At 43.2% G+C, this 144,179-nt stretch overlaps 2 protein-coding genes across 7 annotated transcripts; one reads left to right on the top strand and one right to left on the bottom strand.

The window, feature by feature from the left end:
* Nucleotides 1-30,001: 30,001 nt before the first annotated feature.
* On the bottom strand, nucleotides 30,002-37,325 carry PURG (purine rich element binding protein G). Of its 2 annotated transcripts, none has more exons than XM_060236972.1 (2): nucleotides 37,131-37,325; nucleotides 30,002-35,201 (listed from the first exon to the last, which is right to left on the bottom strand). In XM_060236972.1, the coding sequence occupies exon 2, from the start codon at nucleotides 35,186-35,188 to the stop codon at nucleotides 34,178-34,180; it is 1,011 nt and encodes a 336-aa protein (XP_060092955.1). In that variant the 5' UTR covers nucleotides 35,189-35,201; nucleotides 37,131-37,325; the 3' UTR covers nucleotides 30,002-34,177. The 2 variants fall into 2 exon arrangements, with proteins under 2 accessions (XP_060092955.1, XP_060092956.1); XM_060236973.1 differs by having other exon boundaries at nucleotides 30,002-35,074; nucleotides 37,131-37,302.
* Nucleotides 37,326-40,903: 3,578 nt separating this feature from the next.
* Nucleotides 40,904-143,308, top strand: WRN (WRN RecQ like helicase). 5 transcript variants are annotated; one of them, XM_060236967.1, is made up of 35 exons: nucleotides 40,904-41,033; nucleotides 42,356-42,471; nucleotides 45,197-45,342; nucleotides 47,959-48,107; nucleotides 49,594-49,743; nucleotides 60,826-60,898; nucleotides 61,768-61,882; nucleotides 63,860-64,256; nucleotides 68,046-68,123; nucleotides 77,155-77,281; nucleotides 78,632-78,707; nucleotides 79,168-79,235; nucleotides 80,176-80,284; nucleotides 83,225-83,293; nucleotides 86,198-86,280; nucleotides 87,352-87,458; nucleotides 89,455-89,642; nucleotides 91,360-91,534; nucleotides 92,994-93,175; nucleotides 94,023-94,124; nucleotides 94,776-94,868; nucleotides 104,174-104,315; nucleotides 108,577-108,747; nucleotides 108,833-108,927; nucleotides 109,789-109,855; nucleotides 112,233-112,309; nucleotides 113,400-113,490; nucleotides 115,430-115,542; nucleotides 119,869-119,983; nucleotides 124,695-124,826; nucleotides 132,034-132,196; nucleotides 136,730-136,953; nucleotides 139,959-140,051; nucleotides 141,003-141,143; nucleotides 142,619-143,308. In XM_060236967.1, the coding sequence occupies exons 1-35, from the start codon at nucleotides 40,959-40,961 to the stop codon at nucleotides 142,739-142,741; spliced, it is 4,425 nt and encodes a 1,474-aa protein (XP_060092950.1). In that variant the 5' UTR covers nucleotides 40,904-40,958; the 3' UTR covers nucleotides 142,742-143,308. The 5 variants fall into 5 exon arrangements, with proteins under 5 accessions (XP_060092950.1, XP_060092953.1, XP_060092951.1 ...); XM_060236970.1 differs by having other exon boundaries at nucleotides 40,922-41,033; nucleotides 112,236-112,309; nucleotides 113,403-113,490; XM_060236968.1 differs by having other exon boundaries at nucleotides 40,922-41,033; nucleotides 112,236-112,309.
* The last annotated feature ends 871 nt before the right edge of the window (nucleotides 143,309-144,179 follow it).

Raw genomic sequence — 144,179 nt, 5'->3', positions numbered from 1 at the left:
TTATACTCTAAAAATCTTGTTGGTCTCTAAGTTGCTACTGGACTAAAATTTAATTTTTCTACCACAGACCAGCATGGCTACCCTCTGAAATAAATGACAGCTTTTCTGTGAAATGGTGAAGCATCCCAGTTGGTAGAGAGGCTCAGTGCCGTTGGACTCAGGGGTTACAAGGAATATGGCTACCCATCTTCTGTTAAAAAGACATCTTTAAGCACAAATTCCCATCTTTTCGATCTAGTCCAGCCATGGCCAGAAAGAGGCTTTTGGACACTCCCGCCTAGAACTTTCCCCTGCCATTTGCTCCTGGGATTGTCATTTGTTCCTGTGGTACTGAGAGATGCATTGCCTGTGAGTATGGCAGTTCCACTGAGCTTTCATTGTGATAGCTGCTGATAGATGATTCATGGTGCATAAATAATCACATGTTCAGGCAGCCAGCAAATCAGTCTTTTTAAAAATCATGTGCCTGTGCATACAAATTTGATGTGAGGTGGTTTGTGTGTGTGTGTGTGTGGGGGGAACATAACTTAAATGTTAGAGATTAAAAAAGAAAGCTCAAACCTGTATTAGTCAGCTTATTGTCATTATTGACCCTTCACCCTGGGAATTATGTTGGAGTGAGCGACTCGGCAGGCCTGGACATGGCTGGGAAGGTGCTACATCCAGAGAGCCAGTTTGGTGTAGTGGTTAAGTGCAAAGTCTCTTATCTGGGAGAACTTGGTTTGATTCCCCACTCCTCCACTTGCAGCTGCTGGAATGGGCTTGGGTCAACTATAGCTCTCACAGAGCTGTCCTTGAAAGGGCAGCTTCTGTGAGAGCTCTCTTAGCCCCACCTACCTCACAGGCAGTGTTCCCTCTAAGTTGCGTTAGTGTGAGCTAGTTTACAGTTTTTTAGATTCCAGCTCACACATATTTGTCTTAGCTTAGGAAAAATGGTCCCAGAGCACACTGATTTATGCATTTGCTCACAACTTTAATGTCAGTAACTCATTAAGTAGAATTTTTGCTCACAAGATTCCACAGCTTAGAGGGAGTTGAAGTACCATACAACAGGAACATGGACCCTTAACCCAGTGACACATGACACATAGCACTTAGCCATCATGTAGCAGGGACTTGATATCTTGCCCCAGTTACATAGAACAGTTACATGCCTTTTTGACCCAGTAACCACAAGTGGGAAGATCACGAGTCTAGCTAACCAGACAAAGGTCAGCAGGGACTTTCTCAAATGTGGGGAAATCAAGATGTTCTCGGGTCCGTCACGTAGAAACCAGAGAAATGTACTAGGGAAAATTTCGGTAAATGCTTTGCATGTCTCATGGGAAGGTCTTGTGACTTCTGTGGTGAAACATAAGAACTGAATGCTATAAAATAAAGAGAGCTGGCTTGCAAGCTAAGCAATTGTTCCTGGACACGTGTCTTGTGTGGTTCCTTACTACAGGGAGTATTGCTTACAGGGTGTCTGTTGTGGGGGAGGAAGGTAAAGGAGATTATGAGCTGCTTTGAGACTCTGCAATTCAGAGTGAAGGGCGGAATAGAAATCCAGTGTCTTCTTTATCTCATTGAATTACCGTAGATACCTTTGTCTTAACCTGGGAGCTGCCCTCTCACTAGTTTTACATGGTCTTCCTTGGAGATTCATGACTCTGCAGGTCTCTCCTATATAGACAACAATGCCCTCATACCCCCATGCACACGATGCTAGACAAGCTGGCCATTTGCCATAGGGAAAGTAGTCTTTAGATTAGGCTTCTCTTTCTCTTCTTTTGACTGCAGCCTGAATGTGAATTGGATCTATTTAATAAATGTAAGTTTACCTTTTTAGCAATTTACTTCTTGGGTGATGTATTCACTGCACTCAGTATCATGCTTCTATGACTGGACAAAACTCTGCTATATTAAACAAACATCCTGATAAATTACTTTGTCTCTGTGACCCTGATCCAAATATTGACTCTCTGATTTGTTCAGACTGCAGCCGCATTTTCGTACGTGTTGTGCCGTTCTGATGAGCGTGCCATCAGTGCAATACATTCAGACTTCCCTTAGGAGTGCCATCTGTTCCTCGTTGTTTTTTTGTGTATGTGTGCATGAGCTTGCACATGTGTTGAAGCGCTGGAGCATTTTAGCAGACTAATTTATTCTGTCTTCTTTACATGAGAGTAGTCCTATGTACTCTTGTGTAAAGAATAGTGTCATAGCGATCAGTTGTTTGAATAAGTCGGTTGGGAAATACGTCCTCCTTTTTTGCTCTTCAAAATGTGGTAACCCTACCAGCAATAGTCTCCTCAGAAGAGACGCATTAAAATTACAACTTCAGTGCTCGAGCCTTCTGTGCATTTTTCTGGCAGCATCTGCTCTCAGCTACTGGAGTTCAAGGAACAGAGTGGGGACACTGATCTCTGGGGTGTCGATGTCTTACTTCTGTTGAATAAAAGCCCCAAATATGAATTGCAGTAGCAAATGCAATATGTGCTTATTAGACAAACATGCTAGGTGTCAAAATTAGAGCCAATCTTGCAGAACGCGGCGGCTAGGCTGTTATTGGGACTCCCAAGATGGGAGCACATACAGCCGGGGCTGCGCGGACTGCACTGGCTGCCAGTAGTGTACCAAGTCCGTTACAAGGTGCTGGTCATTACCTTTAAAGCCCTATATGGCCGAGGACCTGCCTACCTGAGGGACCGTCTCTCCCCATATGAGCCCCAGAGAGCGCTGAGGTCAGCAGGGAAGAACCAGCTGAATATCCCCGGGCCAAGGGAGGCCAGATTGAAGACCACCTGGGATCGGGCCTTCTCAATTGCAGCCCCACTATTATGGAATCAACTCCCGGAGGAGGTGCGGGCCCTGCGATGCTTAGATCAATTCCGCAGGGCCTGTAAGACCTACCTCTTCAAAATAGCCTTCACCTAATGCTGAGCCAAGAAAGTGTTGCTGGATATGTTTTTAGCCACAGAATGTATTAAGATCTAAGTTATAGCACCACAATTAATTTTAATACAACTGTAAATGGATTTATGTCGATTTTATAATTATAAATGTAAGTTCTATGTATAATTTTATAATTTTATTGTATTGTACTTATATGTTGTGAGCCGCCCTGAGCCTGCCCTTGCGGGGAGGGCGGGATACAAATAAAAAGTATTATTATTATTATTAATATTATTATGCTGAATGAAATGGGGTGTGTGCAAAGCGGATTCTGGACTGTGTACCATTTCAGGGTGCTGGTGGAATCTATTGAAGATCAAATCAGATCTAGCAAGTCCTCTAATATTCCCCAGGAGTCTTTTAAGTACAAAGACCAAGGGTTCTTAGGCTGCCAACCTCCAGGTGGAGACAGGAGATTTCCCAGTATTACATATGTCCTCCAAATAACAGAGATTAGTTCCCCTGGAGAAAATGACAGCTCTGGAAGGTAAGCTGAGGTCCCTCCCTTCCCCAAACCTTACTCTCCCCAGGCTCTGCTCCCAAAATTTTCAGGTGTTTCCAAAGCAGGAGTTGGCAACCCTAGTTCAACTAGAAACACAGAAGTCAGTTTTTCCAATATTCATTTATTAGAATTCAGGGCTTTTTTGAAGCAGGAGTGCACAGGAACACAGTTCCGTGGCTTGGCGTCAGGGAGTGTGGCCTAATATGCAAACGAGTCCCTGCTGGGCTTTTTTTTGGGTAGAATTTATTAGAATACTAATAAGAATTGGCACTGTTAGTTTATTTCTCTGCTGTAATAAATCAGATACAGCTAGGCCTAGATTTAGCCTTGAAGAAATTAATTTCAAAACTGCAGGGTATATCGAGCAGGGAATATGTTGACATGCAAATACTAGACGCCTCCAGGCCAGGATGAGGATGCCAGAGTGAATTAATCCACCCCTGTGAACTCTGAGGGGGTCCTGCCATGAGAACATAAAATATCTCCAGTTTGGCCTGCTCCAGGCTCAGCTGTGATGAACAAAATGGGTTTCATTCCGTGGGAGAACCTTATATGACTTTTCTGTGGGAAGCACGGACTGGAAAATAATTGAGATGAATGAGCACTGTTGACAGTCTCTGCAAGATCAGTTAGCCCAAACAGCTTGAGAATGGGTGTGTGTCAGCAAATTCAGAGATCTCTCTTAATATGGTGAAAAGATGTTTTACTCTGTGGGCACCTTATTAAATGTGATTTCCCCACATTAAAACCCAATAAAGAACTCTGAAGAATGTTCACCCTGCCTCCTTCCTAAAGTTTAAACAAGCAAACAAACTTGGAAGGTTAAGTAGGGTTGCCAACCTCCATGTTGCACCTGGAGATTTCCCACTATTCCAATTGATCTCCAGGTGACAGAGATCAATTCCCCTGGAGAAAATGGCTGCTTTGGAGGGCAAAGCCTCTTAGATGCCTCCAGCACTATGAGGTTTGGAAACCTTGAATGGCAGGAAAGATCTTTAGAAACTTCTGGTTCCCCAGAATAGTTTTTTTTTCTTGTAGCAGTTAACAAAGTCAAACGTTGGCCATTTCATGTTAAGAGAGCCACTCAGTTTACATCAAAAGGTTTGCATTCACACCAGTGATTGGCCTATCAGGTTATATAGATTAAAAGGGTTACCGGAGCAGTGAGTAAAACTGCTATATATACCATTCTAGCATCCAGGGCTTTTTTTGAGCAGTTCCAGCTGTCTTGGCTTTGGGGTGTGTAGCCTAATATGCAAATGAGTTCCTGCTGGGCTTTTTCTCCAAAAAAAGCCACGTGCGAAACAATGGTGATGCCAGAGGGTGTGGCCTGATATTCAAATGAGTTCCTGCTGGGCTTTTTCTACCAAAAAAGCCCTGCTGGCATTTATAGAATACAAGGCAAGAAGCCACTCAGGAATGAGGGTAGGCATGAACAGAAAGAACCAGAAGCAGCCCATTATTGATAATATGAACTTTTGCTAATACGAACTTTTGCCCAGATATATTTTATTAGTTGCAATGTCAAAAGGATCTAGACCGATACGGTGCCTCATGTACAAATTATATGTTTAGGTTTAGAGCCTGGCACTTGGAAGTCAGGGAATGCTCAATATGCACTCAGGCAAAGGTACATCTACAGGGAAAGGCTTTAATTTCATGCATAGGCGGTCAGCAAAAGAGCAGAGGATTATGGGACAAATAACCTAATAGAGATGTATAAGTTAATTCAAACTAATATACAAAGATATTGGAATACAGAAATGGCAGTCTCACATAATTCTAACACACAAGGAAAGACAGTTCGCTTGCTATATGATACTCCTGCAACTGATTTCCTAGAGTGCTTTATGAGACCTACTTGCCGAGATCAAAAACTCTGGGAAAGGCATGCCAGAGTTTTTGATCGACCAGGGCAGTTGTCATAGCCATCGAATACTGCAGTTGAAGAGCCTTTCAACTTCAGGAACGCTGTGTCGCATTCTTCATAGGAGTAATTTACCTAGGGCTAGGCCAGACCTGTCAGAGCCTTTTGATTGACTGATACCAAGGCCCTGTCAAAATGGATATATGGGGGGGGGGGGAATGTAGTTATATCTAAAACGGAGGTTTCCGTAGGGGATACATACAACCATGTACAGCAGGCTCCAATGTCATTTTTAACATCAAAAATAAAAGAGAAAGGATCTTCAGACAGAATTTAAAGAAGATAACTGGTATGTGTTTATTTTCCATGACACTGCATCTCTGTTCCGAAAGCTGCTTCACATTACTGCTGTTGCCCAAACTCAGGTCCTGTTGATTTGAATGGTAGGATATAATAAAACCATAACATAAATACATTTACAATAAGATGAAATAAGGTAAGTATTGTCCATTCTGCCCTGACTTGGATAGCCCAGGCTAGGCCAGTCTCCTCAGATCTCAAAAGCTAAGCAGGGTTGGCCCTGATTAGTATTTGGATGGAAGACACCAAAGGCCAGGGTTGTGACACAGAGGCAAGCCATGGCAAACCGTCTCTGAATGTCTCTTGTCTTGAAAACCCTATGGGGTGGCCATAATTCAACTGTGGCATGACAGCACTTCCCCCCACCATTGTCTATTCTGACTGACAGTGGATCTCAGGTGGTCTTTCCTGTCACCTGCTACCTGGCTGTTTGTATCGGAAATGTTGGGGACTGAACCTGGAACCTTCTGCTTACAAAGCAGATATGCTGCCACTGAGCCTCAGCAATCCAAGGAGAGTCACATGGATAGGAAGTAGAAAATCAAGCCCTAAGGCTCTGTGTAAAAAAACACCTCTTGAATCTTGTTATTCCACAGTCAATAGTCGTTATAATAAAGTTCACAAGAAATATAAACAAAGTGTTTTCCAATTCTCTCTGCTGTGTGAAACAATTATGATGCCAGAGGGTGTGGACTGATATGACAGGCTCAATCACACAGCAGAGTTACTGAGTCAAGCCTCTCTTCCTTCTATTGGCTGAGGCTCTTCTCCTTGCAGGTCCAGAGCTTCCTTTGCCCAGTTCCCTGGATCATATGGGAGAGATATAAAGAAAGCACCTTTAAGACCAATGAGTGCTAATGTTTTAAGCATGCTTTATTTTAAACTTAAAAAAAAATCTTTTGTGTTTGTGTCATTTATAAAGTTTATATCTCCACTACTTTTTATGATGGACATGGCCTGGCCCAACAAGGTGTCATTTATGTCAGATCCGGCCCTCATAACAAATGAGTTCAACACCCCTGCTCTACACATTGGTCGAATATATGCATAGTGGTCTTAGGACAGAGCCTTTGTGTGAACTGTACATACAGGGTTTTTTTGCAACTGTACAGATTGCAAGATTGGAATACATATGCATAGGTCACTATCATATGTTCAGCTGCTGTGTGGAGCTGCAAGGCCTGGTGCTCTGATCATGATCCCATACCTCATTATGCATGCAAAACAGAATGTTCACACAGACGATGTACACGACTGGCCCTAGCATTAGGAAGGGTGAGGCAGAGTGCCTTAGGTCTTGCAAGTCGCAAAATAACAGTTAATTCCATCAAAGCGACAGTTCTCCACTCTTCCACCTGCCACCTCTCCCTATCCCTCCATGCAGGGCTTTTTTTGTAGCAGGAACTCCTTTGCATATTAGGTCACACCTTCCTTATGTAGCCAATCCTCCAAGAGCTTACAGGGCTCTTACTGCAGGACCTACTGTAAGATCTTGGAGGATTGGCTACATCAGGGGCATGTGGCCTAATATGCAAAGGAGTTCTTGCTACAAAAAAAAAAGCCCTGCCTCCACCGCTCTCCTCCCCCCAGAGGTAGGAATGTGACCCCTCTATGAATTTGCCCCAGCATTCCACAGCCAATAGGAGAGCTGGTGTTGCTGTTCAAATGAGCCAATAGGCCTGCTCTTTAAATGGGGGTAGGGAACTCTGTGCAGGCATGCGGCGTGTGCTTTCTGTTGCTGCTGGACCTTTTGCAACATAGAGAACACCACTGTAAACTCTCCTAGAATGGAGGAAACACCAGTGATGCTGAGACTGAAAGCAATTAAAAGGTGATATACGATTGAGGATGTGGAAGATGTTGCACCCTGTACCTGTTGTACAGCAACTTTTTACTACACCAGATGGAGAAAAGCAGGGCAGAGTGCAAGAGCCCGAGCCTGACAAAAGGAGCTACCTTAACAATAACAAGCGATATGGAGATTGGGCCTATACTGGTAAGAAGGGCAATGATGCTAAAAGAGGTATGTATATTGTTTTTATACGTTTGTATATGTGCAGGTCATGGAGCATATGCCAAGATAGCTATTTCCTACTTTTTCAGGGTCCACTGAATTAGGAGGCAGAAGACGAGCAGGAGTTCAGCTATCCCAAATCCATCAAAATGGAAGTGCCTATCCACATAATGCTGATGAACACTTTTTAATGAACTGGGGATCCTCGAATCAATTATGTGGACCCCGGAAAGCAATGCCCTGCATTGAACTGTTGTTAAAACTGCTGTGTATGCCATTGTGAATTACTGCTTCAAGGAGAAGCTGTTTTATGCTTGTCCAAGGTGTGCGATAGAGGCAGGGGGGGACAGAGATCAAATGAGTGTCCGACATGGTCTGCTAAGTTTTATAATCAAACTTTGAAACATGTATGTTCAAAACAGAGCATGGAGCCCATATTGTATGTCGTTATGGTGATTGCGTGCTCCATTTGTTGTTTTGGTATGAATGAGAATCATGTTGCCAACATGGCCAAATATGTAGCTGCCATTCAGGGGTGGAATTCTAGCAGGAGCTCCTTTGCCCATTAGGCCACACACTCTTGATGTAGCCAATCCTCCAAATGCTTACAAAAAAGAGCCTTGTAAGCTCTTGGAGGATTGGCTACATCAGGGGTGTACAGCCTAATATGCAAAGGAGTCCCTGCTAGAATTCCACCCCTGATGCTGTCTGCTATTTTAACACTCCCCAGAACACATTAAGTACTTTGCTACAGAGATATAACAAGAAAATTCTGGATCTGGCTAAAGCTGTTATAAAAGATCACAATTACAAGTCTCTTCAGATTCACTGTGACAAGTGTAAATAAATAATTTAAAGTTTCAATTACTGCAAAATGTATCAAAAGTAGAAGTATTGTCAAATAAAATTCAAAATCAATGAACAATTTCAAACTATCAGCTCACTGTATTACTTGACTCATGAGTTAAACAAAGAGACACACAGCGTGTTCTTCCAAGGGGAGGGAGACTATGAATGTAAGAGACAGAGGGGGTGAAGTACTCAGGAACATTAATTTTCAAGCACATGAAGAAAAGACATTCCATGAGAGGCATATACAGAGTTCAAAAAGGAGGAGGAGGCTCCTGCTACAGGCAAACAGGAATTTAAGCACCTGGGCTGTGTTCACATGTATCCAGGCAACCCCATCCTCATTCCTCAGTCCTGAAACTCCATTGGCTCACCTCACAATCCCTTAGATGGGGTCAGAAACAAAGGAGAACTGCGTGATCTGTGTACAGCAAAAAAAATTTATACAAATCTTCTTCCCTTTTATATCTTGTTTGACAGTCAGAGGCATTTTTTTATTGGTCAGCGGAGGGGGTTGTTCAGTGTGAAATATCTGGTGAAAGCATCAAGGGCTGGAGAAGGGCTCTCCCGTGCCCAAAATGTTAGCCCTACACTTTTCCCCCTAGACTATTTTGACTGGAAATGAGCCCATTATGAGAAAGACAGCACAGAGAAGTTATAGGAGTGGGTGGGGGGAAAGTTAACTGTACTCCCACCTTGCCTGCTGTTCTGTTGCTTGAAATTGCCTCCACTGATCACTTTACCAGTCACTTTGCAGCTATTCAGGGTGACTCCATTCTAAGCTTGGGTTTGTAGCTATATCTTCTGTTGAAGTAAATATTCAGTTACTTGGTCAGTTCCTAGCCTTCCTTATCTGTGCTACGCAATACTGGCTGGAGAAACCCATGATGGCATCATTACTTCTGATTGGAATGGTCATTTCACACGTAGCCTGTTTTTCCAGGGAAATCTGCATTCATGTTTTCTCATTAACTCCTGACATGAACCATTAAAATGTGTTACTAACTCAAAACAAGCCATTATCAATACAAGCTACAGACATCACATGCAAGAACTCTTTATCTGAGTTGAGATGAATGGATTCTGCCTTTGTCTTCAGAAAGGCACACATCAGAGGTCAGAAGGAAAAAGAGAGCTGGGAGTGACTTATTCAGGTCGAATTAAAAACCATAATGAGGAGGGTGTTGTTAATTGGCATATGATCTGCAGGTTGTCAATGATCTAGCAAGGAATTCAGAAAGGCCAATGCTGATTTTGGCAGACAGATGGTACTTCTGCAGGCCAGAACGAGCTGAGTACCTGGACATATTTCTGGAACTATGAAAGTGTTCTGAATTGTTCTGGATCATCATTCTGGAGCTCCTTGCCTTATGAACCTGTTTCTCTTCTGACATTATACTAGGGACTCAGAGGATATCTGAATTTAATCAGCATGTTGAATCTGTTGCAGAAAGTCTGTTGTTGTTTTTTAATTAGTTGTCATAGCTGTGATATAGTAAAAGAAAAAAAATGGAAGCAGGGATTCTCTGAAAGTATTTACATGTGTACTAAGTCTCGGGACAAATGAAAAATCTTATGGGTGTTTCCCCTTGCAAGCAGGGTAGGAATCTAAAGTGGGGAGAAAAACAAGGAACTCCTGGCCCCTTAAGAGTATTCTTACATCCATATCAAGCCCAACACGAGTCTTTCAGAACAAGGTACATAGGAAATAAATGTATCGCCACATGCAACTTTTCAGTATGAAACAAGGCAGCAACTTAGTCAACTGAAGGCCAAACTAGATAGGACATCAGGATATCTGTGACTTTAATGCTATAGAATATCAGGGGTGTGTGTATGCAATATTTATTTTTCTAAATATTTCTATTGTTTTCTGTTAGCACTAATCAATATTTAATATAATCTCAAGATGCAACACTAAGTAAGCTAGGCCTACCTGGGAATCTACTCTGATCCAAACTCAAACAATAAATCCCCATGAGCAGAATGTGTGGAGACTGTTAAAAATTGGGGTAGGTGATTCATGGTGCCACTTTTGGAACCAGAAGTGATGTAATAGCTTCACTGGCACTCTAAGAATTTCCCAAATGTCAGCTTTTATCATAGAGACATTGTGTGAGCATCACATGACACCAGTTTTTGCTCCCTATTTTGGTCCTGCTGCTCCACAGAGTGAAGAGGGAGCACAGATCTCCAGGGAGGGCAGTTGCCTGCCACAGTGGGCAACCAGGCAGCCCTACTAAATGCATATTGGATGAATACTAGAACCATCACTAGTAGTGAAATACCAGTCACGGCAATTCTTAGTTAACACTTTAGAGCTGTTACTTCTATTTCTGTCTGCAATTCAGCACCCTTGACTGACATGGAAGGACCCCCAAATTGCACTTACCGAGTTCCAAGTTCCTGTAGCTGTGATGCCTTGGTTTCTTAATGATTCCTGCTTCTTTGGTAGAAAGCATTCTATGTTGGAAGCACATTTTTTCTTCATATAATACTCTTAGTTCCCTGAGCTATGTTGCTTCTGTTCTACTGCAGTGGCATATTATTGCTAAAACAAATCAAGTGTTATAGAGAAAGAGAGAGAGAGAGAGAAGGAAGGAAGGAAGGAAGGAAGGAAGGAAGGAAGGAAGGAAGGAAGGAAGGAAGGAAGGAAGGAAGGAAGGAAGGAAGGAAGGAAGGAAGGAAGGGAGGGAGGGAGGAAGGAAGGAAGGAAGGAAGGAAGGAAGGAAGGAAGGGGAGGAAGGGAGGAAGAAAAATAAATAAAAAAGTTTTAAAAGCAAACATTTAAGCTGATGTGTATTTCTCAGGTGAAATCCTCTTCCCTCATTCATTCTGTAAATGAACATGTGAGTTAATAAAAGTGAAAACATAGCTGAGGAAGGTTATTGGGTGCTTTACCATTGCTGAGACATGTGCCTCTTGGAAAAAAACCAACAACCCAGAATACACGCTGTAAGACTACACAAGTAAGCAAATTTATTGTAAGACAGAACAAACAGTGGCAAACAACAGTATGCAAATTCAGTTGATAATGGGGCAAATAGGCTTCTCAAACTGACATAAAATATATATAGATATGATTTCTCCAAAAAGCAGCTCATTATTTAAATTTTCAGCACATCTCAGCACCCTCATAGTGAGGCAAACTGTTGGTCTATCAAGGTTGGTATTGTCTACTTTGCTAGGCAGTGGCTCACCAGGATCTCAGGCCCAGGTCTTTCATGTGACCTACTGCCTGATCCCTTTTAATGGGAAAGGCTGGGGATTGAGACTTGGACTTTCTACATACAAAGCAAATGCTCTACCACCGAGCCAAGGCCCCACAACCTACAAGCTGTCCAATCAACGGGAATTCTGGAAATCCAGCAATAATTTCACCTTCAATAAGGGAAAACAATGGCAAAGGAGAAACGAAGCAATTTGATGCTCAAAGATGGCAAGATCTACGCTGTTTTCTGTGTTGACAACATGTCTTCTTATTCCTGCCATTTATTATTCCCTCATTCTAGTTACTTGGCCTAGCACCTCCATGAGAAGAAATGTGTAAGTTGCTTTTTACAGAACGAGGAAGCAATCGCACCAGAAAAAAAGGTCAAGCATTGCCTCACTTCTCGCTGCCTTGATAGTGCACTGCACACGGGGGAGTTTTTCATGTGGAGATAGCACCCAGAAAGCCTCTCCCCATATGCAGTCTGAAGTGGTACAGTGAAGTGGTATCAAGCTGTCCTGACATCACTAAATTGGCATCATAGCCTGCACTGCTCAAGGGACTTATACCTTTGCTCCTTTCCCTTGAATGTGTGCTGCTTCTGTTTCTGTTGCTGCCTCTGCTTCCTTGCCAATTTTCACAGCACCCAGAAATTCAGAGCCGGTTGACCAGTTGACTGGCCAAGCCTTCCATATTTACAGTTGGAATATATTTTATTTGTCTTAAAAGCTATTTCTCCAGAGCTTGGGTTTTTCAGGTGTTCTAATTTGCCCATCACGTTCGGGAGAAGACGTCACAACTCTGTTACAAATATAAGCAACTTTTCTTTAACGTGAGGAAGTATGCCGCTAACAAACAAGCCACTTCAGTGGGTAAATTTTAAAGGTGCATGTTTAAAGTTTTTAGTGTACATTGAAAAATTATCTTGAAAGTAGCCATGACAGGCTACTGTAAGAAGAAGAAACAAGAGCCTTATGGCACCTTGGAGACAAACACATTTTTTTTTCTAGTAGGGAACAAAGCTTGAATATATCAAACATATATTACAGGAACGGCAACAGCCCTCACAGAGTATACATTCATTAGCAGACTTGATGTTGTACAATGTATGAAATGGTCTTGTGACTCATTAAAAGCTAGATAAGGATTAACTAATTTGAGGTACTAAAATATACAGGATGATGCTTCAGAGAAGGTGTTCAAGATGGGCTTCAGAACTCTTGCAGCTCAGGGAAAGCAGGAATAAAATGCACAATGAATATTATTTTTTTTAATTATTCAAAACATGTTCAGGAACAAATGAGGACCAACAAGTCAACATGAAGAAACTGTCTGGGTGAAATACCATTCCGTTCAGCAGAAGCAAAAGAGCTGCTTTTTGAAGAACCAGTTGAAAACCCAATTAAAAGTACATACATATAAAACACTAGATTGTCAATGGTACTTTTGAAACAATTCAAGTTTAAATCATGATTTTGTTTTGTTTTTTTACTTTTACAAACAGATGAGACTTTTCAACTTCAAGCTTTCCCCCCTCCCCCAGCACGTCAGCAGTTAGCATCCACAAAAGCACCATTGGATATGGAAGAGTTAGCACCATGTAATTTCAGGATCTAACTGGCAACATGCGTTGCTGACAAACTTGGAACGTGAAATCCGTGTGGTACTTGGTACAGTCTTATTATAAACGATAACAAGGCAATTTATGATTAGTCATACAGTACAATACAGTCACTGATCAATGAACCTTTGAGTACAGTACATGACAAGTCACATCTGAACACCCTGTTTAAACTAGAGTTATGATGCAGATTTTTAGAAGCATCTTGAGAGTAACATAGGGGCTCGGTTGGCAGACTTCATTCCTCTCTTCAAAAGTCAGGGTCTGAAATTTACATGGCCTCCACGAAAACAATTGTTAGCACAAAATGGTTTGCTGGGACCACTGTCAAACATTTATCTGAGCAGTTTGAATATGAATATATATATATATATATATATATATATATGTGTGTGTGTGTGTGTGTGTGTGTGTGTGTGTGTGAAACTATTGAGGGACTTTATTGTGGAGCTTTTATTGGATGCTCAAATTTTACCCACATTAGCCTCAACTTGGGACTGTCACCACTATGCTATTGTGAAACCATCAAAGAAAAATGCTAAGGAACAAACGAAGAGCCACCTGGGTGGAGCAGAATCCAAGTTTTTCGCCCTCTACCTTGGCAGAGGTGGCCAGTCGCCAACAGAATGGAATCCATGTTCTTCTAGTTTACAAACCCTCATAAATTGAGAGCTCGTCTTCATGTTCAGAAAAATAAATACAATATGATATTGGATTTATATCCTGCCCTCCACTTCGAATCTCAGAGTCTCAGAGCGGCTTACAATTTCCTTTATCTTCCTCCTCCACAACAGACACCCTGTGAGGTGGGTGGGGCTGAGAGGACTCTCACAGCAGCTGCCCTTTTAGAAGAAGAAGACTGCAGATTTATACCCTGCCCTTCTCTCTGAATCAGAGACTCAGAGCGGCTTACAATCTCCTGTATCTTCTCCCCCCACAACAGGCACCCTGTGAGGTGGGTGGGGCTGAGAGGGCTCTCACAGCAGCTGCCCTTTCAAGGACAACTCTTGCGATAGCTCTGGCTAACCCAAGGCCATTCCAGCAGGTGTAAGTGGAGGAGTGGGGAATGCACGTATTCTGTCTACACTTGTAATGTAAGTCTACTTAATGGCAGGCATGGTGTCTCCCCATAATGTATACAGGAACACAAATATAGAATCAGAGTTGGAAGGAGTCATACAGGCCATCTAGTCCAGAATCAATCTAGGGCATCCCTGACAAGTATTTGTCCAGCTGCTGCTTAAAGACTGCCAGTGAGGGGGCGCTCACCACCTTCCTCAGCAGCTGATTCCACCGTTGAGCAACTCTTGCTATAAAAGTTTTTTCTAATATCCAGCTAGTACCTTCCTGCCCTAAATTTAAACCCATTATTGCGAGTCCTATCCTTTGCTACCAACAGGAACAGCTCCCTGCCCTCCTCTAAGAGACCGCCCTTCAAATACTTAAAAAGAGCAATCAGGTCCTCCCTCAACCTCCTCTTCTCTAGACTGAACATTCCCAAGTCCCTCAACCTTTCTTCGTAGGGCTTGGCCTCCAGGCCCCTGGTCATCCTCATTGCTCTCCTTTGTGCCTGCTCCATTCTGTCCACATCCTTCTTTAAGTGAGGCCTCCAGAACTGCACATGATACTCCAGGTGTGGTCTGACCAATGCAGTGTGCAGCGGGACTATGACATCTTGTGTGACACAAGCACAGTCATTCCTGATAACATTTCTAGGGATTCATTTTGATAATATTTCTACATTTTATAGTATAGAAGATATCATTTGGATATGAACCTATTTGATACCATGTCCGGGACTCCAAAAGTACAGCAGTCCACAACTATATTGTGCTTCAGTTAATTTCTCCCTCAACAAAGAGTTTAAAGGGCTCAGACAAATGATCCCATCAAATCACCTGTGTTAGGTTAAAAAAAATAAATCTTGTAAGCTCTTTGAATTGTGATTACTTGTCTTTTTAAAAAAGAGATCACGTAAAGAGACCCTGAACTTTAAGTCGCTTTTAGAACAATTCTATAGCCTTTAAGATAACAATATAGCCAATAGAGAGGATAGAATGCTTTTGCATTCAAAATTATGTCTTGATGCACATCAAGGAAAGCAAAAACCCTAAAGTACTCATGCAAGCATGATTACATGTTCCAACACCTATGCCATTTTGTACCTCTAGTATAGTGAGAACAGGGTACATAGGGAAAAAGTGCTAAATTATAGTACATTTGCTTCTTTAATATATGTCAACTATAGAACAGCAAAACAGATTGTTTGAAAACAGAGTCAGTATCGTACAGTAAGTTCACATTTAATTCTTCACCATGTCTACAATTGTAACACATGCATTTTATTTCCATTATTTTTTTTATTTCATAGGACCAACATCCTTCAGAACAGTGATCTACCTTTAAAACAAAAAACTTCTAAGGAAAATAGTAAGCATCACATAAGATTAAGGAAATTCCTTTAATTAGCATTACATGTACTCATTTACATTTATGATTTTTCATGCCATGACTTTAAAACACCTTTTGGTTAAGAATATTCTACTGGGGGGAAAAAGTACCATTGGGGAAGAATACGCACACGGGATAAACCGCAACCTGCTATGCACATGATTTTGATCGACTTGACAATTGGAATGCTCTATTCTGATTATAGGTGCAATTGCAAATTTACCTTTACATGTTTAGATTTATGGAAGAATACTAAAAGTGATAATTCAGATGACTATACACGGTATTAAAAAGAGGGGAAAAACACTTATCGACTATTGTTAAACACTGCCTGTGTGCCATTACAATTTCTTCATTTTTTTTTAAAGTGACAGCATGAATCTTTGGAAATATTTTTAGGTAATTTTTTTACTTGCAGGTTAAAAATAAAACAACATACTGGGGGGGGGGGGGAGATGCCTCTTTGAAAAGGACCACCAATTCTTTTTAAAACATTTCTTTTATGCTAAACTACCAAAATAAAACAGATACTGTGGACCACTTTACTTTCTAAGGACATGATCCACATCTAAGGCTGGCAAGCTTGTCTGGACTAAACAGCTGGGGGGGGATCAGAAGAGAACAGCGCATATGGCCTTCTGAAGGCAGACCCCCCCCCCAATACCATACCATATGTAGCTCTAAGAAGTATAAAGCACAGCCTTTTGGATCCTGTCATTTACATTTTAATGCATCAATTTAAACTATTTGTGGATCTACTGCAAGATCATACTTTATACAAGTTGGGGAGAGAGAACAGCAGTATTCTTGATCTTTAGTAAATGTTCAGTTTTTCTGTTAAAAATAGATTTTGTTCTTATCATCACACGCTGACTGGAATGCTGAATGTTTTATTTAAATATACCTTGATTAATTCATTGTTAAGATAAAGCCAATCTGACATTATTATAATATAATATTCAATACTGGGAAGAAATCATTCAGATTTAAGTGTACAAGATATCACTGCTGCAGCAGAATTAACATGACTGAAACAGTCAATTTAGAGTAAACCAAACAGAAATATTTAGAGTTTTAAAAGATTTTTTTCATTACAATTTCTTCTGGGATAATGGGTCATACAAAGCTCAACAAATCTGTTAAGTTTAGACTATGTAAGTGCCTGTTAAACGGTTAAGAGTAAGGTTCCCATAATGTTCCATGCATCCCTAGCTGCACGTGCCTACTCACCAATGATCAACACTCAGTCCACTATCATTTCTGCTGCTCCCCCAACATCAACTGTTTTACCTGGGCTACATTCACATCTTCCAATACAGTGGGAGAAACTGCACATATGGTCACTGCACACAAGTCATTAAAAGATGCACACACAAAACCTGGCATTTAATATGTGTTGCACTTAGGGTTACCAAATTCCCATCTGGCCACAGGCAGGGATCGGGGGGGGGGGGGGGGGGATAGAATGGCCAGATCCGGGTTGGGAAACTGATGGAAACTTAGGGATGGAGTCTGAGGAGGACAGGGACCTCAGTGGGGTACAATACCATATAATCCACCTTCCAAAGCATCAGTTTTCTCCAAGGGAACTGATCTCTGTAGTCTGGACATAAACTGTAATTCTAGGGGATCAGCAGGTCTCACCTGGAAGTTGGCAACCCTAGTTGCACTAGCCAGATCAGGGTGCATACACTTTAAAGTTTATGATTATCTCGGTTCTCCACAAATTACCCCATTAAAGTTTATAAATTTCAAATATCCGCACATAATCCACTTACTTCTTGTAAACTGCAAAAGCCTTAAATAATTTCTTTAAAAGGTCTTGACAGTATTTAGCAGCTTGAAGTAAACTGGGAGACAACATTTTAAAATAATACAGGGTAGATGGCTTTTTGCATTTTTTTTTTTGCGAAAAATATAACAGAAGACTAGTTATTTAACAGAAATCACAAAAGTGTGTGTTTCTAGCCAATCAAAATATAACAATGAAAATAGTGTACAGGTCTACTTCCTGCCTTCATCAATTGTCCATAAACCTAAAGTACTAACAGTCACATCTGCCCCTCCAAACTACCCCCAAGCAACCTTTACTCTTAACACTAGCGTACTCATTCAAACTCTAATTAACAGGCACAGTACTATATATTTGACTGCAATGGCTTATGTGGTGTCTATGTGGATGCAGATGCACAGTGAAAATATAACTTCGAATGGCTCTCCCCTACAAACCTTCTTGTCTGCCCAAGATAAAATCCCCATGGTAAAAACTCCTGTTACAAAAAGTTTTGAGTACAGAAGCTGAGATTTGAAACCACATTATTTTCTACTCTGCTGTCAATCAGCAATGAGAAGTTTTAAAAAAAACATACACACTTGTGCTGTTTTTGTCCATTTTCAAAGTTTTTCCCCTTGCATCTTTGGTGTTTTCTGTTTTTGAAAGCCTGTGAGAGTGCGGGTGCACACGGGCTGCCTGCTTTTGCATTTTAGATCAGATTTGTCTAGACGTCAGCTATTTAGGTTTTTTTTATTTAAAGTTATAAAATATAGTTTGGATTTCTCTCTCTCCTTTCAGCAGTTTATAAAATTCCCAAAAGATATATGTAAGTAAAAGTTAGGCACCAGGCAATGGCCACATTCATGAAAAGCTACCTTCAGCCAGCCACCGCCTATTTCAAACACACACCCTGTAAAGACTACAACAAAGAAGGGGGAGGGAAGAGGGGTAAGAACACATTTAAAAACTCAGTGCTAGTAGTATTTATAAAAGTGCGGTGCTCCATATAGTCAGAAGAAAAGTGACTACAAGTACTTAAAGTGCTAGCTTTGAGAATGGTTTCGGTTAAGCATCCCAAGCCTTGCTTGAGGGATATGGTACATAAGAGAAATTAAGAGTTCAGGAGCACAGTTCCTGCACATGCCACAGCAAAAGTGCTCCGCATTGCGTTTGCTATGTTTAAAGAAATAGGCAGTGCTATCGTTCGGACTGCGATTATGTACAAACAACTTACACTGTATATAGCTTTACAATATATATCTATCTATATATTTATATATATACACAAGTCAATAAGCTTTGTCAGCAGAAGACCATTTGGAAAGCAAAGTATCAGAACTTGTTACAAAGAACTTTTACTCTGAAATCTTTGCTTATGTGGAGCCTCAAGTCCCTGAACAGCTTGCCAGAAATTAACAAGAGGCTCTCTGGGATGGCTTCAGCAAGGCTTCAACATGCATTTCTCAGAAGAGTCAATTTCCAGACGACACTTTAAAAAGCAGACTCACAGCTATACTTACGTTATTTACTTTTCTGCCAATATAGTAAAAGTACTTAGCAACAACTACAGCTAGAAAATGCCAGTTATAGTTAACGAATTAGGTTACGAGTACAGTATTACTGAACTTAGTGTCAGATCTTCCATTCATCAGAAAAAGCGAAGCAAAACATACTCTCTTATAAACAGCCATTTTCGTTATCCTTCACTCTGGTAAAAGGGACAAGAAGTGGAATTGCCAATGTGTGGGTGAGGCGGGGGGCGGAAACCATGGAATTACATGGAGGCCTCAGAGAGTGAAGTATTAGGAATGAAATGTATTTAAAGTATGGAGAAATCAAGAAAAGGGGAGGCGAAAGAAGAGCTGCTGGTGGAATGAATAAGCCAAATGCAAAATGGGAGCCCGTCCAATTCCCTGCTATGCTATTCCAAGGCACACATAACAGGTCTGAGAGGTGCCTCTAGGGAAGACAGAGAGATTGATCCTACTCTTCCCCCCCCCCCACATGAATCTAGTAAGAGGGACATCTAGGAAAGGGGAGGGATAGTCTCCTGCCACTGCATGAAAAGCTTATTTTACTGTTTCCTTCACAGTATGTAAATTGCTCTACTTATTACAAAAAAAGGGGAAATTAGTAAGAGCAGAGATTTAAATATGCAGTGAGTTACATGCTGACTATAGAAGGGTTACCTTCTAAAAAACAACTCAGGGAACATTAAAAAAAACTCAGAGGAGGAGAAAATTAAACCCCAGATAAGTCAACTGCATCATAACATACTACAGCATCATCTTAAGCAGAGTTATGTACTCTTCTAAGCTTGCTTACTCAAATGGACTTTGAAGATGTATCACTACTTAGGATGGCACTGTAACTTCTGCAATTGGTTGGTGATCTATAATATTCCTCAGCTTTGCATTCTTTAAATGCAGAAACAAAACCATATAAGCTTAATAATTCTGTTAAATAAATACATGTGTTTCTCTGAACCTACTATAGTGCCTACTGAGTAGGAAACTGACAACCAGTTGGGATTCTTAAAAGATTTACTTTAACCAAGCTTTGCCAGCTACTGTCTCAGAGAAAAACCCCACAACCCTATCCACACCATCATTTCCCTCTTCCCAGAGGCAGTTTTGGGACTCATCCTCAACTGACACCATCAGCTGCATAAGAAACATCAAAAGAGCCACTGTCTACTCCAGTGTGTTTCCCACCTCATTGATGGTTTCTGTGCCTGTTATGACTGGAACACTGGCCTCCTTAAGACCACTGAACAAGCATCCTAAGTGTTAGCACTTTATGGAGGCATAAAAGGCAGACAAAGGTATTGTCATAATTACCAGCTGATTGACCTCTCTTTCTGGGTCCAGAGCATGCCAGGTATATCCTGTCTCAGGTGCAGCATTATCTGGTTCCTCTCTTACTAAGCTTTCTCGGTAACTTTTAGTGGCATGACCATCTGCACAGTACCACTACCAGCAGAGATTTGTCCATCAGGAGACTATCAGTTTCTTCAAAGCTGATGCAAAAGTTAGCCTTTGCTTGCCTTCCTTTTCAAAGCTGCAAAAAGGTACCATACTGATTCAAGCCTGATTGTCTCAGAGTACCTTCTACAGGAGCATCCTAGCCTCTTGCGACTCCCTTAACAGATGCATATGCAAGGGCCAGGCATTTCCAATCTTTTCTGTTCTATACAGACAGCAGGCCACCAAAAGCCCTGCTCCTTGCCCTCTGGCAGATGCATGTATTTATGGCTCAATTTGCATTGAGAAAGTGGAGGAAATAGGGAACAACTGAAGACCGATCAGCTGAAGACATTTTGCTTGCCAAGACCCCTGGGACACCAACTCAATGGAGGTCTGGAATGGGGCGTACTCCACTGTAGTCTGTCTCTTGGGCTTAAAGAGGAGTCTGATCTCTGCAAAGGTTTAGCACTAGTTTTAGCTGCTTCTGGAATGGGCTCCCAGCCGATGAGTGTAGCAATGGCATGGTTCGTGGCTTCTAAGGACAGATGTGATGAAATGAAGGCTAAAGGAGAAGAGTAGTTAGTGATGGTGTCAGCGATCATGTCAGGAAGCATAAGATCTGCTCTGAATCTTACCTTCAAGTTTGAGATGATCTCCTGCTCATCAGTCAACACTCTTTTGGCCTTGGGTGGGTTTCCAAATATCAGAGCTATCTTGCATACCTGTATCTGGACACCGTTTTGAAAAGGAGCTAAGGAAGATGGTACCATGGAGAAGGTGAACATGTAGTTGGTGTTGGTCTAATTTTCACCCTTCCTTCTTTTTTTTTCATTTAAATTTTATTAAAACTTTATATGCCAAAACCAGAACAACCAACAACCAACATTAAATAAAGCATATACTGCATAATTTTCACCCTTCCTTCTAGCTATAAGATTGTTTGGTAAGAGGAGCTTGAGTGCCTATTCTTTTGTTCTTTTCTAGGAACAGATCACCAAACACAACCCAAGCCTTTCAAGTGGGCATTTAGACAAAGATTTACCTGCTTGTTACATGTAATAGTATCACATGGCTGGTTACTATGCATTTGTTTTTAAAAATCTGCTTTCTGATCTACTTTCCCCATGTCTGTGCAATTCATATTGGCCTACTAACTGTGAGGTTCTCAGCACTTGGTTCCCCACTGTTCTGATCAGTTGATTTCTGGACAACTAATTCAGAGCCATATTTTAGAGATGGCCCTGCAAGCATCCTTCTAGACATTTTGAGGCTGCAGGAAAGCTTGCTGTGGACCTAATGCTTTTTTGTTTAGATGTACAACCTAGTTCAGAAAACTGAGCTCAGAAGCAACCAGTTCTTTCTATTTCTAGAAGAGGTCATCTGTGCAAAGGTCTGATTGGCTGGCCACTCATAAAGCCTTTACCCTTTTGCAGCTGTCTGTGCACAATACATTATTTGTTTACCCTTGTGACAATCACTAAGGCACTCCCCCCTCCATGTTCCACAAAGGAAGCAAACACTACAAACTAGCTCCAACAATTAAATATATTGTGTGCTTGAACTATTATTGTATATAAAAGCTGATAGCCTGCTGGAATCATCACTACTGATAGTTACAAAAACAAAAGTGGTGGTGAAGAGTAGACAACACCACAGTGAGCAATAATTCCAGCTCCTTTAGGGAGTGCAATACAGTAGTATGCATACTGTATATGTTAGTATGTGCCCTACAACATTTAGAGCTTGTTGGCTTACCATAACGATGCCTTGTATGAAAGATGACAAGAACTTGCTTCCAGCATACCTCCATATGTTGACATTGATGGCCTACTGAGAGAGGTTAAGCTCTCAGAGAAGATATAGAAGAAGATGTATGAAAGATGTGGACACTCCCCCCACCTCCGCTCTTTGCTGGAAGGGAAGAAGACCAGCAATCCAATAGTAAGAAGAGTAAAGAGGGTATGGAAGATTCTGTTGAGACGAATTACAGAATGAGAGGCTATGCAGAAACAATGGCATCTTCATACCTGGACAGTATCTGGAACACTATTAATTATTCCAAAATAGACATAAACCTATAAGACAGCAAGTACCATGGTGGCAATGACACAGGGTGAGAAGTCCAGGCTGTCAGCCATCAATAATCTGTGGATCAGTTGAGAATTTGTGGCATAATGGTTTGGGCTCAGAGCCACAAACAGTTTCTACCCACCCCTCCAGGATACAATTATTTCCTTAGGGTATTCTGGCATCATAAGTGGGATGCTTTCAGAAGCCAAGTAAATTAGCATGACTTGCAGCATCCGTACTTTCAGACATGTGGATAATTTGGTTTCTCTGAAGGGACTGTCCACCCAAAGCTCTCAGTCTCTCAAGTTCATTTTGATGCGTCCAAAAGGCTTAGTTTCAGGGACTTTTAAAGGAGGCACTGGGCACCTGCTTGCCCTAGGAAGGGGAACTGGTGTCAGCAGACCCTTGGATTTCTTGGAATCCTTCCCAAATGTGGTTGAAATTTGCTAATAGCTATGACACACCTTTGGTGCAATAATCAGGCAGTGGCAATAGTGGCCACAGTCAATAGCCAATCATCTAACCAGAATGGGTCACATGATTGCTTGCTAGCATCTGTTCTTTAGCTTGTCCTGTCCACATGATAAAGGCACAGCCAACTGCTTTCAAATGTTGCTCTTTGGAAGCTGGTATAGGAGTTACACTGTAGCCTTTCCCACAGAAGCTTGTGGGCTCTTAGGAAAACTATAAGACAGGGAACATTCCATTTAGTCTTGCATGCCATACAGTATTAATTCATAGCCTTATTTAAGGAGTTTTGGTAAAAAAACCTAAATCTTGGCTTCCAAAGCTTGGCTGGGGAGTAGTCAGTCCCAGAAGTATATGTGTTATGGTAAGTTGCCTCTGTTATGGAGCAGGCCTTTATTCTCATGTTTAGTTGAAATGATTTCTTTTGGGAAAGCTTTCTAGATCCATGCATGTTTTACACAAAACCGTGTGCAGCATATATTCCACACACTCAGCAGACTCTGTAGATAATATTCTCAAGATTAAGGTTTATACCAAGAAAGGGCTTCAGCATAAAGTTCCAAGAGTAACCAAAAATCAAAGCCTACAATGGTAATACCTCAATGTGCTATTGTATGTACCCTTGATTTACACTTAACTCCCTAAATTGTACCCGCACACCAAGAGCAGTGGGCAACCTAAAACAGATAGCAAACCAGATACAAACCTATGCAACCTGATATTCAATAAGTTCCCATATTCACAGTACAATTCTGAACTGAGTTACATCCTTCTAAACCCATTGACTTCAGTGGACTTGGAAGGGTGTAATTCTTTTTAGAATCACATTGTTAGCCAGTCAACACTACTGTGAGTCCAAACAACACCACCACTGTGATTCCAAACAACATCATCTATAGCATGAAGGAATTGTTCACTTTCACATCTTCTAATATGATATACACCATTATTGGCCATTAATGACTTTATTACATTTACGTAGGCTTAACAATCTCAGTATAAGAGAATGCATTGATGCAATGGACAAAATCAGATATTCAAAATGATAAGCATCATACATTTATAGAGAAAGTCTATTCTCTCATGATATTCTGTATTAAACCTTCATACTGCCAGAATAAAAATAAAAGTTAACCATTCAAGGGGAGACTCTAGAAGCAGAGTAGATAAAAACCTATGCTGATATATATATATATATATATATATATACACACATATATATGTGTATATATATATATATATACACATATATATATATATATACACACGCTGAAATAGTTTTTAAAATAAATTTCTATTGAAGTAAGTTTCTAAAAAATATCCTTGTTTAAAATAAACCTGAACTAAGTGCAAATACAAGTCTCTTAAAGCTGAATTCATGGCCCTGATTTTCTTTGTTGTTAAAGATCTGAGATGAAAGTCAGTCATATAGTACATATAATTTATGTACTTACTTTATGCTTAATACTGGAACTAAGGGACTAGGAAGTCATCATAGATGTCATCCACTTATCAGTCTGGGTAATCTTTTACTCCTATTGTAAGCCTCCCAACTACCAAAACTTTGCAGTTGACTTAGTATTCTAAATGCGTGTTATTGCCTATCAGTAAAAGAACATGGTCCTTCCATCTAATGGAGAACACTGATCAGTTATTATTGCCAGCCCTTGAAATTATTACCTTTGCCAGGGCAGTGCAGTTATGACAAAGACAAAAGGGCAGACTAAAGACGAGTGGAACACTGGAACCAACAAGCACTTTCTAGTATAGATTTCAACTATCATCGACAAAAAGTGGTCATGGCAGAAAACTGTAAGAAAGACCCTGTTTGTGGTCATATAACTATGAGAAAAGTCACGCTGGAACAGACCAATGATCTACCTAATGAAAAATTCTGTTTCACACAGTGGTTGACTAAATGCCTTGGAAGGCCTACAAACAGGGCACAGGCCAACCCCTGACCCTGTTGTTGCATCCCCCCACCCAGGATTCTAGGGGTTTCTGTCTCTAACCATGCAAGTTCTATTAGGTCACTGCTGCTAATAGCACTTGCTGGGCCTTTTATTTCACAAATTTGTCTAACCCCCCTATAAAGCCAACTTCTGTGGCATTGAATTCCACAACTCAATTACACCTCAAGTGTAAAGTTCACCTACCCATCAGTTCCATTGAGGACAAGTTCTAATCAAGAGCATAAAGTTATGTAACTTGATAAATAATTACTTCTGGTGTCCATGAATCCAAAAGGCTGTTGGGAAACTGGAAAGCATTCAGGGAAAAAAAACCTGTTTCTGCTTTAATTTACATTGGTAATTTCATCCAGGAATCTGACATTTTGATATATATATAGATTTATCATCTAATGAGAAAAGTGCACATGCACAAATCCAGAAACAGGATACTAAAATTTAACAAAAAAATCCCAATTGGGAGAAAATAAATATTTAAAAATTAGAATATATAGCTTCTGTAGAGAAATTTTTTCCTCATTTATAGCCTTTCTATTAAGCTTGCTTAATTATTTCACTGATATAAATTGTTTTGCTTGATCAGGTTTCTTAATATAGTATGGAAACCTTTAAAACTTTAGTTTTCAAGTGGTATTGCTATTAGAGGCAACTGGCCCCATTCTGACACTTTTTTTTTTTAGCAAATAATCCAAAAACTCATCATAAAACTAAATCAAAAGTATATCAAAGTGTTCTTTAAACATAGAAAGATCTGAAGGAAACCTACTAAGTGAAAATGGCACATCTTTATTATTTATTAGACAAATTCAACTAGATGCTGGAAGAATATCCCCTATTGGGGGTGGGGCAGGAGTAAAAATGATAAAACAGACCTGAAGTATCTTCTCACAATAATAATCTAATGCAAGTCATTGAGGTCTATACTAAAGGCCTGATGCCATTTTCTCTTCCCCTCATTCTTGTACCTCATTTTCTCTTTTCCTTGGCCAACTGGTTTTCCTATGCCCCACAGTTTGTTTGGTCCCTCCTGTTCCATTCATCCCTGCAGAGAGCTCTCCTCTCCAGTCTCCTTTTCACTTGACCCACTGCTACTTCCATTCCTAGGGCTGCATCTTCTTCTGCTCATGTCTCCTCAAATGGCCCTTCTCTAAACTCACATACCTGGCCTCCCCTCCATCCTTCCTCAGCCATCCTCTTCCTTCCTGTTTCTCACCAGTGTCCTGTCTCTAATCTGCTATCTGCTGCTCTTCAACAATCCCAACTCTAAGATCCCTCTTCCTAAAGAGTCCCTTCTGATGCTCAGTCTGTGATATCATTGCTAACTCAGCACTGCTCAGCAAACTGGTGCTGGAGGCTTCATTGCTGCCACAGAAATCCTTAGTGAATTATAATATACATTCTATACACCATATATATTCATCTCAGTCTAAGGCCCTATGGGCTGTACAGTGTGCACAGGGATCAAAGGTAGAAGCAGGCATCCACATTCTCTTAAAAACTGAACTAATTATAACTTCTGAGGCAGTGAGAAAGATGGGTGGAAAATGGGTGAAGGCCTACCTCTCCCCCCATACCCACAATGAGAACTGTATGTTTTGTTTCGTAGTCAGGTTTTCTTTATTTCGCAAATGTCTGTGTCACTTTGCTGTGTAAGTGTTTTAATGGTTTCACAGAACCCTCATTTTTTGTTCTTAATTTTTTTGGGGGACCTACATTCAAAAGAATACAGCTGAACTGGTTTTACACAGCAGAAGAGACACTAAATGCTACTAAGAAATTCATTTTCACCTTAAATGACAGTTCACAGTGAAAAATGAAGAAAAAAAATCCAACCCTAAACTACTACATACAGAAGAAGAATGCTAGAAGAAAAGGCAAAGTGAACAACAAAAACATTATTTTGAAGTAAATCTACATCCCTAATATTTTCCTCAAAACACAGTGATATGGTACAGATGCAATATGGACTCCTGGGTTCCCTGTCCCTTCCCTCTTGCACACAAATTCCCCCCACCCCACTTTCATGGTTTGCTTTAACCATGGTGCAGCATTACTTGACATCTAGCTTGGAAGGAAATTTACGAACCACATTTACAAAGAAATTTAACCATGACTGATGGTTAACCATGGATAGAATTTAACCATGACTGATGTACACTTAGAACTACACCATGATTGGGGTAATATGGATGGAATACTGCATCAACAAAGCAAACTACAGAAGATAGAAGAGAAGTTTGCGCATGAGAGGAGAGGAAGGAAAACTTGCTACAGCATGCTATCAATCTGCTATCCATGATTAGGAGACTGGGAGTGTTGTAGTTTCCATAAGCTTTTGATAGCTATTCATCACAGGGTTGCAAGCTCTGGGCTGGGAGATTTGTGGGGAGCTGAGGGTGGAGCCTGGGGAAGGTGAGATTTGGAGAGGAACCTTAGACTGGTATAATGACACAGAGTCTGCCCACCAAAGCAGCCATGTTCTCCGAGGGAACTGACGGGGCTGATATGTCCCAGTGGGCCAGGTAGATGGCTGTCTACGGAGCTACCTGGCCTCATGGGCAATCAGCGGGTGCTCCTTCCCCCTCCCGATGCACACCTCACCACCCCCCGTGCCCCTTCCCTGCCACGCTTACCCTTGCTGCCTGCTTCTCCACCACCCTCCTTCACCTTGCTGCCTACCTGTGGGCAGGCAGCAGGGGGCGGGGTGCTGTGCGTGCTCAGAGGCACTTGGAACCAAGCTCTGAGTGCCTTTGAGTGCACATGCTGCCCTGCTGTCCCCGTTCAGCCTTCCCGAGTCCTGAGCAGGGGTGGCACAGTGGTGGGTGTGCTCAGAGGCGCTCAGTTCCGCACCACCTGCTGCTGCAGCACTTGCCCTCACTCCTGCAGACACGGGTCAGGGGCCTAGGGTGCCAGAAGCCCTGGTTCCGGTCTTGGGAACCGATCTCTTTGGTTTTAAGATCAGTGTAGTTCTGGGGAATCTTCAGGCCCCACTGGAGGTTGGCAGCCCTAATCCATTACCTTAGGGCTATGTTCCACATTACACTTTAAATGGATGAAAACATAATATCTAGAATAATGTACAGTATATGTAGGGGGGAAAAAACCCTGCTAAGATTCAGAAAGGATCTGTTAGTGTTAAAACTCACATACTTAATTGCTATTAAACTGAATTTTGGTTTGATCTACAAAAACCTCCTCTCATTAAAAGTCTTAATGACAGTAATAAAAATTATTTCAGAAACAGTGTTAGGAATGTAAATTTTATGTATATGTATGGATGGACGATTAGATCAGAATATATATTGATCTGAATAATAATTACTTGTGGAAGTTTAGTCAAGTGTAACTGTGCTAATTAGTATTGCATGGCATTGTATGTGATACAGCCAGGAGATCTGAAGACTGACTGGCTACCTGAAGTACTAGCTCTTTAGTGTTTTGCACCACTAGGTGGTGAGCTAGACTTATTTTTTTGGTTGAGAGCTGTGATTGACCCAAGGTCACCCAGCTGGTTTCATGTGGAGGAGTGCACAATCGAATGTGGTTCTCCAGATTAGAGACCAACGCTCTTAACCACGACACTACACTGGCCCTCTGTATCGGTATCTGTACTGATATATTAAAGATAGCTGTTGAAACACTTAATGGTTGGAAAATGTAATATAATCTACCAGTGTGAATCCCAAACTCATTAAGAAGCATTGCTTGTTTTCCTGCTAAAATAATTTTAATGGTTGGTTCTAAAACAGGCTGAATGCCCATGTGCCACTCCAAGCACTCTTCAGCCCTTCTTCCACTTTTTGTGTGCACTTAAATCTGAAAGGCCAATTCTAGTTACACGACTATCAGGTTTCTGATGCATAAAAATTAGAACAGCAATTTTAAATGCACTTTGTTTCTGACTCAGCTGATAGTGACGTAGGAAGGCTAAGGCTGTTTAATAATCATCTCTCAACTTTACTGCCCTTTACAATTCATGTGTGATTTTGGTCCTGTGCCAACAGCAAAGAAATGATAAAGTGAGGCCTCCTGGATTGTTCTATTAGCATAATATGACAAACTGTGAGGTTATACTGCCATCACAGGGCTATACCAGCAGAATTGCCTAGGATTAGAGCATTACTGCAGTGGCTTAATTTCAAAGACTGGACCTAATCAGCAACTGTGCCTTTTAAGTCTAATTTAACCCAATACAGGGAGAAATCCTAAATAGATCTACTTAGAAGCAAGTCTCATTTTATTCCATGACGCTTACCCCCAGGAAAGTGTTTTTAGGATTGCAAGCACAGGACCTGTTCCAGTTTACAATTATAGAATGCATTTAGGAAACAAAAGTGATTTTGAAAGCCATGACATGGAAAAACTGAGCTTCATTTCAAACAATGCAACAGAAAATAAAATGTCAAATAATTAAAATGCACACATATAGTGTACATACATATTTGCATTAGCACGGTGGGACTAGAAACAAGCTTAATTCATTTACTCAAACTGTAGATAATCTACAGTGGGACTAAACAATAAAACAAACATATTGCTACTGCACAAAATTACTACAGTTTCCATTAACAGAGTTGTCAGTAAATGAACATCAGTCCACTGAACCATGCTGGCTCTTATCCCTATAGAGTATTTAAGCCATTTTAATAAACCATTAAGGGAAAAAAATTGCAGATAACTTCACTAACATGCATATAACATCGAAAACCTCTTACAACCTCAATGAAATACCATGTGGACACTTTGGAAAATTTATCAAACAGCCAGTTTTAAATTAGCTGATGCCTATTTTTGAGGTTTGGTTTCTTTCACATAAATATCAGTAGCATTTGCAACTTGTGGTTCAAATATTACATGAAACACTACGTATCCAATCTTCATACTACATTTCACAATCCTTTCTTCATGTTAAGAAGCCATTTTACTTTTCCCCTGCTATTCCCCCCCCCCCAACAATGAGAGGCCTGTCTCTCTGTGTTCCGTACCAAAAATCTAATAAAAACATTTTTTAAATGGATTATTTTGAAAATATGGGGTAACTAATAGATTAAATAGCTCGGTGAACAAAATATTTACTTGATATTTCTGCTTAGCAAAAGCTGATTTTAAAATTGGGTAGGGAATCCAGATAAAATATATTTCACTGAGAACTGATTAATATACAATAATATGAATATATTAAAGATACAATTGCTGCTAACATTAAATTATACAATCAGATATATTAATATTTTAGGATTTATTCATCCTGGTTTTTTTCCTACATGCATATGGTCCCAAACTGCCTGGAGGCATACAATCACCTGGAGAAATGTATTGTGTGGAAAAAGGAAGTACATGGATACAGCTCACAGCAATTCTCTTGATTGTGTTGGGCTGAGAAATAGAGATACTATGGCAACCACAGTAACTGTTCACTGTGCTGGTGTATACTGGTGCATGCATTACTTTTGCCTTGGTGAGCATGGCCAGGTACTTGGATAAGTAGGGAACTCGACCACTTGCATGTAAGAGAAAAGGCAGTGTGAACTGGCCCTTAGACAAGTAGATTGTTAAACCACAGGGCTTTCTCCCCTTAAATATGCATGGAACTCAAGTGAAATAGTATCTTAAACTGCTCTACTTTTTAAACCTTTCAGGTTTTAACATATGAATATATTTGTTTCCCATTGTTCTGGGCATAGGAAGAAGGATGACATTTCTGCAAATTTTTCATCTATAACTTCCTTGCATTTCACCGTGTTGCTGGTTTAACCAGAACTGGTGTAATGTGCTACATATGGTACTTCCTAGGCATTCTAAATGTATTATGGAACTCTCTTATACCGCTATTCTATTTTAATATCTTTCTAGATGTGTACTTTAACAGCCTCAACCCCCTTCCACAAGGTAACATTAGTTGAGAGAATCAGCACAAATGGCCTACTACCAACCCTGTACAAGCCACATAAAATCCAGTCCCCTAAAATAACTTTTTAGGGACGGAGGCGATTAGGCAACCAAACCACAAATGAGACAGTTTTCATTTAACCTAGACCTACACCATTGTAGGAATAAAATATTTGTAAAATAAACAGATTTGTGGCTTGGTTTTCAAAAATGTTGATTACCCTCAAAATCCAGCCAGAGTCAGCAGGAAAATACTCAATGTTTCTGAAACAAACAAACAGGCATTTGGAAATTAAATTCAACATGGTGCCTGTTTGCCTCCATCATGCCGATGTAATACGATCTAGTAATTACAACAGATCACTGACACGCATGCACGCAGAAGGCCATTTTATATCGATGTAGACTATATGTTATACTGAAACACACTGTACCAGACCAGTAGCAGAAATGTGCTTCTATTGTTTATAAAATATAAAGTGCATTATTATGAAATCACAAAACTGACAGACTTTCTGTCTGGACCATACAGTTTTAAAAGAGAGGTCAGGGCTTTAATGTAAAATTCTCTCATGAGAATAAATCATTCAAGAGGTACAGATGGATAGTTAGCCACCCTGTCCTCCTAGAATTGTTTTTGGCCATGCTTTTTTTTTTTTTTAGTGCAAATAAGCTTGTGTTTTTCTCAAGTTTAAGGGACATGGCATTTTGGGACTGCAAAGAATATTTCTTTACATTATAACAGACCCTTCTGCAAATGCGCAACATGCTATCGCCACTCTCCAAAGATGGGGATGACTGCCAGATGTAAAGAGAAACTCTTTCCCAAATCACCATTTTAAGCTCTTGGCTTTGAAAAAAATCTGACTAGATAATTATTGAATTCAAATATGCGAAATAAAACTAGTACTTCCTATGGGTAAACCAAAACCAATATGTCTACCATCTAGAGGAAGTGGCAACTTTAAGGCTCATGTGTAGTCAATCTCAGATGCCCACATGCTCACTTAAGTGCATTAGTTGATTTGATGAGCATGACACCTCAACTGGTAGAAAGGGGACACTATAATCTGCAGGTGGTGATAAATCACAGTTGAGCACTGGTTGCTTTTGTATTTATCCAAACAAAGTTAAAAACAGTGACACAAATTTACTCAAGCCAGTGTGTTAACTAGAATAAGTTACCTGTGGATGGAGCAATTATATTTTCCTAGCCCCCAGTTAATCAGATAATAGCATTTCTTTTGCAATTAAAAGTTGATCAGGGGAGTGCAAGATGAATGCAGACAGATATAAATATTACTTTATAATTAAGTTTGTTGCAAATGGATGGGAGAAGTCCCCCTTATCAATATGGGTGTGGGAGAATGTGAGCATCAGGAGTTCCTACATTCACAGATCCCATATCCTGGAATCTCTTGAAAATATTGCCATTAGTACTAGCAATGGGATATACAGCAGCAAATCAGCAATATGGTAATTTAGGCTTATGCAATTCACTATAGCTCTGCCATCAACAACAGTACATAGAATGCTTTCTCATTTCCTACATGCTTGGAACATCACCTAGTGCATAAACCAGAATTTCTGTGACCTTTCAGTGACTTATCATGGCCCAGCAGGTAATCAGATACAATCAAATAAACCATTTTAAGTTAGACATGTTCATTTGCTGCTGTTTTCTAAACTAGACCAACAATTAGCAGGTCCAACTCACTTAGACTGGGGGAAATCACCTAAAACAGTGAAATTAAAGTCCATACTTCTCTTTGTCACAACTGTAACACACTTTTCTAATGTTCCTTTGGTGATTTTGGTGCAAACTCATCTTGACTTTTGTTTGTTGAGGGAACAATTTTAACAGCATTGAAGACCCAATTAAATGCTGGACTATGCTCTCCCCCTTCACATAAAGCTCTGGGTAATATGGGGAAAAGAGCACAGCATACATTTAATATGGTAATGAAAAAATTAAGTAGGATAAATTAAAGCTAATGTCTCAACTGAGCTTGGGTAGCCAAGCATCTGAATATGAGAAATAATCAGTATTTCAACGTAAGAATGCTAACACATATGCAGAGAGTCTTTCTGATGGAAAACTACTGTAGGGTTATGTTTATGTATGTGTAAAATAGAATATTTAAAAGAAAAGAAAATACACAGCATTAAGGTCCAAAGCACGTGCTTTAGTGGATCAAAGACAAAACTCCCGGACCCCAGATTAAAATCTGCTTTTATAAAATTCAAGGGTTGCTTTTAAAAAAAAATTTGAAATAACAGTATGGAATATTAAAATATGTAAATGGCAAGATTAATACAGGGAAATGTCATCAGCTATCACTGAATGCTTCAACTGCACCAGAATGAAATTTGATACCAATTAAGTGATGCACCAAAATCTCTCAAGGTATTTTTTTCCCCAGACAAAACAAAAGTTTCTTATACTTTTTAATATTTCATATACCTTTAGCCTCTCTATTCAGAATGTCAATTCCAACTATAACTCGCCTACCAAATTCCCACATCACAGCAACTTGCTGGAATCCCTTTACACCACAAATATAAAAATAGCTTTTGAAAAAATTTGTAACACTATTTAAATAAACTCTCCTCAAAAGATGTAAGCTGTCCATTTAAAAAAAAAAAGAATGATTCATGATCACTGTTAATCTGAAACAACCTTTTAAATCAAACGTGAAAATGAAATTAATTACTGGCCAATACAATACAGAGGTTTGAGTTTTCTCCCCCTCTCAATATTTTTACCATAAGATAACCAGCAGACACTTATTTAAGGTGCCTTTTCCAAAACAAGTATTTATAATTTAAATATCAGTTTTGGTCATAAATGTTCTATGGTTAATATTAGAAGATATTAAATCCATCTGGCTTACTTGTATCACTTTACAGTGCAATGCAAACCTTATACAGATTCTTTAAGAGGTCATAACAACAGATTTAGTGCTATTATACATAATTTTCATAGTCTTGTAGAGGTTACATATCAGAATTGTTTAAACCTGGGTGGTTAACTATATTTGCAAGAATTAGAATGATGTTGCTGGGTATAATTTAACATAATTACCAGATCCTTGAAGTATCATATATATCAGAGTTACTTACTAACAACAGGGAAGAACTTACAAAAAGAAAGGCAACTTCTTCCAACCACTATATATCAGTACCTCTAGCCAATTTTCTATTTTGCTGCTTGGCCCGTTGAAATGAATTCTAATCAAGACCCTCTTGTTCTTCACCACTGTCCCCTCTGGCATCCATTCTTTTCTCTTTATGGCCATTGTAAATTCTCCTCATCTCCTCTTCATACTTGATAAAGTTTTCCCCAAATCTTGTCCATGCTTTGTATGGGACAGTGATGGTGTTACGGTATGGAGGTCTCACTTCACTTACCTTCAAAAAAATACCATACCTGTTAGACCCCACATCAAAGTAGAACCTCTTGTTGTCCACTCTGAAGGAAGTCCCCTCAGGAAGTTCAGGAGGCTCATCGCCTCCACTTCTCCGTTCTTCTATGTCTCCTTCACCATATTCTTCAATGAGCTGGACCAAAGCATCCCTGAACTCAATCATTCCCTGTGCTGGAAGAACAATAGTCTGTTCCTGTCCCAAACTGTGACCAAAATATCCTATCATGCCAGGTCCTCTAATCAATGTCTGTCTAATTCTTAAGAAACGCCCACGTTGATTCTCCTTGAGGTCTAGGTAATACTTCCTATTGTCTCTTTCGATATACTCTGTTTTTAAGACACTATGAAGATGCTCTTCAGATCCAACAGATGCTGGAGGTGATGCCGGGTGATGCTGCCGCCTTCTCGAATCTTGCTCTTTGCCATTAGCATGTTCATTCCGGTGGCTTTGGCTACCCTTCAAGCCCAAATGGGCATAGTGTTCTATGAAGTCTCCCAGACAATCCTTTAACTCAGCAGCCACAGACAAGGAGAGAGTCAGCTTGCTTTTCCTGATATTGTCCTGCCTGCCTCTTCCTATCCAGACTTCTGCTATCTTCAAAAAGCGGCCTCGGGAACTCTGCTTCACATCCAGATAAAACCTCTTTTTTTGGATGTCCACTCTTTTGGAGGCCAGCTCCTGGATCTCCATGCAGCCCGCCTGAGAAGAGGAGGCAGGATAATGATACTGCTGCTGGGACTGGGAGTAAATGCTCCTGTGTAGGCCAGAGCCCCCCACACTCTTTCCTCCTCCTCCTCCTCTGCCTCTCTCCATCTTTACCAATCAACTGAAAACAACAAATATATAACAAAGATGCATAACGCCATAGATATCCATTGGGCCTATTCTGCTTTCCTAGCAATAGCCTCTCATATATAGTTTCCCTGGAAAGATTCTTCAGTAACAGTCTTGCCTTTTATACTGACATACCACTTTGCAAGGCGGGGAGGGAACAGAGCTGTTTCAGGCCGAAAGCACATGATAATGGGTAGAAGAGGATTTGAAGTATGGAAAAGCTTCACTTGCTAAATTTGACTGCCAGGTTTTCGTTAAACCTAAACAGCCTTGAGCCACTTGAACGCATTGCCTGTATAGAAACTTTGTGGAGACCTTGGGTCCCAAGTAAACTTTTACTGTGTATTGGATTTATGCTTAATCTCTTGCCTGAGGAAGGATTCTGGAAACAGGAGAAAAGTTGGCATCCCTTTTGCAATATTATTACATGGGATTAAAAAAGAAGGCTTGTGCATCCTTATATAAATGAATTTGGACATCGGGGTTGGAGGCTTTATGGCCATTGAGTTCACTGATGTTTGTCAGCATGATATACTCACCAACTGATTTGTCTGTAAGATGGCACTAACGGGTTAGGATATTTTATGGACACTATTACAGTAAAGTTTGTTGTAATTTTCAATCATTATCCATAATAATTGTGGTCACAATAATTATTTGTTATAATTAAAGTTTTTGTTAAAGGCACAGGAAAAAAGACAGTTTAGAAGGCGGAGGCAATAATATAAATCTTCTATTTCTTTCTTTTTTGCTGATCCTGCTCTTAGACAGCATTTTCACATGCTTATGTTAGCAGGTGAAGTCTTCCCCATCCCTTTATTTCTGTGTCACAACAGCATCGCCTATTAAGTTTCATTGTGTCAGGATGCCATTCAAGATACAGGAGCAGGCTGGTAAAAACAGGCAACCTTATGTGATTGCCACCCTTTTAAATACTGGCCTTGCTCCCACGTCTTCACATACTACCAGTGCAATCCTATGTAGAGGTACTCTAGTCTATTTTTTGGATGTGAATGTGGTAGAGCATCCACTTGGTAAGCAGAAGGTTCCAAGTTCAGTCCCCGGCATCTCCAACTAAAATGGGTCCAGGCAAATAGGCGTGAAAAACCTCACTTGAGACCCTGGAGAGCCACTGCCAGTCTGAGTAGACAATACTGACTTTGATGGACCAGGGGTCTGATTCAGTATAAGGCAGCTTCATATGTTCACCCTTCCCATGAGCAGGAAGCTCATTGATTTTGATGGACATAAACCGGAGTAACTGCACAGGAACACACCATAAGTTGAACTGTCAGGATGCCATCGAAGATAGGGAAGCGAGGACAGCAAAAGCGATAGCAGGCTTATGCAATTGCAACTTTTTTTTTTTTTTTTAAATGGCCTTGCTCAGCAGCCTGACAGGCATTGTAAATGTAGCAGGTAAAGCTTTCCTCCCTCTCCCCGCCAAATCTCATCACACCACATTCTTGGAGGGGTGACTCCCAGGCTTGGCTACATTTTTCCACAGGGGTGGGAAAACCTCGAGGGCAAAAAGACGGGAAGGGAATGTGCGTTGGAAGAACGGCCTGTCACCAAACACAACCTCACCCTGACAGGGCATGGGGCCTTGGCGCCACTAAAGCCTGTGACCCTGGGAGGGGAAAGCCCTTAGCCTATACATACCCCTCTGAAGCAGGGTCAGAGCACCCCTCCCATTATTATTATAGCGTCCTTCACCACCCCCACCCTCGAGAGCCATACCTAGGTGGTCTTCCTAGCCACCCTCCCCATCTATTCCGCGCCCTGCACACAACCCTCTCTCTTCTTCCCCATCTCCTTCCCCCCATCCAGAGGCTCGCCCACTGTGCCCCCCCCCCCACTATGACACGCATGCGAGGCCGGGGGGGGGAGAGAGAAATGGGGTGGGGGAGGGGCCACTTACTCCATCCCGTTAGTTGCCCCTCGCCAACTGGCCCGCTCGCCTGCCTGACAGACAGACAGACGGACAGACAGCCACCCCCGGCTGCCCGTCCTGGCCCCCGCAGCGCTCGCCTTCCCCGCGCTGCCGCCCGCAGGGTGCCGGCAGGAGCACCATTCGCCGGGCAGGTCCTACCGCCGCCTACTTCCTTCCTCCTTTCGTGAGGCGTCACAGGGAAACCACGCCGCTCAAGAGAGCGACAGAGGGTGCGGATAGAGCGCCGGGCGAAAGAGTGGGACGCGGTTCGTTTTCTGGCCCGGAGCCGCAAAAAGCTTTTTTTTTTTTTTCTTCCACCCCCTCCCACCTTTCCTCAGAAAAGGCGAACTACAATCCCCAAAGTGCCCCGCGGCGTCCTCGGCTGGCGGGCGCGGAGGCTTCTTTGCGCACGCGCCTCACCTCATTTCACCTTCCAGAGTTGACAGTGGCGGAGGGGGAAAAAAGAATAAGTGTCAAGGAAGGTCTGAAGGGGCGGTGGTAGCGGTGGGGGTGATGTCATCTTAGTGTGCCGGGGAGGTAGGCTGGTCGTGACGCGCTTCTCGCGCGACTGGCGGGAAATTGCTCTGATTCTGAGGTGGAGAGGCAGTTGCATGGAGAGAAGGAGGAAGAGTCTTGCGACAAGTTGGATGGAGTGAGTTTATCTTCTCTGATTCCTTCCCTCGGAGAACTGGAGCTGTTGCCATAGACAGCTGCCAGCGGTCTATACTCAAGCGTTTGCTGCGCCAGGCAGCTTTAGTAACACTGCGGTGGGGCTAGCTCACAGTGTTCCCTCTAAGCTGAGTTAGTGTGAGCTAGCTCATAGATTTTTATCCTCCTGCTCACACATTTTTGTCTTATCTCAAGAAGGATGACCCCAGAGCACACATTTATGCAGTAGCTCACAACTTTAATGCCAGTAGCTCACAAAGTAGAATTTTTACTCACAAGACTCTGCAGCTTAGAGAGAACATTGCTAGGGACTGAGCTTCAAGGCCACGATTCTAAGTGTGCTTTGACAGGAAAACGTCTCTCATACATGACTTCTTTCTGAGTAGTCCAGTCCTGTTTAAAAATTATGCCTGAATTGCTATGTTCACACTTGCATTGGGGCATCTGACTGCTAGGAAAGCATTGCGTTGTGGTCGGTTAAGTGGGATCAGGTAGACTTGGGTGGAGTCATAGAGCATCTGCTTGGCATGCAGAAGGTCCCAGGTTTGATCCCTGGCATCTCTGATGAAAAGGCTCAAGTGGTAACATGGAAAATTTAAGCCTCAGACCAGGAAAACCACTTCCAAGCAGAGAAGAAAAAGAAGAGTTGGAATTATACCCTGCCCTTCATTTGGAGTCTCAGGGTGGCTTGCAATCTCCTTCTCTTCCTCTCCCCACAACAGAGACCCTGTGAGGTAGGTGGGGCTGAGAGAGCTCAGAGAACAGCTCTGAGAGAACTGTGACTGACCTAAGGTGACCCAGCTAGCTGCATGTGGAGGAGTGGGGAATCAAACCTGGTCCCCCAGATTAGAGTCTGCTACTCTTAACCACTACACCAAAGGAGACAGCACTACTGACCTGGATAGACTAAAGACAGACTCAGAGACAGTGATTTTGTATGTGTTAACCACAGTTGTTCATAAGTAGTGGCTGAAGGAAGGCGGATCAGGTTATAGTGGTGTGGAAGACTGTTATCCATCTGAGATTCTGGAGAACCATTGCTAGTTAGAAGGCCTATCGTTCCTTTCCTGGCATCTCCGGTAAAAATGGTAACAGTTTGAAAGATTCTACATGAGACTCTAGAGAGCTGCTGCCAGTCTGAGGAGACAGTGTGGTGTTTAGGAGGCTCAGGATGAAGCAGCTATATGATGTTTTGGGTCTGAGGCGTGAAGCATCCAGGTGACCTTTGGCAAGTCATTCTTACTGAAGAAAAAGTGTATTTGTCTGTGGGGGAATCTTGTTAATTTCACACACCAACCTGCTACTGGATGTCAGCAAGTGACGATGAGCGTGTGTTTGATTATTGCTCTTCAGCCTGTGGTCTTCTGAAAAGGCTCCTCTACTCTTCAAGTTGTCCTTGAAAGGGCAGCTGCTGTAAGAGCTCTGTCAGCCGCACCCACCTCACGGAGTGTGTTGTGGGGGGTGGGGGCGGGGAAGGTAAAGGAGATTGTGACTGCTCTGAGATTCAGAGTATAGGGTGGGATATAATTCCAATATCATCTTCTTCTGTACTCTGTACATGAAACTGCCTTATACACTTGGTCTGCCAGAGTCACTGTTGTCTGCTCAGATTGGCAGTGACTCTCCAGTGTCCCTGATAAAGGTGTTGCGCATCACTGACTGCCTCAGTCCTTTAAAGTGGAGGTGCTGGGAACTGAATCTGGGACCTTTTGCATGTGAAGCCAATACACTAACACTGAGCCATGGCCTCTTGCCAAATATGGCTGTTTGTACTATAAAGCAAAAAGAAGCCAGGCAAAATTACATTAGTAAGCAGAAGATTAAAATAAATGAGACTGGGAACATGAAACGAGCTTTGTCAGCTTCCTCTGCCTTCAGGCTTCTAAAGTTCAATAATATCCTTTCTAGACTTTAACTGGGCCATGCCACCCACATTTCAATGTATTTATATTGGTGAATATTTGTTTTTACCATCCTTGTGCATTTGAAGATTTTACTCATACTTGTTTGCAGTTTATTGAAGTATATGTATCCCCAGGGGATAGATCCAAAGCCAGGATTTTAAAAGCTGGGGGGCTTTTTAAAAAGTCAAGGGGCACCCTTGCCCATCCACTGTGGGCTTGCTGCTTCTCTGCTTCCTGGGGTGGGGCAAAAGCTGGAGGCTCTGAATGTGGCCAAGTTGAGGCAGCCAGCCCTAAAACTTTGAAGTCAAGAAGGGACTACACCTTGTGTGCAAGCAGGGGTATTTTCTTCCACCTCCCTTCCCCCTGGTCCATTCTACGTGGCTTCCTCCACCTCCTGCTCCTCCGCCTCCCTCCTCTCCACCTGCTGCTTTTGCTGCTGCAGTGCATTGTGCCCTGCTCAGCTCTCCTGCCACTGATAACACTTAGTGAGCTCAGCCATAGCAAAAAGAAAAAGCAATCTATGCCCCTGGAAGTTGGGGCCCCTACCTGGAAGTCAGGGGGCAGTGCCCTCATAGCCCCCCTCCCTCGTGGCTACAGATCTGCTTAGGTCACAAGTTCACTCCCTGGCATCTGATCTTTTAAGGATCAAGTGATATGCCTGAGACCCTAGTGAGCCACTTCTAGTCTTGAGTAGACAGTACTGACTTTGATGGTGGGCCAGTTCAGTATAAGACAACATCATGTGTTTATTTGTGCTTTTCTCCTTGGTGGCTCAAAGCAGCTCACAAGAAAGCATAAAAGTATAATTTAGACACAGAGAGGGAAAATACACAGTATAACTTCATATTCCTAGGCTGGTCAAGGATCCACTATCGCACATGTTTGTCAGGGCCACCTATGGGTGTAGCCTTTTGACTTGTGCTTCATGCCCATGGGTCTGTAACGACTCGATGCTCGCACAAAGGATTACCTTTACCTTTTTTCATGCCATGGGTAAGTTGAATACTTCTAACACGGATGCCTTTAACAGAAACTAAAGTGGCAAAGAGGGGCTCTCAGCCTTCTTGCCCTGCTTATTAGAAGAGGGAAATGGGTTGTCAGCTGAGGACAGTGTTTTGTTTGAAGGATTGCCCTTTCTAAACAATGTTATCCAAGCTGCAATTTTTTTTGTGGCTGTTCCTTAAAGGAGATATTTTGTATTTTCAGCTAAAATACAAATGCAGATAAGGAAACTGACAGGAATATGGAGTCTCCTCCAAATAAGCTTCCTCTATGGATGACCAAAGAGAGTAAAGCAGATGCAGTGGATGACAAAAAGGTAGGGGAAAGAAATGTATGCTGGGTCCTCACAAATAACACTATTTGACCATCAAGGCCTTTCTGACAATGCCAAGGCCCGCTTTTTACTTCACGGGAAACACAACTTTGTTACCATTCACGTTGCTTGCTTTTTACAGGTTGCGATCCAAATCAGAGAGGCTTTTACTCATGCATAGCCCACAGCTATTTTATGTCATTTAACTTTTGCTGGTCTCTTATTATATCCCATTGTGTCACTGTTGGTTTTAAGGTATACTGTATTTTTGTATTGATGCCAATAAAGGTCTATGTATGTATGTATGTATGTACTCAAATAACACTAATGGGAAAAGTAGTGAAAAGATGAAAGATTGTGGGATGTGTGAACAGTTTCTGATAGAAACTGCCAAGCATTTGTTGTGTGTTTGTAAACAGGTCCCAATACTTTGTCAGCTGCTAAAATCTGCCTGTGTATGTTTTTATTGTGATGCTGTTTATTGTGTTGGCATAAAGGTTGCAGGGCCTGAATTTTGTTCCAAAGGGCTGCTTCTAGGTGAGTTTGCCCAGTCTTCACAGAGTGATTTCACAAATTTAAAAATTTCTTCTCTACTTGTTGAAACAATCCTAATTGTGCATGGCGCTAGCATTTTGAACATGGATCCACTGCATAAATTGCCTTCCCGTGCAGATGTCTTCTTGTGTCACCTTAAAGACTAACACACTTTTTATTTTAGCATAGGCTTTCTTGAATTGGATCCAAACGAAAGGTTACAGTGCAGTGAGGATTTGTTAGTCTTCAAGATGCTGCAGGGCTTAATTTATTTTTGCTACAACAGATTAGCACGTTAATGTGACATGCTTTACAAAATGAAAATATACAAGAGATAAAAATTTGCATGCAGTGTGCTCTTCAGGTTTCTTGAACTACCTGCTATAAATCAATACATTTGCTGACAAATATGCAGTTCTTCCGATGAACGTACTTGACTATTCAGTCTATAGCAAAATCTTTTGGAGTCATTTCTTTAAGGATTAGCTGGCTGCCCTCCTTTTTTGGAGCCTAGAAATTAATGAAGCCTGGTGGCTGGCTGTCAAAAGTGTGTTACACTTGAACTAAATAGAAAATGCAGGTCAACAGCTTAGATCATATTCTAGTGTTTGGCACAATAGGACCTAGCAAACACTTGGCCAGAAAGCTTTTAATCTGTCTGTATGTAACAGCTTCTGAAATGTATGTAAGAGGGCAAATGCACTGTGTGTGACATGTTGGGATGAGTGGTGCTTTACCTAATTTTTCTTACATATGCATTACAACAAGCTTTCCCCATTTTTATGAAACAGAGGCATCCAGTCCATCAGAGTGTCCTGGAAGACAACCTTCCTTTCCTAGAATTCCATGGTTCCATTGTCTACAGCTGTAATGCCAGTGATTGCTCTTTACTTTCTGAAGATATTATGTAAGAAGCTTGCACTTATTTCAGTATTTAAAAATATAGTCTTCCTCCTGGCAGTTTGAGCACCTAGTTATAGTTCTTTCTTTTTGACACCGTTGACACTGTTATGAGCAGTCAATATGGTTCTATAGCAGAGGTGGCCAAACTTGCTTAATGTAAGAGCCGCACAGAATAAACACATATTTGAGAGCAGACAGGAAGGAAGGAGGGAGGGGAGGAAGGAAGGGAGAGGTGGAAAGAAAGCTACTTTAAATGCATTCTTCAAACTTGAAGCTGTCTGGCTTGGCTTACAGAAGTGACTTAAAGAGACAAATGTCTTCTCCATGCTGGCTGACAGGGTAGTGGGGGCTTCAAGAGCCATAGTTTGGCTACCCCTGTTCTATAGGAATGTTGTTTACATTCCTACCTGTCGTATCAGTGAGTTCAAGGCAACGAGCGAAAGCAAATTTTGCACAAAGCAATGCCAAATGCTCAGTGCAAAATAATTATAGGAGATTTACAGTGCAATCCTAAGCACATTTACACCTTTCTAAATCTGTGGACTTAGAAGGGTGTAATTCTGGTTAGGACTGAACTGTTAAGAACTGTGATAATTTGATGGTGGGGAGGGGAATCTGGTTTTGGGTTCTGTCACTCCCGCATATAACAACAGCTGTGATATTGAAAGGAGACCAAGTTTTGGCCTGTTCTGATTTTGCGGTTAGCAGCACAATATCATCAGTTGTGACGGCAGACAGAGGTTTGGGTTCGGCCCAGCCCTTTGCTGCAGTCCGTTAATTTTCTGTCACTAGCCACAAACATTCTGTACCTGCTCATTAAAGTGCATTCCTTAGGACCTTTAAAGGATTTTGTAACCATGGGAGGTTTCCCTTTACATTTTCTCTCGGCCTGCCTCTTGAAGAATTGTTACTGCACAAATCATTATTTTAATTTTTGCAACCTGATCTTATGCTTGATTACTTGGAAACAAGTCCTCATTGAGCTTGTAGTCTTGATAAAACTTTGGTAAGCTTGAGCTGTTGTTTTCTTTGGCTTTGAAGGCTGGGTTATCATTTTAAGGGTCATGCCAAAATGTAGAAGGTTGTTGGTCCGTAACAGTGCAATCCTAAGGAGAGTTACTCCAGTCTAAGCCCATTCATTTCAATGGGCTAGTACTGGAGTAACTCTCCTTAGATTGCACTGTAAATGTAATTTTATTGAGAGCTGCTATTCTGACTGGTCTGTTCCTTGCTTGATGCAAATTTAATTTCTTGAGAACAGAAGTGAGAGGGTGCTTGCAAGACTCCCTGTTATAAATCTCAGCTGCTGTATTTATCTTGTAGCTACAGTCCCCTCCAGCTGCAGGCACACAGGAGAAGAATCTTTGCCCAAAGCTAGAATGAGTGTGCATGCAGCCATTTGCACTGCTGAAGAAGCAAACGGCTTTTCAGTATACAGTCTAAAACAGATGTGGAAAGCAGCTTGCCTCTTTAGCGTGTGGCAGCAATTAAAAATAATCCAGCATTTTTATTTTGCTGTTTTCATTGTGACCTTATTGTACGCTAGGAAGTATAGCAGGAGCCACCATTTTATTTGAAAAGAATGTTTAAAATCTCCAAAGCCCACAAACATTTAATCATTCCTCTGTGGGGAGGGGCCATAGCTTAGCAACAAAGCTTTACATACAAAAGGTTCCAGGTCCAACCCCTGATTAGGTTGTAGATGATGTGCAGGACCTCTGTCAGAGACTCTGGATACAATATTAACTTAAAAAAAATGAACCTGCCTTATATTGAGTCAGGCCATCAAAGTCAGTGTTGTTTATACTGACTGGCAGTAGCTCTCCAGTCTCAAGCAGTAGTTTTTCATGTCACCAGCTACATGATAGTTTTAACTAGAGATGCCAGGGACTGAATTTGGGACCTTCTGCATGCAAAAAAGATGCTCTGCCTTTGTGCCATAGCCTCTCCTGATGGTCTGGTTGTCTATTTTAGGATACAGCAGGTTCATGTGGAAGTTATGGCAATGTTTATGTGTTTTGGTACAGATGTGAACCTCGGTTTGTAAATTGAGAGCCAGACTCAGGAGCATGCATGATCTCTTTCTGCTTCCTCTTCAACCTAAATTTCTTGTTTTCATTGCTGTAACAATGATTTAGTGTTTAAGTACTCGCTTGTTCAAATTCTGAACAAGAGAGGAACCCAGCCTAACATTATCTATAACAGGGGTGGTCAAACTGTGGTTTGGGAGTCACATGTGGCTCTTTCATGCATATTATGTGGCACTTGAAGTCCCCACCACACTGTTGGCCAGCTTGAAGAAGGCATTTCTATCTCTAAATAAGTTCTCTAAGCAAAGCCATTCAGTGACTTGGAAAAAGCATTTCAAGTTAAAGTTACTTTCTTTCTGCTTCTCTCTTCCTCCTCATCTATTTTCTTGCCTGCCTGCTCTCAAACATCTGATGTTCATGTCTTGTTGCTCTCAGCTGATGTTTATTCTGTGTGGCTCTTATGTTCAGCAAGTTTGGCTACTCTGATCTATAATAAGGGTTGTTAATGCTAAGCCTGTGGTTAAAGCAAACAAGGAGGAGAAATCAAGGGAGCAGAGGAAGAAGGAGAAGAATGCATATTATTGAGTTTGCTTTCTGATATGTCAGCAACCATTTGCAGGAAGCCAGCATTGCCTTTGCACTAGACCTTCAAAATAGTCAATAGAAGCTAAACCAGAGATGCGTTTTTAAATCTTCCAGTGCAACCTTGCCCGATGGAGCTGTCCTGGGATTTGACATTGAATGGACACCATCCTATACCAAAGGGAAGGAGGGGAAAATTGCTTTAATCCAGCTGTGCGAGTCTGAGAAAAAATGTTACCTGTTTCACATTTCAACAATGTCAAGTCAGTACTGTTTTAACTTAATCTCTTAACAATATAGAATCATCAGTGGATTCATATAAACTCTAGGACAACCACACTCCCCCCCCATACAACTTTGTTATATGTATTTTTTATCTTTGCATGCATCAAGAAGAAAAGAGTTTTGCAACCTGTTTTAACTAAGCAACTTAAAAACCCACTCTCTGTCATGCGAATCTCCCATGTGCTTAAACGGTTTCCCTCCCTTAAAAAAACCTATTAAATACATAGCCTCACAAAAGCAAGTTTTATCAGGTGACCCTGATGAAAGTGTAGCTGGGTTGTGTGTTGAATGCATCGCATCCCTGTTGGTTCTTCTGGACCACTCAGCAGTTCTTGTTACCATTATCCTGCTGGACTACATAGCTGGGATTGATTGGATCAGGGCTTTTTTTTGTAGAAGAAGACCAGCAGGAACTCATTTGCATATTAGGCCACACCCCCTGACATCACCATCGTCTCGAGCTCCAGTTTGGTGTAGTGGTTAAGTGTGTGGACTCTTATCTGGGAGAACCAGGTTTGATTCCCCACTCCTCCACTTGCACCTGCTGGAATGGCCTTGGGTCAGCCATAGTTCTGGCAGAGGTTGTCCTTGAAAGGGCAGCTGCTGTGAGAGCCCTCTCAGCCCTACCCACCTCACAGGGTGTCTGTTGTGGGGGAGGAAGGTAAAGGAGATTGTGAGCCGCTCTGAGACTCTTCGGAGTGGAGGGCGGGATATAAATCCAATATCTTCTTCTTCTTCATACAGGGATTTTTTTGTAGAAAAAGACCAGCAGGAACTTATTTGCATATTAGCATATTTGCATATTTCCACACCTTCTGATGGCACCATTGTTTCACACAGGGTTTTTTTGGCAGAAGAAGACCAGCAGGAATCATTTGCATATCAGGCCACACCCCCTGACAGCGCCATTGTTTTACATGGTTTTTTTGTAGAAAAAGACCAGCAGGAACTCATTTGCATATTAGGCCACACCTTCTGATGGCACCATTGTTTCACAGGGCTTTTTTGTAGAAGAAGACCAGCAGGAACTCATTTGCATATTAGGCCACCCCCCCCCCCCCCCCCCGGCCACCAAGCCAGCCGGAACTGTGTTCCTGTGCATTCCTGTTCAAAAAAAGCCCTGGATTGGATGGATCAAAGGAGGTGCTGTTTCGTAGAGCTGCTGAACATTCATGGGAGATGAGCTCTACAAGCTGGTGCAACAAGACTGCAGCTCCTTGGCCAATTTTCTTTAGGTGTCTGGAGAGTTCTTCATTCTTCCATCTGTTTTGGATCTGCTGGGAGATGTTATCCAAAATTTTGGAGTACAGCATTCATCGGTATGCGATGATGCAGAATTTCCTTTCTCCATTCCAGCAGATTCCAAGGAGGTGGTGGAAGCCCTTAACCTGTATCTAGAAACAGTGAAGGTTTGGATGTGGGCCGTCAAATGGAAAGTGAGTCCAGACAAGACCTAAGTTTTGCTGGTCAAGTATCAATCAACATCAGTATTAGGCTTACAACTGATTTTGGATAAGTCTGTGCTTAGGGTTACTCTTGGGTCCAGTTCTGCTGCTTGAGAAGCAGGTTGCCAAGGGGAATGTCTTACAACTTAGGTTGTTTTACCTTCTGTATCTGTTGAAGGGAAAGGTGAAGTCATGCACATGTTGGTATAGTTCAGATTAAGTTGTAATAGAACAGTTCCAAAGTTAAAAGGGTGTAACTGCAGAGGGTAGCACCATCAAACTCTTCAAGTAACTGCCACCACAAGTCCTTGGCTTAGAAGGGTATAACTTTGCATAGAATGGCACCATAATATTCTCAATTTATGGATGGAAGGCTGAGGCTGATCAGTTGTGACAGGTCAGAGCATGAGTACATGACTGAGTAGAAATTTGAACTGAGAGCCAGTTTGGTATAGTGGTTAAGTGTGTGGACACTCAGGTTTGATTCCCCACTCCTCCACATGCACCTACTGATGTGATCTTGGGTCAGCCACAAGTTCTCTCAGAGCTGTTCTGCTCAAGAGCAGTGCTGGGAGAGCTCTCAGCCCTACCTACCTTACAGGGTGTCTGTTGTGGGGAGGGGAAGAGAAAGGAAATTGGAAGCCGCTATGAGACTCCTTTGGGCAGTGAAGAGCAGGGTATGAATCCAATCTCCTCTTCTTCTTGAACACTAGCCTATTACCCATCTGTCTTCTATATATCACCGAATCATAAATATGGGTTACCATCATGTTCCATTTCTGTACATTGGTTTGGATCCAGCACAACATTTCTTCCCCTTCTACAGCAACTTGAAAGCCTCTTAAAATCCTGCTCCTGAGGGAGAGGGGAGCCACACACAAACTGGATTTCATTGCATGCTCCCACGAGAACAGGGAACTGTGAAACTCAGTCTGTGGGTGGAAATCCTTGCGCCTGCTGAAATGCTATGTTGGATCCAGTCCATTAGACTGAAGACTTAATTTTGGGTACACCTGTATTTATTTTACTTCATGAGAAAAATCATTTGTTTATTTTAGACTATTCTAAACAGCTTATATGTACATAAAATAGCTGGGATATTTGTTTCTTGATCAAATTAATGATGTGTGTGTTCGGAATCTGTTTTAGGCTTTCCTGTGGGACTAAAAATACTGCTTGAAGATAAACGTATTAAAAAAGCTGGCGTTGGCATTGAAGGAGATAAATGGAAGCTGATGCGCGATTTTGAAATCCGATTGGAGGGCATTGTTGAATTGGCTGACCTTGCCAATGAAAAGGTAATAATTCACTCTTGGTATGGGGTGGATGCTTAACAGAATTCATAGAAGGTCAAGTTTTGTGGGGAACAGAACCTTGCTAAGTGATGCTCCATCTACTGATTTATTAAATTTTAAATGAAATTTATGATAAAATGAAGAAAAAATACATATCCCATTATGAGATTTTTCCATGGTTGTCGTTTATTATCTTACAGAGCCACATGCTTCCTTTTCTTTCACCTTTGTGTCAGGCTTCTCATTTCCATGATAAAATGAATCTCTTCTTGATTTATTTGCAGTTTTGTTTTTAAAAACCTGAATGTTCTCAGACTCCTGTTTTACAATGTTTTAGCTTAGCTGATTATTGTGTTGCTGATATGGGTGCTATCAGCAGGTTCAAAGGAGATAGGGCAGCATGAATATCCTGTTGATATGCTGGAACATTTCAAAAGCTGCATATTATGGAACTGCCTTCAGATCAGCCCAGTGCAAGTGAATTAATTTCCCAGACGGTGAAAGCTGTAAATGTTTGGAAAGATGAAAATAGAACATTTCACTTGTCAAAAATCTGGCATGAGCTCACTTATCCCTTGGCTGTCACGTTATCTAATGTATATAGCGTGGTAATGTTACGAAGGCATTGAACAGTGAGCCCCAGAATTATGAGTGTCAGTGCTTTTTTTTTGTAGAAAAGGCCCAGCAGGAACTCATTTGCATATTAGGCCACATACCCCAACACCACCATTGTTTCACACAGGGCTTTTGGTAGCAGGAACTAATTTGTATATTAGGCCACACCCCCTGATGCCAAGCCAGCCAGAATTGCGTCCCCCTGTGTTCCTGCTCAAAAAAAGCCCTGATGAGTGTGTTCATATAAGTGTATGCCCTCGGTTCTCAATCAAATGATACATGTATCCAGGACTTTTTTTGTAGCAGGAACTCCTTTGCATATTAGGCCACACCCCCTTGATGTAGCCAATCCTCCTGGAGCTTACAGGGCTCTTAGTATGGCCTGCTGTAAGCTCCAGGAGGATTGGCTAGATCAGGGAGATGTGGCCTAATATGCAAAGGAGTTCCTGCTACAAAAAATGCCCTGCATGTATTCATTTTGATGCCTGTTACATCTTGACCTAGTTGCATGGTAAAGATAGCCGGTTTTATAATTGTTTAGGTGTTCTTTTAAATATTTTCTATGAGTTGCTGCCTTGGGAGTCTTTGAAACTTAAAGCAGAACCTTGAAATAATTTATTTAAATAATTTAAAATAAGGAGGTCTTGTATAGTAAAAAAGCATTTCACAGGAGACAGCTCCAGTTAAGCTCCACTTAAAAATTCAATTTGTGCTTTTAAGCCCATTTTAAAGTAACCTTTTTATCAATGAACAATCTCATTTGGAGCCATTCCATCTCCACCAGTTGTAGGAACCCCCCCCCCCCCACGCAACCCTATTCACTGATACAGCTTCAGAAACAGTTTGTACTTAACTGTGGCAATCTTATTTTTAGCTAAAATGTAAAGAGATCTGGAGCCTGAACAACCTCGTAAAACATCTGTTCCACAAACAGCTTCTGAAAGACAATTTGATCCGCTGTGGTAATTGGGAACAATTTCCGCTCACGGAGGAGCAGAGGCTGTATGCAGCTACGGATGCTTATGTATGTACACCCCCCCCCCCATTCTTTTCCCCCCTAGGATATGTCTAGCGATGTGAAATTTGCAAGCCTTCTTTGTTTCTTGATGCGGCTGTGTTTTGACTGTCTAGACGTGTTTTCTAAAGATAGCGTCCTGTCTTTGGCCCTGCTGGTGGACCTTCTGATGGCCCCTGTGTTTGTCCACTGTGTGACAGAGTGTTGGACTGGATGGGCCATTGGCCTGATCAAACATGGCTTCTGTTATGTTCTTATGTTTACATAAACCTGCATCCCAGAACTGTGAAATCACATGAGAATGGGGTAGGGGGTTGAATGTTAGGGCTCAATCTTTGCTAGTATCTTCTGTTTTTTGAAAATTAGATATGTTATGCCAGAGGTATTAAACTTGCTTGCTTTGGAAGGCTAGATGGTCCATCCAGTTGATGCTCAAGATTCACATTCATTATTTAGCAACAAAATCCCAGTTAGTATTGGCTGGGGGCCAATAGTGGAATCAGTGGATAGCCTCTACAAATACCACTTCTTCTCCAGCCCAAATGTTCCACCCTTCCACACTTGCCAAGTTTCCTTAAGTGGTACAAGTGTTCGTCTAGATGCCAGCCTGTTTGGTTGAGCCTGCTCATCCTGCTACAGCTCATAATTCCACATTTTTTAGGCCACTAAGAACATAAGAAGAGCCATGCTGGGTCAGACAGAAGGTCCATCAAGTCCAGCATTCTGTTCACACAGCAACCTGCCTGCTGCCTCTTGAAAGCCCATGAGCAGCACGATTGCAAGAGCATCCTCCTGCCCATGCACCCCAGCAACTAATATACATTCTCTGGTACTGGAGGGGATAAATATCCATCATGGCTAGTAACCATTGATAGCCTCATCCTCCATGAATTTGTCCACTCCCTTTTTAAAGCGTTCCATACTGGTGGCCCCTTTTCCTACATGCTTCTTGTCTTCCAAAATTGTCTCATACTCACATAGTGGCTGCCTTCCTAAACAATTCTGTCATCCAGTTTGCCATTGACCAATTCCAATTCCACACCCTCCTGCCCATGGTCTTTCAGTGCTGTTGAGTGGTAGATTGACTCTTTACACCCCTACCCCAGCCATATGTGAAACGGGAAAGAACCTTGCATGATTTTGCGCCATTGCATTGTTTCTTTATTCTGTTGACCAGGGCTTTTTTTGTAGCAGGAACTCCTTTGCATATTAGGCCACACACCCCTGATGTAGCCAGTCCTCCTGGAGGTTACAGTAGGCCCTGTACTAAGAACCCAGTAAGCTCTTGGAGGATTGGCTACACCAGGGGTATGTGGCCTAATATGCAAAGGAGTTCCTGCTACAAAAAAAGCCCTGCTGTTAACTGTTCAGTAACTTACACGGAGCATTGATGAAATAAAATGGATCTCATTGGCAACTTCAGGGGATTCTGGTAAGGCTCCTGAGCCTTGTGTTTGAGAAGTGGTTGGTGTTGGACTAGGAGCTGTGGGTACAAATACTTACTGAGAAGACTTACATGGGAGTGCCATTTTAGGCAGAATCTATACTAGGGGTGGCCAAACTTGCTTAATGTAAGAGCCACATAGAATAAATGCCAGATGTTTGAGAGCACACAAGATATGAATTTCAGATGTTTGAGAGCTGCTAGACAGGAAGGCAGGCAAATAAGTGGGGGAGGGAGAGATGGAAAGAAAGCAACTTTAACTTTAAAGGTATTCTCCAAGCCACCAACTGGCTTGGCTTGGAGAAGTGATTTAAAGAGAGAAGTGCCTTCTTCAAGCAGGCCAACAGGGCAGTGGGGAGGGGGTTCAAGAGCCACACAATATGTCAATGAGCCACATGTGGCTCCCGAGCCACAGTTTGGCCACTTCCTTGGTGGTTTCCCACCCAAATACTAACCTGCTTAGCTTCCAAACTCTGATGAAATTTAGAAATTGACTGAAGCTTCCTTGAATAGCCCCGATTAGTCCAATTTCATCAGAGTTTGGAAGCTAAGCAGGTTAGTATTTGGGTGGGAAACCACCAAGGAAGACAGAAGCTGCCATTCAGAGGACAGCAACAGAAAATCTCTGCTCATCTCATGCCTTGAAAACCCCACAAGCTGGCTGTGACTTGGCAGCACACAATTATTACGATTAAATCCACTGAAGTCATAGGTCATTACTATCAGTTCTGTGCAGGAACTGCGCTTCTGCTTAGGATGGTACTGTGGATCTGCTTGGGCCAGTCACCTGTAGCTGAACCTGCCTTATAGATTGTTGTGAAAATAAAATATGCAAGTGGAAAAGGAAGAACTAAGTATGTCGCTCTGAGCTTTATTGAGGGTGATGCATGCCTGACAGACCTATATTGAGCAATTGCATCCTAATAAAGAATTGTCACAAGTGGGATGTTGCCAGTTCTTACATATCTGATAGCTTTTGGAGACTCTGGGGAATTCTACGTAGGCCTGATGTTCTTCCTCTTTCTAAAAGACATCACTGAAGATGACATTCTTGTACAGAAACCACATCTTTATAGGAAAAACATGAATTGCCTTGTGCATTTTCTAAAACCGCTATACGGTTAAAGAATCTTTCGTTGATTAGGCAGATGCATTTTAATGAATCCACTCAATCTGCATAATTTGCATTTGAATACAGCTATATTTTTGAAGGGGAAAAAAACATATCTGGATTTTAAATCAGGTGTGCTAATAGGAGGCAGTATCTCAAGAAGACAGTGTATATGTGGGGAGAGGGGAATCCCTTTTCTACAGTGGTGCCTTTTTCAAATAGTAGAAGCTGGGGTTTTGTTTTTTGTTTTGCCTTCAAGTCACAGCTGACTTTTGGCAACCCTGTTTGGTTTTCATGGCAAGAGACATTCAGAGGTGGCTTGCCATTGCCTGCCTCTGTCACAATCCTGGTATTCCAAGGAAGTCTCCCATCCAAATACTAGCTAGAGTCAACCCTGCCCAGAGTTTAAGATTTGAGAAGACCAGGGTAGCTTGGGCTATCCAGATCAGGGCAGAAGCTGTGTGCATTTCTAGAAATGCGTTGTGTTATGTATTGTGATTATGTTACTCTTCTGTCATTATTAAGTAGGGCATCTGTTTTATACTGTGGTCTTTAGCTTGTTGTTTGGGAGGAGTATCTGTAGGGACATTGCAGTATGGTGATTTGCTGTTGAACAGCTGGTAGGTATAGGCCAACAGATGTTCCTGTTGTGATGTGGGTACAGAACAAGAGCTTGAACAGAGAGAGACAAAAACAAGATGAAGGTTGAACAGGGTTTAATGTAACTCTGTAGTTAGTTAGGTGATGCTGTAGATGAGACTAGACCTAGAGAAGGGACCGAAAACTGGAAGGCCAGGGGCTCAAATTGGATTCCCAGCATAGCCTTGGTTCCAAGGTGTCCTGTGTACTCTGGAATGCACTCTGGTCACGTTGTCTTACTCTGAGGCTTGGTTTAGCTGTGAGGCTGGGAGTATGGCCTTTGGTCAGCCATGGCTCTCGTAGGAGTTGTCCTTGAAATGGCAGCTGCTGTGAGAGCTCTCTCAGCCCCACCTACCTCACAGGGTGTCTGCTGTGGGGGAGGAAGGTAAAGGAGATTGTCAGCTGCTCTGAGATTCAGAGTGAAGGGTGGGGTATAAATCCAATATCATCATCATCTTCTTCTTTTGATTAGGAGCCATGCAGGTAGTGTGGCATCTAAACTGGGTCACCAGCAGCTATGTATGGAGTGCTGGCATGACAGCCATATCCATGGTTCCATACATTGCCCTTTACTGTAGTGCTACCCAAATAGTCTTGCTGACACTGTTGCTGCTGGTTTGATCCCCTATATGGGTGACTTTCATGACCACTGTCATGTTTACATTGCCCTGAGATTTAGCAGACAGGCTCTTTAACCCCTTCTTCCCAGCATGAATGGCAGCAAAGGGCACTGTTGGACTTGTCCCCTTGTGCATTTTTGCTGCTGTGTGCAAGCTGAAATGCTGTTCCACGAGAATGAACAATGGGTGTGGCTGCAGGAAGGTTCTGCCAAAACCACACTGAGTGAAGTGGGATTCAGAGGGTCTTCCCTCTGTGTCTCCACTAGTTAGAGAATGAGTCAGTGGCTGGAATTATCTATGCGGGTCCTTCAGTTCCCTTATTGCATTTATGATCTAGCCCCCATTACAAACCAGTTGCTGATCAGGTCCCTAAGATTCTTTTTTTTTTTTTTTTTAAGAAATTTTCAGTTTTATTGAAAAAAGAAAAATACAGACAGAACAAAACACTAAAACACTAAAACATAAAACACAAAACACAATATACATACTACATACGATCTCTAGCCCTAAAACAACAACTACTTAACTACAAATACCCCCCCACAGGAGAAGGAGAGGATTGAATTTGTAAATAAAACATTCATTGCTCCATCACTACTTAACTTGATATAATTATTTTATATCAAAACCTCTGTTTTTAACCCACTCGTATACAGGGTCCCATTCCTCCCGGCATTTCTGCACATTACCACTTCGCAGTCGGGTAGTCAACAAATCCGATTCCGCAATTTCTAAAAGTTTAGTAATAAATTCTTCTCTATTAGGAGTTCTATCTTCCTTCCAATATTTAGCGTATAAAATTCTAGCAATTGTAACTATATACAGCAATAGTTTCAGCTTGGTCGCAGGTAAGTTTTGTCTACAAATGTTTATAAGGTACAATTCCGGAACATGTTTCACTTGTATTTGCAAAATTTTTTGGATCCAGATATTGACTTGTGTCCAATATTTTCTGGCCTTTTTACATTGCCACCATATATGGAACAAAGAGCCTTTAACTTCCGTACACTTCCAGCATTTATTAGAGTAAGAAGGATATATCTTTGCCAGTCTATCTGGCGTAAGGTACCATCTGTATATCATTTTATACATGTTTTCTTTAAGATCTGCTGGCTTTATTAACTTTATATTTTGCTTCCATAGCTTCTCCCATTCTTCCAAATCTATGTTGTAACCGAAGTCCTTCAACCACCTGATCCATGCTTCTTTAACCACCTCATCTTGCATCTTGACTTGAAGCAACCAATCATACACTTTAGCAATTAATTTTTGTTTAGACTCCAAAATCAAATCTAGGTCAGAATAAGAGTTCAGAAAACCAATTTCTTTATCTTTCCGGAATCTTGATCTCACTTGGCATTGTAGCCACCAAGATAACTTTAGAACTTCTTCCTCAATCAATTCATTCTGGTCATTTAGCAAGTAAGCATAGTCCTGTTGATTTTCCCAATTATATAGTTTGGGATGTGACGCAGCTTCTATCGGGGAGATCCATTTTGGAGTATATTTATACAGCACTTTAATTTCACTCCAGATCACATACAGAGATCTTCTTATTTCATGCCTGAAGAAGCGCCCGGTTTTGATAGGAGTTTTATACCACATGTAATTATGCCAGCCTTCTCCTAACCCATCACCCTCTAAGGACAGTAATCTTTTGTTATCCAATTTACACCAAGTTCTCAGCCACGCAATGTTACACGCTTTATAGTACAATTTCCAGTCCGGGAGAGCTAGTCCTCCTCTTAGCTTAGTATCTTGCATAACTTTCATTTTGATTCTGGCCTTCTTACTCTTCCAGATAAACATTTTGGTCATCTCATTAAGCTGCTGAAAAAAGGATTTAGGTAGTGTAATTGGAATTGTTTGAAATAGAAATAACACCCTCGGAAGAATATTCATTTTAATCGTTGCGACTCGGCCAAGGAGCGAAATTTGGAGATCTTTCCAATTAATTAGATCCCTCCGAATCTCTCTCAAAATTTTTTCATAATTGTCTCTGTATAAATTCTTTAAGTTGTTGGTCAAAAAAATTCCCAAGTATTTAACCTTCTTTTCATTCTTAAATCCAGAAAGCTGTTCCAACCTTTCAATTTGGTCCTTTTCCATATTCTTCGTTAAGATCTTGGTTTTAATGGCATTCAATTTAAATCTGGATACTTCTCCAAACTCTCTTATTCTTTGTTTTAAGAGCTCAATCGATGATATGGGTTGTTCCAGTGTAAATACCAGGTCGTCTGCAAACGGCAACGTTTTTAATTCTGTATTATTTATTCTAATCCCTTGAATTTGAGAGTCTTCTCTAATCTTCTTAATCAGCGGTTCTAAAGTCAATATAAATAGTAACGGGGATAGAGGACACCCCTGTCTTGTACCTTGTTCTATTTCTATTAAGTCAGTCGTTACTCCATTGAAATTTACTTTCGCTATCTGTTTCGTGTACACTGCTTCGACCATTGAACAGAATCTTCCTCCACACCCGACTCCTGCCAAAGTCTCCTTAATAAAGTTCCAATTAACATTGTCGAAGGCCTTTTCAGCGTCTATCAGGATCGCCGCGAATTCTTTATCTGGGTGTTCTCTATAATACTCAATTGCATTCAAGAGCAGTCTCACGTTCTGATTCATTAAACGTCCCGGAACAAAACCCGTTTGATCTTCATGAACTAGACTTCTAATGACTTTCTTCAATCTATTTGCTAATATTGTTGCGTAGATCTTGTAGTCACTATTCAACAAAGAAATTGGTCTGTAGTTTTTAATTTCTGCTGGGTCGGAGTCTTCTTTATATATAAGGGATATTAAAGCTTCTTTCCACGATTCTGGAATTTCACCCGTATTGTAAACATTTTCCATTACTTTCTTGAAGGGGAGCAATAATACATCTTCAAAAGCTCTAAAGAATTCAATCGGTAATCCGTCTGTACCCGGCGTCTTGTTACTTTTTTGAGTTTTTATAGCATCAACTACTTCCTGCATTGAAATTGGGTTTTCTAAACTAGCTTGTTGTTCCTTTGTTAATTGTTGCATTTCCACTTCCTTTATATATGCCTCTTGTTTTTGTTGATCAAGCTTCTGTTTCTTATACAGGTTCCGATAGAAATTCTGGATGATGGTTTTCATTTGAGAATTTTGAAAGATCTCCTCTTTCGCCTCATTTCTTAACATCTTTATGATCTTTTTCTCCTTCTCTTTCCTCAATCTGTACGCCAACCATCTACTCACTTTGTTCGCATTTTCAAAGTAGTTTTGTCTTGTCCATTTTAATTTTCTCTCAATTTCTTCTGCCAAAAGAATATTTATCTGGTGTTGAATAGCTATAATTTTGGTCTTAATCCCGTTTGGGTTCACCGTTTTCTGTTGTTTCTCAAAATAGTTCAACTTTGTTAAAAGCTCATTGTAGGTCTTTCTTTGTTCCCTCTTCCTCCTTGATGAATATCGGATGGCAACGCCCCTAAAGAAAGCCTTGAATGCATCCCATATTATTGAGATCTTTGTATCCTTTTCCAGATTACATTTAAAAAATTCTTGTATTTCTTTTTTTGCTTCTTCCAAAAACTTAGTTTCCTTCAAAATTTGTAAATTTAAAGACCATCTAAAGTTCCTTTTTTGTTCCTGAAATGCCACCGAAATTGGGCTATGATCCGAATACGATTGGGGAAGAATGTCCACTTGATTAACTGTCAACATCATATCCAGAGACATCCAGACCATGTCAATTCTTGACCAAGACTTATGCGGTTGTGAGTAAAAAGTAAAATCTGCTGTACTCGAATTTCTTGCTCTCCAAGCATCTACTAGGTTCAATTCCTCAGCCATTTTTAAGAAGGAGTTAGATAATAAATTTCGAGTCTTCTTCTTTTTCTTTTGTGAGTCTTCATATTTTTTATCCAATTTCATATCAAATATCGCATTATAATCTCCTATAATACAATATCTATCCGAATTAATTTCTCTTAGCTTAAGGTACAGGTCTTGATAAAATTTTTCTTGATTTTCGTTGGGGGCATATATATTCCCCAAAATTGTTTTCTGACCATTTAATTCTACTTCAACGATAAGAATTCTACCTTGCTCATCCGAATACAGACAGCTCGATTTAATCTGGTGAGAGATGAAAATTGCTACCCCCTTCTTCTTCTTCTGCGAGTCACATGAGGCATATAGAGCTCCCAATTTCTTATTTTCCAGGTACTTTACGTTGTCTTTCCGAATATGAGTTTCCTGTAAACAAATAATTTGTGCGCCAGATTTTTTCAATTGTTGAAAGACTCTCTTCCTCTTTCCGGGTTCATTTAATCCGTTCACGTTCAAAGAAAATATTTTGGTCTCTGCCTTGGAGTTCATTTTGCTGGCTCCTTACTATCAGGTATCTTGACTTCCTTCCTGCTCTGAAGTCTTGTCTTGATCTTATCTCGTTGTTTTTTTGGGGATTCTCCAGCCGGAGTTTCCTCATCGCCTTCTAGCTCTTGTTCGCCTCCTGACTCCGATCCACTCCGCTCCACGTACTGGTCCCAAAATTCTTCCATCTTTGCCTCAGTGGTAATATTGTATCTCTTCGCTTGAAATGTAAAAAAGAGACCTTGTGGAAAAAGCCATCTAAACTGAATTTCATGCTTGATTAACCACGCCGACAATTTCTTGAATTTAAATCTCCTCTGCCTTACACTCCAGGGTATCTCTTTTAAAATCTTTATTTTGTTTCCCTTCCAATCAATTTCACATTCTCTTGTTTTTCTCAGAACTCTTTCCGTTGTTTCTGATCGCAAAAGTTTAACTTGAACCTCCCTAGGGAGTTTAAACTTCCTTATGTAGCTTGATGAAACTCTTTTGGCCCACAAGATATCTCTTGGGCCTTCTTCTAGTAATTCTTCATTATCCACTGTTAAAATATCCATTATTTTACTAGGTAAGTCTTCTTCCCTCTCTTCAGGTATATTTTGGAAACGAAGAATTGTTGCTGCTTTCTCCATTTCAAGTCTCATCAGGCGATCTTCCACCTCTGTCAACTCTTTTTGATTCTCTCTAACTATGTCACTTGTCTGCTTACTCCGCTCTTCCATTCTGTCTACTTTAGCGGTTAAGCCATGGACCTGTTGCGTATTAGCCAGCAGTTGTTTTTGGAATTCTACCAACTGGTCATTTGTCTTCTTTACCTCACCCATCAAATCAGTTCTTAATTCATCCAATGCTTCGTGATTTTTCTTGAATCCAGCTGTAACACTCTTCTGTAATTTTTCCAATGCGTCTTGATTGACAGAGACTGGAGTCATTTTACTTCCCCCCGCCGGTGGGGTACCTTGCGAATATTTTTTGATCTTCGTTTCTGTCATTCTAACTTTACTAGACCAAATCTAATGGCTTAGTTCCCCTTTCAATTTACTATTTGATCCAATCTTTCAATTTCTTCTTAACAAAAGCAGCACCCCTCTTATTAGAGATGAACTATAACAATTCAATACTCAGTAATCCAATCCAATCATTCAATCACCATTCAACATTCCCTTAAACCAAATCAACTCCCCCAAATAGATTAACCCTTAAAAATCAATATTTCAGTTCATAAAATGTGAATCAGGTATTCCAATTAATTACTTATTACTTAATGTTGAAAAAAACTTCAGTTATTCAGTAAAAAGAAAATCTTCCAACAGTCAATTAATCCAGTGGCAAAGTACAGTTTCTGAGATAGTTATACAGTTATACAATTATACTGTTATACAGTTTTTTTAAAAAAAAAAGGGATAAAAATTTTGTTCACAGTCTTATCTTGCCTGCTTCTTGTCTGCTTCTTCTTCTTTCTTCCTTCTTCCCTTCCCCTGCTTCTTTTCTTCAGCCTTCTCTGTCTCTGTCTCTCCAGACCTGTTATTCTATCAGCCTGGGTCCAATTAAAAAATAGTTCCTGTTGTGTTCCGTTGCATTCAGTTGTATTCAGTTCCTGTTATATTCAATTCTAACCCCAAGGTTCTGACAGTCTAGTTATTCTGGAAGAGACCACAGGAGAGAAGAGAGTCCGGGAAAAAAGCCAAAACAAGCCACAACAAAACAAAGCCTCCACCAAAGCTCCAATTTCTCTCTGCTCCTGCTAGTTATCGACCCAGACACAACACCCAGATCTTCGATAAAGCGCGGCCGCGGCAAATGCCGCTAAGAACCGCCACTTTACCCTTTCAGATATTCAGCCTCAACACAGGATACAAAAACAGAGCAAAAAAGAAAGAAAAAAGGAAAAGAAAAATATATTCCAACTACCACCGACCACCGCCAAATCTTGCCGAAACGAAGCTGTAGGTAGGGGGGGGGAAATTCTTCAGCCCAGGGAAGCCACTGGTGTTTCTCTTTGCTCCTCACCTTCCTAATAAACAAAGTGGGTCCCGTCCGCCATTACGGCTCGCTTCCGCAAATGCCTCTCCCGGGCCAACAACGATCTAGTCCCTCTTTTCCCCCTCCTCACTCCTGCTTCTCGTCTTGTCTTTAAGCCCCTTTCTACCAGCTCCGCTCACCCGACCACGATCTTGCACAGCTCCACAACCATCTTCAATTCCGCTTGCGGCTTCGGCCAGCCCCCGAAACGCGCGCCGCCACTCACCACCGCTCACCGCCGTTTTCCCCACACCTCCGCTTCCGCGCCTCTCGGACCACCGACCCAAAGGACCTTTTCTTCAAACGCTAAGTACCTAGCTGGGAGTAAGTACCCGCTTTCGAACAGTCTTTAAGGTACAGCTGATTGAAGTCACGCTTTCTCTCCGTTCTCCCTCACTCCGGCAGCACAGTTAAGCGCCTAAGCGTTGAGAGGCAACGGCCAGGAGGAAACCGGTGCTGGGTGGGGAACCTCCGCTCCCCCCCATCAGCCAGAAGCCCTCCAGACTCCGGAGCGTCCCCTGACAGCTCCGCTAGGGGTGCCTCCCGTCCGGAAAGCCCCCTCTGTCGCCCCCCAAACAGAGTCCCTTCTCGAGCTAGAGAAAGGAGCTCCGCTTCACTCCGCCATCTTCCGGAAGTCTCCCAGGTCCCTAAGATTCTATGACCACAGCAGCTCTCCATTCATACAGTCACCACCCACAGTAAACTGTAGACACTGCTTCTCTGTAGGGACACAGCTTCTCGGGGAACAAATGACAAATTAATGCTGTCCTATGAAAAAAAAGCTGCTGCCCATAATTAATTCCATAGTTCTGTTTTTTTTCACTCTTCTATTGTTATAGGCTCCTGTTTATATAAACTTCTGCCACTAATTAACTTCCATGGAATAGAGATTTGTTTTCTTTGTATTGTCACAGGCTGGCTTCCTCATTTTTCAAAAACTGGCAAATCTGAAAAATCTTAAGCAAATGCGGCTTGGTGTAGAAGAAGGTGAGCCATTTGTACAATGGAAAGTATAAATATATTCCTCTTCTGTCATCATCTTACATGGTGTTTCTGTGGGTTCTTTTCCCTCAAAATGTATTGGGCATCATGATAGGCAAAACTTGGATAATGCACAATTTTAAGAACTGTGGTTTTTTTGCGTAATTATGTAATGCAATGGGCATGGCCATAGATTTTAATAAAGAACTTTGATGTCCAGTGTAAATAGCTGTGTCTTGCATGCCTCTAAAGAGATTTTCATATGAAATAACTGCTAGACTTTCCATATACCACTGCTCTGCTCAGCAGCGTTTGAAGCCTACCTCTAACTGAAGAGTTTGGCAGAAGTGAAAGTGGGAGGGAGATTCCGTAGGCTGGAAGAAGGATTTGCTGAGTAGGGTGGTAGAACATAAGCCACTGTGTTTCTCTGACACTGGTGTTTTGTTGGTAAATGTTTTATAAGAGGTATTTGTATTATTTCTGTAACACAGGAGACTAATATCTTGTGAAAATGCCAACAGACAATCCATAGAGACCTTGAGCATGGATCCGTGCAGTTCAGGGCTCATTCAGATACTTTGGATGTTTGCAGTTCATAGTAAGGATGTAGCGATTTACAAACAGTTGAAGATAACAAACATGAGATGTGTATAAAACATGTTACAGTATCCTGCCTCTGAAAAAGCCTAAGAGGGATATAAATAAACAATGACTACTGTCTAAATATCCCTAATCATGTAAGCACGCTAACCTAATAACTATTGAAATCATGAGTTTTATCATGTTTCACTGCCTGGTATCTGGGACCTAGGAGTGCTATGATATGTGTTAAAAAGACATAGAATTCTTCACTTACCTCGATTTTTTTTTAATAGGAGGTGTACTTTTGCAGAATGACATAAAGAAGGAATTAACTTCTTTATCAGAAGAGATGATGGATTTGGCTCATCACCTTCCGGACTCTTCTGAACAACCCATAAATGTTCAAAGGTTATCTGTTGCTTGGTTTTTGATTTCCTTTTAATTTATTAAATGCAAGTCACAGTTCTGTGTTTCTTTTATTGCTGCCTATCCACTAAACGTTTAATTCAGTCCAAAGGTCTAGATCCTACTGATTAATTCAGATAACGGCAGCCACTTCCTTCAGTGCAAGGAGCCTTCTGCCAATTCCACAGGTTTTTCTTCTGGTAGAAGGCTGCTTATGTCAGAGGGTGGTGTTGCCATTAGCAGAATGGCTCTGTAACATCTTTGTCTGTATAGAACTCTGTAAGTCCTCTAGATGAGATCAAGTAAGCCAGGTGCAGGTTTTTTCTCGCTTACCCTAAGGTTTCATAAACCTCCATTCTTTTTGCAGTCTCTTAAAAGGCCCTCCAGAAAGTCAGGAGACTTTGAGCTGTCCCTGATGCGGTACCAAGAACCAGAGTTGGAAATGGAAATCTTGGAGTATGCTATGCATGTGTGAATATGTGAATATATCTTGGCAAGAAGAGGGTGCATCATTTATTCTGTGTCCCAGCTGCTATTCATGTTTTTAATGCTAAAACAGTTTCTCAGTTGTTATACGGGATCCCCATTTGGGTTTGCGCCCTCAATTTCCAACTTGAGCAAGTTCAGGCAGCATTTTTATGCCGTATTTTAGAAGTCCCCAACTGTGTCAGCTATGCTGCAATGTGCCTAGAGACTGGAATCCATTTGATGGAGACCAGGGCATGGCTACTAACTATAAAGTTTTGGCTACGCCTACACTTTAGGGCAGACCGTGCTAGTTATATCCATATGATACTAGCAGATTCCTTCGTTTCCACTTGGTATAGTCAGATCCAGAAGAAAATAGATTCCATAGGTGTGTACCCCTGGACAACCTTTGTATGCTAAGTGAAACGCAGGCATTCAGAATCCTGAAACAGAGAATCTTAGATATTGAGAAACAGTCCCTTTGTTCTTCTGGACATAAAACTTGTTCCCCTTTAGCATTTGGTATCTTCCTAGATCATGGGCTGCCTGTTGCCTACCTTTCTCAGTTACGCCTCTCTTTTATGTTAGCAAGACTCAGTGTTCTACCCTCAGTGGTATTGTCTGGGAGGTTTGCCAACATCCCTTATCAGGATAGAGTCTGTCCATGTAATGGAAGGCACAGTGAAATGGTCGCCCATGTCTTTCTTCATTGTGATTTTTATGGGTAAGTGTGGGACTGTATAATCAAACCTAATTTTTATGGATTACCTGAAGTGAAGTTAGTTTTTTTCTACTATCTGACCAATGTTCCCATATCACAAGCCTGGTTGCAAAGTATCTTTTGGCTGCCATAACAATCAGGGAGCAAAAGACTAGCTCCCCTTCTTAATATTGGACTGGTTTTTATAGCTGAAACTCCATGTAAATTTGCTATGCAGTACTTTTTATTTCTATGCCAATAAAGGTATTTGGAATTGGAATATTCTCTATTGCTTCTAGAATGATTTGAAACATAGAATCACATTTTGAGTCTTTGCAATATAAAGAAGGCTTGACCTGGATGGCTCAGGCTAGCGGGATCTCATCAGAACTTGGAAGCTAAGCAGGATTGGCCCTTGTTAGTGTTTGGATGGGGGACCACCAAGGAAGTCGAGGGTTGCTATGCAGAGGTAGGCAGTATGAAAACCTGCTTATGTCTTGCCTTGAAAACCCCAAGCTGTTGCCATAAGTCAGCTGTGATTTGGTTGTACTTGCTGCCACCAATATAAATTAGCAGGGGTTTTTTTGTAGCTTGAACTCCTGCATATTAGGCCACACCTCCCTGATGTAACCAATTCTCCAAGAGCTTACAGGGTTCCTATTACAGGGCCTACAGTAAACTCTTGGAGGATTGGCTATATCAAGGAGGTGTGGCCTAATATGCAAAGGGATTCCTGCTACAAAAAAAGCCCTGGTAGTTAAACGCATCAAGCATATTTTGAACTTTCTTATGTTTTGATCCTTCTTCCCCAGAGCTGCAGAAATATTAACTAGTATTTCAGAAAACATTGAGGCCTTAAGAAGAGCGTTGGCTGTTGAGTCCAGTTGCCAGACAGAACTGAAAAATGTTGCAGAATCAGGAAGTAAATATAGTGAAGAAATAAAAACAGAAACAGCCGGATTGGATTCCAAGACCATAGGTGATTTCAGTGACTCCGTAGATCATGAATTATCCGGTGTCCCAAAAGGAACCATGAAAGAAGGAGAACTTAATATGAAGAAACAAGTAGATCGCACTTCAGACAGAGGCCCTCAAGAAGCTGCAGAAAGAGACTGCTTAATGTCACTGGACGTAACTGAGTATGAACTTCAGATGTTGGAGCGTCTGGCCCAGGAAGAGCTGCTAAATGAAGCAACATATTTGTCGGAGGTAAAATTGTACATGGATAATTAACTTTGTTGAGAAAACAATTTTTTTTGATCTGCCAACAGCTTGATCTCAGTCTGGGCTTCTGCAGCACAGCTAAAGCAACATTACAAGTGAGTTATGAACCTAGAAATTTTATAGTGTCATGTCAGCCTCTGGGGTACCGAAGTTAATTCCATGGCCACTAGCGTTCACCTGCCACAGCTACAGGCACTCACCATCTGCCTAATTGCAAATGCCACTTAAATGACACTGCTGTGATGCCAAGGTGCCCTTTCCAAGAGCTGTTGCAGTAGTCGTGGCCAATGTTCCCTCTAAGCTGCAGAGTCTTGTGTGCAAACATTCTACTTTGTTGAGCTATTGGCATTAAAGTTGTGAGCTACAGGCATTAAAGTTCTGAGTCACTGCATAAATTATTGTGCTCTGGGGTCATCCTTCCTGAGCTAAGACAAAAATGTGTGAGCCGGAGGCTAAAACTCTGTGAGCTAGCTCACGCTAACTCAGCTTAGAGAGGCCACTGCTCATGGCCACTCTGGTTCAAGGTTTTGAGCCAGCTCCAAGCACTGGAGAACTTGGGTGCCCCCTGGCATCAGTGATCCTGTGTTCAGTTTTCCATGAAATCGATGGAGCAGAAAATTGGATTGAAACTGGCTGTAGAAATAATTCTGAGCTGGATTGACCCATTCTAGCCTGCTCTCATATCTCAGAAGCTGAACAGGGTTGGCATTCATGCCCCTCTGTGTAAGTAAAAGTAAGTAAAGTAAAATTTTATTTGTATCCCGCCCTCCCCTGCCAAAGCAGGCTCAGGGCGGCTAACAGCATCCGTAAATAAACAATACAGTAAATAAAAACATTAAATTAACATATTAAAACCAATCAATTAAAACATTACTAAATTACTAAATCTGACAGTAACATTGTTGTTTGACGCTATCCCTGTCAGTTGACATAATAATAGCAAGATCCTGAACCGGACTGTTTTGGCGTTTTCCTTTGTTACACACTTATAATTCAGCAATTCATAAACGCCAGCTTGAAGAGGGTGGTCTTGCAGGCCCTGCGGAACTGATCAAGGCTCCACAGGGCCCGCACCTCCTCTGGGAGCTGATTCCAAAGGTATGGGGCCGCAGTAGAAAAGGCCCGTCTGCGTGTATTCTGAAGTTTAACTTCTTTTGGCCCAGGGATGGTCAATTTGTTTTTCCCTACTGACCTCAGTGCTCTCTGGGGCTCGTACGGGGAGAGACGGTCCCTCAGGTAGGTTGGTCCTCGGCCATATAGGGCTTTAAAGGTGATGACCAGCACTTTGTACTGGACCCGGTATACAATCGGCAGCCAGTGCAGTTCGCGTAGCCCCGGCCGTATATGCTCCCATCTTGGGAGACCTAGCAACAGCCTGGCCGCCGCATTCTGCACTAGCTGCAACCTCCGGGTCTGGCACAGAGGCAGCCCCATGTAGAGGGCGTTACAGTAGTCCAGTCTTGAGGTGACCGTCACATGGATCACCGTTGCTAGGTCCTGACGCTCTAGGAAAGGGGCCAACTGCCTCGCCCGCCTCAGATGGAAAAATGCTGACTTGGCAGTGGCTGTTATCTGGGCCTCCATTGATAATGAAGGCTCCAGTAAAACACCCAAGCTCTTCACCGTCGAAGGCTGGGAGAGATATTTCCTTCCCCAGAGCGCCACGACCCACACAGAGAACCTCTGTCTTCGCCGGGTTCAACTTCAGCCCACTCAGCCTAAGCCACGTTGCAACAGCCTGTAAGGCCTGGTCCAGGTTCCCCGGGCTGGAGGCGGGCCGGCCGTCCATTAGCAGATAGAGCTGGGTGTCATCTGCATATGTCATCTGTGCTCTTTGCTTTCTAGAATGAACCTTGCACAAACAATTTATTGCTTCAACTATCCATACTAAGGATAGGCAACAGAAAGCCCAGTTAAGGATTGCTTCCACCTGGTGAGGATTCATCCTAGTACATTGCTTATTACATATCTCATACTATTGATTGCAGTGATTGAGGCTCTGTAATCTGCCTTGAGTCTTAATGAGAAAGGCTGAGAGAGTTCGGAGAGAACTTTGATTAACCCAAGGTCACCCAGCTGGCTGCATCTGGAGAAGTGGGGAATCAGACCCAGTTTTCCATGTTAGTTCGCTGCTCTTAACCACTACACCATGTTGGCTCAACAAGGCTTTACTAGAACTTTCTCTTATTATTCACCTTAGCCAAATGCTATAAAATGTGTGCATAGGTCTAAGGCTTCAGTGGGGGTTGGACTAGATGATCCTGGAAGTCCCTTCCAACTCTATGATTCTATGGCTGTTGATCCTGCCAAGGACAGATTTGAAGAGCCGTGTTCCAGACCCCACAGAAATTAATGGGGCAGGGAGGATGAAGTAGTTGGAAAGTCAGACCAGGATCTTGAAGACCCAGGTTCGAATCACTGCTCTTGCTATGAAAGCTTGCTGGGTTTCCTTTGGTCAGTCACATGCTCTCAGCATAATCTACCTCACAGGGTTGTGAGGATAAAATGGACTAGAGGAGAGGAGAGAACAATGTAAGCCAGAGGTGTCAAATGTATGACCCGCAGACCAAAACTGGCCTGCCCATGACTTTAATCTGGCCTGAGGCTCTTTTCTCCCCTCCGTCCTCCACCTGTCCTCACCCTTTGAAGATTGAGGCTGCTGAAGTTCTTTGCCTCTTGCTTTGTCTGGAAGCTCTTCTGGGCTCACAAAATTGCAAAAAAAAAAAAATGCAATAAATTTCAGTGGAGTGGAGCTCAAGTAGTTTCACTTTCCAGGTTTGTTGCAGTTGCCTCCTTGCAAATAAGGGGTTGATGTTTTGAGCCAGCTTGTCTCTGCTGAGTGGACTTCAGAGTGGGTGCCTGAGTGAGTACTCTAACCTGGGAATCCACAGCCAAAGGGGAACATTACACTGCAGAGTCATTATCACTTTGGGTAGAGCAGGGGGAGAAGCTTGCAATGTCCAGCCATTTCATGTTTTCCTAGGCTTAGAGCATTTTATATTTTTAGTTTCTGCTGTGATCCTTATGCTTTTTCTTGATGTTTTATTTTTAAAATTATATTGCCAAAACCCATGTATTCCCCTCCTTTCCATTTTAAACAAAATATCACAAGAGTTTTAAACATATTTGTATTTCAAGTAAAAAATTGATATATTATGTTTGTCTGTGTCCTTTATAAAGTTTATATCTCCACTGTCTAGCATTACATTTTATGACATGCATGGCCTAGCCCCACAAATTCCCATTTATGTCAGATCTGGCCCTCCTAACAAATGAGTTTGACACCCCTGATAAGCTGCTTTGGTTTCCCATTGGGAATAAGGTCCTTCATCCCTTGCTCACTCCAAAATATGCCCCTCTAGTAAAAGTTAGTTTCCAACCCAGGGGTATATGCCTTTCTGACAGCTTCACCCTTCAGTTACTAAGATTAATGCACATCTTCTGTTCTGTGCCCTTTGATACACTTCTACAGCTTTTGTTGTTGGATGCTTCCTGCTAAAATCCAAAAATGTTCAAATACTGTTTACATTCTTGAGAAAGTAAGTTTCAGAGTTTTTTTTAAAGCACCTCTTCAATTTAACTTCAGATTGTGTAATTTAGTTTAGCTTGCACTTCCCCCTAATCTCTCTGTTATGTGGGAGAGATATTTAAAGACACAACTGTAAAACCTGGTTCGTTAAGTATTTAAAAAAAGGGGATGTCTTGCTTCTCTTCTTTACAGTGAGATGAAGGGAATGCTAATGAAATTGGCTCACTGAGAAATTTTCTTTTCAGGATTTAAGTGTCGTAGAGGAGGAAGAGAATTCTTTCAACATTGAAAGTGATGATGAATTGGAAACAGAGATGGTTAAAGTAGGTTTTCCAAGTGTACTTATTTTCTGCAGAAGAACGTTTTGAATGTTTAAAAATAATGTACTGTGTAATGAGCAGAGTTATTGGGTATGATCCAAGGCTTGGAGTGCTAAGGCAAGTCAGATGAAGCAGTACTGGGTTAAGTGAACAAACTGGTCTGACTTGGTATAAGGAGCTCTCTGTCCCCTCTGCTGCTGCATTTAGTGGGCAAGTTGCCATTTTTTAATACTCTGGTCACTAGGGTATCATTGCATTTAAAATCCATATGCTCTCATTGCAGCATAACTAAGCTTTTAAATCAGTCTTTATAAGCCCTCCCTTCTGCTGTACTTGAAGGAAAATATAAGAATATCCCTTTCACAGAAAGGCTCCGTACCTCTTTGTTAAGGGAGGCTGAGACTACAGAGTACATGTTTTTCATATGCCCATATTATGTGGCATGTTAGATCATCACCCCTCAGATTGAAAAAAAATTCATTTCAGGCCTTCCAGAAAAAGCTACACTTGAATTTCTTCTATCAGATACTCCAAGATTGCCTACCAAGTAGCCAGTTTCTGTATGGTGATATTTAGGTTATGGAAATTCTTTGCTCAGGGCTTTTTTTGTAGAAAAAGTCCAGCAGGAATCATTTGCATATTAGGCCACACACCCTGACACCAAGCCCTGGGGATTTGTTGAGGCTGGGTGAGTGGGCGTCAACGTGGCAGATGCGGTTCAATATGGCCAAGTGCAAAGTAATGCACATTGGGGCCAAGAATCCCAGCTACAAATACAAGTTGATGGGGTGTGAACTGGCAGAGACTGCCGAAGAGAGAGATCTTGGGGTCATGGTAGATAATTCACTGAAAATGTCAAGACAGTGTGCGTTTGCAATAAAAAAGGCCAACGCCATGCTGGGAATTATTAGGAAGGGAATTGAAAACAAATCAGCCAGTATCATAATGCCTCTGTATAAATCGATGGTGCGGTCTCATTTGGAGTACTGTGTGCAGTTCTGGTCGCCGCACCTCAAAAAGGATATTATAGCATTGGAGAAAGTTCAGAAAAGGGCAACTAAAATGATTAAAGGGCTGGAACACCTTCCCTATGAAGAAAGGTTGAAACGCTTAGGGCTCTTTAGCTTGGAGAAACGTCGACTGAGGGGTGACATGATAGAAGTTTACAAGATAATGCATGGGATGGAGAAAGTAGAGAAAGAAGTACTTTTCTCCCTTTCTCACAATACAAGAACTCGTGGGCATTCGATGAAATTGCTGAGCAGACAGGTTAAAACGGATAAAAGGAAATACTACTTCACCCAAAGGGTGATTAACATGTGGAATTCACTGCCACAGGAGGTGGTGGCGTCCACAAGCATAGCCACCTTCAAGAAGGGGTTAGATAAAAATATGGAGCAGAGGTCCATCAGTGGCTATTAGCCACAGTGTGTGTGTGTGTGTGTGTGTGTGTATATATATATATATATATATATATATATATATATATATATATATATATATATATATATATATATATATATATATATTTGGCCGCTGTGTGACACAGAATGTTGGACTGGATGGGCCATTGGCCTGATCTAACATGGCTTCTCTTATGTTCTTATGTTAGAGAGTAGGTGGTTATGGTACTAGATGTCAGCAAAAAAAAAAATTTAAACTTGGTTTTTAAATGTTTTTTAAGTATTTTAAAATCTTGGAATCCTGTATATTGGTATTTTCTTTTTGTATGACTGGTCTAAAGACGGCTATAATAGTAAACTCTGAAACTCTTTATGAAAAGTGTTTTCAGCTAGTTAAAAGTCTAAATATAAATGTTGCTGGAAGATGTTGACTGTTTCTGGTTTAATGCACATGGTCTTTGTTAAAGGTATGAGCCACAGCTGGGCAAATGCCACACCTGGCCCCATCCACTTTCTGAAAATGCTTGGCAGGCCTCAGGAAAGGTGACAGGGTGCCATGGCACCCCAGGTTTGGGTGCCCCCGGTGTAGGGCTTTATATGTATTCTGTCTTGTACTCACTGGAAGAAAGGCAAAATAAGGTTGATATATATATACTGATAAATAACATTAACAGCGGCTTTGGAACGCAGCTCTGTTTTGCTTAAACTTCTTGGCAGCTTGTAGGCAAGTTGTGTTGTACTGTATGGTGCCAACTTACAAGCTAACTATATGGTCTCTAAGTGTATTTGTCTCTCTGTTCAGTCTAATTTGTCCTGAAAATAAGGTAAATCCAGCTGATGAGATTCCCGAGATGCAGTGTCTTGGGTCTGTAAACAATGTCCCTTTTTTTTTTTTGGAGGGGGGGAACGCTTAGAATACGGTTGGTTGACTTATCTGTTGTGGAAATACTCTCTTTTGCGAAGTAGTCAGTATTTCAATGGAGATTAAAAGTCAAACTTCTTTATAAACTGTATGTGATTCACACTGGACAGTTATGAGTCGATCAGTTGTTATAATAATAATAATAATAATAATAATATTTTATTTTTATATCCCGCCCTCCCCGCCGAGGCGGGCTCAGGGCGGCTGACAGACATGGGAATCCCATGAATCATAAAACAACATAAACAATTTTAAATATCAGTTACAGTAAAAATTATTTAAAAGTTAAATATATAATAAAATAGGTGCTAAATGCTGTAGTCGTGATATCCACAAGATGACTAGTTGTCCATTCATCAAATTAGTCGGGTTCCATCTCAAAGGCCAGCTGAAAGAGACATGTTTTGCAAGCCCTGCGGAATTGGTTCAAGTCCCGCAGGGCTCGCACCATCTCCGGAAGGTCGTTCCACCAACGAGGGGCTATCACCGAGAAGGCCTGCTCCCTAGTGGCCCTCAGCCTGGCTTCTCTTGGCCCAGGGATTGTCAGTAAGTTCTGTGAGCTGGATCTCAGTGCTCTCTGGGGCACATATGGGGAGAGGCGGTCCTTTAGGTAGGCAGGTCCTCGGCCATATAGGGCTTTAAAGGTGATAACCAGCACCTTATAGCGAACACGGTAGACAACCGGCAGCCAATGTAGATCCCGCAGCCCAGGCCGTGCAGTTTCCCACCGTGGTAGTCCCTCCAGCAGCCTGGCCGGCGCGTTCTGGACTACCTGAAGCCTCCGTGTTCGGTATAAGGGCAGCCCCATGTAGAGGGCATTGCAGTAGTCTAATCTCGAAGTGACCGTTGCGTGGATCACAGTTGCTAGGTCGGTGCGTTCCAGGAAGGGGGCCAACTGCCTCGCTCTCCTAAGATGAAAGAAGGCGGATCTAGCAGTGGCAGCTACTTGGGCCTCCATTGATAAAGAGGATTCCAGTAGCACTCCCAGGCTCTTGACTTTGCGCACTGGTACCAGTGGCGCACCGTCAAAGGCCGGTAAGGTGATCTCCCCTCCCGGCCCGCCACGGCCCACGCAAAGGACCTCAGTCTTCGCCGGATTCAGCTTCAGCCCGCTCAGCCTGAGCCAGTCAGCCACAGCTTGTAATGCCCGGTCCAAGTTTGTTGGGACATCACCAGTCCGGCCGTCCATCAGTAGATAGAGCTGGGTGTCATCTGCATATTGATGACAGCCCAGCCCATACCTCCGTGCAATCTGGGCAAGGGGGCGCATAAAGATGTTAAACAACATCGGGGAGAGAACTGCTCCCTGAGGCACTCCACAATGAAGTGGGTGCCTCTGCGACAGCTCCCCCCCGATTGCCACCCTTTGTCCCCGACCGTCAAGAAAGGAGGAGAGCCACTGTAAGGCTAGCCCCCGAATTCTTGCGTCGGCGAGGCGGCGGGTCAGCAGCTGATGGTCGACCATATCGAACGCAGCCGATAGGTCTAGCAACAGCAATACCGCCGAGCCGCCTCGATCCAGTTGTCGTCGGAGGTCATCCATGAGGGCGACCAGGACTGTTTCCGTCCCATGACCCGGGCGGAAGCCGGACTGGCATGGATCTAAGACGGAAGCGTCCTCCAGAAATTCCTGTAACTGCATCGCCACTGCCCTCTCGATAATCTTGCCCAAAAAGGGCAGATTTGAGACCGGCCGGTAGTGTGCCAATTCGGCCGGGTCTGATGACGGTTTTTTCAAGAGAGGGTGGACCAATGCCTCTTTCAGGGGTGTTGGAAAAACACCTTCTGAAAGGGATCGATTTATAATATCCCGTATAGGATATCTTAATTCCTCCTGGCAGGCCTTAATTAGCCAGGAGGGGCATGGGTCCAGGTCACAAGTCGTGGATCGTGCAGTGCCAAGAATTCTGTCGACTTCCTCCAAGCTGAGCGGGTCGAAGCAATCCAGAGTTAAATCCGAAGACACGCATTGGGCTTCGAGTCCACTTACTGCCTCTAAATTGGCGGGGCAGTCCTGGCGGAGCGATTGGACCTTATCCGCAAAGTATTTCGCAAAGGCCTCGCAGCCTATCTCCAATTCCTTAGCTTTTGAATTGCCTTGAGGCAATGTAGTCAGGTTCCGAATTATTCTAAATAATTGGGCTGGGCGCGAATTTGCAGATGCAATCTTAGCCGCAAAGTATGTTTTCTTTGCGGCCTTGATTGCCATCTCATAGGACTTCATAAACTTCCTATAGGATGTTCTAATCGCCTCGTCACGGGTACGCCGCCATTGCCTCTCTAGCCGTCTAAGGCCTTGTTTCAGCTGGCGTAATTCCGGGGTGTACCACGGAGCCAGCTTAGTCCGAGGTCGCAGAGGGCGCCGAGGTGCGATCTCCTCAATGGCCCTAGAGAGCCGGCTATTCCAAGTCTCAATCAGGCCATCGAGGGAGTCGCCAGAGGGCCAGGGATCCCGCAGAGCCATCTGGAACCGTTCCGGGTCCATTTGGCTCCGCGGGCGAGCCATAATTGGCTCTTCGCCTAAACAGGTTTGGGGGGGCATACTTACACGGGCCTTGTGAGCGAAGTGATCCGACCATGGCACTACCTCTGCAGTTATATCGCTCACTGTAATCCCGGCCGCGAAGATCAGGTCTAACATGTGTCCTGCCTGGTGAGTGGGGGTTACAACAAATTGAGAGAGTCCCAGTGTCGCCATGGAAGACACTAGGTCCGTCGCCTGACTGGAGGACGGGTCATCAGCATGGACGTTGAAGTCACCCAGGATTATCAGCCTTGGGTGCTCCAGCGCCCAGCCTGTCGCCACCTCGAGCAGGGACGGTAAGGCGTTGGCCGGTGCGTTAGGCGTACGGTACACCAGCCAAATCGCCAACCCCTCTCCATCCCCCATGCCAGACCGGCACATTCAATGCCCTCAATCTTTGGGGCCGGGAGCGCCCTGAAGGAGTAAGCCTCCCGTGCAAATAATGCCACTCCTCCCCCCCGCCCGCTAGTCCGCGATTGGTGGAAGACCGAGTAACCTGGGGGAGCGGCTTGCGAGAGGGCTACTGTATCACTCTCCCGGGTCCAGGTCTCGGTCACGCAAGCCAGGTCCATATTCTGCTCGAGCATGAACTCTCGGAGAATTGAGGTCTTATTATTAATGGACCTGGCGTTGCATAGCACCAATGACGGAGGCGGGTTACACCTGGCCCTACTACCTGTCACCCTTGGGATGGGCCGCAGATTGGAGGAGGGCCGAGCACCGACTTGTCTCTGTCCTCCTCCCTTATAATATCTGCTCCCACCGCCATACCTCCCCCTCCCCAGGAGCACTGGAATCCCTGAGCCGGCCATTCCTCGCCGGTAGCAGCTGGAATAAAATCACAAACAAAGCTGGTATCTAGTTGCTCCCTCTTCTCACTCCGTCTAACTAGACCCTAATTCCAATCAACCCAAAAAGCCCCCCCCCAATTCCTTATATATATTTGATAATAAATTAGTTCCAATAGCAATTAATAAACTAGTTCCAGTAGCAATTAACTTACTCCATCAATTTGCTAAAATTTGTATAGTCCAGTTCAAATATATAACATGATCCAGTGTTCCTTATGATCCAGTGTTCCTTATGGTATCATCCAAATATTTCTCTCTTGAGTTTTCACTAAGGTAAGCCATAATATCAAGTGGGTTGCGGCATTGCTATAGCTGCTCCTTTACTAATATTTATGTCTTTAGATGCAAGATTATTTTCTGGAAAGTGAGGGCATGAGCCCAACCCCACCTTTCTTCTCCCAAGGATAGTTTTAGAGCTTACTGGAGCCCTCTTTCCTTCTGCTGTAGCCGGCCCTCAGGGATGTATGCATGGGTTGTATGCACTGTAACAGAGGTGGCCAAGAGCCACATATAGTAAATGTCAGATGTTTGAGGGCCACAAGACATAAATGTCAGATGTTTGAGAGCTGGAGGGAGAGAGGAAGGGAAGGAAGATTTTGGAGGGAGGGAGAGGTGGAAGGAAAACAACTTTAAATGCATTGTTCAAGCTACTGGCTGGCTTGGCGTGGAGAAGTGATTTAAAGAGAGAAATGCCTTCTCCAAGCCAGCTGATGGTTTGCAGTGAGAGCCACACAATATGTGGGAAAGAGCCACATGTGGCTCCCGAGCTGCAGTTTGGCCACCCCTGCACTATAACATGCTGCTGTTATTTTTAACAGGATGCCAGTGTGTACACTGTATATACTGAATGAGCTGTTTCTTTCAGCCCTGGCTCCTGTGCGTGTAATCTATAGAAGAGATTTCTGGGGAAATGTTGGTGGTTGAAAGTGCTTTCAAGTCACAGCCAATTTAGGCAATCTCTGTAGGGTTCTCAAGGCAAGAGACATTGAGAGGTCGTTTGCCATTGCCTGCCTCCATGTCACAACCCTGATATTCCTTGGTGGTCTCCCATCCAACTACCAGCCAGGGTCCACCCAGTTTAGCTTCTGAGATCTGATGGGAAATGTTAATGCTTCTCATTTTTGTAGTCTCTCTCCTGTCCTTAGTAAAATATAATGGAAATTGCATGATATTTTTGCAAGGTATCTCAAGGAATTTGCAGGCAGCTCTTTTTGTTAAATCATAGCTAGGGATTTTTTCTGCCTGGAGGCTTTGTTACCTGTTCTTGCATTTCCCCCCCGAGATAAACCTTGACACTGGTAGAAATTGATGAATGGACTGAATTTAGTTCCATCCATCGCTTCTGTTCAGCACTTCAATTTTATTTCAAGGAGCATTAATTTTTTTCATCCCATTGAACATAAGGCTGCATTAAAACGACTGCCTCTTTCCTTTCTGATTTATATTGTTGGCTCATGTGCATTTTACTTTCAGAAATTTTGAAGCAAGGGGCTCCAGGCAGCCTTTCATCCAACCGCTGACCAGTGTTCCCTCTCAGCTGAGCTAGCTCACAGTTTTTTAGCCTCCAGCGCACACATTTTTGTCTTCGCTCACGGAAAATAGCCCTAGAGCAAACTAATTTATTCAGTAGATCACAACTTTAATGCCAGCAACTCATGAAGTAGTATTTTTGCTCACAAGACTCCACAGCTTGAAGGGAGTATTGCCACTGACTAGTCTTATTCAGAAAATCGACAGTATTAAATATTGCCGGAACATTATTATTCACAATATTTATGGTGGGTTTTTATACATGGATGGGCTGGATTCCTGATAGAACTGAGAGGATATGTTGAGACCATTCTGCTTCTATGCCATTCTGCTTTTCCAGAAGGATTTTTGAACAGAACATCTTGGGAGAGAAAGTTTAAAATAGAATGTGTTGGGCAGGATAGGAATAGGCTTTGTAAAACAGAGAATGTGTGTTTGAATTGAAGTCAATAAAGCAGGGGTGTCAAAACAGCTCGGGGGCTGAATCAGGCCCTTGGAGGGCTCCTGTTAGGCCCCCAAGCAACTGGCTGTCATCTGCTTCCTTCTCCCTTTCTCTTGCTTCCTTTTGCATCACAGCTTGCTTTGCAAGGCTTGCTCAGTTGCACAGGAGCTACAGAGCAAAACCTCTATTTTTTCCATTGGCTGTGGTTTCTCCCTTGGGGAGGAAGGGGGGGTGGGAGGCAGAGCTTGTTTTTCCAGGCTCTCTCAATCACACAGCAGAGCTACTTCCTTCTATTGGCTAAAGCTTCTCCCCCTCTTGGTCCCCTGGGGAAGAATGGAAAGAGCTGGAGCTTCCTTTGGATTCCATGGGAGTTCCCTGGATCCCATGGGAGAGATACAAAGAAAACACCTTTAAGACCAACAACTGCTAACATTTTAAATGTTTTTTTTTAAAAAAAATATTTAATTGTGTTTGTGTCCTTTATTAAGTTTATATCTCTGCTATCTAATCTTAAATAGGTACACATATGGCCCGGTCCAACATGGCCCATGCAAACCCAACTTGGCCCAGTCCAACAAGGTTTCATTTATGTCAGATCTGACCTTCATGAGTTTGACACCCTTGCTTTAAAGCATCTGTCTCAAACGTGGCTTTGCTGAAGATTTATTGATAGTCCACCTTTCTCACCGAGACTTCAGGTAGCTTACGCAATTTTAAAACAGGGTGCTAAAAGCAGTGTAAGATGCACAACAAAGACTGGATTACAGAATTAGAAAACATGGTGATAACAAGGTAACACAGTTGCCTGCTTTTCTTGGCTCTGATCTGGTGAGACAGTTCTTACTAAATCTGTGCCACAGGTGCTTTACCTGTTTGTTTGTGCTGGGTGCTATTAAGCAGGTAAAGCTTTTTCTGGCACAGAAGGAGAAAGACATTGCAATGCTGTTGATGACTAATGAAAAATTCTCCCGTATGTATAGGTGTGTATTATCACACAAAATATGAACTAACATATAACATAATGTAATAACAATGACTAAATAAACAATAATGAACAGAATAATAAAATATCAAAATAAACAATAAACAGAATAATAACAGAAATAAACAATAACATAATAGACTAATATATTCCATAGTACAACAATTGACTGTTATCATGAATATAATAAAAGCAGTCATATCTATGATAGAAACAGGATTACTAATGAAAACTTCTCATGCAAAGTATAGTGTGATTTGTATAGCGTTTTTTAGCAACCTTAAGCAAACAATCCTCTTTTATGACTGCATAATACTGAGCCTCTGTTTATTTAAGTCTTTTGATCTAAGGTGTGTTAATTCATCCGTTCTGTCTCCCAGTCTTTAGAAGGTGTAGGCAAGCAACCTGAAGGTTGTGCGGCCTCCCGACTGGCTGAAACAAGGAGACCAGATGATGCTGTTGCAGACGATGAAGATGAAGGCATTGAGGAGGAAGAAGAAAGCTGGGGTAAATTCTGAAAAGCAATATGGAATTTGCTAGAATGTATCTAAGTGACCATGCTGCAATTTTGGGCATGTCTTTTTATATGGCAACTCACCATGCCACAGGTAAAACTTGTTTTCACACTGAGTGGTCTTTCCAAAGTATTTTGTTATATGATATGGGTGATTTGCCATTTAAAGGGTGGAGAAATCCCCCTCGGGCTCCCTGGATCCTGGACATGAGAAACAGACATAGACATGTACAGAGGCCTTTGTATTTAATGTATCAAAATGCAGAGATGAAGACATCTAGGGATTATCAGTTTGTGATGTTGCAGCCAAAGTAAATCTGAACCTAACTGGCTTTCAGGGTGCCAGTGGCTTCTACCAGTGTTAGAGAAAGTTGCAGGTAAACTGTAAAGGCAGGCTGTTTGGCACTTTAATTTCTGGTGAGGTTTCTTTTGGATGAGCTTGGGAAGCATTTTCTGAACCTGTTGTTGATTATCTATTTATCACCACCTTGGAAACTTATCCTACAAATTTATCTGATTCAGCTGTTTCATGTTTTCATAATGGAAAATTGACACAGGAAAGATGACTATTCAGAATCCAATCTGTCCTTCAGAGCGTTCAGATATGAACATCCTTGCTTTCTCTTCATCTTTGCCGAAATCTTGAGTTGTATGTAGGTGAAACCCTGCAGTCTGTGGAGTCAGTATGATTATGTTTAATAGTATATTTCAGGGCTGTGTCACCCAATTTGCTGTCCTTTCTTCCCTCCTCCCCTTGAGTGGGACAGAATTACTCTTGCTGGCCAAACCATGACAAAAATGAAGCTTCCTGCCCTTACTTGGGTGTTTTGCCATGTAAAAAAAATGGGGGGGGGCCTGGTGCTGAGCAGCAATGAAAAACATGCTTACCATCACCAGGAACCATGAACAAGTAGGCAGAAAAGGCATGGGGAGGAATTTTGTGATATCTGTAGGTCTCTGAAAAGCTCTCCTTACATGCTAAAAATAGACATTCAGATCGGCTTTAGTTTCTTTACCAAATTATGGGTATGATCCAGCCAAGACTGAGCATACTTCAATCTCATTGATTTAGGGGGGAAAAATATGGTGGGCTTAAAATGAGACTTAAAAACTTGACATTTGTTTGCATTTTGCCCCATGCTTTTAAATGGTAGGTCAGAAATTGAAAGGAAAAGCTCTGGTTTTTTTCAGTCTCCCAAATCATTGCACTTCTAATTTGTTACCTGCCTTGGTGACCCTTGCAAGGGCAACAAAGCAGGATATAAATTTTGTAAAATAAAATAGATTCCTCTCTTACTTCTATTTTTGCCGGTGCTAAATATTGTTTCATGTTTCCCTCAAAGATTCCTCCTTACCTGGACCAAATGATAAGCAAATCAGCTGCCTGAAGACCTATTTTGGCCATTCAAGTTTTAAACCGTAAGTTTCGTTATTTCTTTGGGGCAACGGTTTTTTTTGATGCTTTATCTTAAAGTGCCGCCCATAAGAATGGATTGACATGGTAGGCTTGCTGCATGGATCGGCACTCCCATAGTGAGCGCCCCCCCCCCCCCCACTCCCTGCTTACACCCCACCACCACATCCCATGACCAGGGTAGGAATATCTGCAGCAGGAGAGTGAAAAGGACTTGTCCTAGGTTGTTTCAAGGTGGCAGCCATATTTCCTCAGATCCCTGAGACCAGGGGGCTGGGAAGAAGTAACACTGAGGAAACACATTTTTAGAATTCCGCACTTAAAATTGAAAACTTTCTTTGCTGTAAAAAGAACTTTTTTACTGTTTCCTGTGGCTATTCAATTGCTGAATAAGATTCATCTCATCTTGTCAAATGTTATGGTTGAAATGGAATGTGCTGTATCCTATCTTTCTTTCATTTCAAGGGTCCAGTGGAAAGTGATCTCTTCAGTTTTGCAAGACAGAAGAGATAACCTCGTTGTTATGGCAACCGGTGTGTTACATTTATGAAATATTGTTTCAGATGAGTTTACTAGAATGTGCTAGTTGCGGCAAATGAGGATGTTAGCATTTATGGTGGTGTATTGGTTTGGCGCCATAAAACAAGTATCGCAATGTAGTTAGGAGGGTATCTTGGGACAAAACAGCAATGAGAGTGTTTATGCTGTTGTAACATAAATATACGAGTGGAACTTCATGAGAATCTGGAAAGAGATTACATTCTCAAAGGGCATAACAGCACATCTTGTTTTGTCATTACATTGGAGCCTGGGGCATTACTAGACTCATGCACTCCCTCCCTTCTCTTCTCATGCACAGCTCCATAATTATACTTTTGCAGCAGATCATAGATTACCATTACATCTGAGCCACAAACTGGTTTGTGCTCTTCCCACCAAACCAGGATTTGAAAGCACAGTAAGACTGTGGCTTGGAGTTCTATTTTGGAGGGAAGAAAAGAAACCATAGTTTGTGGTTTGGGCGTTATGACAAACTGTGGTTTACTCTGAAAGCCAAAGTATTTCATTTTGGAGCCATCTGTGGTTAAAGGAGGGAATTTGGGAGCCTGAGGATCTACAGAATTGTTCATATAACACCAAACCATGCCTATTCCTGATGCTACTATAGGAACAGAGCTCGGAATTTAAAATTTGAACCTTGGAGACTGGAGTTGGGGAACTGAAGGGATTTCCCACCCCCAGCTGTAATTCTCTACACATCTATGAAATCTTAATTTCAGAGTCACAGAAAACAGCCTTAATTTGCCATCTGTGAAGTGTTGGGGAGTTCTTACTAGTATTTAGGTAAAATGTGGAGGTTTATAACACTACAAAGTCTATAAGATTTGGGAGGACAGTGACAGGGAAGAGAGTGAAATCTTTTCAGCTTTTGTATGCAGTGCCTTTTTCATGTAATATGTGCTTTTTTAAAAGGGTATGGCAAGAGTTTGTGCTATCAGTTTCCACCCGTATACACCGGAGGTACTGGAATAGTCATCTGTCCCCTTATTTCTTTAATGGAGGACCAGGTACTACAACTCGAGTAAGTATGGGGTATTGATTTGTTCTCAATAACCTTTTGCAGCTGCACTGCTGCTTTGAGGGCTTGTTGGTCTCTGTGCTCTTGGTCCCAGCCCACAGTGTGCCCCAAAATGCCACATCCAAGGCTAAGAAACTTCATGGAAGGCTTCTGAGGAATAAGCTTGGACCTTAGCCATCAGCTTAAATAACAGTTTGATGGATGGAAACAGGGCTTTTTTTTTTTTGTAGCAGGACCTCCTTTGCATATTAAGCCACACATTAACATATCTTCTGTATGTATTATTTTGTACTTCACAGTTTTCAATTATATCATTTTCCTGCAGTCTTTTTTCAAAAGCACCTTGATAACTTTATCAAAGCAAGATACATCATATGTATCTGGTATGAAGAGCCCTGTCAGCTCTTGGAGGATTGGCTACATCCTGAGAGCCAGTGTGGTGTAGTGGTTAAAGTTTGAGGTCTCTTATCTGGGAGAACTGGATTTGATTCCCCACTCCCCCACTTGCAGCTGCTGGAATGGCCTTGGGTCAGCCATAGTTATCACAGAGCTTGTCCTTGAAAGGGCAGCTTCTGGGAGAGCTCTCTCAGTGCCGCCCACCTCACAGGGTGTCTGTTGTGGGGGAGGAAGATGAAGGCGATTGTGAACCGCTCTGAGACTCTTGAGTCGAGGGCAGAATATAAACCCAGTGCTGCCGCCTTCTTCTACATCAGGGACGTGAAGCCTAACATGCAAAGGAGTTCCTGCTACAAAAAAAGCCCTGGATAGGAACAAAAAATTGAGTAAAACTGGATCTTTCTTGTTGCTACTGAACAATTTTTTTTTCATAATCTGTTTAGAATAGAAATGTTGTATATAGAAAGGCAGTTTTTATGATGTATCTTGCTTTGATAAAGTTATCAAGGTGCTTTTGGAAAAAGACTGCAGAAAAATAGTACAATTGAAAACTGTGAAGTACGAAATAATACGTTCAGATGATATGTTAATGTTTGCCCCAGTTAATTAAAATCAAACAAACGGTGCTCATTACAAATAGAAAATATTCACAAATTCCTCAGTAACTTTTACTAAATAACCAGTTCTCAAGGGTGTCAGCAGATCCATGTCAACACAGCTTACATGATGTAAAATTAGGAGCTCGATTTATTCAGAATACATATCGGCACTCTAAGCAGTGAACAAAAATACCTCCAAAGGTATTTTTCTATATTAATGAAGGTGTCTTTGTGTGTATGAGGAGGTTAAATTCAAAAAGTGTTAAATTCAAGTGTTAAATTCAAAAAGAGGTTTCACTGTGTTACAGTTTTTTTAAAAAAGGTAAAGGTAGTCCCCTGTACAAGCACCAGTTGTTTCCGACTCTGGGGTGAAGCTGCATCACAATGTTTTCACGGCAGACTTTTTACGGGGTGCTTTGCCATTGCCTTCCCCAGTCATCTATGCTTCCCCCCCAGCAAGCTGGGTACTCATTTTACCGACCTCAGAAGGATGGAAGGCTGAGTCAACCTCGAGCCGGCCACCTGAACTCAGCTTCTGCCAGGATTGAACTCAGGTCGTGAGCAGAGCTTAGGACTGTAGTACTGCAGCTTTACCACTCTGCGCCACAGGGCTCTTTACGGTTACAGTTTTAGGTGGGGTGATTACCTGGTTGTACTGACTCTTTTCCTCACCTTTCTGTTCCAGGCATGGGATATGCAAATTGTGGGGCTGTGCAGGCTTTGTGCCACTTCTCACAATGCAGTACTAAGAACACTTTCTTAGCCCCACACTGAACAGACCCAAGTAGGGTTCTCAGTAGACCAGCTTAGGATTGCTCTCTAATGGTGTTAGTTTGGTGTGGTTCGTTTATTGCAGCCAAACAAGCTACTCCATAAACCTTAGACATCTGGTGTGCGTGTGTGTGTTTGTGTGGGTATCATGTTTCCCTGACTCTTGCAGTTGAGGATAGTAATGCCATACATTTGGTGAAGCGCTGTGCCATATTAAATCAGTTTATCTTCAAAGGGTCAATAGACTCTCAATTTTTCGAAGAATCTATACAAAAGGGTAATTAGAGCAGGGTACAGAACTTGTCTGCACAAATTGAGCTGCTTTCTTATGGTGCCATGGCTACCAAATTTGCACATGTAACCGTACCTGCATAATATTTTGTGCACCTGAACCTGTGACGAAAATATATTCTTTGAACTAGCCTGTTAGTAATCATATAATCATATACTATAAGACAGGGGTGGCCAAACTTGCTTAACATAAGAGCCACATAGAATAAATGTCAGATGATTGAGAGCCACAAGATGAACATCAGATGTTTGAGGGAGGAAAGGAAAGAAGGAAAGAGGGAAAATAGAGGAAGGAGAGGTGCAAAGAAGCAACTTTAACTTTAAATGAATTCTCCAAGCCAGGCAACTGGAATGTGGGGGCTTCAAGAGCCACACAATATATGTGAAAGATATGGCTCCTGAGCCACAGTTTGGCCACCCTTGCTATGAGATGTATCCATTTTCTGCTCTAGGAATTCATTTCTGTTTTGTTGAACATCCTGGCTCTCTGAAAGAAAAACAAATGAATAGAAGATTTAATACTTGGAGCTGTTTTGAAGAAACTCTTTTTAAATGATGTGTCTTTTGACATTCCAAAAGAGGAATGAGAGAGGAAGTGTAAATGAGTTTCACTTCCTTGCATTTGCTACAGTATTTAAAAAAAGGCTTGTAGTATGGGGAATTAGCAGGGCTTCCAGCATCTAGAACATGTCCTTTCATTTCCCATCCCCAGATTCTTTTTCAGACCTGATGTTGATAGTTTATAAGAGAGCACAATTTTTGCCATGCTTCTACACCCTTCCTTCAAAGACAGAATAGGCAAATGTTGTCTCATGTAAACTGAACGAAACATCAAAAGTCACATTCCTATAGAGAGCCAAACCCTTTTGATGCTGTTTTCTTGCAGGATGTCAGGAATTCCAGCTTGCCTTCTTGGGTCAGCACAGTCAAAAAACGTCCGAAATGATATCCGAGCGTAAGCGCCCCTTCCCTGTCACTCCCTCTCTTCTCTTTTTGCTTTTTCTTCTCTCAAGTTGTGAAAATATGCATTGCAATTCAATTGGAAATTTGTATACATTTTATGGAGGTTTTCCAAGATGGTAACATGCTTTCAGTTTACTTTTATGTTGGCTGGTATCCAGAGGTAGATTTGTAGAAAAATAGGTGGTGGAGTTCATCCAGGGATTGTTATTCAGTTGCACCTACTATTCAATAGACAAGGTGGGGAAGAGGAGAGGGAAGCCTCAGAAAGGTTCAAGAGCTGTGCTCCTGTGAGCCCCTGTTGAATCCGAGGCCTGCTATCTAAAGAGCTAATATGAACTTCATCCCATGGATTTGGACATTCCAAGTCTGGGGCTTTTGACTTTGAAGGGCAAACCGCATCCTGTTTTGGCACTTCTTGTAAAGTGGTACTTGCTTGGTGGCTCTCAGAGAGCCACAGTTGCAGTGACAATAAACCAAAAGAGCCATATTTACTTCCATACTTGGCACAAAGCTTGCACCTCTGGGAGCTTCATAGCTTACCTGTTCTTCTGACAACAGCTGTTTGAAGGTGGAAACCACCTGCCAACTACTAGCTCCAATTGGCAATGGCCTTGCTTACTTTCCTGAAACATGGAGTGTATGCCAATTGGGGAAGGGTGCTCAGAAGATCCACAAGCCTCTTGTTGAAGAGCCACTTTAGCTCCTGAGCCACTGAGTATAATAATAATAATAAGAGATTGGATTTATACTCTGCCCTTTCCTCACTAGATATGATAAACCGCCCTTTACTACCCAAAAGAGTCTCAGAGCAATTCACAATGTCCTTTCCCATTCCCTCCTCACAACAGACACCTTGTGAGGTAGGTGAGGCTGAGAGAGCTCTCCCAGAACTGCTGTTGAGCTGAACATCTCTAATAGAAATTGCGGCTGACCAAAGGTCATCTCAGCAGCTGCAAGTGGAGGAGTGGGGAATCAAACCTGTTTCTCCTAGATAAGAGTCGACAAACTTAACCACTACACCAAACTGTCTCTGCTGTACAGGTTTTCCATTTCGCATAGGATAGAGCATTAACATGTGGTTAACTGAGAGCATCTACAGTGTGAGCATCATAAGCCATCCAGTATCTTGGAATGCAGTATTTCACACACTCTCCCATTTGCTTTAATTACAGTGTTCAAATGACCCCTTTGCTCTTGTTAGTGAGAGTGTCTAATTAAAACATTATCATAGGAGCTTACATGCAGTATGAAATGGCACAGGGTGGAGGAAAACTAGACATATTATTTAACTCTTTGGGGTCAGTTATGACCTCAAATATGTAGGAAGGTCATTAAGTATGTGTGTGGTTCTACAGCAAAAAAGGAGTCCGAAGACTTTTTTTATATCAGATCCTATGATGATTTGGAGTTTCAATTCCTAAAGAGTAGACTAAAGAACCACAGTAAGTTTACATCAAAGCCACCCACACTAAAAACCACAATAATAAGAGTATTAAAAAAACATGAGAACCAGCCGAGACATACTTTCAAATATGTAGAGTGCAGTACGTAGAGCTTAAAAACAAAACATAAAAGCTCTTAGAGACAAAAACCACTAAGGGTTATAGTAGAATACTATAAATTTGACAAAAAAAGGAACAAATGTGCTTGACCAATTTTCTGTGAGCCTCTAAGGAAGGGGTTAAGCAAACTTCCCACTGATAGGGCATTCTACAGTGTGCCAGTGTAGTGTAATTGTTAGAAGAGTGTTGGGCTAGCATCTGGGAAACCCATGTTCAAATCTCCACTTTGCCATGGAGATTTTCTGAGTGTCCTTGGGTCAGTCACATACTCTTAACCTATCTCACAGGGCTGTTATGAGAATAAAATGCAAGAGAGAAGAATAATGTAACCTGCTTTAGATCCCCATTGGGGAGAAAGGTGGAGTATCAAGAACATAAAGAAATAAATATGCATATATAAGGCCACATCACTCAAGAAAGCTTATTTAGTGGGCACGTGAGAGAGGGCCTTTTTAATGGCAGCCCCATGATTACCGAGCCCCATATTAAGGAACAGTCAGTCCAGGGAGGTGTACCTGGCCCCCTCGCTTTCACTCTTTATGAGGCAGTTGAAGACAATTTTATTTAGGACTGCATTTGGTTAAGCTTAGTAGTACTCCTGAGTAGTGATTTTAAATTTGGTCTTATATTTTTGATATGTTATTCCATGTATTTAATCTATGTTTGTAAGGCGCCTTGAGCTCCATAAAGAAGAAAGATGGATAATAATGTTTTAAACAAAAAAAATCAATATTAAAAATGAATATATGGGTGACCTTGGGTCAGTCACAGTTCTCTCAGAACTCTCTCAGGGTGTCTGCTGTGGGGAGAGGAAGGGAAGGTGACTGTAAGCTGCTCTGAGACTCCTTTGGGTAGTGAAGGGCAAGAAATAAAACTAACTCTTCTAATTCTTCATGCCCTCATTGTTTTGGCAAGTCCATATTGAAGAAACCTGTTTTTCTCAAATCCAAACTGTTAAGGCAGTAAAATTCAACACTTCAAAGGGGCCTGTTAGATATTTTGTTTTTATTCACGGTTTTACTTTTTTAATGGGCTGATTGTTTCTTTTAGAAATTATTTCCTTTATGCACTTTATGGATGAATTTTTATTGTTCTGATAGTTTGCTTTCATACTTTATTGCCATTTGCCACTTTTGGGTGTTACTTTAATAACAGAAAGGGAAGAGTATTTAATTTTCTAAAAGAGGTAATCAAAGTGGATTTTACTGCATTAGTTCTGAAGTTGCATTGAGAAACATTCAAAAGTAAGTCAGCTTTAGATTTCTGTGGTATGAATTCTTCAGCTCTTCACTTCTGGCAGGTGATGATGCCTTTTTGTTTTTGTTTTTTCATAGGGGTTGCTACAGAGTTGTCTACATGACTCCAGAGTTCTGTTTGGGGAACTTGTCGTGGCTTCAGGAACTCGAGCAATCAATTGGTAAGTTCAGAGCAACTAAGGCAATGAAAACTCTCCCAAACTGATTATGCTTCTTGAAGGAAGTCTAGCTACTGAGATGTGTCTTAGTTGTGCCTCTGTTTGTACCTTCCTGTTGGTGATTTTGGTAATTGTGAGCCACTAGTGTAGGGATTAGAATGCTGGACTGGGATCTAGGAGATCCAGGTTCATATCCCCACTTGCCATGAAACTCACTGGATGACCTTAGGCCAGTCCTTCAGCCTGCCTCGCAGGGTTATTGTGAAGATAAAATGGAGGAGAAGGAGGGAGACTGATGTACGCCACCTTGGATCCCCATTGGGAAGAAAATAGGGTATAAATGAAATAAATGAACCAATGTTCAGGAACCAAAAGTCAGGACAGCAATGGAGCAGTTGATTGATGAGGTATGATGCCTTTTCCAGGGATAATATATGATGCCTTCATGAGAGATTTGGATTATGCGACCACACTGGAAAAGTTCACCAAGCATCTCATTTTTCTCTGCTTACTTTCTGTTTCCCCAGAAGCTGAGATAAGATTGCAGTTAGGCTGCAGGGTTCTGTTTCTGTGCCAGATAAACCAAATTAAGAGTATCTTTTTAATGTATTTGGATGAGTGCCAGCATATATTCCATCTAGTGAAACCCGGAAAGTGTGCTAACTGTGACAGAAAATATGACACTCTGCATCCTGTATACATTACGCAAATTGTGTGATTTGGGGAGGAATCATTTATTCTGATTCTAGTAGTCGTGGAAAGGGAGATGGAATGCCAGTTCACTAAACCACACAGGGTGCAGAGTTTTGCCACTACTTTGGCTACATAGGTTTGTTCAGGCATCGTCAATATATTTTCAAGACTATATTTGCAAGCAGGGCTACACATTTGATGAGTTTTTTGGAAAACCCTCCGCAATAGTAAACACATTCTCAGGAAGTTGGGTTTTCTGCATGCCACCATATTCTGTGCTTCTGTGCACTGCAGCAGTGAGACACATATGGAAGTCCATTTGTGGATGCCACATCCCAGCCTACTTGATAATAATAGGACTGTGTGATAATTTCCTCCCAGGTTTGACACTAGTAGCTGTCGATGAAGCTCACTGCATTTCGGAATGGGGACACGACTTCAGGAATTCTTTCAGGTCTTTGGGGTCATTAAAGAAAACTCTTCCTGAGGTAAAGTGACAAGCATTGTCCTTGCTGTGAAAGAATGGTCTATTTGTTTTTATGCTGGATGCTTTATCGGAGGTAATGGCTACATGAGAAGACTCTGTTGTGCCTTGACTTTGAGCTCTGATACTGTTGGGCAGCCCAATTCAGTTGTCTGGTAAAATGCTATCCTTCCTATTACATATTGTTCTCTACCTGTAACATCTGCCTAACAACAACAGAGGCTTATTTCAGGCACCATGGCAAACTGTGGCTTGTGCTAACCAGAGTCTAGAACCTGGATGATTTTGTTTGTTTCCAAACATTGAGGCAAACCGAAGTTTAGATTGACTTGCCTGCTTTGACTTCCAGCGTCTTCCTACTTGTGTTGTCAGTATATAACTATTATTTGAGAATTCAGAGATCGTGTTGCATCATAATGGCTCAAAATGTGATTTTTTTTAAAACAGACCATGGCCTTCAGAATCTTGATAGGCTGCCTGGCCATAAAGCATGACCTGTCTGAATTGAGACATCACAGCAAAACATAGTTAAGGAAGTGCAGCAATGTTAGGATTTCTTTTGATGTCTGAACTGAGTCGTAGAATGGTAGGCATAAATAATATGAGAGGTATACAGTGAGATGAGGACAAGAAGAGACTGTATGAGATCCTGCAATCCATTCCCAACTCTGAACCATTATGCATGTTTTAAGCCTTTAATGGATGCCCCCACAGTGATGCAGAAGGGGAAAGCAAAGAGAGCATGACTGTGGCTCCTTTTCACTAGTAAGTGTTCAGTATAAACACTAACATGGGAGATGGGAGTGGGGGTATACCTTAGAACAGCAGACCCCAACTTTTTTGGCACCAAGGACCAGTTTTGTGGAAGACAATTTTTCCAGGGACCAGGGAGTGGGATGGTTTTAGGATGATACAATTGTGCACTTTATTTCTATTAGTTTGGCATGGCGGTTAAGTGTGCAGACTCTTATCTGGGTTTGATTTCCCACTTCTCCACTTGCAGCTGCTGGAATGGCCTTGGGTCAGCCATAGCTCGTGCAGAGTTGTTCTTGAAAGGGCAGCATCTTTCAGAGCTCTCTCAACCCCACCCACCTCACAGGTTGTCTGTTGTGAGGGGGAGGTAAAGGAGTTTGTGAGCTTCTTTGAGACTCTGAAATTTGGAATGGAGGGCAGGATATAAATCCAATGTCTTCTTCTTCTTCTTCTTATTATTATTACGACATTGTAATATATAATAATTATACAACTCAAAGCCCGGTTGCTAACAGGCCACGGACTGGGACTGGTCCTGGACTGGAGGTTGGGGACCCCTGCCTTAGAAGATCCCACAGGTACATATAGTGTCCAGTCCTTTTCCAGAACATTGCAACAGCAGTAATGAGGATTAGAAACGTGAGTGTTACGGCAAGAGTTATTCTCAGAATTCTCAAGATCTTGTGGAAAAGATAAATAAGTTATTATTGGAATTTTCAAGGTCTTGCAGAGATAATAAACAGTCGTCTGAATCTCCTGGGTAAGAATATGTGTGTAAGGCACACAAGCATGAATTAATTTAACCAAATAATGTAGCAGCCTGAACAGGTTAGTCTGGACAAGAACATGTGTAACACACATACACATGAGTTAGTATAGCCAAATCATGTAGCAGCCTGAATAGTCCAGGCTAGCCCGACTTTTATCAGATCTCAAACATTATGCAGAGTCAGCAACGGTAAATATAGGATGGGAGACCACCAAGGAATACAGGGATTTCTGTGCAGACATTCAATGGCAAACCATCTCTTACCACCTCTTGCTTTGAAAACCTAATAGTCCTAGAGTCACCATGAACTGGTTGTGACTTGACAGCACACAAATGTTATTATGAATCAAATAATGGGTGCCATTATGCCTTAATTTTGGATTATGTTAAAAAAGTGTTAGCGGTTGGATATTTATGGATCACTATCTTTTGTCCATTCCCCTGATTTGTTTCCTTCTCCCCTTCCCCTCTTTTTCAGGTTCCTATCATTGCTCTCACTGCAACAGCAAGCCCTTCCATAAGAGATGACATCGTGCATTGTCTAATTTTAAAATCTCCTCAGATAACATGTACTAGCTTTGATCGGCCAAACCTTTACTTAGAAGTTGGACGGAAAACGGGAAATATTGTCCAAGATCTACAGCAGTTTCTTATTAAAAAAGACAGGTGAGCGAATTCTTTGGCTTATTTTACCTGGAAGCGTCTGCAAGTTCTTCTTCGGTAAAAAACCCCACCCTTAGTATTTATTAATGTTAGTTCCCATCTGATCTAAAAAACCTGGGTATGTTACTGAAATGCATAAAGGTTCATTAAAGCCATCTAACTGCAATATCATCAAGTTCCCTCTGGATTTATACAAGTTTTTAAAAAAACTGAATAGGTTTCAAGTGTGATGGGTCTGCAAGGTAAGGAGTTCTATAAGACATAGAATCATAGAGTTGGAAGGGACCTCCAGGGTCATCTAGTCCAACCCCCTGCACAATGCAGGAAACTCACAAATACCTCCCCCTAAATTCACAGGATCAGCATTGCTGTCAGATGGCCATCTAGCCTCTGTTTTAAAACCTCCAAAGAGAGAGAGCCCACCACTTCCCGAAGAAGGCTGTTCCACTGAGGAACCACTCTGTCAGGAGGTTCTTCCTAATGTTGAGTCTGAAACTCTTCTGATTTAATTTCAACCCATTGGTTTTGGTCCTACTTTCTGGGGCCACATCTTTGCATGGTGAACAATATCACTAAGAGGCGTGCCCTTGATTGCTCTCAGACATTACAATGAGACACTTGGGAGGGGATGGTTTTTGTGAGTCCTTTTTGCAGCCCTATAGCTTAAAATGAGTGCCTTGAACTGTGCTAGGAAGTGAGTCTATTCCTGAGAGTGATGGTAGTTTTGTATTCCCTTCTGTTAGATCGGATGGTGCTTTCTCACCAGGTGGAGTATATTCGTCTATACCCTGCCTTTTTTCCCAGCAGAGACTCAAAGAACCTTAGGTTGTTCTCCTCCATTTTATCCTCGCAGCAACCCTGTGAAGTGGGTGAGGCTGAGAGTGTGTGACTGGCCCAAGGCCTCCCAGCAAGCTTCCATGGCAGAGTGGGGATTCAAACCTGGGTCTCCCAGATCCCACATTTTAACTACTTCACTATGCTGGCTCTCAGCTGAAGGGAAAGTCCCCTTAACCCCACCATTGGAAGCCCCAGTTTTGTAGTGATGGATCTAGGTGTGCGCTCAGTCCACCGGCCTGAATGAAGTGATGGAGCAGGGTGAGTTTGAGCCTCTTCACAACTCATGACCTGCCAGCAATCAATATTTCTGTCCCATCATAATTTAGCTTCCACTGGAGAAAAAGTGCTATAGGAGACAGGGTGGCCAAACTTGCTTAACATAAGAGCCACATAGAATAAACGTCAGATGTTTGAGAGCCGCAAGACATGAACATCTGATGTTTGAGAGCTGCAACACATGAGCATCAGATGTTTGAGAGCCAGAAGGAAGGCAGGCAGGCAAATGGATGGGGAGGGAAGGAGAGGTGGAAAGAAAGCAACTTTAACTTTAAATGCATTCTCCAAGCCACTGGAGAGAAATGCCTTCTCCAAGTAAGCTGATGGGGCAGTGGGGGCTTTGAGAGCTGCACAATATGTGTGAAAGAGTCATATGTGACTCCTGAGCCTCAGTTTGGCTACCCCTAAATTTTAGCACTGTGCTTCCTTGGCAGCAGATCTGTATTTATATGTTTTAGACATAAGTAGTTGAATAAATAAAGCTCATTGTAAAGAAGGAAGGCTATCATACATATTTGTCCTAAGGGTTAGTCTCAATTTTTCTTTTCCCACATTCCATCAGACTTTTCATATGCAGTTGCTTTGAACGTGTTCTTTGAATTCTTAGGTCTACTTATGAATTTGAAGGTCCCACTATTATTTACTGCCCTTCAAGGAAGATAACTGAACAGGTAGCCGCAGAGCTGTCAAAACTGAACCTTCCATGCTGTACATACCACGCTGGCATGGGAATCAAAGCAAGGCGAGACGTCCACCATAATTTCATGAGAGATGAAATTCAGGTATGAGGGAGATTTAATTTACTTGCCATAGGATGTTATGTGGCTATTTACTTACTTTAGGGGTCCCCAAGGTGGTGCCCATGGGTGTCGTGGTGCATGCCAACCCCTTTTCTGGCACCCACCAAGTGTTTTTAGAAAGTGGCTAGTATTGCTGTGTTTCTTTTCTGTGTTTGCCTATTTTGCAAAATCTGTATCAGTAACGAGATAATCTAGGTGAAGTACCTTGAACACTTGAAGAAGTGCTTTGTAAATTGTAAAGGTTATTCACATCTTGGGTTTTTTTGCTGCTGTTTTCCATTTTCTGATCTGTATTATTCACTGTTTGCTGAACATTTCAAGAGCCACTGGAGTTGTGTAACTTGACTTCTAGGATTCCAATCTAACTAGGTCAGGAATAGGAAATCACTGATAACTCAGCTGAAAGTTAGGAGTCCGGCCTGAAAAGGTAAGCTGTAGACAATTGCATAGCACAAAAGCACTTTATGTAATTAGATATACTAATCTAGACACAAATAAGCACAATTTGGCTACAGCGATCTATTCTCAGATCACATCCAGGTTGATTCTTGCAAAGTGGTCTATGTGGGGCTGTTTGGGGCAGTTGTTTAGAAACCACAGTTGGTTTAAAACAGGGCAGCCAGGTTGTTGTTGGTGGCCGAGTGGAGGCATTGTATCACCCTTGTGCTATAAGACTGCACTGATTATCCATCAGTTTCTGAGTACAGTTCAGAGTGCCAGTTCTTCCCTTCAAGGCACTCAGTGGCTCAGGGCCAGGGGACTTAAAAGACTGTCTCCACCTTTACTGAGCAGCCTGGTAGTCAGTTTTTTTTTTTTTTAGCGGGAACTCCTTTGCATATTAGGCCACACACCTCTGATGTAGCCAATCCTCCTGGCGCTTACAGTAGGCCCTTTACTAAGAGGCCTGTAAGCTCTTGGAGGATTGGCTACATCAGGGGTGTGCGGTCTGATATGCAAAGGAGTTCCTGCTACAAAAAAAGCCCTGGTAGTTAAGGTTCTTACAAGCTCTGCTCTCTGTGCCCTGGCCTGCAGAGATTAGGGAGTAGCAACCAGATACTGGGCTTTTTCAGTGGTGGTGCCTTCCTTTGGAATGCCCTTCTCCTTAAGGCTTGCCTGGTCACAAATCTTACTTTCCTTTAGGTAAGAAACCAAAGCATCCTTTTTTACCCTCAGCTTTTAACAAATGTTTTTTTTAAAAAAACATCTCTTTTAGTTGTTTTATGGTCTGTTCCTGGACTGTTTTATCGATGTCCTATGTTGGATGTTGTGTTTATAGCCATTTTAACGACTTGTTTTAATGCCTTTTTAATGTTTCAACAGCAGTGTTGTTTTGTTCTTTCAAACTGCCTTCAGCAGGCCTATGCAGAGGCAGCACCCTACATTTTCCAAATAAATAAATAAAAGCCGAGCTCAACCTTATGCCATTATTGTTACTTTCCAGTGTGTTGTAGCTACTGTGGCCTTTGGAATGGGTATCAATAAGCCGGACATCCGGAAAGTGATTCATTACGGTGCCCCAAAGGAGATGGAGTCGTACTACCAGGAAATTGGAAGGGCTGGTCGCGATGGGCTTCCGGCCTCTTGCTCCGTGTTGTGGACCTCTGCTGACATGGCTCTGAACAGGTACACAGTAACCCTTTGTTTCTTTCCAGTATATCTGATCCTGTCTTTCTGCCTTTTCAGGGCTACCAAGATGGGTTTGTGGTTATTAGTAGTGTGGACTTGGCACAGCCCAGGTTTTCTACGTCTCTGTCCAGTTTCAGTCCAGTGAACCCCCTGAGATTTTGTTCTAGAGGCTCTGTGGTCCCTCATAAACAGCATAGAGGGCAAAGTGGGGAGGGGGGTCTCCGGTGGCAAGGGGCAATTGGTGGAAATTGTCTCACACCCCTTCCACAAATGGAACTGCTACTCTGTCAAAGGAACTGCACAGTTTGATATATCCTGCTCCTAGTAGCAATAATACTGGGATAAACAAGTGTTAAGTTGCAGTTTCAAATTACATTTGAAACTGCAACTTAAATTCAAATTGTTACAATGTTTGCTTTATGCAGAATATGCATATAATAGAGACATGGATGAATTGTTTATGAGGGAAAGCTTCATTCCAAGATATGAAAACGTGAACGTTTGAGGCTGTGCATTTTGTTGTACTTTTTTAGAACTTGCCACGTGGCTGAATGAAATCCACATTGTATGAAGGGTGTCAGGGGGATAGGATTGCACATAAATCAGTAAAATTTATGTTTTTTTGGAAGATAGGGAACAGGGCAAAGATAATGGCTGCGACCACACACACTAAATAATGTACTTTCAATCTACTTTCAATACACTTTCCAACTGGATTTTACTGTGTGAGCTGGCAAAATCCGGTTGGAAAATGGATTGAAAGTGCATTATTTAGTGTGTGTGATCGCAGCCAATGACGGATCAGTATTTCAACTTGTGGTTTGTTTCTTTTTACTCCTTAAAGGCACCTGCTCAGTGAGATATGCAACGAGAGGTTTCGCATGTACAAATTCAAGATGATGGCCAAGGTCAATACGTATCTTAGTTCGACCAGCTGCCGGCGGAAGTGAGTGTTATACAAGATGTTTTAGCACAGGAGTGGCCAAACTGTGGCTCGGGAGCCACATGTGGCTCATTCACACATATTGCGTGGCTCTTGAAGCCTCCACTACCCCAATGCCCAGCTTGGAAAAGGCATTTCTTTCTTTAAATCACATCTCCAAGCCAAGCCAGCTGGCAGCTTGGAGAATGCATTTAAAGTTAAAGTTGCTTTCTTTCTACCTCTCTCTTCCCATCTACCTTCCTACCTACCTTCCTTCCTGCCTGCCTGCCTGTATCTGACATTCATATCTTGCAGTTCTGAAACATCTGACAATTATTCTATGTGGCTCTTACATTAAGCAAGTTTGGCCACCCCTATTTTAACAGCTAAGGAACAGGAGCTATCTTCATAGCTAGTAGGAAGCCTTTCAAAAGTGGGACCTGTTTGGGAAAATGTCACTCTGGTTCTGTTTGACTTTTTTTTTTTGTATTTTGCACTAGAAATTTCTTCCTTTAAAAAAAAATCACATCTGTCTCAGGGATAATTCAAGGCTAGATAATTAGCTCCCAGGTGAATCAATTAATGACGATGATTTCAGTTCATTGTTTCCTTCAATGAATTTAACATGTCAATTCTTGCTCTTTTATTTAATTCCCAACATTCCCTGCCGAGCAGAATCATCTTGTCTCATTTTGAAGACAAACAACTCCGAAAGGCATCGTCTGGTATCATGGGAACAGAAAAATGTTGCGATAATTGCAGATCCAGGTAAATGTTCCTCCCAGAAGGTTAAAGGTTTGGTAGAACTGTTGTCCCTCTGCTTATGCGACAGATGAAAATAAGTCTCTAATGGCTTTCTGCTAATGAAGTGTCTTTAAAATATGTTGTTGTTACTTTTGAGATACAGTATTGGTCAGTATGCAGAATTCAATTCAGCAATTCCCAGTCAAAAACTCATTTGAAGAATGTAGCTTAGAATCTTGGTATTAGAATTTACACTAATATCCCACTCTTTTGAAAGTTCAAGTTGGCATCTGTGCGGATTATCCTGTCTTTAGCCTTAAGATTGGAGTCCAGTAGCGCCTTAAAGACCAAGATTTTTGGAGCATGAGTTTTTGTCAGATACCAGAGCTCCAAAAGGGACAGTGGCTCAGTGGTAGAGCATCTGCTTGGTACGCAGAAGGTCCCTGGTTCAATCCCTGGCATCTCCAACTCAAAAGGGTCCAGGCAAGTAGGTGTGAGAAACCTCAGTTTGAGACCCTGGAGAGTTGCTGCCAGTCTGAGTAGACAGTACTGACTTTGATGGACCAAGGGTCTGATTCAGTATAAGGCAGCTTCATATGTACCCTAGAAGTCTTGTTGGTCTTTAAGATGCTACTGGTCTCCATCCTTTCTCTTCTTCTTCAGAGCAACACAGCTACCCACCTGAAACTATCTTTATCCTTAAGTAACTCCTGAAGGGTAGGTTAAAGTGAAAATGACTGTCCCAAGATCATCCCAGTAACAGTCATTGCTAATCAGGGATGTGAACGTTGGCCTCAGCAACCCAAGTCCAGCTGTAAGGTTTTGCCCAAGTTCTCCTTAGGTAGGTTCAAAAGAAGCTTTAATGATGAGGCTCGAAGCAAACATTAATGGCATGCATTCGCAAGACCAGGTCTTGCCATATTGAAGTGAATTGGCAGATCCTTAACACTTATAGGTTACAACATAATGGCTCTCCTTTTCCCACACCCGCCCAAAATCTAATGAATTAATATCAAGTCCTTTCCCAGGCCTCAGTATTACCTCCTGTCAAGGTCACATTCCACACACCCTTCACATTTCAGTTGGTTCCTATCAGCGTTACCCAGAGAGACTAGATTAGAGTTGTTTCTCCATGCTCCTCTTCCACCTACAGGCCTGGAACAACCCGCAGCACACAAAATAGCTAAAGAAATCAATGGGGGTTAGTATTCATGGATGCAATCACAGTATGGAGTTAGTAAACCATATAAATGCAACAGCAACAACATGATAACAATGGATTATTAATGAACAAGGATAATAATACCAGCAGTGCCATGCTCAAGCAATAACTGTCAGGGACTTGTATCTGCTATTCTGCTTACCCACACATTTTCCTGTGCTTTTAAAATAATTATGTGATTGAAATGGCCACATCCAGCAAGAATATGAAATGAAAAGGCTAAAGATGTTTTTCAAAAGCTCTGTTACTACTTCTTCTACTACTACTACTAAATTGTTATTGTATAGCATTGTGTGTAGAATAGCCAGGAGATCTATCTGGTAACCAGAAGATCTTCTTCGTGGTCTCTGTGCATCACACTTATGGGAGAAGGCGCCGGCGCCGATCACGATCGGTAACTTCAAAGCCGCGGATTTCCGCGCCCCCGTCCCGGTGCGCATGCGCAAGCACTCCCCTCCCTGCGCATGCCCACCAGGACAGGAGCGGACATCCCGCCAGTTCTCTTCTGACCGCCGTTGGGATCAGTCGATCTTCGCATCGGTCGGTGGATTTCTTCTTACTGTGGATTTCCTTCTAGCTGTTCTTCGTTCGTCTGTCAGTGAGTGGGGAGGAATAGGCGTTTGTTATTTTTCCTATTTCCAGTTTTCCCTTTTTCCCTTTTCCCCCCCTTAGCCTTCCCCCCCTCACCCCCCGCGCTTTCCGCGCATGGAAAAGCGCTGGGGATTTTTCAAAAGGTGCAGGAAGTGTGGCAGTAAAATCGCCCCTCCGGACGGCCACACTCTGTGCCTACTCTGCCTTGGGGAAGCGCATAGAACGGACTCTTGCCCTCACTGCGCAAAATTCTCCAGGCAAACGAGAAAAAACCGAGCCGCTCGCCTTGCGGCAGCCTTAATCGAGCGAGTGCTGACCCCTCGCGAAATGGCGTCGTCATCCGAAAACACGCCAAACTCCTCGGTGTCGACGGTCGATGTCGACAAGATTCCCTCCGATGCCGATCGCCCCCCGAAAAGAGCGGGCTCGGCCTCGAGGTCGGATACCTCCACACCAGCCAAGAGGCCCAAGGAGGTAGAAGAGGATTCCTCGGAGCCGAAGAAGAGGAAGAAGACGGACAAGCAGAAGCATGCCGAATCTGCTTCACGCTCCGTCCCGAAGTCTCCATCCATCCCGAAGGAATTACTTGTCCCGCCGCTGAAGCTACTCGCATCGCCGCGTCGACAGCAAAGCCCACCTAGACTGCAGTCGATGTCGACGCAGATTGCCATCTCGTCGGACTCCGACCACGACCTCGACCCAGCTCAGAGGTCGGTGAGGGGGGAGAGTCCTCTGGATGTTCAGTTGGAGCAGCGCAGCCCCCAAGACCGTGCCAGAGGCGTCAAGCGGGATCGGTCTCGGAGTCCCCGCAGAGTCTCACCCTTGGTTCTGAGACGTGAATCGGTACCGAAGGACCGATCGGACAGCTCGCATCGGGACAGGTCTTGGAGCCCCCGACACCGAAGAGACTTCAGAGTGTCGAGAGACAGATCTCCGGAAGATCCATCCCCTAGGAGACGTCAGGACTCGCCAGGGCGGAAGCCCACTCCCCCGCTGTCGTGGGACCAGCGTCAATGGCAGTACCTATATGGGTCCTGCCCGATGCCCACGATGTTCCCATGGTTTCCTCCTCGACAACCTGACTGGGACCAACGCTCGGAGGCATCTCATCGGTCGAGAACATCCTATCGACCGCGGATGAGATCCCCATCCGCATCGGTATCGAAGCCCCCGGTGGAAGACCCTCCCAAGAAGAAGTCACCACCCAAACCTCCGGTGAAGGACACAACGCCACCAGACCCGCATCGGGACCGAGCGTCGCACCCATCCGAGCAGTCGGAATCTCCCGAGGCATCACCGAGGTCGTCGGGAGACTCGGTACTGGAGGATCCTGGTCCATCTTCCCCGGAAGACAGCCCTCCCTCCAACAAGGTCGGTGAGGATCAACCCATTTCCCCTTCGGAGGACTTAAAATCTTACGGGGACTTGGTAAAAAGAATGGCCCAATCCCTATCCCTTTCGACGATTCAGCCACAGCCTGTCATCACGGACACTGTGTTCGACATCGTGCAAAGAGATACATCATCGGCGGTCGCCCTTCCAATGACGACGGTGCTGCTGCATACGGCCAAAGCTTCGTGGAACAAGCCTGTGTCGACGCCCATATCTTCGCGCAGGCTTGACCACATGTACTGCGTACAGGAGTCTACAGCCGACTTTCTGTTCAACCATCCGAGACCAAACTCCGTGGTTGTGGCATCTTCATCTAAGGCCCGGAAGACCCATGCTTCCCCCCCAGATAAGGAGGGAAAGAAACTTGATGGTTTGGGCCGAAGGGTCTACTCGGCCGGGGCATTAGGCCTGAAGGTTGCTAATTACGCCGCATGTATGGGGCGATACCAATACGCCATTTGGGACCAAATCTCCACACTACTGCCTGGGCTCCCGGAACAAACCAAAACCGCTATCAGGAAGCTTCAGGCAGAGGGCATGACGGTGGCCAAGCAACAGCTCAATTCCGCCAGGCATGCCGGCGACATTGCAGCAAAAACTCTCACGACAGCTGTCACACTAAGGAGGCACTCTTGGCTTAGGTCCACGGCTCTGCAGGCGGATACCCAAGCATACGTCGAGGACTTGCCGTTCGACGGGAAGGGGCTGTTCAGTGCTAATACTGATACAGTCCTGCAGGAAATGGATAAAAGCATCCGCACATCCAGAAACCTTGGGGTACCAGCTTCCTCTAGGCAGCAGAGCAAACGTTCCTGGTCGCGAGCTTGGCCTAAGAAGTCCTTTCCCAAGCAGTCGACTGAGCAGCAGTGGAGGCCTAAGTCCACAGCTCCCTTCTCCAAACCACAGTACGGCAACAAGTCTAAGTACTCCCCAACCTCTTCCCAATCGTCTCGCCAGAAGGGAAACCGACAACCTAAGCAGGGACTTTGACTCTGTTCTCCCTTCTTGCCCCCGCCCTTGCTCTTCTTTGGACCGCACCCGGCTCTGGCCTTTTTACAACGCGTGGGCAGCAATAACATCAGACCAGTGGGTTTTATCGATAGTCCGGCTGGGCTATCAAATAGAATTCCAACAGGAACCAAAGGTTCCAACATTCGTCTACACCACTCCGTCTCCGACGCTTCAAAAAGAAGTAACTGCCCTCCTTCAGAAAGAGGCCATAGAACGGGTCCCGTCGGACCAATTAAGACTGGGGTTCTACTCCCGCTATTTTGCAGTCCCCAAGAGGGATGGTGGTCTCCGGCCCATCATGGACCTGCGGGGCCTCAACCTGTACATACCACACCAAAAGTTTCGCATGACGTCGCTACCCAGCATACTTCCGTTGTTGAATCTCGGGGATTGGATGGCGACCTTGGACCTGCAGGACGCTTACTTTCATGTAAGCATCCACCCATCCCACAGGAAATTCCTCAGGTTCGCCATCGGGACTATGCATTACCAGTACAGGGCCCTCCCTTTCGGGTTGTCGACAGCCCCCAGGGTCTTTACGAAGATCATGGTAGTGGTAGCGGCTCATCTCAGACTGCGGGGTGTAGCGGTGTATCCGTACGACTGGCTTCTGGTGGCCGAATCAGAGGCCAGTCTTCTCCGGCACATCACAATGACTCTTTCCCTTCTAGAAGAACTCGGCTTGAAGGTGAATGCAGCGAAGTCCTGTCTCCAGCCCTCTCAGAGGGTACAATTTATAGGGGCTATCCTGGACACGCAGTTGTGCAAGGCCTTCCTGCCAGAGAAGAGGGCGAAGGACATCATGGACTTGGTGCAGTTTTTCCTGGAGAGCGAATCGGTCACGGCCCTTCAGGTGCAGCGGATGCTGGGCCTGATGGCATCCACTACAGCGGTGCTGACTTTTGCCAGGTTTCACATGCGGATCCTTCAGCTATGGTTCCTGGGGGTCTTCAACTGCGTGCGAGACTCCCCTCGTCGCAGACTGTTTCTTCCCGAGGGTGTGCTCAGGACTCTGCTCTGGTGGCAGCACAAGGACAACTTATTGCAAGGGGCCCCCTTCCACAAACCACGCCCGACTGTCACTCTGACCTCGGATGCGTCCCTGTGGGGATGGGGAGCGCATGTAAGCGGACTATGTGTGGGGGACAGATGGCCCAAGGACCATTTGCAATACCACATCAACTTCCTGGAGCTACTGGCGATCCATCATGCGCTCCTTTCTTTTCGGCACCTGCTGGTGGGGCAGACGGTGGCGGTTCTGACGGACAACACCACGGCACTTGCGTACATAAACCGTCAGGGCGGCACAGTGTCTCGGAAACTTTGCCTTCTAGCCTTGCGGATCTGGGAGATCTGCAGAGAGATGGGCACGAGTCTGGCTGCAGCCCATCTGCCGGGAGATCAGAACGGGTGTGCAGATTTTCTCAGCCGAGGAGGCGCTTCCATACACGAATGGGAGCTCAATTGGACCCTCTTACAGCCTGTCTTCCAGAAGTGGGGGACTCCGGACATCGATGTCTTTGCCACCCGCGACAACAGAAAGTGCAGACAGTTCTGTTGCCGGGGGGGGGAGGGACCCCCTGTCGTTGGGGGACGGACTATTGCTTCCCTGGGACAATTGCCACGTCGACATGTTTCCCCCGATCCCCCTTCTTGTTCGGGTGGTACAAAAGATATACAGGGAGCGCCCGAACGGTGTCCTGATCACTCCATGGTGGCCCAGGCAACATTGGTTCACCCACATCCTGCGGTTGTCCGAAGGAGTTTTTCACCAGTTTCCCCCTGTGCCAGATCTACTGCTCTCAGAGCGGGGACGAGTGGTCCACCACGATGTTCCACACCTCAAATTGACAGCGTGGAGACTCCCATGACTGCGCTGTCGGAAAGGGTTCAGCATGTGCTACTCAACTGCAGACGGGAGTCTACAAGGAAGTCATACGCCTATAAATGGACCTGTTTTGTTCACTTCGTATCTGAGACCGGGGGTGACCCCAGAACGGCAGGCCTTCCGGGCATCCTTGACTTTCTCCTTACCTTACTGGACAAGGGGCTGTCGGTGTCCTCTATTCGGGTATACCTGGCAGCCATCTCAGCCAATCACGAGCGCATTGACGGCCACTCGGTGTTCGCTCACCCGACCACAAAGAACTTCCTTAAGGGACTGCTACGGCTGTACCCTGCAGTCAGGAAGCCGACCCCATCCTGGGACTTGCCGGGAGTTCTAGAAGCCCTTACGGGCAAGCCCTTTGAACCCATGGCCACGTGCTCTGTGCAGTTGCTATCTTGGAAGACGGCATTCCTGGTAGCTATCACTTCAGCTCGGAGGGTAGGGGAACTGGCGGCACTGCGCTGCGATGATCCCTACCTTCAGTTCCGACCAGACGGGGTGTGGCTACGCCCTGACGTGACCTTTCTACCTAAGGTGGTGTCCACCTTTCATCTGAATAAGGACATTTGCCTACCAGTGTTCTTCCCGAATCCTGCAACAGATTCGGAACGTCGGCTTCACGCTCTAGATGTTAAAAGAGCGCTTTCTTTCTACCTACATAGGGTAAAGCCTTCGCGTAAGGACCCTCGGCTCTTTATCTCTTATGCTTCGGCTTCGCTTGGACAGAAGGTTTCCTCGCAGAGACTGTCAAAATGGCTGACAGAGACTATCAAACTCTGTTATCTCGTACGGAAGCGACCTCTGCCGGGGCCGGTCAAGGCTCACTCCACAAGGGCAATGGCCACCTCCGCGGCGTTTATGAAAGGGGTGCCGTTACGAGACATCTGCAAGGCGGCCACCTGGTCTTCTCCGCATACGTTCATTAGGCATTATGCGCTGGACCTCCGGTGGAAGCATAGTTCGTCTGTGGGCCGTGCGGTTTTGCAGTCGATGACCTGTTGACGGACCGTGCAACCCTCCTCCAGGTAGGCTGCTAGCTTGCTAATCTCCCATAAGTGTGATGCACAGAGACCACGAAGAAGATAAACAGGTTTCCTACCTGTAACTGATGATCTTCGAGTGGTCATCTGTGCAGTCACACTACCCGCCCACCTTCCCCTCTGCTGCGGGTCCGTCTACAGGGCTCCTGCAGCGGTCAGAAGGAACTGGCGGGATGTCTGCTCCTGTCCTGGTGGGCATGCGCAGGGAGGGGAGTGCTTGCGCATGCGCACCGGGACGGGGGCGCGGAAATCCGCGGCTTTGAAGTTACCGATCGTGATCGGCGCCGGCGCCTTCTCCCATAAGTGTGACTGCACAGATGACCACTCGAAGATCATCAGTTACAGGTAGGAAACCTGTTTTTCTAGCTCTTTTAGCATTATGCACCATTTGGTGGTGAGCTAGGCGTGTTTTTAAGACAAGAGACGCATGAGAGGTGGTTTGCCATTGCTTGCCTCTGCATCACGACCCTGGTATTCCTTTGAGGTTGCCCTTCCAAAAATTAGCCAAGGCCAACCCTGCTTAGCTTCTGAGATCTGATGAGCTCAGACTAGCCTTTTCTATCCAGGTCAGGACACAAAGAATGAATGTTACCAAAAATGATGGTAGGATTTTAAAAATTTGTCTTCAGAAAGCAAATCGACATTGAATGTTGTTAAATTACAACTGAAAAATGATTATGAGAACTTCAGGTGCTTTCAGAAGATGCTGTAGATTGCAGAGGCAAGAGTTAAGTTTTCTGATAGCCTCAGTGCCACTGATATAACCTGGTCTGTTTCCATGTCTTGTGATAAGATGGCCTGCAATAGCTGCACAGGAGCCAAGAGACTCTCCCTGTTATACATGCAATGGAAGCATGGTGGCTGAGATGTTGGCACTGCACTGTGAGATCTTTTCCAGTTTTGTTGCCGGTTTTCTGATGGGGGAGGGTGACAAAGGCAACTTTTTCTCCCTCTTCCTAAAGATTAGAACTCGAGGGCATGCAGTGAAGCTGATAATAGATTCAGGACAGACAAAATGAAATATTACAGAACGAGTGATTATAAAGAAGTACAGCTTTACAGCATACAAAGAAAAGTCCATCCAATGAGCACCCAGATATGCGCTCATTTCATCAATATGGACATATGAAGCTGCCTTATACTGAATCAGACCCCTGGTCCATCAAAGTCAGTATTGTCTACTCAGACTGGCAGCGGCTCTCCAGGGTCTCAAGCTGAGGTTTTTCACACCTATTTGCCTGGACCCTTTTTTGGAGATGCCAGGGATTGAACCTGGGACCGTCTGCTTACCAAGCAGATGCTCTACCACTGAGCCACTGTCCCTCCCCGATTGTCTTCCTTAGGAGTCTTCCTATTTTCTTCAATGTTATTAGCCTCTGAATCAATTCAGTGTTGATAATTGGTAGCAAGCCAGGCCTTAACCTCTTCTCTAAACAGATGCAAAAGCCTTCTGAATTTGGCTGGCAAAGTGCTCTCTGCAACCTCTTTATTTTCTTCAAAATGCATCATTCTGGAATAAACCATGGTATTATAACAAGATACAACACAAAACTGAATGGAAATGATTTTTTTTAATTAAATATTATTATTGAGAAGTTACATCTCAATACCACTTAAGTATTTGTTTATATTAGGAGCAAGCCAGTCCTGAACCTTTTCTCTAACTAGATGCAAAAAGCCTTCTGGATTTAGCTGGCAAAATGCTCTCTACATTATATTATATATATATGAGACAGGATGTTTGACTAGATGGACCACTGGTTTGGTCCAGTGGGGGTTCTTCTTATGTTCTTGCATTCTTATTTTAAACCCCTGCCCCCTAATTTTTTTAAAACGTTTTTGGAATTTTTTTCTGCTTACCTGGGAGTAGGAATCACCGGATCTGGAGAGAAATATCTCTTGGTTGTACCTGGCCCTGTTTTGTGGGTGTTTTGATCCACACTTTAATGATATGAGAGATCATACTACTAGGATGGACAATGCACTTGTCCCAGACTCTGTTGACTTCAGTGACTGAAAATCAATCCAAATTCTAAGTTTTATTTTGTATTCATCCTACAGTGTAAAGTTGCTGCATGATGGAACCGTGGCAAATTGATTTCATAAATAAATAAGTACTTATTGTTTTGTCTGCATCATTGTAAGAATCTCTTGAGCTTGCTTTTGTTTGGTTTTTACTCTTTAGGAACATTTGCTGTACTTATGAGGTTGACACAGAAGTCAGTTTGCAAGATTTTGGTCAGCAGGCTTACCTGTTGATGACAGCAGTATGTGCCTTAAATGAGAAGTTTGGCATGGGAGTTCCAATCCTGTTTCTCAGAGGATCTGTAAGTATTATAGTGTGGGTTGGCAGCTAGATAGGCTTCACAGTTATGTAGCGAGTGGGGTAAGAGCAGCTTGTCCCTGGTATGAGGAAAATCAAGATTTGTATCCTACACCACTGTGTTCGGACACTTACAATATCATACCCTATTGTTCGAGACTTCTGGAATGTTCTGTATATCTAAGACCTGAGTTACCTCAGACCTTCTATCCTTGAAAGGAAGGAAATGGTGTACCTATTTGTGAAAAGAGCTTAAAAAGCTCTGGAATGTTTAAATGACAGATTTGAGGGTGGGGGAAAGACTTAATTGTTGGTTTAAGAAGTGGCTCTTGTTGTATGTGCCCTTAATCTTACATGAGAGCTGCTGTAATTTAAGATTCTGATCTGTAAACTCCAAATTCCGCAGTTAAAATATTCTCAGCTATAAAGTAGCTTTAAGCAACCCCTCCTGAGAAAGCACATCTGTTCATACTAGGATCTGGGAGACTCAGGTTCGAGGTCCCACTTTGTTACAGAGGCTTGCTGGGTGACCTTGGACCAGTCGCATGTTCTCAGCTTAACCCACCTCACAGGGCTGTTGTGAAGATAAAGAGAACACAGTGAGCTGCTTTGGATCCCCATTGAATAGAAAGGCAGGATTTAAATGAAGCAAATACAATTAAAAAAAAATCAAATATTCTCTCAGTCTTCCCTATTTGTTGTGTGGGTGCTAGTAGAATCAGGTAGGTGATAAAGCTTTTCCTGGACTGTGCTATTGCATTGGAGCTTTAAGACTGCAGCCCTCAGAGCAGTTGGTCCTGAGTAAGCCCCACTGATTAAAACAGTGCTTACATCTGAGTAGGCTTTCTTAGACTTATACCCTAAATGTGCAGAAGTTTTTCTGTGAGACAAACTTCACCACATTAAAAAAAAACCCTAGCATTTTGTGGCATATTTTTATATATACGGGGGGGGGGGGGGCGGTTAGATGGGGACACATTGGAAACCCCCCCTACCCCTTACCATATGATTCTGGTCTTAATACCACCATATTACATGTTAGTGATTACTGGAGGATATGTGTGGAACAGTTCAAGCATGCAAAAAGTGCTATGTAAGTGCTACAGATAAGCACTATCTCTGGTGTTACTACTGTCTATACAGTCCAGAAAAACCACTCTGTCTGCATGATATCCTTCCAGACCACCTGGCAGAGATGTGCTTGACTTGTTTGCTAGACTGGTTTCAATCCTTGCTGGAAGGCATGCTCCTGGGTGCTCATAGACCCAGGATATTAAAATGACAGAGGTAGCCAGGAGAGCGTTTTCCAGCTGAGGTTGGGTCGCCAGTTTTGAATTTTCAGGAAAAGGTGAACCTAAGGACTACAGTGCTGTACACCTTGATAACATCCAGGCTGTACTACTGTAATGCACTGATTGCAGGGCTGCCTATGAAGACCAGGGGTGGAATTCTAGCAGGAGCTCCTTTGCATATTAGGCCACCCCCCCCCCCCAATGCAGTGAATTCTCCAAGAACTTACAAAAAAAAAGCCTTGTAAGCTCTTAGAGGATTGACTACATCAGGGGTGTGTGGCCTAATATGCAAGGAGCTCCTGCTAGAATTCCACCCCTGATGAAGACAATTCGGAACATGGCAGCCAGGGTGCTTACAGGATTCCAGCAAGCACATTGCGTCTATCCTTCAGAAATCTCATGGGCTGCCAATGTGCTTCCAGGCCCCAAACAAAGCACTGATGTTAACATTAAGGCTATAATTGGCCTAGGTTCAAGGCACTGCCTCAACCCATATATACCAGTCCCTTCACTGAAGGTCTTTAAATCTTGTCCCCAACAGATGTCAGTCTATAAATAAGAGTAATAGCCACTATTATCTATTTGAATTGTTGTTGTATAGATTCTATTGTAACCTGCTGTATTTATTTTTAAATAGGAAGGCGTGATTTATCTTTTAGTTGAGTTTATTTAAACATTTATACCCCACCTTTCTTTGTGGTTCAAAGTGGCTATATGTCTAATGAACAAATGAAGGCCAATCGTTTTGTTTTCAGCAATTCAGCTCATGTCAAAAAAGGACTTAGAGTAACAGGCCTTGTTTATTAAGTATAACGGGCGTCAGAAAATTCACTCTGCTGCTTGTGTTAAAGTACTTGTTTTATAGGCTTTGAAACTCTTTTGGTATGAGTTTCTGCTCTTTCTTTGTTCTCAGAAATTTATAGTCTTAATGTGCAAACCGAACATTTTCCCAGAGGGCCACACTCATTCTAATAAAGCACCATTCCAGTTTTAAACCAAACTTTAGCTTCTGTACAGTTTATTTCTTTTGCATCAAAAATTTGTGTGTAGGAGGGTGCTTGTGGCACAGTGCAACTGAAAATATCTTCCATTTAACCGCAGTGAAGTAATTAATGCTTTATGACTGTTGTTTACAACTCATCTATGTTACAAAACTTTTGCTGGTAGTTGATGAAGAATTGTGTTATCCTCCGTTTTGTTCCACCTGGCAGACTCTTTTGGTAACAAATAAGCACAGGTGGGCTCCTAGATAGGTTTCATGTGGGTCACAAGAGAGATCAGATTTCACCTGTTATTTGAAATCTGAGTCAGTATTCAGTGGTGAGCAGACCCTCCTGGGGATCTTCAAATTAAGAAGTTGGCTTGACTGAAATTTTATACGACCCCTGTTGAAGACACAAGAAAAGCACAAAAACTTTAACACGTTGCCTGAGGAAATCATAGAGAGGGGCTGTTTAAAAAAAAAAGTTTAACACTTTCCAGGTTTCAACATTGATCATAATGTTATAGTCTCTGTTACAACGAAGGCCTTTAAACTTCGATCCTAGGTGTTGTTTATTAAGAGAAGTCAACCTCCTCTGTGTTAAGTGGATGAAACCTTGGTAAATGTGCTTTAATACTGAAGGCTTAGAAACTAAATTTTACAAGAAACACAAGGCTACCCTCCTTCAAGTTCCTTTCTCCCCCTCTTTAACACATAAATCGTTATCCTGACATTCTTAGAGAGAGAGGATGTCCCCTCACAACTCCACCCCTGACTTGGTTACCAAAGCTAGGAAAAGGCACAGCCTAATGATAGCGGGAGACAGAGTTAGTTGTACTACATGTTTCAGTGGGGGAAGGGGAATGTGACATGGAGCTGCTGATTTCAATGGCAGCCCCGTGTCCCTTGAAGCGTACATTTCCATCTTGAACTGTTAAGATCATTGAGTGGTCCTGGGCCACTCTCTATGTCCTGGTTGAATCTACTTCATGTTTTCCTGAAGCCAAAGTCTCAGATGCAGGTTTAAGCAGAGACTCTTGTTAGTTTGAGCATTTAGTATGTTTTTTAAAAATCCTGGCTTTCCTCTGTAGAGCTCAGGGTAGCATATATCCATCTTCTTCCTCCATTTTTATCCTTACAACATCCTTTTGAGGTAGGTTAGGTTGAGAGTAAGTGAGTGACCCCAGGTCATCTGGTAAGCTTCATGGGGATTTGAACGTAGATCTCCCAGATCTTAAACTAACCACTATACCACATAACACACTAAGTGTGATAAATTTTGGTGTCAGTATAACATCTAAGTGTGGTTAGTCTTGTGCATGTATGCTCCGGAAAGGAGTTGGAGAAATGGAGGGAGTATCCAGGTCTGTGATATTTTGTCATAGGGTTGCCAGTTTCCAGGTGAGGCCTGGCGATCTCCCAGGATTACGTCTGAAATCCAGACCTTGGAGATCTGTCTCCCTGGAGAACATGGCTGCTTTGGAGGGTGGATTCTACAGGTGTATACTCTGCTGAATTCCCTTCTCAAGGTCCACCCCCAAATCTTCAGGAATTTCCCAACCCTGAGTTGGTAACCCTACTTCTCAGTGTAGCCACAAATGCTTCAAATGGCTTGGTTCAGATGTATATTGTAACCACCTTGGAATCTACCATTTTCCCCTGTGAAGTTAACCTGAGATGAAAATAGATTTAGATGTTTGATGTATAGCAACCACTGTGTTTTATATTTTTAATGTTTTTTTAATGTTTTACTTGTTTTTAGATGGCACTTTGGCCTGTTAGCTGCCCTAAGTCCACTCGAGGAGAGGGCGGGATATAAATATGTAATAAATAATGTTACTTTACACTCCTTCCTGGCATGTTTCCTCAGCTGGGTGGAGGTGTAAAGGTGGTACTTCCTGTACGATGTTGCACACCAAGAGGAAATGTTGAGAATGGCTCTTTGGACTCTTTAACCAGCTGTATTTGTGTGTGGGGGGGTTAATTTTCAGAATTCTCAACGTCTGCCAGACAGATTCCGATCCAATGCTCTTTTCGGCAGTGGGAGGGACTGGCCGGAGAACTTGTGGAAGGCACTAGGCCGGCGGCTTATTCTGGAAGGCTTTCTTAAAGAAGTTTCTGGGCATAGCAAATTTTCAACCACGTGCAAGCTGACTCAGTTGGTAAGCCTTTAACCGACAAAGCTGCAGTATCAGATGATGTCTTGGGTCTTGGGCTCTTAAACGATTCTGTTTTGACATCTCTCAGGGGAGCGACTGGTTTTGTAAAGCTAGAAGCGAATCTGAGCGAAAGCTTCTGCTTCAACCTGATGAGGAACTTTACGTAAAGAAGCCTAGCATCAGGTAAATATTATATCTAAGTCTTGGAAGTTACAGTGCAAGTTTTGAGTGCTTTGGGGCTGCCAAATGTTAGCTCTGGCTTGTTTGCTCCCAATTGGTGTTTTTAAATCAGCTTCGAAATATATTTTTTAAAAAAATAACAACCTTGTTTTTGATGGTTTTGATTGTTTGCCACCTTGGGGACCCTAAATTTGAGTGGAAAGTAGCATAAAAATGTTATAAATAAGTTTAAATGCTGGCTTTGCCACTTGGGCTATGGCTACAAGTGCAGAAGCAAAAGGAATTCTAGTCTGGGCCAACCTCAAGACATTTGGGTACTTGAGAGGGAAAATCCAAATTCCCTCCCACAAGATACAACCCACTAATCCAGTGGGAAGTTCTCTTGTGAAAACCCTCACTGAAACAAATAGGAGCTGGGTAGAAGCCATCCTGATGCATACGTTAGGACTCCAGAAGTCTTTGAACTGTAAACTTGTTCTTCTTGCAGTGATGGCAGCTTGCAGGAGCTGTTCACTACACTGCAGGACCACTAGTGAAGACAGCTGGGGAAATAACTGCTCAAGCATCTCTTTGACCTTGATTTCTTTGGGACAGGGCCTGTGGCAGGTGCTCCTGTCACCTGAACCTCAGTGGACGGCGACTCAGTCCAGGGCCTTCCGCATTGTGGCCCCCTCCTGGTGGCACTGCTGCTTAAGGGAAAACAAGCCAGCCTGCTTGCTCCAGATCCTTAAAACGATTAAAGCCTTGCTTTAAAAAAAGAAAAGAAAAGAAAAAACTTTTCTCTGTTGTGGTTCACTGGGTTGCATCTGAAGAGCTGTTTAAAACAGAAGGTAATCAAGTTAATCATTTTCCTTCTCGTTCCAGTTCTAAACAAACACCTTTAGCTGCAGGACGTCTCTCTGATGTATCTAAACTGATGCCAGAAAAACAGGTCTGTGTTACAGCAAAACAGTGTTTGTCATTAATTTCTGATAAGCTGTGTTTGTTTTTTCCAATGCAAAGACCATGGCCCAGTTCAGATGAACATCGAGTGGCATGGAACCTATGTAAGCCTGGAAGAGTGGGATTGTACCTGCCCATCTGTCCCACAAGCAGGTGTATGCCACCTCAGTGAACACTGGGTGTCTATGAGTGGAGAGGAAGACTCACACATGTAAAATTCAGCAAACATAAACTCAGATATGCACTGACCATAGTCTTTGAGCCTAAATGCATTGGGGTTTTGTATGTAGGCTTCTCTGCAAATGTTATGTCTGCAGCTGGATATCCAAGGGGGACAGCATCGCTGGGTGTACTCCTGCTTCCTCATTGTGGGTGGTCTCCACTTGCTTAAAAAGTAGTCTGAATTGGGCCAGTTGGTCGGTCTTTTGAGCCACGTCTTGTGAAGCTGCATGGCATCTTGATTTGTAGAGTGGACCAGAACAATGCACGTTTTTGCATTTTTGTGTGGTGGCTGAGATAATCTTGTAGTGTCTACCTAGAATGCGTTAAAATAGTGATAATGAATCCATGAGACTCATCATTATTTTCTGTTAGTTTGCAGTAGGGGTGGGGTGTTGATTCTTGATGCTTACTAAGCAGTTTTTTTTTTTGTTTGTTTGTTTGTTTTCACTGAGACATTTTGCTCATTGAGTGGAATGCTCTTCTGTTTAGACTTTTACTTAGGGCAATGATTTTTCCAGTGGAGGTCCAAGCATCTCTAGAAATCTTTGAAAGCCTGTCTCCCCCTGTTTATTTATTTATTACATTAGATTTATATCCCACCCATTCTACAAAAGACTCAAGGCGGCTAATGACATAAAAATAAACAGAGGCAACATTAGAAAACAATATTAAAACAATCAAACAACCAAATAAAAAACACACAATCAAACATTCAAGTGTTTGAAGCTCAGAAATGTTCTCCTTAGGGCACAAATGATCTATTGCAGGGTGGCCAGAGGTAGCTCTCCAGATGTTTTTTGTCTACAATTCCCATCAGCTCCAGCCAGCATGGCCAATGGCTAGGGCTGATGGAAGTTGTAGGCAAAAACACCTGGAGAGCTACCGTTGGCCACCCCGATCTATTGCATTTTCTCAATAGCCATAAAACCTAGATAACTTTTGGAGATGCTGTCCTGGTGCTCAGAGAAATTAGAAACACAGTTCTTGAGGAGGCATAACACTGTCTTTCCACTGTTGCAATTAGAATGCCAGGAACCAGCTTTGGGAAGCACGCTCTCCCTTTCAGTCCCCCCTCTTTGCAGTGGCTTTCCCCTCCTTTCTGAACATCTTAAGGCTGAAATTCTAAGGACATTTTCTTGGAAGAAAGCCCCGTTAAATAAAACAGATCTTATTTTCAAGGAAATGATTAGGATTGCTCCCAGCTGTGGTTAATCACAGTTAAGATTAATCAGGGTAGCATGAAATTGTGGCTTGAATTGTGGGTGACATCAGTGTGAGCAAATGGCTGAACTCGGGTAGAATTCTAACAGGAGCTGCTTTGCATATTAGGCCACACACCCCTGATGTAGCCAGTCCTCTAAGAGCTTACAAAAAGAGTCTTGTGAGTTCTTGGATGATTGGCTACATCAGGGGTGTGTGGCCTAATATGCAATGGAGTTCCTGCTAGAATTCCACCCCTGGCTGAACTACTGTTAAGCAAGAACTACTGCTTAATTACTGTTAAGCAAGTGGAATTCATGTGAGGAAAGGGTTGTATGAGAAGGGCTGTTATGTTCCCTGAAGCTAATTCCTGATTTCTTAATGGCTAAAGGGAATCTCACGAAGATAAGCCTTATCCTTCCCAAATTATTTCCTAATACTGGAAATTAAAAATATCGTTGTAATGACCTCATTTGCCAGATTGTTCATATTCCTCTGAAATATGGCTGTCCTTTACTGATGGCCTTTTACTGGGTGGTTCTCTTAGCTGTTACCAGGGGGAAGGGCTTTCTCAGTGATGGCCCCTACCCTGTGGAATGCACCCTCTGATGACACCCGCTTCTTATGGGACTTGCTTAGTTTCCACAGGGTCTGTAAGACATACTTTCAGGTTTGCCCTTTGGAGATCAACCTGATGCTCTGGGTTGGTTTTATAGTAGTACAATGCTGAGTCATACATTTTAACTGAACATGTATTATTTGATCCTGTTGGTGTTTAACTTATTTTGTTGTTTTAAGTGTTGTAAGTCGCCAAGAGAGCCCTTGGGTGAACAGTGACTAAAAAAGAGCTCTAATAACTAAGTAAAATACCAGTGATATTTGTTCCATGCATTCTTTAGGGTGTGTGTATTAACTTTCTATCCTCACAATTTTGTATTTTTGAGAAGACGTCTTTGCACGAAATGTTCTCCTATCGAGAAGCAAGTAAAATCTCTAGAGGGAGAGCGCTTCCAAATACAAGGTGGTGTTTCCTAAAGTTGTCTTCCTTTTACCCCCCCCCCCTCTCCCCATCTTCGCCCCCCTCCCCCATTTTCACATCTCTCAAGAGAACATTGGTTGGAAGAGCTGCTATCAGTATGGTACTCTAGTGCAAGAACACCCATTCTCTTATAGATGGTGGTTCTCAGAATTAGGGTTCTGAACTAAGTTAAAGAGTTTTTAATTGGATTAATTCCTTTCTACATTTGTTACTCCATTATTTATTTATATTTGCATATTGCTAAAATCTCAGGAGCATATATCTTTATCTCCAAAAGATGCCAGTATACTGTCCTGAAATTTGTAATTTGTTCTTGCTGGTTATATAGCTAAGCTTTTGATTAATTCACATTAAAATATTTGCACTCTGCATTTTCTCTTGGCTCAAGGCTGCTTCCTCTGCCTTAATATATCAGTTAAACAAATTTGGTCTCTCCATGCTTAATAGAATGTGGTTCTTGGTGTTGTTTTTGCCTTGAGTCCACTGAGCAAAGGAGCTGGCAAAAGGGTGGCAGAAAAGAGCCAGTCTAGGAGGGTAGAGGATTGACTCTGTGGCATATAGAGTCTGCGGACTCTCTGTCTCCTATCTAGATATGTTGCAAACTCCTTGGCACTTGAGCTGTAGGTTGTCCTACCAAAGATTACATCATATGGTGGACCTTCAGACTTTAACTCTTGTCCTTTAGTGGCAAAATTTCCACGGCTTGTGTTGCAGCATATTTGAGGGTGATTGTTCTGATCCAGATAGCCCAGGCCAGCCCAATCTCATCGGATCTCGGAAGTTAAACAGGGTCGGCCCTGGCTAGTATTTGGATGGAAGGAATACCAGGGGTGTGATGCAGAGGCAGGCAATGGCAAACCACCTGTGAAACATCTTTTGCCTTAAAAACAAGTCTAGCTCACCACCTAGTGGTGCATAATGCTAAAAGAGCTAGAACTTCTGGCTGCCAGACAATCTTAGTATCTCCTAGCTATTCTATACACAATGCCATTATGAAGGAGATTGTTTTTTGTCATCTACCAAGTTATACTGGCTGGGCAGAAATTAGAATATGTGCTTTTCTTTCCTTCAGTAGTGCCATAGTGCAGACATCGGCTAAATTGCTACCTGTGTGCTGGACCCCTACAGAACCTGTTATATCTCCAAGGGAGAAGGAATTACAGGTTAGTATGTCAGCTGGAAGTGCTTTGACAAGAGGGATAGGTTTGCAGGAGGTCCCAGGTTCAATCCCTGCCATCTGCGGTTAAAGATCTTTAGCAGGAAGTTCTGAGAAAGATGTTTCCCTTCCCAAGAACCCGAGGAGCTGCTGGCAGTCACAGTCACTTGATACAAAGCAGCTTTGCACTTTCATTGTCGATATATATCGATGGTGCGGTCTCCTTTGGAATACTGTGTGCAATTCTGGTCACTGCACCTCAAAAAGGATATTATAGCATTGGAAAAAGTGCAGAAAAGGGCAACTAGAATGATTAAAGGGTTGGAACACTTTCCCTATGAAGAAAGTTTAAAATATTTGGGGCTCTTTAGCTTGGAGAAACGTCGACAGCGGGGTGACATGATAGAGGTTTACAAGATTATGCATGGGATGGAGAAGGTAGAGAAAGAAGTACTTTTCTCCCTTTCTCACAATACAAGAACTCGTGGGCATTCGATGAAATTGCTGAGCAGTCGGGTTAGAACTGATAAAAGGAGGTACTTCTTCACCCACAGGGTGATTAACATGTGGAATTCACTGCCATAGGAGGTGGTGGCAGCTACAAGCATAGCCAGCTTCTAGAGGGGGTTAGATAAAAATATGGAGCAGAGGTCCATCAGTGGCTATTAGCCACAGTGTGTATATGTGATAAATAAATTTTTTCGCTACTGTGTGACACAGAGTGTTGGACTGGGTGGGCCATTGGCCTGATCCAACATGGCTTCTCTTATGTTCTTATGATGAGACTTGCAAGTTTATTCATGTAGCATCCAGTTAAAAAAATCTTAGTGTAAAACTGTGAACTTTGATCAGTTAATTTGTAGATATATATTTACATTTGAGTAAAAATAATTTGTTCAGAAGGGGAAAGAAAGCATACATCATTTGCAATTTGGTGCAACAGGTGCCATCTTAGAAAGGGCAATCCTTGCAGTGTATAGGGGAACATTTTTTTAGAAATCAAGTGGAGAATCAAGCAGCATTTTGAAACTGACAAGACAGAGACCGATTCCTCACTAGCAGTTGCTCTGCCTCCATGCTTCTGCTTTCCTTGGATCAGATGATCAATTCTCCATCAGTTGCATTTTGATTTGCGGCGCCCTCAAATTTTCCTCATAGCTTCCTGCTCTGGTTTTTTGGTGATTCAAAAGCTGTGAGGGAAATTGGAGAGAGCCGCAAGCCAAAATGCTGTGGCCACGCAGTAACTAGCATGGAATTGGTCACTTGGTCTGAGGAAAGTAGAAGCCCGGGTGCAAAATGACTGCTAGTGAGGAATCATAGTCTGTAGTTTGAAAGTTAAAGGTGATGGTTCCAGATAAGGAAAATGAGGTTCTAAGGTTATGAGCAACTGGAAGAAAGCTGACAAAAATGTTCTGAAATCCAGAAAGTGCATCTCATTGATCATCAGGGTGACACTTAGTAATCCATGGATTTTGTATAAGTAATTTGCCTGTTGCAGCGTGATAGTTTAGTGACTTTATAATGATACAGAAAAAGTGCACTCTTTAAATTTGATGTTGAGGATTTGTAGACCCTTGAGAATTGTATGAAGTTCCAATTAACTATGGAATAAGGTGGAAAATGATGTTATATATATGGAAATGGTATGATACCTTGTGTGAAAGGAGTGACATTTTACATCTTACATCATTGCCATCTTAGAAAAGTAATCCTCACAGTGTATAGGGGAACATTTTTTTTTAAAAATCACTGTCTAATTAGTTGTTGGGGGCTACATTCTTAAACACAAAATGCTTAATTGATTAACCAGTCCACCAGTTAGATGTAGCAGTCTTAATGCCTTACAGTACTCTCAAACCCAAGCTTCCATTTGAACCTTCTTGAGTCACATGCAAAGTGTTTATGTAGATCAAATTATTGAACGCTTGGCTTTTGTCTTTTAACAGACGGTTCTCTATGGCAAGTTAGTGGCAGCTAGGCAAAAACTAAGCAGTGAGAAGGACATCCCTCCGGCCATTTTAGCAACGAACAAAGTACTGGTAGATTTGGCCCTGATAAGGTAAGTTTTTCTTTTAGCTAAAATAAATAAATATAAGCTGTTTGCTTTTGTGAAGGGTCAATTTATGCATAGAAAGAGAGTTGTGTTCCTTGGTAATGTTGAAGTGGTGCGATGAAACCATTGTTGTGTGGTGTATGCACTTAGGGTTTTGGAAGAGGATCTTAGAGATCCAGGTTCAAGCCCCTGCTCTGCCATGGGAGCTGACTGGGTGACCTTGGACCAGTCACGCACTCTCACCTTAACCTACCTCAAGGGGTTGTTGTGAGGATAAAATGAAAAATGGGAGAATGCAGTAAGCTGCTTTGGGCCCCCATTTCAGGGCTTTTTTTGTAGCAGGAACTCCTTTGCATATCAGGCCACACATACCCGATGTAGCCAATCCTCCTGGAGCTTACAGGGCTCTTAGTACAGGGCCTACTGTAAGCTGGAGCTCCTGCATTGGCTACATCAGGGGTGTATGACCTAATATACAAAGGAATTCCTGCTACAAAAAAAGCCCTGAGAGAAATAAATAAATAAATAATTCAGCTGAGACAAAGCCTTACAAAACATACAGGATTTGTTGAACCAGAGATGGTAGTGGGACAGGAAAAATGCCCAATACAGGCACTAGGTGTTTATATCTCCTTTGAGGCTGGGTGGGATGGAGTGTGTGTATGTGTGTGTGTGTGTGTGTGTGTGTGTGTGTGTGTGTTTGGGAAAGCTATCAAGATATCACTTGTCTCCGACTGAGACATATGCAAGGGCCGTGGATTTGGGAGCTGCCCCAAAACACAATTCCTCTATACTTGAATGGATCGCTTCCAGCTAGTAAACTTCTGCAGTTGTCTTTATTAGGCAGAATTTTTAAAGAACTGCTAATGAAATTGGCTTTTTATATCACTCCATGCTTGCAAGATACATTTGAATAGATCATTTGGCTCTTGTGTTTAAATTTGCCAGTTGCTTCTGTTAAGCAGGCATGCTTAAGGCCCAGGTAGCATGAAAGTGCCCCCAGTGATGGGGTTGCTCACTGCTGCATTCAGTATTGGTTATGGATGCAATTAGGTTGCAAGTTTTATATCATTTTACGTGGGGCAGTGAGGTCAACGGAGCAGATCCAGGTAAGCCAAAGGACAACTCAGTTAACCTCACTTGTGCTGTTCCTGCAGTTCTTGAAGCCACGTGTTTTCTACAGGCAGCTGTTCCAAGTGAAAGACTGGGTGCTTTAACACTGTTTACCTGTAACCCAACATGAATCTTATTTGAAGCCATCTAACATCAGCTTGTTTCATGGATTGCACTACATAGATATCACTTCTTCTGCTTCATCCCCCAAAGTGTGGTCACTTACCTGCCTATTTTCAACTTCTCCAGGAGGTACTTGCACATTCTCTTGGGTGCATCTCCTTTTAGGGGGACTTTTCTATTGCTGAATTACAAGAAAACAAAAACCCCTATCTTCCATCTGAATTTGCTTCTGTCCTGACGTTTATGGTGTATATCAGTGCTCTTTGCTTGGTGGCTAGTAACGTTTAAGATGGTCAATGTGGCTGCACTTTCTTGGTGACCTTCCTGAGAGGTCCCCTCTCTCATCCTCTTTTCCTTCTGTAGTCTTCCATTCAAAGCCTTTCGGGTTCTTAAGTTTCTTAAGGCAGCCAAGAAGGGGACGCTACAAAATTCATGCAGCGATGCTAATACAGCAGACAAACGGGGGCACATGTGTACTACATACACACAGCTATCCTAGCCTTTTAAGTTGTGGGCTGATCATGCAGCTGTGCCAAAGCAGGCAGGAGCCGATCGGCTTGCTCCAGTGCCTGTAAGTAAAGGGTTTCTTAGTTCCCATATGGAATCCGCTGTTTGTGAAATGCTTTTTTTGCCTGCGTGATTGTGGATAGATGATAACAGTACAGCATGGATATAATGTATTTGGGGAGGGGACAAGAAGGCAGCATGGTTAGACTGATAATTCAATTCCGCAGGGCCTGTAAAACAGAGCTCTTTCGCCTGGCTTTCTGCTGAGGCAGCAGATGTTCCTTGTAATCGGCCTCCCCGCTTTCATTCCATCCCAGTGCTGTAGGATCTGCTGGACATGAACAATAGGCCATGCTTGTGAGGCAGAATTTTCCATTTTAGTCTTTACTGCTACTCTGTAGTTTTAGATCTTACATAATTGGTTTTTAACTGTTGATTGTCTTTTGTGATGTAACCCGCCCTAAGCCTGTTCTGCAGGAAGTGTGGGCCAAAACTGAATTAAATAAATAAATAAAGTCAGATTTTTGGATTTCCAACTAAAAAAATCTCAGAAGTTAGGGAGGATCTGTTCTTGGAAAGGGGAGCACAAAGCGAGACTCTGCAGAGACAGGCAATGGCCAACCACCTCTGCCTTTCACTGGCCTTGAAAGTTCCTTGCGGCTATCGCCTTATGTCAGCTGTGACTTAACAGCCATTTGTGCACACATAATGTATTCAAAGTTTCCTTGTTTTAGTCTTTACAACACCCAGGAAGGTTGGTCAGTATCATGATCCCCCTACTGAAGGTGGAGACCCAAGACAGAGGGAGTGGTTTTGGCTAAGGCCACCTATGGCAGAGGCAAGAGTTAAACTGGCAAGCTCCTGATTTGTAGCTTAGTCTCTTTCACCACTACATTATAGTAGTATACCACTACGGATACACCGCATCAGCAGATATAGGAGCATATTTTTTAACAGAGACACTTCAGGCATTCAGTTGAGAGAAATCAAGTGATTGCAATCAAATGATAAGAGTGGAATGAAAAGTGTTATGTCCTTTATGCCCAACGTTATTGTTCAGTTGGCAACGGCTCTTGATAGAGGAGGTTGTTCATCTAAAACGGATGTCTAATTTAAACCTGAGCATATCGTATACTGTGTTGTGGTCTTGCAAATAAATTTATGTTTTCCCAGTAACTTTTGAAAGGTTAAATTACCCCATTCTTAACCACTGTGGATAGTTTTAAGGAGTTTAGTTATTTAAAGCCAGCATTATCTTTAATAAAGATAATGCCAGTTGGTGTAGTGGTTAAGTGTGCGGACTCTTATCTGGGAGAACCAGGTTTGATTCCCCACTCCTCCACTTGCACCTGCTGGAATGGCCTTGGGTTAGCCATAGCTCTCGCAGGAGTTGTCCTTGAAAGGGCAGCTGCTGTGAGAGCCCTCTCAGCCCCACCCGCCTCACAGGGTGTCTGTTGTTAGGGGAGAAGACATAGGAGATTGTAAGCCGCTCTGAGTCTGATTCAGGGAGAAGGGCGGGGTATAAATTTGCAATTCTTCTTCTTCTTCTTCTGTGGCCACTTTAGAACACCTTGGCCTGGCTGGCCCAGTTTTACCAGATTCAGGGAGCTAAGCAGGGTTGGCCCTGGTTAGTATCTGGATGGGAGATCAACGAAAAACTCTGGGATTACCACAAAGAGGCAAGCAGTGGCAAACCACCCCTGTTCCTCTCTTGCCTTGAAAACCCTATAGGGTTGCCATAAATTGGGTATGACTTCATAACACTTCCCACCACCGTACTTTAGAGCAGTGGTGCTCACTCCATGGCTCATGGAAAGCTGCTTTTGCCATTACTATCAACCAAAAGAGCCGCATGACTACAGTATGCCCTGTGCGCCTCCCCACCCAACCCACATACACACGCACACAATAATAGAAGATAAACTACTAATATTAAATATATAACTTTAAAAGTACCAGATTAAGATTACGTCTGAGCATGAAGAATTGCCTTTCCCCACTACTGTTGAACCTTAGCCAGCCCTTGTGTATTTGGAGTGAAAAGAAAAGTTTCCCTCTCAGCCTTCGTACTCTGTCCAGTATGAGGCTCAGCTGCTCAGGTGACAGAAGCCAAAGTGCTGGGATTCGAGCCAGATGGCCATGGAGAAAGGAGTGTAAACACACACACACACACACACCCTGCATGTCCAACTTGCTCTTTTCCCAGGTGGCTGCTGAGGTGGTGATTCTGCTGTCTCTTCTCTGTGGCCATCTTGTGCTCCTAGGTACTGGGATGAATGCACAGAGGCTACAGAGAAGGATGGGGGGGCTGTTGGAGCAGATGGGTCCTTTACTTCCATCCTAAGCCCTTCAAGGCATGCATCTCAGGGATGTCCACTGCTTAATGTCTTCTCGTCTCTCCTACAGCAGCTGTTTCAGGGTTGGAGACCCCTTATTGACCACAAGCTGCACTTATTGACCACAAAGCCATTACCCACTTTCCTGAAACGTGGGATGGATGCCATATTGAAGAACAGTGCTCAGAAAAGCCACAGGTAGTCAAAAAGGAGATCAAGTCACTAAACTTCGGAATATTGTTGTTTCCTTCAGGCCTACGACTTTAGAAAATGTGAAGAGAGTTGATGGCATTTCTGAAGCCAAGTCCACCATGTTGGTTCCGCTTCTGAGCACAATCAAGGAGTTCTGTCAAGCCAATAATCTCCAGGTCAGATGTGGTTTGATTCAAGAGGGTTTATTTCTTTCTGGTTCCTTAAATTTGCCATCAGACAGGCAGCTTCTATGGGACTCAGAGTCACGATAATTTCTCACAATAATTTCCTTGTCAGTCTCAAGAGAAGACACAGCTTCGTAGTCATAGTTCACTGGGGGGGAAGCATCAACATGAGAGGCAGTAGGTGAGCGTTTGATTTCCAGCAGGGGGGAAAGTGGGAAAATGGCTAGGTTGGATTTCCGCTAGAGGCTTTTTTGGCTTCCAGCTTCCCATTCGTGCTGGTCCTGAGAGTCTCCTGTCCTCCAGGAAATGGATTTTGGGGGTAGATATGTGAACCTCCAAGTTGTGGCTGGAGATCTCCCACTATTACAGGCAACAGAGATCAGTTCATTGGGAGAAAATGGCTTTGGAAGCAGACCCTGACAGTGTACCCCACTGAAGGCCCTCCTTTCCCCAAACCCCGCCCTCCTCAGACTCCGCTCTCAAAAACTCTAGGTATTTTCTAACCTGGAGCTGGCAACCCGATTGGGGGCATTTTGTGGCTGGCAATAACCATATTAGCAGCAAAACAACAGGAGGAAGTAAGACTAGAAGCTCAGCTTCAAAGCCATGCACTAACCACATGACCAGTAGAGCACACAGTAAAATAACATACTGTGGGGCATTGGCATCTGCTGTATATACCGAGATCAGTGTATACATTGGAACTTAAGCATGGTAGCTTTATTTATATATTTAGAATATTTCTATGCAGCTTTTCCAGTTTCCTGCTTGAGCTGGCTTACAATAATGCTGTACTAATGAAGAATAGCATAGCTTTAGCAGACCCAGAATGTTGTTTCCTTCAAAATCTTGGATTTAAGTCCCAGATATATAGTTTCCCACCAGATGCATCTGGGAGGAGCCCAAAGTCCTCAATACATTGAAATTTCCCCACCACTGCATCCAATCAGTGGAGATGGGTCCACCCCTCTGTCTCCTGTTCCTGGGCAACCAGGCTGCATTTGCATTTGTGATGGTGATCTGTCCATCTATGCGCAATCATCCCAGCAGCTGTTGTTCTCTGTCTATCTCTCATGTAGCCCACAAGACCTGCACCTTTTAGGACCCTCAAACTCTGGGAAGCGCTCACTTGACCCACTTGAGGTATTTGTGGGCTTCCTGCATTGTGCAGGCGGCTGGACTAGATGACCCTGGAAGTCCCTTCCAACTCTAGGATTCTATGATTCTATTCTATGATTCTATGGTTTGTCCATCCCACTGTGATCCGGGGAGATGGTGAACCCAAGGATCCTGCCTCCTTCCCATTGCTGGATCACAATTATTCAGCCAATGGGGGACCCTCTCAGTCCTTTCCCAATGAGAGCATTATCCTGAAGACAGGAGAGGTAAGTAACAGGCAGAGAAAGAGCAAGGAGCCCCCGCCCCCACTAAGTGTCAAGTCTGCTGATTCAATAACGAGACCTTTTGATAAAAAGTTTCTAGTTTATTGAAATCATTGTATCCAACAGCTAAGAGATTGAGAGACTGAGGAACATACAGTAAGGATAATCATATAAGGTATTCTTCAAAGGAATTCTTTAGGGAGGGGGTACTATGCAGGGCACATTCACACATTGATGTTACAAATCGTTCTCAGGCCGGCTGGCCTTGGGCAAGGTGCCTCTCCCCCATTGCCCAGTCTGAGAAGGCACTATTATCTCTTTCACATGCTTCCATTTCAGAGCAAAACTACATAACAAAAGACAGGAAGGGGGGAGCATTGGCATACAGTATGGCTTTTACCCAGAATGCTTTCCCCTGAACCAAAGATGACACACAGGCTTGACCAGAGTTGAAGCAGACTTGACACTAAGCCCCATGAGCACCAAGCTATGAAATGGTCCTTGTTTCTGCTGACTAGTTTCTGTGGAGTAAGTTCTGGAAGCGTGAATTGGGGTTGCCAGATTTCTTGTCTTACAGGGCTCCTGTCCCGATCCTCATGAGAGATATGACTTGACCTGTCAAACAATTGTCTGCTAAGCCGCATGCAGAGGTTCTGGAATCCTATTAGTACAAAAGAACTGGACACCCTAGAGCAGAACCACCAGATGCGCGCTCTAGTCAGTGCAGCTCTTGGTTTTGCTGTGGGCCAGACTGTTTTGAGCCTGTGGGCACTGTTGGGATTCTGACACAGCGTGGTGGGCGCATATAATGGCTGCTCCAGGAGGTGGAGCAAGCCACAAAAAATGGCTGCTGCACCTACCTTCAGTCACATACTAAAGTGAAGATCCTTGTGCTGTGGTAGCAGCTGCCGCAAAACAACGTTTTTAAGAATCTGCAGAGCCAATCAAATCTCCAGTGATCAATCAGAAGCCTTGCTGGGCAAGAGCCTTACCTGGACCTGCCCACTTTCTAAAAACATCTGGCAGGCAACAGGAAAGATGTTGGCAGGTGCCGGGTCACCCATGAGCACCGTGTTGAGGACCCTTGATGTGGACCCTTGATGTGGACCTTGCTCAGTCTTCAGCAGTAGAACAGTAACTACAAAAGGCGCACAGCACCTGGAGTAACATCTGAAAATACAATGCTGTGCCAGTTCCCAAACACTCCAAGACTCAGTGCAAACAGAGCAGTGCAACACAGAGCAGGAAGAAATGGTGCCCCTGTACCTAGTGGAAGGCTACCTGGAGGAGACAGGGACATTGTTGGATGGTTTTCTGTAGCTGTAACAGCCAGCCGTGGCATGTTCACACCTTCAGACCACGCTGCAGAGATTGGGATAAAAATGATCTTCTAGTTTTCCAGGCCTCATCCCGGAGAAGGGTTATCTGGATCCATTAATGATGTTTGCCGTTAGGCTTGGCTCTTGGCGCAAAGGGCTCCCATTGTGCAAAGTACCCTTTCCCTAGAGTTGCCATCATCACCCACATGTCTGCTAGGGTAGTTTAATGGTACAGAAAGGCCAAACCACGTGCCCTATCATTTGAACAATAAATGTCCTGTCGGGGTTTATATGCCACAGTTTGTAATCTTTTTTCATATTCTTATACTACAAGAGGTGAGCTATGGCTGGTTGCAGAGTTTGCCAGAAGCTTGTGCTTGTAGGCAGGGTGGAAAGACGATGTTGTTTTTTTCCTTCCCCAGTGAAAAGTGGGAATGTTTTGAGTTATCCTCCTCACCCTTTGTGAACAAAGTATTATGTTGGCTTTGGGGTGAAACCTGATGAAGTCCTGCTCCTCTCCCACCACCAGCCCCAGTACACCCAAGCTGGTATCCAGTTCTGGTCCCCTACACAATTGTAGCTGCAGTGGTGTTGGGGCTACACTGGTGTTGTGAGATGTTACACTGACACAACTCCCAGGGTACAACAATGCTGAGAGACTTCCACTGCATTCTTAAGCAGAGTAACACCCTGCATCGCTAAGAGGGGTGATCTGGAGAACAATAAACGTATTTTTGGAACGGAAATAAGTTTATTTAAGCAGTCTAAAGAAGTCTACAGAAGACAAATCGTATCTACATAAGAGTCAGTGCAAGAGAATAATAAAAGTCCCTTTGGCTGCTTCATATCCCTTAAGTATTTAGGTTGAAATTAAATCAAAAGAGTTTCTGGCTCAACATTAGGAAGAACTTCCTGACTGCTAGAGTGATTCCTCAGTAGAACAGGCTTCCTCGGGAGGTGGTGGGCTCTCCTTCCTTGGAGGTTTTTAAACAGAGGCTAGATGGCCATCTGACAGCAATGAGGATCCTGTGAATTTAAAAAAGTAAAGGTAGTGCCCTGTGCAAGCACCAGTCGTTTCCGACTCTGGGGTGACGTTGCTTTCCCAACATTTTCATGGCAGACTTTTTTTGGTTTGCCATTTCCTTCCCCAGTCATCTACACTTTCCCCCCAGCAAGCTGGGTACTTGTGAATTTCGGGGGAGATATCTGTGAGTTTCCTGCATTGTGCAGGGGGTTGGACTAGATGACCTTGGAGGTCCCTTCCAACTCTATGATTCTAAGTATAGCAGCAGATGGCAAAACGCACAGTATTCCTCAGCAGTAGCTGTCAGGGCATAGATTCATTATTGCTGCATAAGTTGGGACTTACACAGAGCTTAGAACTTTGTCATAACTAACCTTGGAGTAGAGAGATAGATCTAAAGCCAATGTAAACCATGATGTATGGCATGAGTTGAAGATAAGGGAGTATTCCTGTCCTCTCCAGTCACACACACTCCCAAATGTGCTAGCTGAGACACTGTGATGAGACAAGGGATCGCTAGTATAGAAAAACGCCTTTCAAGGGAAAAACATCTTCAAGAAAGTGAAGGATATTCAGACCTGGCTCACGGCCATTTGGCCACAAGATGGAGGAAGTGTGGTACACCAATCCTAACTCCTCGGGTTAACAGTCAGGAACTCTGCTTAGGACAACAACATCGGTTGCCAGCCTACAGTACTTCAGTTTGTGTAGCTGGAACATAGAATTGTGCATTAAGAACACGCATATGCCTATTCAGATACTTGAACTTAGAAATAAAACAAGTACAAACTTAGAAATTTTGTTAATGCAGTGTAGGCAAGGGGAAAAGATTTTTCAAAATGCTTTGATTTTTAGGCTCTTTAAGTTCTAGCAGTTGGTTTTAGCATATCTGTGATGTCATGTCTACTTTGGAAAATATTTCTATTTTCTTCCTGGTGCAGGTCATTTTTTAATGACTCTTTCTTCTGATCTTACAGTCAGACATCTTCAAGTCTTACGAATCCAGGGCTCAACCTCAAATTGTACCTCAGCCGGAAGCTGGACGCAGCACTTTAACACAATCAGAGCACATAACATACATGCTTTTCCAGGAAAAGAAAATGTCATTGGTAAGCCACTGAACCGTCCCTCTGTGTTTCGTTGATTATTATTAGACTTGCCTGGAGGAAACATGTCCCTTAATAGAGGCTTCATGCCAGGTTATTCTCCAGGTGATGTTATTTGCCAGGTAATCTTCCATGCCATGGAAAGCTTCAGGGGTCAGTTTCTACACTGGTGGTTGAAAATGTCATCAAGTCACAGCAGACTTATGGCAACCCAGTGGGGTTTTCAAGGCCAGAGATGTGTAGAGGTGGTTTGCCATTACCTGCCTCCTGGTCATGACCCTGGCCTTCCTTGGAGGTCTCCCATCCAAATACTGGCCGGGGCCAACCCTGCTTAGCTTCCGAGATCTGATGAGGTCAGGCTACGCTAAGCCTGGATTAAAGAGATGGGATCAAGGCCTGTTGGTAACCCTGTTTATGACCAATGTAGGAACTTCTGATTCAGGGAAGTGCTATCAGATTACATGCTGGTCATGTCATGCGTACTACAGGTCACAGGAAGTGATGGGTTATGTAACAGACCCTGTTTTGGAACAGAGTCTTGAATATTTACTAATTTTTGTTGGGAGGCGAGATGAAATAATTCCTATATAATATGAACGTTGACAGTTCTTCAATCCTGTTGGCAGCCATTGTCATTCTTTGCAGCCAGGGGGGGAATTCTGGCAGGAGCTCCTTTGCATATTAGGCCACACACCCCTGATGTAGCCAATCCTCCAAGAACTTACAAAAAAGAGCCTTGTAAGCTCTTGGAGGATTAGCTACATCAGGGGTGTGTGGTCTAATATGCAAAGGAGCTCCAGCTAGAATTCCACTCCTGTCGCTGCTTTGGTATCATTTCTGTTTGGTACCTTTTCCATCTGGGAACATTGACTTGCCCAATCCCCAACGGATCTGTGGCTTACACGACTGCATTGATTATAACACTATGCAAGTCACATTTCCTTGTGTGAGGGCAAATGAAGGCTGTTGAGAGAAAGCAGTGCTTCTTAGATCAGTGTTGCTAATGCATTCAACCCATCTAGAACCATCCCTGCAAAACTACTGTGTGCAAGGTAGGGAGGGGGAGACTTTCACCATTATCAAAAGTTTTCCTGAAATGCAGCCCCCCCCCACCTTTGGGCCAGACCTATACTTTGCTGTACTTATTTGTCCCAGTGTGCTTTGGTGCACTGATGCCGGATTTGCTTCCTGCTTGACTCCTCCTTCCCAGGAGTGTTCCTTGTTAGATAGCCAACCAATTTGAAATACCTGCGGACTAATTAACCAAGTGCAATAATACAATTAGCACTGCGTAATTCAATGCCTTGTATCAAATAACCATTGATTACAGCATTGCACCCTGGTGTCTCCTGTCTGGGAGAAAGTCAGCAAACATAACATACTGTTCTCAGTTTTAGGGGAGTAAAGCAGTAAGCAGGAGAGGCCAGATTTAGCACAGAAAAGTTAAAAGAACTGAAAACAAATATACTTGAGTGCAAGTACAGAGCACCCAGCTCATTTCACTTAAAGCCAAAAAGCTTTTCAATTGACATTTATCCACTAAGCCGAGCAGCACCCGTAAACTCAACATATAACCTTTCCCATTTAACACATCATCATAATTTAGACGCAGTCATCACTAGTATGTTCCAGGCCTACACAATTTGTGCCCCGTAGAGCCAAATGCAGCCTGTCAGCCTTCCAGAGTCTTGGAAAACTTGTTATCAGAAACTTACAGAGCTGTCTCTTCTCCTGCCAAGTTCTTCTTTCTCTAAACCAGTGTTTCCCATTTGCAGGGTCGTGACCCGGTACTGAGCCACAGAAGCTTCACTACCGGGTCACAAGAAAAGCCAAAGCTAGCCCTGCCCTGTCTCTGAGTTGTGCAGAGAGGAGCTGGGCTGCCTCTCCTTCCTTCTCCCCCGCTCCCAGCATTTGAGAGGAAAGCTGGCATCCATTGGCACTTTAGACCCATGCGGTGTTCTTCAGGGCATGAGCTTTCATGTGCCTTGCACTATGTTCTTTTGGGGAGATTTCCCAAGGAGGCTTGGGCAGCAAAGAAGGGCATGTTGTTGTTTTTTCAGCTGGGAGGGGCGGGGAGTGGGCATCCCAGTAGCTGTTTTTTTTTTTTTTTACCAAATGACTCCTGGGCAGAATTTTTGCTGGCTGGGGTCATCTGATGGTGAGGAAGGCTTTTTTTCCCCTTTGGCCACCCCCTTCTTTCTTTCTTTCCCTGCAAGCGATGCTCTGTCTGTATTCTCGGTGCTGGCGGGGGGCAACAGTGGGAGGGCTTCTAGTGCCCTGGCCCCCCTGGTGGACATTCTGGTGCTTTTGGGGCATTGTATGAGGGAATTTTGGACTGGATAGTCCACTGGCCTGATCCAACATGACTCCTCTTATGTTTATGTTCTTTTTTTCCATGTCTTTCTTTTCTTTTCCTTTCCTTCCATTTACGTAATTCTTTCCCTTTCTCTTTCTTTCTTTCCTTCCATTTTTGCTGGATGAAACTTTTCTGTTCATCATACTGTTGTTGCAGACATAGGAGCTCTGCCAATGAAAAGTTGGTACCCCCAGTTGTAGCCAGGTGGCCTTCTATGAGATTTCTGTGTGAGTGAGTGAGAGTAAGAGTTGTGGGGCAGAAAGAGATTATTGGAGATTACTGTGATATATCTTAACAGCACTGGAAGAGATGGTACTATGAACTTGGCACCATTTTACTGGTCCTGCATTTAACAGCTGTCTGACACCAAAATTAAACTCTTCTTGTAGATATTAAAAAGGATGAAAGTAGTTCACTGGCTAAGTACCTGCACAACAGATTGCTTTTAAGGGCAAGGGAAACACAGCCAGTAAAAAGCTGCAAGCCCCTCATAAATATCCTTTTTGGGATAACTGCAGAAAAGCTTGTATGAACTTCATATAACTTGAAATTAATTCATTAATTGCAGTACAATTCTCTGCTACCTTTCACAGCAATTTCCCAGTGTTTCAACCAAAGAAAAGTATGAAAAATAGCTGTCGAAAGATTTTCTTGAAACCAAGCAAGCTTGGTTGTAGCTTGAGGCAGGATTCCAGTAGTAGCAGTTGAAGGAAGGGCCTACTAAATGTGTCAGCATATTTTGAGGTAGAGCAACTGCCAGGGCCCAGTGTGGGTGGTACATAGTGCTGGCATTCCTGATGGCCATGGCAACAGCACTCCCAACTGCATACCCTGGCCAGTGCTGTTGAGGAAGGGATGTGTAGGTGGTGCAGGCAATTGAACATGGGCATTAGGAGTGCTTGCAAGCTGGAAAAGAATACACAAACAGATAGGTGCATGCAGGTGTGGGGGTGAAAAGAGAGGACTGCCCACTTTCCACCCCCATTTTGGCTCAGCATGAGTTTCAGAGAGATTTTTCTGAAAATGAATTTACTTCCGAAGAAGAGGCAGGTTTGGGGGAGTGCCCTGGAAGTGACATCACAGGAAAAGGTGGCGTTTTGGTTCAGTGTGCCCCAGAAGTGACATCACTTGGTCCTTGGCACCACAGGAAATGACATAATTCCTGTCTCCCAGCTCCACCCCCAAAGTCTCCTGGCTCCACCCCCAAATTTTAGTGGGCCATGAAGGAGAAGTGTAAAAATAACTGGGCCACGGGAAAGAAAAGTTTGGGAAATCCTGCTCTAAAGCACAGCAAATCAAAGTGTAGCTAATTATCCAGGATATCTTTTAACAAAATGTGAAGCTGCTATTCCGAGGAAGTTCTCAAGGCTTTTATGGCTTTAGATAAGCAATCACTTCTGGGCTTAACAAGATCATAAAACCATTATCTTCTTTTGGCAAGGACAAAGAAATGAGCTAATTTAGGAGAGGCATTTCTTAACAAGCTTGCTTTTAAACCCAATATGTGCAATTAGAGCTATGGCAGAAATACTAAGATACGAGGGAGAATATGCACAATGATTCATTTATATCAAAATATCGTTTCTTTCTTCCTCATCCAGCAGATCCAAGACATTTGCAATGGCTGTTGAAGTATTCAATAGCAGCTAATTGCAATTTCTGCCTCCACCTTCATTGCTCATGACTTTCCCCCTTTCACACCCCTGCTGCTTCTCTAATAATTAGTAACAGCCTGAGGTGAGGAGGAGTGAAGTGATGGTATCGCTTTACTCTGCTCTGTTAAGACCTCACCTGGAGTATTGTGTTCAGTTTTGGGCATCTCATTTTAAGAAGGATATAGACAAGCTGGAATGGGTCCAGAGGAGGGTGATGAAGATGGTGAGGGGTCTGGAGACCAAGTCCTATGAGGAAAGGTTGAAGGAGCTGAGGATGTTTAGCAGCTGAGAGGTGATATCTTCAAGTACTTGAAGGGCTGTAATCTAGAGGATGGTGTGGAATTGTTTTCTGTGGCCCTAGAAGGTAGGACCAGAACCAGTGGGTTGAAATTAAATCAAAAGTTTCTGGCTCAACATTAGGAAGAACTTCCTGACAGAGTGATTCCTCAGTGGAACAGGCTACCTCGGGAGGTGGTGGGCTCTCCTTCCTTGGAAGTTCTTAAACAGAGGCCAAATGGCCATCTGACAGTGATTAAGTTCCTGTGAATTTAGGGGGAGGTATTTGTGAGTTTCCTGCCTTGTGCAGGGGATTGGACTAGATGATCCTGGAGGTCCCTTCCAACTCTATAATTCTATGATTCTGTGAGTGGTGGTAGAACCACTTGTGCCATGGGAGAGGCTGTGGCTTGGCGATAGAATAGCTGCTTTATGTGCAGAAGATCCTGAGTTCAATCACTGGCATCTCCAGTTTAAATACAAAAGGAACAGATAGTAGGTGATGCCAAAGACCTCCACTTGAGCACAACCACCAGTAAAAGTAGCCAGATCTGACCTTGATAAACCAGTGGTCTGACTCAGCAGAAGAAAGTTTTGTAGTGTTCAACTCATATCAGGATGGGCTCTGACACACCAGTTAGAAGACTAGTGACACTTATAGTAAGAGTAGTAAAGGCCTCTGTATTACCGTGGGTTTTTTTTTTAAGTATGTGAAAGCCATTCCCATGAATTACCGTATTTTTCGGACCATAAGGCGCTCTGGACCATAGGACGCACCTTCCTCCTGGGGGGCGATCTGCTGCCTCCGCCTCTGATCCCGGCGCTTCCCCCGCGCCTGCCTGCCTGGCTCCAGCTTCTTCCAGCAAGTGCTGGGATCGCTCCATGCTGCCCCCACCGCAAACCCAGCGCTTCGCGAGCGCCGGCTGCGGAGAGGGCAGCGTGCTTTTTCCGTGCCTGTCTGCCTGGCTCTAGCTCTGATGCTTAAAGCAAGCGCTGGAATCGGAGGGCGGAGGGAGTGATCCTGGCGCTTGCTGTAAGCGTCAGAACTGGAGCCAGGCAGACAGGCACGGAGGAAGCACACTGCCCTCTCCGCAGCCGGCGCTCGTGAAGCTGGGTTGGCGGAGGGGGCGGGTACTTCCTCCGTGCCTGTCTGCCTGGCTCCAGCTCTGATGCTTAAAGCAGGCGCTGGGATCGGAGGGCAGAGGGAGCGATCCTGGCGCTTGCTGTAAGCGTCAGAACTGGAGCCAGGCAGACAGGCACGGAGGAAGCACACTGCCCTCTCCGCAGCCGGCGCTCGCGAAGCGCTGGGTTTGCGGTGGGGGCAGCGTGGAGCGATCCCAGCGCTTGCTGGAAGAAGCTGGAGCCAAGCAGGCAGGCAAGGGGGAAGCACCGGGATCAGAGGCGGAGGCAACGGATCCCCCCCCCCGGAGGAAGGTACCTTCGCTCCATAAGATGCACACACTTCCCCCCCCACTTTTTTTTGGGGGGGGGGGGAGTGCATCTTATGGTCCGAAAAATACGGTATATGGCAGGACACTTGGATTTGCCTTTGACTGTACATTGAACAGGAAGCTTTAGCTAACCTGACTCTATGAAATGCTAAGTCCAGTGTTCCTTCTGAGTTGAGTTAGTGTGACCTAGCTCACAGTTTTTTAGCCTCCAGCTCACACATTTTTGTCTGAGCTCAGGATGACCCCAGAGCGCACACATTTATAGAGTAGCTCACAACTTTAATACCAGTAGAATTTTTTGCTCAGAAGACTCTGCAGCTTAGAGGGAACTTTGGCTATGTCCCCCAAAGAGCGTTACTTTCTGCAGAGAACAATCTACTGGCGATCCCCATCCCAAAAGACATCTGGCTGTACTCAATCAAAGCTGGGGCATTTTCAGCCCTGGCTCCCACCTGGTGGAACTCTGCCAAATAACGTCTTCGCCCTGTGGGACTTAATGCAATTCCGCAGGGCTTGCAAAGCAGAGGTGTTCTGCCAGGCTTTTGGCTGAGGCCCCAGATGGGTACCGTCCTTCTGGAGCTCCCTCCCCATCTTCCTGCTTCTTCTCTACCTCCCCCACGAGGCAGTGGCACAATTTCAAATTCTGAAGTTTTAGCACCATTTGGGAATTGTTTTAATTATGGATTATGTAAATCGTTTTTATCATTATTGTTTTAAATCATTGCTTGATTTACAGAGAGCCAGTTTGGTGTAGTGGTTAAGTGCATGGACTCTTATCTAGGAGAACCGGGTTTGATTCCCCACTCCTCCACTTGCACCTGCTGGAATGGCCTTGGGTTAGCCATAGTTCTGGCAGAGGTTGTCCTTGAAAGGGCAGTTACTGTGACCCTCTCAGCCCCACCTACCTCATAGGGTGTCTGTTGTGGGGGGAGAAGATATAGGAGATTGTAAGCCGGTCTGAGTCTCTGATTCAGAGAGAGGGACGGGGTGTAAATCTGCAGTCTTCTTCTTGTTGTTCACTGCCTTGAGCCTTGCGTACTCAGGGGAGGACAGTCTATACATTTAAATAAAGAAACATAACTTGCTATGTAAGGTCTTCCAAGCATGTTTCATTTGGACATAGAGTTGCCAACCTCCAGATGGGGCCTGGAGATTACAAGGCTCCTGGAATTACAACTGATGTCCAGACTCCAGAGGTCAGTTCCCTGGGAGGAAGTGGCTGTCTAGGAGGGTGGACTCCATGGTATTATATCCTGCTGGAGTCCCTCCCCCTGGCTGCACACCCAAATCGCCAGCAATTTCCCAACCCAGAGTTGTCAACATTATTTGTACAGCTAACAGAGTAATGTGCCATGTAACCCTGAGATGGTTTATTTTAATTTCTGAGGGTGTAGATTTGAAGTGCAAAGGCCAGGTTTGTCAAGTGGCACAGGTCAGGCTTTTTCTGATACCTTTTCCTCTTGTTTTCTTAGAGGAGTATAAGTGAGAAGCGGTCTTTACCTCTTACAGTGATTGGCACTCATTTATTCCAAGCTCTGAAAGCGGGCCACCCAGTAGATTTAGAACGGGCAGGTTTGACTCCTGAGATACAAGAGCTGATCATGAAAGTCATCCAAAGCCCTCCCATCAATTCAGGTGAGACATCAATCAATAATTTATTATGGTCATGGGCCAGCAGAATAAAATATATGTTAATGGTGTCAGTGAAATATCCTGCTGTATATGTTTCTAATAGAATGGAATTGCTGGAATATGGATTACTTAAATAAGGAATCTTCAGTATCATTGAAAGGTGCTCTTCCTGGACAAAAAGGTGCTTGCATCTATTTTAGGGACTATCTCTTCCTGCACGTTTCCCAGAGGGTCCTTAGATCTGGTACACAAAATCTATTAACGATCCCTGAGCCGAGGGAGGCTAGACTGAAATCTACTAGAGAAAGAGCCTTTTCAGTCACCACCCCCTATTGGTGGAACCAACTGCCGGAGGAGGCTAGAGCCTTTCGGGACCTTATGCAGTTCTACAGGGCCTGCAAGACTATACTTTTCTGGCTTGCCTTCAATTGATCCTGGAGAGCCAGTTTGGTGTAGTGGTTAAGTGTGCGGACTCTTATCTGGGAGAACCGGGTTTGATTCCCCACTCCTCCACTTGCACCTGCTGGAATGGCCTTGGGTCAGCCATAGCTCTGGCAGAGGTTGTCCTTGAAAGGGCAGCTGCTGTGAGAGCCCTCTCCAGCCCCACCCACCTCACAGGGTGTCTGTTGTGGGGGAGGAAGGTAAAGGAGATTGTGAGCCGCTCTGAGACTCTTCGGAGTGGAGGGCGGGATATAAATCCAATTTCTTCTTCTTCTTCTTCTTCATCCTGACATGCCAATATAGTAGCAGGAAGAACATCCATTACCCAACCGAACTGAAAGGATATCCTGATATTAGCACCATATTGTTTTAAGTGTTTTAGATTGTTTTAATTAATGGCTGACCTGACCCTGTTTAATTGTTGGCTATATGTAATTGTTGGCTATATTGGTATGTGATTTTATAGGTTGTGAGCTGTCCTAAGCCTGCCTTGGCGGAGAGGGTGGGATATAAATCAATCAATTAATTAATTAATAATAGTAGCACTGTGTGCCCTTTCATAATCAAGCCACCTTTGTTGTAAATGCAAAACTTCTTTCTAAAATAAGAAACGTGTAAAACCTCCAAACGTCACTGCCTACTTCAGGACTGAAATGTTCAGAATTTGTTGTGGCAGAGTCGTAGCTCAGTGGCAGAGCATGTGCTTTGCATATAAGAAGAGATTAGATTTATACCCCACCCTTCACCACTCAAAGGAATCTGAGAGCAGCTTACAACCTCCTTTTCCTTTCCACACCCTATGAGGTTGGTGGAGCTGAGAGAGCTCTGACAGAAACTGCTCTTAAGAGGAACAGCTCTGTGAGAACTTGTGACTAACTCAAGATCACATCAGCAGGTGCATGTGGAGGAGGTCCATAGCCCAACCCTGGCCCCTCCACTTAAGATAGTGAGCTGCTTTGCCTGAGATGCTAAAAAGCTGCACTTAGTCAGAGCAGATGGTACTAGACTGAACGGGCCAATGATCTGGTTCAATAAATATTTGTGACTGGTAAATATTTGTGATTGGAAGTCAGCGGCAAACACTTCTCCATCTTACTTGCCCTGAAAGCCCTTTGCCGGAGTCTCCGTAAGTTGGTTATGACTTGACAGTACTTAGGTATGTAAGCTCCGAAGGAAGACCTGCCACTTAATAGTAGTTCCTCTAAATCTGCTTAGCATCATGTAGTCAGAACTAGACAAGGAGTTCTTCCTTCCTCTGCAAATGGCTTTTTCTGCTTCTCTCATCCAGGTATATCTGACCCTTTCAAGTTTCCAGGGTTCAGAAGAGACTGGGCACGTTTATGATGATCTAGTCATAGGCTGTTAATGTTTGTCTCCATGAATGCGGCAGCAGAAGTGCAGCATTGTTCCATCTGGGAAAACATTAACTTCGGCAAAAAAATCACGGAACTGCCAGAGCCATCTGGCTCTCTCTTCCCTAAGAAAGGAAGGGATTTTAAATGCATCTGGAGAAACCAGATGTGAGCTGGATCCTGGTTTCAATTTAGGGGATTTGGACATGCTGTCATTACTTGAATATGTGACCAGCGTGAATCTCTGGGTGGTTCGTAGGGTTTGACACTTTATATGGCAGTGTGATCTGTGGAGCTGGCATTCCTTTTCAAGTGGTGTGCAAGAGCTTAGGGAAAAGCAAGGAACCATGGCTTTGCAGCAGAGCATCTGCTTAGCATGCCGGAGGTTCCAGGTTCGATCCCTAGTCTCCCGTTTAAAAAAAAGAAAAGAAAAAAAGATCAGATAGCGGATTGCAGGTAACATGAAAGACCTCTACTAGAGACCCTGAAGACCTGCTGCCAGTCCAGGGTCTCTAGTAGACAATACTGACTTGAATAGACAAGAGCAGGGGTCCCCAACCCCCCGGGCTGCGAACCAGTACCGGTCTGTGGCCTGTTTCCAAGTGGGCTGCGCCCCCCGACCCCCGCACAGCCTCGCCATCCCCCGTTTATACCACTTGTCTCTCCAGTAGAAATGGGGATGCAGCCCAGAAACTGCAGGAAACAGTTTGATGTAGTAATTTTTGTCTAGTCGCTTTGATGCAGAAACAATGAGGACAGCCAGCTTGTTTAGCTTGAACTTGAGTAGCCCTAAACAAGTTGCCTTTCTTTCAGGTTAAGTTTCTCCCATGCACAGTTGTTCTGAGAATAAAATGCTGCTGTGGATTCTTTGGATCAGGCTAGAACAGGGGTGGCCAAACTGAGGCTCAACAGCCACATGTGGCTGTTTCATACATATTGTGCAGCTCTTGGAACCCCCACCCCACTGGCCAAGTTGGAGAAGGCATTTCTCTCTTGAGATCCCTCCTCCAAGCTAGCCAGCAACTTGGAGAATGTATTTAAAGTTAAAATAGCTTTCTTTCCACCTCTCCCTCCCCCATCTATTTTCCTTCCTTCCTCGTGGCTCTTAAACATCTGATGTTCATGTCTTGTTGCTCTCAAACCTGACATTTATTCTATGTGACTCTAATGTTAAGCAAGTTTGGCCACCCCGCGCTAGAAGACGTAATAATGTAAGCCTCCCCGGATTTCAGTTTTAATGGTTTGGTGAGAGAGGAAAGAGAAAGAATCCATTCTTTCTGAATTGTTCAAGAAACTCCTTTTCTTTGTAATTTTAGCTTGTGTTGTCTGGTGCCAAATCTACATGTAGCTGCTAATTGTGTGGGCACTTTTCCACTGCTCTTGAAAGGCTGGGACATGGCAAGGGCGGGGAAGGCAGCAGTTTTATGGAGTGCAAATGAGGTCAGGGCTCGGGTGTTGGGTTAATCTGCATTTATGAGGTTCCAGTTTTGCTGCATTGCAATTGGCATGCACTGCAAAGCTCCGTAATATATCATTTATCAGATTGAAACAAAAGTTGCATAATACTTTTCATTAGGCCCTGCCAAAATGATACTGAACAGCACATGAGCTTTTGTGTTCTGCAGAACATCAGACTAAATGCTCCAAAAATTAAAAGGGGAGAGAGATGTTTCAGGCCACGATCTTAAGGCTTGTCTTTGCAACATCATCTGGTGACCCGAGTAAAATTTATTTCCAGCATTCAGGAAAGGGCCATGGCTCAGTGGCAGAGCATCTGCTTGGTGTGCAGAAGGTCCCAGGTTCAGTCTCCAGGATTTCCAGTTAAAGAATCCGGCAGTAGATGATGTGAAAGACCTCTGCCGGAGACCCTGGAGAGCCACTGCCAGTCTGAGTAGACAGTGCTGACTGTGATGGACCAAGAGCCTGATTCAGTAGAAGGCAGTTTTGTGTGTGTTCATGTACTCTTAATATGAGGACTACCAAGCTCTCCCTCTGCTCTCAACTCTTGAAGGATCTGCTTGTCTTACCCGGCATGTTTGATACTCCCTCTAAAGGGAATACTTCCTCTAAGCTGTGGAGTTTTGTGAACAAAAATTCTACTTCATGAGCTACTGGCATTAAAGTTGTGAGCTGCTGCATAAATCAGTTTGCTGTGGGGACATTTTTCCTGCGCCAAGACAAAAATGTGAGCAGGGGGCTAAAAAACTGAGCTAGCTCTCACACTAAGTTTAGAGGGAAACACTACTGGTTTTTGTATTTCCAGTGGAGGGATTCAGGGTTTTGGGGGTTTTTTTATTCTTCCTAGAATGTCAGGAATGCAATTTTCTACCAGCACTGTTTAAAAAATGCTGGCCTGTTCAGTGTTTTATAGAAGATGCTATCAAGACAAGGTCAACGTTCACGACCCCAAAACTTTTTGCTCCCTCCCCCTTTTCATTTTTGTAAAATCCAAACTGATGAAGAGGTGTGGTGAACTCGAAAGGTTGCCTGCTGTTTTGTGTTATTTTGATGGGCCCTTTTAAGAGATATTATGCGGCTTGCTTTGGACCCATCTGCCACCTGCCACTTCAGTTTTATTTATAGCTTGCCCAGGTCTTTCAAGTGTTGTTATAGTTAATCTTTGGTGAATGGAATATACTAGTTGATAAATAATCCACTTACCAAAGCAGACATTTCTTAACTTGGAATTTGAATTTAAGCATAGCTTCTTATTTAGCGATCTTTTTTTTTTCCTTCTTCCAAGATGTCACAAGAATGAAAGACATTAGAGCTTTAGTGCCCGCAAAGATTGAACTGTATCTTATAAGGATGACCATTGTGATTCTGGAGGGTGGGCACAGGAGTCAGTTGCTGGTACCCCAAACAGATTCAGAGAAACAAAGGCTGCCTCAAGAATCAATATGGCTGCCGTCAAGGATGAGATCAGCACAGAAGAATGAAGAGAAGATTGCATGGATTGAAGCCAAGGTTTGTAAAGTTACACACAAAGAAAGACATAGTTTATCAAAACTAATTTTGCAAGAAAGGAGCGAAGAGCAAGAGTTTGGTTTAGTGATTCTTGCAGGTCTTCACTCCGGAGTCTTCCAGCTTGTTCCCATCTGTACTCCCAGCTCCTTCACTGCAGCCAACAGGCATGAAGGATGTTCTCTCGGAGGAGGAATTCAGATGTTGTTCTCTCCTCAATACAGAGGGCAGTTGAGCAATGGGAACAGGGATCATATTGGGTTCCCATACTGAATGGAGGTTCAGAGCATTGTCTGGCACTGCAGGCCTCTGTCTGTAAATTCTGAAGAATGAGCAGTGATTTCCTGCTTCCTGTGATGTTGGGGCTGCTTGTGGATCAGGGTTTGTCAGACCCCGTGGTGTAGGCGACGGTCTCCTGCTTTCAGGCACTCCCCTCCCCCTCCCAAATCACCCTGTCTTAATGGCAGGATCCAGGAAATCATGACGACATGCCTACAAAAAAACCTGAAAGTGACATAGGCACGTTGGGAGGCAAAACTCTATGATCTGAAGTGAAATCTATCCTAGAGTTATGCCCAAAACCCAGAGTACTGCCCCACACTGTCCCTGACGTGCTTATGTCACTTCCATTTTTTGTAGGTATGCCGCAACATTCCTCCCCACTCCTGGAAAGCCCCTCCCTCTCCCCAGCTTGTGCAGTGGTAGGACCTGGCAAACTTATTGGGGGTGGAGAAATCTGTGTACAGTCTAAGCCAAGATACAAACATTACAGAGTAGCCACCCACCCACCCCAGATCCTGAAAGCTGGATGAACAGTCTGGGGAAGTTCTGCTTACAAACCTACCCTTTTGAGCTTTGCCCCCCCATCATTAATGATGCCTCTACTTAACTGTTTTTATCTCTCATTTTTCATCCCCTCCGGTTCCCGTGACCTCATCTACCTCCCGTTTTATCCTCACAACAACCCCTTGAAATGTAGCCTAGGCTGAGAGGCAGCAAGAAGCCCAGGGTCACCCAGGGAGGCTTGCGGCAGAGTGTGGATTTGAAACTGGGTCTCCTTTGGGGAGGGACGGTGGCTCAGTGGTAGAGCATCTGCTTGGTAAAGCAGAAGGTCCCAGGTTCAATCCCTGGCATAAAAGGTAGGGTGGTTGGTGGAAACAGGGAAGGGCAAGGATATCAGAGTTTCCAGCAGTAGGGAAAGAGGAAATAGTGTGGGAAGCAGAATACAGGGGTGAGTGTAAGGTTGCCATCCTCCAGGTGGTAACACAGTGGGAAAAACACAGTAAAGCTGCGATCCTGGAAAAAACCGTGTTCAAAAATATAACACTTGTGACTCTATAAAAATTGCGTAGGACAGTTAATTCATTTGCTGTTCATGAATATATCAGCAGTAGTACAGAATAATTACAGCAAGTAGTACGTAAGTTTCCAATAGTAATTCATAGGACAAGTCAACAAACATACAAAATAAAGAGTCCACAAACGGAGGAATACAGTCTTTGGTGCAAAACCTCCCAGAATAACAACTGATCGCCAACATGCAGAGATCAGTTCCTCTGGAGAAAATGGCTACTTTGGATGATGAGTTGACCAGCCCTAAGTAAGCGAGGCGCTCCCCACCTGCAAATCCTTGTGGGTTCTCCGTCCTGCACCTGGGCCTGGCAGCACCCATCATGCAACTGAGCCATAGTTTTTCCCCAGAAGAGGCTCACGGGGTGGGAAGCTGGAGATGGGGAGGTGAGATAAAGGTAAGTTGGCTAGTAGATGGGAAGGAGGAAAAGGAGCAGGAAAAGGCAAAGCGGGCTTTCATGGAAAGGAAATAGATAGTGAGGGAGGGGAAAATGAGATTTCCTCCTGCAAATCCTTGTGATTGCTGCTTGTAACATTAAATTTTAAAGTTAAACACTGGGCTAGTGAGCAATGTTCCCTCTAAGCTACAGAGTCTTGTGAGCAAAAATACTACTTCGTGAGCTACTGGTATTAAAATTGTGAGCTACTGGCATTAAAGTTGTGAGCTACTGCATAAATTATTCTGCTCTGGGGCCATTTTTCCTGAGCTAAGAAAAAATGTGTGAACTGGAGGCTAAAAATCTGTGAGCTAACTCATGCTAACTCAGCTTAGAGAGAACACTGCTAGTGAGGTGTAATGGACAAACTGGAGAACAGAATTTGGTCTATAAAGGTCCAAGCTCAAATCCTGATCACCGTGGTCCACTCATGTTCTCTTGGTTCCATCTCGTGGGATTATTGGGAGGGGAACAATGGTTACTGGTTTGACCTCCTTGGAAGCTGGGTGGAATAAAAATGTAATAGAAAAAAACCTTCCACGTGCATGGCTCCACAGCAGCACCTAGTGGTAGCAATGCGAAACTTCCATTTGCTAGCACTAGAATGCCCATAAATTCTGATTTGGCTGGTGTAACCGTCATGGTTACGAGCATATTATAGTTCCTTTTAATACGATGACTGTGTAATGCTAACGACACGAAAATAAGCTTGCTATGCTATTAGAACAGGTTTCATTTATTCTGTTTACATATATAATGCAAGTGGCCGGAAATTTTAATAGCCCACACTTCAGTGCGATCAGAAAACCAGCTCCGCTGCTCTCCATAATAAGAGGGAAGCTTTAGAAACACCATTCCCACTGATACCCAGGGGTGGAATTCTAACAGGAGTTCCTTTGCATATTAGGCCACACACCTCTGAGGTAGCCAATCCTCCAAGACCTTTAAAAAAAGAGCCTTGTAAGCTCTTGGAGGATTGGCTACATTAGGAGTATGTGGCCTAATATGGAAAGGAGTTCCTGCTAGAATTCCACCCCTGCTGATACCCAGGTGGAACAATAAGTTTGTCAGTGGGGCTAGTTCCTTCTTTTGCCTTGGCTTTTTTATTCACTGACTCCACACAATTCGTCCTATGCATGGAAAAAGACTGCTACAATTTGGCAGATGAAAAGTAGTTTAAGCAAGTGTATTAATTGAATTTTATTTTATTTTTCTTTTTAGGGGGATTCTGTTAAGCCAACTACACACAAGCCTAGTTCTGGCTCCTGTGAAAGTATAAAGCAAGATCTCTCCTCTTTAGACTCTCCATCTTGGGTAATTGCCTCTTGTATTATTCTTTAAACCAATGGTGGCCAACAGTAGCTCTCCAGATGTTTTTTTGCCTACAACTCTCATCAGCCCCAGCCATTGACCATGCTGGCTGGGGCTGATGGGAGTTGTAGGCAAAAAACATCTGGAGAGCTACCGTTGTCCACCCCTGCTTTAAACCAGTGTAGTGAAGTGGATTAGAGTGTCGAACTAGGATCCAAGAGACCTGGATTCAAATCCTTGGATTCAGATCCCCGCTCTGTTATGGAAGCTGTCACATATTCTCAACTCAGCTTATTTTTAACATTTATTTAGACCCTTTTTTAACAATGTAAGTAATAATACATAAAAACCACTTTTTTAATAATTTAAAACTGCAGGTAGGAAGAAGTAATCAAAGGTGTAAAATTATCTTCAGCTGCTTCTTAAAGATCACGAATAAGGGGACCAGGTGCACCTCCCTGGGGAGCTTGTTCCATAACCGTGGGGCTGCCACTGAAAAGACCCTCTCTCCTGTGCCCACCAGAGAAGCTTCTTTGGTCGATGGGACAGTCAAGTGGACTTCTCCCTGTGATCTGAGTTCCCAGGCAGGAACATTGAGGAGAACTGCTGGAGCATCACGGTGACATGATCCCTGTAACTGCCCTCAGCCAGCAGTCTAGCTGCAACAGTGTGTTCTATCTGCAGCCTCTGAACACTCTTCAAGGGTATCCCAAGTAGAATGCATTACAGTAATCCATCATGGGTGTAATTAAGGCATGGATCACTGCAGCTAGATCAAATTTTACTTTGGTTTAATTTAGATTTTTCAGCTTGTCTTGGATTGACATTCTCATTCTGTAGTCCAGCTTTCAGGAACACGCTCTTCTGGTTTGTATGTCTAATTCTGATAGCATAGATTAAATGTATATAAATGGGAAATGTCTCACTTTCTTTCCCTCTCCTTTCCTTTCAAAGGCAAAGAGCAGCAGCAAAGAGCCATTCCCTGACGTCAAGCAGGAAGTCCAGAGCCATCAGAGTTCTATCAGATTAGCATCATGGAATCAGCCTTCACTCAACCCCGAGGAGGAAGACCTCTTTACAGATTCCCAGTCACAGGTAAATTGTAGGCCATAAATCAGCTGCCACAGGATTAGACAAGATCAGTGTTCAAAAGATGTTCATCAGTAACATAAATTGGATGTTGCTATAGCTGGAGGATATGATTAGTCACCTTGTTTTTTTTTTAAATTCATTATATAGTAAATCAGTTCTTTCTTGGTCTTATCAAAGACGTTCATGGCCCCAGCTGTGTTTTGAAATGGCATCTGGGTTGGGTGCCGTTTTGCTACCAGCATTGTGTCTAAGGACATTATAGATGTCTGTCTAAGATGAGGAAGAGTCCTCTGAGTGGCAAATGAGAATTTAAAAGAATTTATACCCCGCCCTTCACTACCTGAAGGCATCTCAGAGCAGCTTACAATCACCTTTTCTTCCTCTCCCCACACAGGCACCCTGTGGTGGTAGGTGGGGCTGAGAGAGTTCTGAGAGAACTGTGAATGGCCCAAGGTCACCAAGCTGGCTTTATGTGAAGGTTAGGATCAAGGGAAGGAATCAAACATGATTCTCCGGATTAAAGTCCACCATTCTTAACCACTGCACCAAACTTGCTCCCTAGGGAATACAGCCTTCCCAGACTCTTATACGTCATACTTATGCAGGTTGGCATGCTATGGAGACTTCTTCAGAGAGAAATCAAGCTATTTCTGGGATGGCAAAAGGATAAAGTGTTAGGTATGGGCTACCTCCTAGGTTCAAACTACATGTTACAGCACATATCTGTGTTGCCTTAGCTTTTTTGCTAATTTTTGTTTTAGCTCCAACCTTTTTGTTTTTTCACTCTGCAGTCATTTTTGGCATTTTGAGACAGGGTGGTGAGCACCAACCCAAATTGGTTACCACAGGAGGCAGAACCAAACCCAACAGGGCTAACTTCTGGCACTCTCCCCCCTCCCCATCACATTGATGACTGGTTTTCAAAAACAGAAGAATTGTGGGAAAAATGAAAAGCACAAAACTTGAAATTGCTTCCTGACCTGGATAGCCCAGGCAAACCTGATCTTGTCAGATCTCGGAAGCTGAACAGGGCCAACTCTGGCAAGTATTTGGGTGGGAGACTTCCTTCACCAAGTCATGTGATGGGTGCCCAATTTGGCACCCCCAGAAGGCCAGTGCCCTAGGCAATCATCTAGTTTGCCTAGTGGCAGGACCAGCCCTGGCTGGAACTCTCAACCAGGAAATGAAGGAGAAACACACAAGAGCCCCTCATGAATGTTTAAATATTCTTCGAGAATTTTATTTCTACTAGGAGGTTCCAGAATTCCATTCCACCACGTTCCTTCTGAAAAAAAAAGCCCTGGTTATTAGTTATTGTCAGTTGGGTTGTTTTTAGACTTTGCCGTTACTCATTTTTGGAGAAAGGTGGCCTAGAAGTGTCCTAAACAAAATCAAGTTAGTAGAAATCCAAACAGTATGTGTGAAAAAAATGGTTTGTGAAATGAAAATACCCTATTTGTTTTTCCTACTTTTTTTAGGTCTTAAGTCAGCCTTCAAAAAGGAAGTTACCAGAATGGTTTGGAACTTCGCAAAGAATTGTTTCTCATGTTAAAACTTCCAAAAAATCTAAGGGAGGAGGAAGCCAAGGTCTTTTTGGCTGAACTTGAAAATATATATGTATATATCTAATCCTGAAGGCTTTGCTGTTCATTTAGTTACTTCTTTTAGTCATAACTAAAACAAGCTGAGCAATGTATGGATACTCCATGTTTAAAAAACAAAATGCTGAAGGACAGCTCCTCATTCTTTAACTTCATTCCTACACAAGACTTCTCAAGAGCCCAGGCACTGAAAGCCGACAAAAAGAAATGGGTGGTTTAAACCAGATTGTTTGTTGCTGTGAACTTATTCCTTTCACTGAATGCACTGAAGAATTTCCATGTAAATATAGCAGGGACATGCTCTGAATACACATCTGAGATGAATGCACATAACCAGCCAGTCTTCCTCAGCTACACTACAGATATCAGTAAGACCACTGCAGTATAAAGTCGACCAATTCCTGTATTCCTTATGTTAATTGCCGTTTCTATATGTATTAGTCATATGGATGACCTGACGAGATATTGTATCTGTAATCACTTTTCTTTCGTTATTGATAACATTTTTCTTTACTTTCAGTGAATTTTGGCACTTCCTTATGAATTTAAATTGGTTTAAAATGAAAAGCTGGTGTTCATGATTAAGTAGATGAGCCAATTTTCAAAAACTTCCTAACATTAAAAGACGTTCTGAAAGCAGGAGTTGGTAGATGGGGTGAAGGTGGTGAGGACCTTAGGGGGAAGTGACCATCTCCCATTAGAATTCCTTTTGCTGTGAGGAACCAAGGAAGTTCATAGCACATGTATGTTAGATTTCAGTTGGGCAGACTTTAATAAACCCAGAGGTGTGATAAGAATCATTCCATGGGCAAGACTTTCGGAAGGGAAAGGAGCAAATAAAGAGTGAGCTCTCCTAAAACAACAGCTCTTGCAAGCTCAAGCCATCACTATTCCAACAAGAAGGAAACATTGTAGGGAATCCAAGAAACCAGTGTGGATGACAGAGAATTCCATGATGTGCTATGGGAGATGGAAGTAAGGACATAACCCTGAAGAAGAGCATCTGTGGGTTGCTAGGCACTGTAGGTCAGCCATCAGAGAGGCCAAAGCTCACAGTGAGTTAAAGCTGGCCAGGGAGGCTCGCCACAACAGGAAAATCTTCAAATATGTGAGGAGCAAATGCAAGATAAAAGTGGTGATGGGTCCACTGTTGGGTGAAAATGGAGAAACACTTAGCAGAGAGAAAGCAGAAAGGCTTAATACAGAAAGGCTTAAAAAAAGCCAACGCCATGCTGGGAATTATTAGGAAGGGAATTGAAAACAAATCAGCCAGTATCATAATGCCCCTGTATAAATCGATGGTACGGTCTCATTTGGAGTACTGTGTGCAATTTTGGTCGCCACACCTCAAAAAGGGTATTATAGCATTGGAGAAAGTTCAGAAAAGGGCAACTAGAATGATTAAAGGGCTGGAGCACTTTCCCTATGAAGAAAGGTT

This window comes from Heteronotia binoei, chromosome 4 (assembly GCF_032191835.1).
Source record: "Heteronotia binoei isolate CCM8104 ecotype False Entrance Well chromosome 4, APGP_CSIRO_Hbin_v1, whole genome shotgun sequence".
Taxonomy (NCBI): domain Eukaryota; kingdom Metazoa; phylum Chordata; class Lepidosauria; order Squamata; family Gekkonidae; genus Heteronotia; species Heteronotia binoei.
Note: the sequence above shows the minus strand (reverse complement) of the source record. Positions and strands in the feature narration are given on the sequence as shown.

Excerpts from the sequence above, each read along its gene's own strand:
- PURG (XM_060236972.1), bottom strand. The coding sequence starts at position 35,188 with ATGGAGAGAGGCAGAGGAGGAGGAGGAGGAAAGAGTGTGGGGGGCTCT.
- WRN (XM_060236967.1), top strand. The coding sequence starts at position 40,959 with ATGGAGTCTCCTCCAAATAAGCTTCCTCTATGGATGACCAAAGAGAGT. Across the intron at positions 61,883-63,859 it reads CAACCCATAAATGTTCAAAG|AGCTGCAGAAATATTAACTA; the intron begins GTTATCTGTTGC and ends CTTCTTCCCCAG. Across the intron at positions 77,282-78,631 it reads GGAGGAAGAAGAAAGCTGGG|ATTCCTCCTTACCTGGACCA; the intron begins GTAAATTCTGAA and ends TTTCCCTCAAAG.